Source organism: Falco punctatus (genome assembly GCF_963210335.1).
Source record: "Falco punctatus genome assembly, chromosome: 1".
Taxonomy (NCBI): Eukaryota; Metazoa; Chordata; class Aves; order Falconiformes; family Falconidae; genus Falco; species Falco punctatus.
Genome location: NC_137580.1, coordinates 34537030 through 34673154, shown reverse-complemented (window position 1 = coordinate 34673154; position 136125 = coordinate 34537030). Strand labels below are relative to the sequence as shown.

Here is a 136125-nt window from a genome sequence, read left to right as displayed (position 1 = left end):
ATGAGTGACAAGAATAATAAATAAGGCAGCAAGTGGGAGGAGAAATACCACAACAGACTCAAAAGGAAACTTAGGAAAGACAGGTTTTATAAACCAAAATTCCCCACTCATATTACTCTTGTAATACCAGGGAGAACTATGTCTGGTATGATGCTTTTATTACATAACCAGACGTTGCTAGAATACCCATACACATTATTTCAGTTTGAGAGAAGCTTAGTTCATAAAAGTTTAAATAGTTATTTGGGCTTCATTATAGTTTAAAGAATTTTCATGTCACTTGTTTTATTATGATACAGTAAAGTCCCCAAGGAACTAAAACAGAAGGCTGTTACCTGTTTACTGATATGATTCACGTAATGGTCTTTAAAAATACGGAAATTAAAATAACATGCTTATACATAACAGTGGTTTATTGGTTTATTTATTCTATGTGCCTTTTAACAGACTACGCAGCTTAGGTAAGAACCCTTGGGGGAAAAAAATGGGAATGGATGGCAGGGAAAGACTGCTCTTTTCCCAAGAAGCAGCTCAGCATGCTAACGGTAGAGATATTTGAAGGGGGTAGCAGGCAAAGCAGGAAACAAAGAATGGCACTGAAGTGCTTCAAGATGCAGTTTAAGAAAAGAGTAAGATTACTGCTAAGCAGTATGTGAAGCAGACAACCAAGTCTCAGAAAAAACACATCCTACATACCAGAAAGGAGTCCACAGCATTTCCTGTAGGTCCAGAAGACACTGAACTAACTTAAGTAAGACCCCACAAGCCAGGGCAGATGCTTACAACCCCCCTTTTTTATTTCTGCTCTCCCTGACATAATCACTTTAAGCTTTCCATATCTAAGAAAGTAATAATTCTACTTTTATTCCTATAAATCCTGGCTTGTGGGGGCGGCACGGGAAAAACAAAAAACCAACTTTGCTTCTCTGGAGAGCCATTATAGAATATTTAAACAGATGCACTTGATCACTCTGGAAAACTCAGGGTCCTGTCACAACACATTATCCATAGATACCATAAGGTATCGTGGCATCACACCTACATAGTATTCAACAACTATTACGGGCAATGTCTGCAATAAATCCTTAAACAAGCAACTGATGACCATTTGGAAAAAAAAAAAAAAACAACACACAAACTTATGAGTGCTCCACCAATAGCAGATATTCAAACATTCCTGAATAAACACTGCCACGCAGAAGTCTGATTCTCTGTTAATAATTCATAGTGAAAACCAGTCAGATAATAAAATTCTCTATTCTTAGACTTCATGCTGCACTTCTTATTCAAGTTTTCTTCCCACAGAATACAGAAGAAATTTATTCAAATAACTGCAAACAGCATTGTAAAAATAAAGTTGCATCCTTTCTGTCCACAATAAAGTATCTAAAAATATTTTCAGATAATGAGTAAGAACATGTATTTTTATTGTAATGTAGATGTAAGATGTTTGATTAAATACTATTCCATTAATAAGAATCAATTCCTATATTTCACTAGTTTGTTATTAAAAGTCTAATGTACTGTCTTGTCTAAATTCCTGAAAAAAAATTCTTCACACTAAAAACATTCTTATATTAACCTGAATTGCACTTTGCACAAAACAGACATCTTCAATTAAAGAAGTGCATGAATACATACAATTCTTTTTAAGATACTTGTTCTGTATTGTGAAATCACACATCTTTCCACCTAAATTCATTTAACTTTGGCCTGAGCAGCCTCATGTAATATACAAATATAGTTTCAGGTTAAATCAATTCTATAATGGAAACAATGTTTTAAATAATCAGATTAAATGATAATTTTTCAGAGGAAAAGTAGTTATAGGAACGTTAACAAAAATGAAGTAAGCCTTTCTGATGCAAACTAACAGTACAATTGAGGCATAATACATACAACTTTACTTTAATAGACTTGACTTGAATGTAGATGTTTTTCTAATTCTATAATTGACAAAATTTTCTGTATATTGATCTTGCTTTCTGGGATTTAATATCTTATCACATTGGGCAGGTGTATAAATTTGGAGGATACTATTACAATTGTACGTATAAACTATATTTTATTTCTCCACTCCTCTCCTTTTTCTCTCTGATGAGAAGGCTGAAGGAACAAGTTTTTCAAGCCTTTTGATCCAAACCTCTTGTTATTACTTTTCCTTTCCTGTAAAGTCTCACCATTTTGTGTAAATCACTCCATCACAGTAATGGCCAAAACCTGACAGATGCCATCTAATAGAATACCTGGAACATTAGAGAAATAAGCACATTAAGGATCTTCATACAATGCTTTCTTGAGTATCTCCCAGCATTAGATTTGCCTTTCCTGTGATAGCTCCATATATTCTGCTATTCTCAATTGCATTCGACTTTTCCTCTTAAGTGCAATACCTTGTACATATTGATATATTTCATCTTGTTGACTTCAGATATCTTCTCCAATTTATCAGATCATTTTGTATAGTTTAACTATTTTGAATAAAAGTTTTCCCATATTGGTGCATTGATCTTATGGCTAGATTAAACTACTTTTTTCTTTCTTCTGTACTTCGCTGATATGAGACAGCATCGAAGTGTTAATGAAGATTTTAGACACACTGCTTCCTCTGTGTGTACTAGCTAAGTTACCCTGACAAATCAAATTGGTTCCACACAAAGAATTAGACTGGCAGACCTGATATTTCAAAAACGCATACTGTTTTTCCTCTTGTGGAACACTTCAACCATCCTTCTTACTGTCTATATACTTGCCAGATATTACATGGCTAGGAGAAGGAGATAGCATGCTCTGCTGTGCCAGAAGCCATCTTTCTTGTGAACCAGTACTCCTTTCTTTCCTTCCAGCACTGAAGTCTTTCCAGGTTATCTAGAAGCCTCCCAACGACAACTTTCTTGTGTTTCTTTGTCTTTTATATCCAAGCCTCTCCCTAATGCAACTTAACAGTTTCCACTAATATATCCCTTTCACACAAGTTGGTACTCTGGAGTGCCTTCAGTGGGGCTAGGTGGGTCCACACATTCAGCAAATAAAAGACACAATCTAATAAGGATCAACATCCTTGTTCAGTCAGAACTTCCATAGATTTATGCAGAAATATTTCTTATCTGTCATGTCTGTAACATACACCCTCAAATACATCAAAAATCCTTGCTCCTAGTTAAAACTAATTCAGTTTAATTTCGTGGTTCCACTTCATCATGTCACTATTTACAATAAGAAGGAGATCTGATACTATAAGACTTTTAAAAAAATAAAGAAAGAACACAAAAATAAGAACCATATAATACCTTAAGATGAGAAACTATAGACAGTTTAAATAAACTTCCTTTAACTGAAAAGCCTTGTATCTCTTATATCTCAAGTAAATGACACTGGGAGGAAGTTTGAGTTGCACAGATGAAAAGACAAAGTCTCTGGACATTTTATGCAGAATGAATCTGCAACATACACAGACTCAAAACAACAGATAAGCAAGAAGCTTCTGGCAAACCTTAAGCAGAAGGAAGTTTACGGGATGTGGAAAAAGGACAGGCCACTTGAGGAATATAGGGATGCTGTCAGATCATGCAAGGAGGTGATGAGGAAAGCTAAGGTCCATTTGGAATTAAATCTTACAAAGGAGGTCAAGGACAAGAAGATGGGCTACTTCAAGTACAGCAGCAGGAAAAGGATGACAGGGAAAATGCGGGCCTGCTGATAAATGACGTGGGTGTCCTGATGACGAAGGACACAGAGAAGGTGGATTTGAATGCTGCCTTTGCTTCAAGTCTTCACTGCCAAGGCTGGCCCTCAGGTATCCAGACCCTGGGGGCAAGAGAGGAAGTCTGGAGAAAGGAAGATTCTCCCTTAGCCAAGGAGGATTGGGTTAGAGATCACTTAAGCAAACTTGACACCCACAATTACAAGGGCCCCGATGGGACGCACCCCCAAGTGCTGAAGGAGATGACAGATGATATTGTCAAGCCACTCTCCATCATCTTTGAAAGGTCACAGAGACCAGGAGATGTGCCTGAGGACTGGAGGAAAGCCAATGTCACTCCAGCCTTCAAAAAGGGCAAAGAGAAGGACACAGGAAAATACAGGACTGTCAGCTTCATCTCCATCTCTGGAAAGGTGATGGAACAGCTCATCCTGGAGGTCATCTCAAAGATGGTGAAGGAAAAGAATGTTGTCAAGAACAGTCAGCATTAATTCACCAAGGGGAAATCACGCCTGACCAAATTGATAGTCTATGATAGAATGACAGGCTGGGTAGATGAGGGGAGAGTGGTGAATGTTGTCTACCTTGACCTCAGCAGGGCTTTTGACACTGTCTCCCATAACACCCTCACAGGTAAGCTCAGGAAGTGTGGGTTAGATGAGTAGACAGCAAGGCAGATAGAGAACTGACTGAATGGTAGAGTTCAGAGGGTTGTGATCAGCAGCACAGAATCCAGCTGGAGGCCTGTAGACAGTGGCGCTCCCCAGGGGTCAGTGCTGGGTCTAGCCCTGTTCAGCTTCTTCATTAATGACCTGGATGAAAGGACCCTGAGAGTGACCCCTCAGCAAGTTTGCAGGTGACACAAAACTGGGAGGAGTGGCTGATACACCAGAATACTGCACTGCGATTCAGCAAGACCTGGATAGGCCAGAGGGTTGGGCAGGGAGGAACCTCATGAAGTTCAACAAAGACAAGTGTAGGGTCCTGCACCAAGGGAGCGAGAACCCCACACACCAGTACAGGCTGGGGCTGACCTGCTGGAAGGCAGCTCTGAAGAGAAGGACCTGGGAGTTCTGGTGGACAGCAAGCTGCCCATGAGCCAGCAGCGTGCCCTGGTGGCCCAGAAGGCCAAGGGGATCCTGGGGTGCATTAGGAGCAGTGGGGCCAACAGGTCAAGGGAGTGTATCCTCCCCTTCAACTCTGCCATGGTGAGGCTGCATCTGGAGTACTGTGACCAGTTCTGGGCTCCCCAGTTCCAGAGAGACAGGGAACTACTGCTGAGGGGCCAGCAGAAGTCAACAAAGAGGATTAGGGGCCTGGATCATCATCCTTATGAGAAAAAGCTGAGAGAGCTGGGGCTGTTTAACCTGGAGAAGAGAAGACTAGTAGGGGATCTTATCAATGTCTACAAATACCTTAAGGGCAAGTGCCAGCAGGATGGGGCCAGGCTGTCTTTGGTGGTGCCCAGCGACAGGACAAGAGGCAATAGGCACAAACTGAAACACAGGAAGTTCCAACGGAATATGAGGAATAATATAAGGAATAACTTCTTCCTGGAACAGGCTTCCCAGAGAGGCTGCGGAGCATCCTTCTTCTGAGATGTTCAAAACCCACCTGGATATGATTCTATGCAACCTGCTCTAGGTGAACCTACTTTAGCAGGGGGCTGGACTAGATTATTTCCAGAGGTCACTTCCAACCCTGACCATTCTGTGAAAATCTAAAGACCTAGATATCAGTCAAGGAATAAGACAAATTCTATTTTGTATGATATTTACCATTGCTCTGATTTAAAGAAAAAAAAAAAAAAAAAAAAAAAAGACTGCTATAAGGCAGTGAGGACCCAGCAGGGAGCACAGAATCTCTCTTGAAGCTACCAAGTTTCGGGTCCCAGCTGGACATCCAGAAGACTAAGAACAGGGAAAAGGGTGTTTAGAGGAAACTAATATGAAAGTTTGGTAGTAGTCCATAACACCTAGATCCTTGTAACAAAAGAAATATTTTGGTGCATTTCACTTCTAAATTTTCACTGTGCTTTTCTAAAGCCTGTTAAATTCTCAGTTCATTAAATCTATCATTATCCTCACCACACATCTTTCACTGATATAACTTCTATTTTGTCTATTTTTTCCTCTATTTTAAACAACTAAATGTGTCATCCCAAACCATCCTCTTGATGACTAACTAGTTCAGCACTTCTCAATATCAACCCTTATATCTGAACACCAGGAACCAGAGTTAGTGCTGCCATTTACTTCTCAGACAATATAAAACAAAGGAAAGGTTCATTGATTTTGAAAACACACTGCAGTCAGGCACCATCTACCACCAGAACTTTAAAGTACAGAGACTATTAAGCTTAAAATAGAATTTGCTACAGTCAATTCCCAGAATTATTTGAAGTTTTATGCAAACTGCATGTATGCTTAGCAATTTTTACAGGCATATTTTTAACATATGTAAAAGGAAATAGAGAGATCCGTTATTAAGTCTAGTACTTCTTATTGTGAATGACCCATCCCCTGCAGAGTAGCGCTTCCTTCAGCACTCAGATCGTTTATTGTATTCAGCATTTATTGCTGAAGCATAATTAAAAGTATATTTTAGAAGAAACCTATATGGTACAGTGGAATAATAATGAACTATAGTCCAGATGGCATCAAGATGTGAGGCATTAAAGGACATCATTCATCAAAGTACTGTACACGAAGTTCTGTTTGTTCTCTACTTAACTATCTGAAATCATGTTCCTATAGCAACTCTGTGAATATACAGATATGCCTGAAAGAGTTATATATCAGTAAGGATTCTCATCTCCACCATTGCAGTTTAACATATCTTTGGCCAGGAGCTTCCATTTAGGGATTGCCAGAAAATCCCCTTGTCCTTTCATTCAGGGGAATTACAGTATCTATCTTCTCCTAACATCCCAGGAGCTTTACTCATATGTACAAGCATCTCTATATCTGCCTCACTAGGGGCAACTTCGTTATTTAAAACCCAGCCTCATCAATTTCAGTTGGAAACAACAGCAGCTACTTGATCACTATTAAAAATTAAATTCTGGATTACGTTTTCCAAAATCCTTAGAACCATTTACTTTTCATGGAACATCTAAAAGATATTTTCATCATGAAAACATTGCTATTGAAGATGTCATGTTTGACAAGTCAGAAATTTAATGTTTTGCTTGTCTTTAAGAATAACCTTCTCAAAGTGAAATAACCAGTCTCCCTCCTTTATTATACTTCCTCAAAGCATTAGGACATTGGTACTAGGAAGGATTTAGATATAATGTGTAAAGAAACTAAGGATTTATGAAAGTGAAAAGCAGTGGCACACATACTATGCCTAGAGGTCACAAAAGACTCTGGAGGTATCACATGTTCCTTGAGTTAATCTTGAGTTCCTTCAGAATAGGCACACATGCTATTCCACAATATCAGCTATTGTACATAAATTGAGTCAGGATGGTTGACCAAGAGTTTTCTCTAAAGGCAACAGATATTCTGACAGATTTTCAAATATTCAATCCCAAAATAATCAGTTCTTTTAACACTCAAAATCTTCAAACGACCTTTTCCAGAACACCTAGCACATCTTTAAATGGAATAAATATTTTGCAGCCAGGAAGCTGGCCACAGGCTCTGAGAAAGCGACCTCTTCCTCTGCTAAACAGAATGGTTATATTCTAAAGCAGCATTAGATCAACGAAGCTATAAACTCAAACAGCAGTCTCACAAGTGCAACAGACATTCTTTGATCCATTCCTTGAGACTCCTTGGAAAGCACTGCTTAGGTTGGCATTCAATCTATCAATCCAGGCCCTCAAAAAGCTTTCTTTAAACTCCGCTTCATAATGTCTAGGATTACAACAACAACAAAAAAAAAAGTATTAAAACAATCTTGAACAAGTCTCGAGAATGTTTTAGTGCCTTTCAAGGTGATCTTGCTGGCAACACAGCTGTTAGATGACAGGTTTTGTCTTAGAAATACTTATTTCTAAGCAAAACAAATTATTTTGAAGCAGCACCACCACTTATCTGCTGTTAGAGAAATTTTATCAAATTTACACCATTATGGAAATCTGAAACAGTTAAAATGTTAATAACAATAATTATTTTAAATAAAACTTGTCTTAACAGCCTTGTCTTCATTATCCACATGACATACAAGAAATTTTGCTAGTTAAGGGAAAGTCTGCTTCTGCAAACATTCCAGCAAGCAGACAGAGAAAAGGCAGACTATTTATAATTTTGGTTATAACACACTGGCATAGCGGTTATGAACCAGGTCTTCTGTCAACTACTTCTCAAAATGATTTAGTTAGTACGTAGCCAGGCATAGAGCTTCTATGGAGATCTTCACAGAGAGACTGTGATGCTCCAGATGAAAAATAAAATACTAGGTTATAGAAATAACACCAGTAATGTTCAGTTCTAAATACTAGGCTATAGAAATAACACTGATAATGTTCAGTTCTAAATAGTGTTGAACTTTACTCTGTTACAGACTGAGCACTGATTTTATACTACTCTAACCTCACTGATTTCAATAGGGCTAGTCATGACTGACCTGGAACAAGTCAGATAAGACACAACCATTTAACTTTATTCCCTGGACCACAAAGCAAAATGTCAGTATTCACTATCTTCAATTTCAAATATAGAATTTAAAATTGAGAGCCAGCTGACCCTCAAATCCAAGTGAAATCAGTCACAATGAAAGTTCCCCATTTTGCCTCCTTTTCCATTTCCCGTGGAATGGTAGAAATCTGTCTAATACAAACTGTTGATACAAGCACCACAGTCTTCAAAACAAAATGCCAAAATTGTCGAACACCACACACTGCTAAGTATTCTCAGGTGAATATATCAGGAGATACACAGATCTTAGAAGACGAGATGCTAAACACACTACCTGATAATCAGGAATAAGTATTACTGTGTAGAAAGCTATACTATATTCAGTGCAGCAGTGGGTTCATCAGTCTTCCACTGACTCCCCTTTTGAACTGATAATCTACCAGGCAAATAATCCATCAGACTAATATTTTACAGTAAAAAACAGATCAGAAGGCCCAGGGATTAAACAGGAGATAAGTCAGTGAATCTCCTTCATGGTTATAGTAGAAAACACCCTGTACCACAGGCAGAAATAACTTTTCAAGCTAAGCAACTCATGTACTACTACTTTAAAGATCTACGTAATCAATTAAGCATAAAGAACTTCAGGCTTCTTAAAAGTAAGAACTCTGTATCTTAAAAATCAACAAAGATGTGTCACCCCAAACCAGTAAACAGCTTCCTGGGATGATGAACCTTTATGCTGAATATAAACTTGCATCAGACATATGCCACATGAACTGTGTAGCAGAAATAGTATTTGAAATCTGCCAATTTGAACTCAGCCACTAAGCCAAGACAGAATTAAAATAATACGCTGTTCAATCAGAAGCTGTTGATCTTTCTTTTTTAGGCTCTCCTGGTTTCCTTCCGCCTCTGGACTTCATTATAATATTCTAACCTGCATGAAGATTATTCAATCTTTTGGCCATTAAGGGTGAGGAATTAAGAGTTTTACAACCCACAACAGCACATTTTAATCTTCAGCAAGGATTTGGATAAGAAAAATCACAAAATAAACTTGTGGTAAACAAGATGAGAAGCAGTAGAGCATTTAGAATATTTCTACACTTTTTTATACACTCTTTTGCAACCAGCCATCTGTTTCAGCCTAATTCAGCTACATAAAGCAGGTATAATCTGAAAACTGTTCCTGGAAAGATAAGGCCTTCAGGCCAATAACACAGAAGCTAGAACTTTAGTCAAGCAATGAAGACAAAATGTTAGCCTGCCCATGTTAAAAAGGAGCTTTTCTTAGCAGAAGGGGTTTGGCAATGGTCAGGGTTTTGATTATGATTTTTAATCAATATTTATATGTAGAATATATCTGAAGTAGAATAGTATTTTGCTCTCTTGTTCTGGTAGCTATTTCTAGCTCAGATTTATGAAAAAGTTGGTGAGACTGATATGCAATAGTTATGGATGTCATGATACCATAGCATACAGCTAGGAATTAAGAGATTTAATAGAAGAGCGTGGTATTCTGCCTCATGGGAAAAAAAAGCAGCAAACTATTATTGCAAGGGAAAAAGAAAATAATAAATAAATCAGGACAAAGAAACCAAACTCAGCAACATAGGTGCCACCCATTACCAAAATCATCACTAGACGCCCAGTTTGAATCATCAAAACTCATCAGAACACTAGTATTGAGAAGCTTCAGCAGACTCTGGTGTTTTACCTGCCCCCCTTTGTTTATCACCATCACCGAATACCCAGCAGCACCCAGTACCTTCTCCATACCACTCCTGCAACAAAGCTTTCTACGATTCAATCAATCTAGTGCCCATTTTAAGCTGTCTTTATCATATACAGCCAGTAATGACAGTGAACAGAGCATGGCCTGAAATTTACACCTTCTGACAACGCAGACTGTCAGGCCTGTATATTCCATCAAATTGTGAAATCTGGGCATTTGGCACTCAGGCCACATGCGCAATTGGACTCCTGACAAAGATTTCCAGTTCTCAGACCATCCATGTGAAAATTCAAAGCATAGATACAGTAGTAAGATTAAATAAATAAGAACTGAATTTCTAGTTCTAAATAGGCGTTATACCTGAAAAACACCTCCATCAAGGGCAAAAACAATTTACGAGAACACACAAATAATTGAAACTTAGACTACAGCTTTATAAAGATATAGAACAGCCTTTCATCTGTTACTATGCAACAGGAAGGCCACAGAAAATTCCAGATGTCCACATAACTGACAAATTAGTTCTGCTCATTTAGGTATAACAGAAGCTACAGTTTAAATGGAAACAGCATATCTAGGTTTTAATGTTCAAAAGAAAAAAATAACTGGGAGAAGCACTGCAACATGCAATGTAAGATGTTTCTAAGGTATGTGCTATTCAAGGGAGAATGGAGAAACATGCTTTTGTTAAACTTCAGGGTAGTAAAACTTTAAAAGTAATCACATTTTTACATTAACTAGAGTCACCACATCAGTGTCTGTGACATAACTGATGTTGGAATACTTTTTCCTTTCAGATATCCATTGGAGAGTGAATTTATAACATCAGAATATACTACATTCTGCTGCTATCAGTTCTATAGGAAATACATAGATGGAAAGAAAAGCTTTGGAAGTGTGGATCAGATATAAATATCAAACATACTGACGTTGCTATTCTCACACACACACAAAAAAAAGGAGAATAAACATTTGCTAGTATCCACATCAGCCTACCCGCTCCAAAGAATTTTTCCAGCTATACATTTTAAAAACAAATCATAACTGCTGCATATTTCAAATATAAAACATCTATTAATCCTTTCGTTCAATACAAAGCTACAACATACATTCATACAGAAACCGTAGTATGAACCACTGCATACTGAAACCATTTCATCTTCCTTCCTTAAAACAGCATAAAGTATATGTATCGGTATTTTCAAATAGTGGATGAATTTGCCTTAGAGTAAATCCTTGTGGACTCTCTTAGGATTCAGAATGCAATGGAAGTGGCAATTTCAAAATAGATGTACTAGGAAGAAACAAAATTTAGTTTGCTTGGAAGGCAGCAGAGTACATTAATAAACAAAAATGTTTATTTCACTTTTGAAATAAACTTGGCTGACTGACTACTTAAAATGAACATGCTTATTCTTTTGAAGCAAGTAGTTTCTGAAATAGGTTTTCTACTATAAATACAATTCCATTTCAACATTTACTCAATTTCACTAGGGGGAAGAAAAGTAATCTTTGCACTCTGGGGCATAACATCTGCAAGCAAACATACCACTAATTTTAAATCTGTATATTTTGACATATTCTTATTGCCATTTATATAGCGTGGAAGAGTACATAACATTTAAAAACATTTCACAGTATAAACTACACCAAAAGAACTCCATTGAGTTCCAGAAGTAATTCTTGCATTCAGTGTCACTTGGCAGTATGACTACTTTCGGTTTACAGTACTGTTCTAGTGACAGGAATATTAATTTTCAAAAACATCTGTTTGAAGAATGAAGCACTTTGGATTCTAAAACCTTTGTAGTCTTTAAATAAAAAGAAAAAACATAAAGCATCTCTACAAAAAGATTTTTAAAGTCACCTGAAAGCTGTTGTTATAGACTTTAACTGTTATATATTTATAGTAATAGCTACAGACTATTCTCCTTTTTAGAGTACCTAAGCTCCTTTCCTAAGACATGGCAGAGCTAGACACTCTTGACAGCATCCCCATTAACACAGGGAACATCCAGAACTTACATACAAATATAGCGAAGATGAGGATCTACTCCTTGCCAGAGATCAGGAGGAAAAAAAAAATCTGCCTCTAACTCAAGACAGGCTTTGTACCGTAAGACTACAATGATTTTGCATCTTTTGTTGCTCAGACTCACAGATTACCTGGTATATAAGCAGTATCTAGATTATGCAGTCAAAAGCACAGACACATCTAGCAAAGAAAATGTGTATGAAACAAGCAAGGAGGCTAAGCTGTACCTGCATATAGAGTAAAAAGACAGAAGATAAGACTGGGAATACAGTCCTGGCACAAGCTGGGATAAGCTTTAGCTTTTCCACCCTTTTAAAGTGCTTACTGCAATGTCTGTTAAAAAGTATTTAGAAAACCTGTGAGGTTTCCTATGCCACTATATGTTGCAAACATATCTTGCTTTTTTTCTGGAACAAACAAGGTATGATTCAAGATAAATCATGTATCAGACTTCTCAGTCATATGACTGGGGTGAGTTCAGCATGACAGTCTCTGTATGGTCTGTGCAGAAATGACTCAGAACCAAGTTCCACATGTGTCAGTCCAAGCAAGGGACAAAACAGCAATTAAAATCTCCAACTATCAATTGAGCATCAAATGCATCTCATGCTTCTAGTTCTAACAGATGTAACAGATTAGGGTTGATTTTCTTGGACCTATCCAACATCATATCATGATACCTAAATAAATCTGATGGAAACATTAATGTTTAAAAGAAATAAAGTAAGAGAAAAGAAAAAAATTGGCCTAGTTTGTAAGTTAATTCATGGAACTGTGAGTGCGCACTGGCAGTTGCAACTAAAGGACTCTTATTAAATAGTTCTTTCTCCGAGGCTTGAATAGATTCCCAGAGAACAGCAGAAGAAAAAAAACTATTTACAGAAGTAACTTCCATGTCTCCTACTTCTCTTTGATTTGAGGTCAGTAAGTTTTCATGTATGTTTTCAGTTTTTTTCAATACTTTAAGAATTACATTTAATAAAGCACTTGGGCATCTACAAATTATCTTTCCCTTTAATTTTTAGCTGCTTAGTCCCAAGTCTAAAAGTTAGGATCCTATGGCTGGACTCCAGGGACAAAGCTAGGCATTTTAAAAGGTACCAAAAAATCTTGTACACACCAGTCCAGAAGTTGCCTAGGTATAACCAACAGTAAGACTAAGAAAATCAAAATATATAAAAATTGATCTCTTTCATAGCACACTTTCAGTTAAGTAAGTGCCAGAATGAGATGAAGCCAGTTGCTTTTCTTTCAATAGTTAGGAGATAACGAATCTATTGTAAGAGAGATGAAGAAAGAAAGAAAACATACAATTCAAGAACACTCACCTGTGAAATGGAAGATGCAAATTAACCAGCCTTTTCTGCCTGAAGCAATTCAAATACTACTTTGACACATCATCATGTAATTGTAGCATTCTGTGGATAGGACACTAAGAAAATAAAAAAACACCCCACCCACACTCCAAAACCTACCAAATACTCAAAGCTAAATCAGGCCTCTGACTTTTTCCCAAGCAGGTCAGTGACTCAATTGCTATGCTTTTGATACCCTGTACTCAATGATCCTCTCGTGTTCCGTACTTGGCCAATTCAATTCAGCGTTATTTTCCGATCCTTTTCTCTTACATCCATCCAATGGATTGCAAAAGTACAGGTTTGAACACCAATCTTTTTGCTACTTCAAATATTTAAGAACCAGAACTAGCAATTATTTTTCTTCCTCACAGATTTTAATATTCTTTCACAAGTGCTATGAAGCTCATTACACAGACCTTAAGGGACTTCCTGAAGTACTATAAAGATACACATGCTGGGAACAGCGATACAATATAAATTCACTAGCAGTTAGTGGGCGTATTTTGTGGAAAATTAGACATATCCCTTGCTAGACTAACTTTTGCTAGGATCTTTCAATCTTTAAAATACCTGTCCACCCATGAACAGAAAAGCTTAGTCAAAATTTCACCAGCATAATAAAACACAAAACCACTTGAAATAGCCCTAGTGGATCAAACCAAAGCATCTCACTAGCCCAATACTCAGGTTTTTTATTTAAAAAAAGGTTAATTAATAGACACTTTTAAAAGTAAAATGATGGATACACCTTTTATACAATACAGTCTCAATATTCAAACAAAAATAGTCTGTAGCACCCTAAGAAATTTCTGAGAGCCCTCTTGCCACCTTTTAAAGGAAGCCTGGGGGGGGGGGGGGGGGGGGGGGGAAGACATTCCCTTGCCAACTGCCACTCACCTAGCATCAAGGCTGGTTGAAGTTTTAGATTAAACAACACAGTTACCAATCAAGCAATTTCAAGTTTCTTTCAGTAGTCTTAGATGAGCTCTATTTGATTCCGCCAGTCGATTACCATCTTTGTGATTAAATACCTCTTCTGCTTCATATCATTTGAAGCTATGCTTTAGGTTCGCTCCTCCTTAGGTGAAGTCTAGCTCCTGTATATTAAGTAATGTTCACAATGATTTATCTTTGTGTGTTATAGCTGTATTTTTCTCAAGTTCAAGTTTTAAACCTCAGTGGTCTATCAGTTCCCCTCTGGTGGCATCTCTATGACTTATTATGACCTTTTGCAGGATGAGGGGATTGTACCCATAGTAAGTTGCTGCTCAGATATCTTTTTATTTGACAAACACGTTACCGTAATATTATGTCCAAGCTTTGCTCTTTTCTGTGTTTAGATACAATTTTAATTTTCAAAAATACTGTCTTCTTCCTTCCAAGAGGAACCTGCTTAGGAATACTAGACTTTTTCTTCTTCTACCCACCCACCCCACCCCCCATGCTCTAAAAAAATTCCCTGCTATCCGTGAGATTTTAACTATTTATTTGCCCATTCTAATTGCCTTTTATTTTTAGCTGTACATAGCCACTACTAAAATGAATGGGTGGAATATTCCTACAAAGATTTTGAATTTAACTGTATTACCATTAGCATATATATAAAATTCCTCATACAGTTATTTTCATAACTGCATCTCAAACTACATTTTGTATACTGCTCAAGGCTCAAATCAAGAGATACTGAGTTCCTTTACCAGTGACTCTGAAAAGCAATCATTTATGAAATCTAAATGTCTGCATCTTCACCCATCAGAATAGTCATCCAGTCAAAATAAGCACTTCACATAATGCTAAACATCTGCATTCCATGCATTTTAAACAGTACAAATTTCTTTGCTTATAGAGTATATACTGTATTTCAAAGCCAATAGATACAAAAATCACACTGCTGTAGTTTACATTGAGAACAAAAATCACAAACCCTAGATGAGTCACACAGAATATTCTTAAGCCTTTTAGAACGAAGTAAGATTTTTAACCAACGTTTCACACTAAAGCTCTGATACGACATGAACTAAAATGTTATGAAAAATCCTGTTAACAAAATCTATTTCCATTGTTGAGGCAAATGGCTATTTCCTCCAACTAGCAACAATAACAAACACACACACACACACCATTTCACACAAAACGTTATGAATAGTTGGCTAGATTAAATTAACTAGATGGCCTTATTTTACCGGAAAGAGAGAAAGTGTTATTATAATACCGCTTATAGCACAGATGGAAACTATGCTACTTGTGCCACCATTTTCAGATAAAAGGTATTTTCAAATCAAATCCACGTTTATAAATTTTCAGCGGTGACTGCAGTCTCTACACATATAAAGTAGCCTGGCAGTACTGAAGTCACCAAAATCCTACAGAAATACACACCTCTTTATTATGTATTACAAAGTCTCACGAATTTTAAAATTGTCTTCACTGAAAGTAAACCAGCAGGTATTCTGTGGCAGAAGCATACTACAATTATCTTATTATAATAAACAGTATGTTTGCCTCTTTTCCAGAAACCTAAACATGTCTGCAAGTCTCAAAAATGTCTCCTAGAAAAGAACTATAGACAACTATAGATAGTCAAAGTCCTCATAAGACTTTTGATATGTTAGTAACCATTCTTATATAACATGAAATACAAGCAGTGTCTCCTCAATTTTTCTAGCATTATAGCTCAGAGTTTGCTTTCCATTGCTGCTGTTGATAATACTAAGCACAAGAATTTGAGCAAGAGCATTCTAAAAAAATAAATAAAACCAAAACAAAACCAAAAAAACCACCAACAAAACTTTAAAACACAAAGCATTTACTTTATTTGAAAAATCATACCAATTTAGTGGCAGGTCACATACCAAAGAAAGTCACACTCAAACTGACTATCTTCTGTTCAAGATTTTATTTTGCCCCAGCAGAATCATGTTGTCAGAGACAGAGGAGCAAGGCTGTAACATTTATGTCAGTTCACCAGGCCACACTTTTCTTAAGAACTTATCTTTTTCTTTCAAAAGTGGTCTTGAACAGCCTGCATAAAGGCTAGATAATAACCTTCAGTCACTCAGCACTTACAATTTTGTACAAATTCAACACGCACATGGTCACCTAAGTACAGCTTTAGTGAACAGACTCTCCCTTCATGCAGGCATAACCTCAATACAGCGGCTCCTTTGTACACGCAGGTTTTTTATACGTACAAAACACCTGTGCAAAGAAATAGCACAGGTGAACCTGAAAATTACTTTGAAGAATCTGGATTCTATCACACATGTACACAAGTATTGGGAAGTTAAAAAGAGGCAAAACAAAAAAAACAGACGAACCAACCCACTGCCTCAGGAGAAAAAAGCCTTGAAGTTTCACTCACTAAACAGGACCCCACTTTGAATTGTCTGTGAAAAACACATTGCATTATTTCATCAACAGATACGTTCATTTGAGTGTTTGAGTTGTTAAGGTATACGGGCAGATGACTGGGCTCTGGCACTGGGTTTAGCTGTCTGAACACAACAAAACTACTGAACACATTATGAGAGATCGACAGACATATTGAATAACAGTAAGAATCTGACAGAAGTTGCAAATGGCACTGAGAGGAGTGGCTGGATTTCACAGGTGAGAGTCAGGACAGAAATGGCTGAACCTCCTGGATAATTAAAGGGGGGCAATGAGGACCTTTCGGGGAGTGAACTCTTACAAAGCCAGTGGTACCTAGGTACAACTGGGACCTATGGGGCAGAAGTAGTTACATGCAAGTTGTTAATTTTGGGAGATAAAGGGGAGATCAAGATGGATCAACAAGGAACTATACCAGCAAAATGGAGAAGAGTCAGGAAATAAGAGACTTGACACATGTAAGAAAGCTACTGGTCAGTATGCTTATCTGGCTCATGTTGTTCATAAGTGCTATGTTTTCTTTATGTAGGTGCCCACAGAGGTTGGCTGTACCCGTCAGGTCTGTGTATATTTGTGTGCCCAGTGGGAAGTGGCCACAGACTGTCTGGAAACAGAGAGAGGCTGCCACCTCACATCTCGCAAGGTTCATTAGATTCAGCTACCTTTAAAACTAATCATGTTATTTTAACTCTGAGCTAGCTAACATTAACTTCTTTAAGCTTGTAGGCTCAATTCACTCTTCCACTATCACTACATACGGGGGGAAATTAAAATACATTTTCACATGACCCATCAGTTCTTGTGTCTCTTTTATAATTTTTTCCCTCCCTATTCAGTTCACCTGAGGAGTATCTAGCAATTACTTGATTATTCAAACATACCAGGATAGTTACAAGATCATTTTGACAGTGAAATAAAAAGTAAATTGTCAATATATCCAAAACCAATGGAACTGAGCAGTCCTGTATGCTATATACGTTAGACTTAAAAAATCAGGACAGAACAAGGTTTGAGTTGACTATAAACCATAACAGAGATATCACTTCCACCTGCCAGTAATAAATGATGACCAACCACTCTGTTCAAATAAGATGCCAATCTACTTGAAAATGTCAATACATTTTGAAGCGAGAATCCACAATCCATTTGAAATTCCACAAGGAATTTCACAGTTAAATCTGTTAATAACTGATTATGTATTATTAGTACAGCCCCACAGTTTTTGAAACTAATATTTGTCTATTTACTTGAACTTTTAGAACAGTGTTCATGAGAATATATGGGAATATCAAGAATTGTGGGAGGTTTTAGATTGGATTTTATTTGAGTATGCTGGGCTATATGCCAGCTTCTGTTGATTATTTTCTAATCTATTACAACAGCACTTTTCGATAGTAACATAATGTGAGTGCCCAACAGCTGAGAGAACACAAAGAAAAACATTCCAAGCATTCTGCATCACACATAGCAAACTCACTTTTTGGTTTTCCCATCTGTTTCTTTTAGCTTCGGTACTTTTATCACCAGGTCAATTTAGATTAGTAGCTATAACAGTACTGGTAAAATAGAACTTTCACACTGCTCACAGAACTGCATTTTTAACCACATTAGTATTTCACCTTCTTAAAGAATACTTTACAGATTAGAAAGTGAAATAGTTTTACATTGTTCAATTAAAATCATATTCTAATTTGTTGCAATGCAAGACCAGAAATAGGTCCCTGAAAAAAGTATATATTTCAGAAAGTAAGAAAATACCTTCAAGGTCTAGTAGACCAGTCCTCTCATACAGGTAGATTTCTACATAAGAAACCTCAGAAAGTCTGGAGATGAAGGAAGAAGAAGCAGTCACCTTGAAGAGGAAGCAATACAGATTTAACATTTAAAAAAAAAATCATAATCTGTATATAATTTTCCAAATCAGTAATGAGAGAATCATTATTATCTTACAATAAAAGCATAGCATCTTTCAATACACATGTAAAAGCTAATCCAGAAGTGATTGAATCAATAAAAGTGGGCAAAGTTTAAGAACTGCAACCATATAACACACATTATATAAAAAGACAGAGTTCACTATACAATATAGCAAGGATGTTTTATAGAAGAAGCAAATGGGAGGACACTGGTTCTTCTGCCTATTTCATGGTCCAAATACTGTTGAAGGGAAATATGAACATAAGCTTTCTATACTTATTACACATAGTTTATACCTGTAAAACAAGCAAATTCAGTGCATCATTTTTAAAAGTTTATAATTCTAGATCTTGTTTACAAAGGTATTCAGATCCCAATTCATCTCCTTTGCTCACAGAAAAACATTTACTTAAGTCAAAGGGAAGATTAATATCAAAATCATTCATTTGTGGGAGTTCAGGTTTTAAACAAGTTCTACCGATGTAAGTTTCTCACACAGGAAGCAGAATCTCACCCCTAACAGATCTATTCTTTCCTGCTAATTAGAAGAAACTCAGAAGAAAGATCTACATCAGTCTTAAGCCAGTAACAAGAGTAAAAACATGCATCAGTTAAGTACATTCAATAAGCCACCTGTACACCAGCCTGAATGATGATTCTCTCAATTTTAGGATTATTTAAATTAGCTCTTCGTATGCACCATATTTCTTAATGCATACTAAATGTTTAGGTGAGTCAATGAAACAACATAAAAAGTTGTAAACTGCCAGAACACTCACCACATAGCAAACAGGAAGCTGTACAATGCATTTAGCTCCAGGTTTTATAAATGGATGGCATGTATAGCAACACCTGTAAAAATAGTTTAGCTTTTTTAATTTTAAATTAATATTTTAATAAAAATTATGTATTTCAAAAAGCCTTGAATTTTAACTCCAGTTCAAATTCTGCAAATCTGCAAATCTCTACCTTTATGCTAAACATTTAAAGAAAGACTCTTTTGGATTCCTAATAACACAAATTATTAACAGTCAAAAAGATTGAGAAGACATTTTGATTAAGCATATTTTTATTGTCAGACAGCAGTCACAATGCAAAAAGTCCTCATTCTATTCTCTCTACTTTACAGCACAGAAAGATATTTGGGAAGATAATGTGTTAGTATAGCTAGGGCTTTGGAGGTGGAAGACAGCTCAATAAGAAAATAAAATATAAATATTTTTGACATAAAGATTGTACACTAATAAGGTAAAATAATAAGACAAATATCAGTTTCATTTAGAAAACGAATATCAGCAAGTCTTGGCATGGCTTTTGACAGCACTGATCATCAGTTGCCACTGACTTCTCTACTGTTCATTTTTAGCACTTCTTGGGAAATCTAGCCTTTTGTAATTTGTGACCTATCCCACAATCACTGCACTTCAATAACTTCTCACTGAACTATGTCTGCTTCCCCTGCACTCAGTCATAGAACCAGAGTCCTGCATATTGCCAGTTCTTCAGGACAGAAGATATATCTAATTCATTCTCTTTATTTTGGAAGAAAAGCATATATTTGCCTAAGGAGAATTTAAAGACATTGCAGAGACTTCAGATTGATAAAAACTAGAGAACAAAACTGGATTGTATTGGATGTTCAGCACAGCAAGTCTTTTCTACAGTATCCAGTGATCACTTAGAAGTGCTTTATAATTTGAAATTAATGCATCAACCTTGGGCATAATACATTCCTTTCTTAATGTGTCTCCCTTGACACAGATCTAAGCAGGTATATATTTGAAGACTTATTTTCTTTTTAATAAAATTGAAAATACATTAAATATGATGTGCTAAATATGCTGCTTCAGGATTTGGTAATAAAATGCCAAAGAACAAGCTGCAAGCTGTTTGTTACTTAAGATACTAAAAGAATTAATTTTATGATGGCATATACTGTAATTAGAAATAGCTCAGTGCATCATGATTAAACTAGTAGCTATGGAAACCAAAGCAGACTAGAATAAGTGTAAAAGGAGAATACTGAATAAGCCAATCACAAAACTCCTTTAATCTGTTTATTTTTAATCTTTTTCATAATGCAAACTGGAATACCAAGGGTAGATACTGCTTTATTTTTCTTAACCTTTATATGTTTAGAAAGAATAGTATTCTTTCCACAGTGCTTCCTAGAAAAGGTATTAGATTCTGTTTTCACCAGAATTTCTCAACCCACACAATCTTAGGTGTTAAAAGCACACAATTTTTAATGACCATTTTGTATTAAATAATTGTATATATTCCATTCCTCTATAAAATAAGAACTTGGTAGTTTCAAGAGTATAAATCTCCACTGTGCTCCATCCCCTTAACCATTCAGATAGCCATCTGCTGAACATATTCCAGTTTAGCAATCTCCTTATGGGTAGGGGGGGAACAATGGATGTACCTCCACACAGTACTCACCTGATACAATCTCAAGTGCTGAATAAGGGGTAAAAATCACTTCCCTTGCTACACTGGCTGCAGGTACCATGGCCACCAAGCATACATATAGCTTTCATCACACAGTGCTGACTCATATTTAAATTCTCATTCACCCTCTGGTCCTTTACTAAAGAGCTGCTTCTTGGCCATTCATCAGCTTATGCTGTTGCATGAGGTTATGCCAGCCCAGCTGCAGGACTTTAAGGCCATTCTTAACAAATTTCACCAGGTGCCTTTTGGTCCACTCCCACAGCTAGCTGAGGTTCCCTTGAATGCGAGCCCCATGTATAGCCCAGCATATGGACCACCTCCGTCCCCTATGCATTTCACTGTCACCTACAAATATAAGGGTATCTTCCATCCACAACAATGATGAAAATGTTGAGCAATATTTGCACTCATGTCATTCTCCAAAGTGCATCACTTGTAAGCAGCTACTAATTAGGCTTCAAGCTGTTCACCTTTGCTCTTTGAAACATACAGTGCAGCAGCCTTCCCACCCACACTGTGGCCGCCAGTCTATAATGCTGTAAGAAACCATGTCAAAATACTCAATTAAGTCAAGGTAAACATCACTGTTTACTTGTTCTCCCCTTGTGCGCAGAGCCAGCTGTCTCATTACAGAAGATAATCAGGTTAGTCTGACATGATTTGCCCTTGGTAAAGTCACACTGGCTGTTCTCAGACACCCTATTTGCCTTCCTGCTCCTGGCAATGGCTTCCAGGAAGATTTATTCCATCATCTTCCCAGGAATTGAGGGGAGACTGTGCTGTGTACAGTTCCCTGATATCCTTTCCCCCCCACCCCAGAAAGCATGTTATTTACCATTATCCAGTCACTGGAGACCTCTCATAACCACAAGCTTTCAAAAAAGATGGGGAATAGGCCACTCACAACAGCAGCAATATGGATGCACATCCAGCAGTTTCAGTTTGCTTACATGGAGTCTAATTCCACCTTCCTCTAACATAGGAAGCATTTCTCTCCCGCACACTCTCCCAGTAGGCATGGAGGTCTGGGAGACTAGTAACCAGAGGCCCAAAGAGAGTACTTGAAGATATTCAAATCTTAAAATAGAAAAACATTAGGCCTATTGGTTATGTTACAGTTTCACAAACTGCAGCTGCCTTCACAAAGGGACAATTTGTGCCACGCTGTGCCGATATTTGGTACGTTATTGGGTCATCAATGTAGAACTGTTCAGAAAACACACTCTTGTTCAAAGACAACTGTGGCAGGGGACCTGATCCAAATATATGCCACCCTCTGGGCTGTAGCAAATTATGAACAAACATTTCAGATATGATGTTTAGTATCAGTACCTTCAGACAGACTTAAACAGTTTTCTGGTATGAAAGATCTGACATTGACATGGTCAGAAAAGTTTTTGGTTTTGTTGATTGGGATCGTGTTTTGAAATTAAAAAAAAAATCACATAGAACAAACTAAGATATTTTTTCCTGACTGCCAAAATAATCAATTAAAAAAGCAGATAAATCTTACTCTTCCAAGTCTCTTTTCAAGAAAGCAGTTGGTCCAAGAAGTTCAGGTTCATCTTTTTCAGTTAAGCACTTTCCTGGTCTACTCCTGCTGCTGCCTTCCATCACCAGTACAAATTTGCAGAGCACACTTTTTCCCCCCCTACTTCTGCCTAGGGTTTTTGCTTCAAAAAGTGCTTTCTATCATTGCATCCCGTCTACATCATAGGAGCTAACAGCTCTGCTTCTCTTTGCTAAAGGAAGGAAATCTTGTAGAACCAGCAATTTAACAGGACCTCCTCAACATTCATCATACCAGCATCACTTGAGTGAGGAATATTAATCTTGAAATTCAAACCCTGTGACCTGCAGAGTGACTACATTCAACATTTTTTTCTGCATTTGAAGTCACACCTTCACCAGCAGAGGTAGGTAATAGTTTCTTCCCAACTTAGGAAAAAGAAAAAAGGTTACAAACATAAAACTGGGTTTGAAACTGTATTTTTATTACTGAAAGAGAAGAGAATATGAAAGTCCAAATCTACAAAACATGCTGATTAGTGATGTCCATTTCTCACAACCCATACAACTTTTGCACTGAAAGATGAAGAAAATTTCCAATTAATGTCTTTACTACTCTATTGGAACGATTATAGTTTTTGAAGTCAGTTAAAAAATTTTACCTCTCAGAGTACAGAGATGTTGCCAATGAATTTAATTGGGTTTGGGGACAAAAGGAAACACAAAAGCTTCAGTAAAATTAATTAGTATTCAGGATAAAGAAATCATGTCTAGCTATGATACCTCTGAAATTTTACTTGTTCTGTTAATAAAAATATGAAGTCCTAAATACATGTTGATAGCAAAATAGTCACTATTTTTTCCCACTCCAGTAGCAATCCTTTCATTCAGTTATGCTTTTATTAAACTCTCTTTCCCAATGCTAATAACTTCAATGATTGCACTAGCTTTCTCATACAGAACCAAAGGATATCTGACAATGCCCTGACCAGTTTCGCTGTTAGCAACAGGATTCTTACCCAAAGTCAAAATTACTCGACATCACAAAAAAGGGTTTTCTGCCATACTCAAGAGCATTCCTCTTTTCAAAGATCACCAAAGTGTTGCATATTTCACAAGCAACATTTTGGAACCAACCTTCTCCAACACACTCCCCCCTTGATTACTAATAGCAGTATATTTTACTTTCTTGAAAATTGATTACTGCAACTTTGTTGAGCCACTGCCTACCCACCTCAACAACATCTGAAGCAACTGCTGGACTACTTCAGAAGCTTAGAAAGAGAGAAACAATCAACCACCAGGACTAAATAATTCTCTTGACAATAATCCAGGTGAGTCTGTGTGATGCCAACACCTATCTGTCATTACTATTTACCTGCAGCCAGTCATGGGCCACAATAGCCAGTATCACCAGTAAGATTTGCATCACCCTTACAACTGCTCTGTTTTTACCAAGAAAATCTCTGTGAGCAAATTACTAAATAGTGGAAAAATAACGTTATATAGGATATAGGTGGTAATTTAAAAACCAGTGCTTCTGCACTATCATCCTATATGCAAAGTTTGACTGATAACAGAAACATGCACAAACTAATGCAACTATGTTGCTATTAAAAGCACCGCACAAATCACTTTCACATTTTTAGCACTGTTTCTATGAAATAAATAGTATGTACTGGCCTGTTGCAACTTTCAGTGCATGCTGGCTGTCAGTGGCACAAACAGATCTGCATGAAAAATCAGTTCATAAGATTTTAGTTTGAGAAGCAGAGAATATCGTACAAGGAGATGGCACGTGAAACTAGAAAAAGTCCAGACAAGTCTTCAGTAACATATTTGTTTCTCCTTTATTACAAGGAAAGGATTTTAGAACTGAAAGAACTATTATGCTATGTACTATTACACATTATTTTCTTTAGAAGAGCGAAGTGTGAGGGTCTCTGACTGACAGGGGCAAAAATTGCTCACTGTGTTCCCTTGTGAAGGTATATGAGCTATTCTTCAAGATCCCAGACTACAGTTTACAAGCTCCAGCTTAAAACACAACATTTCCAAAACAAGCTGAAATCAGCAATACTTTGAGTGGAAAATGGTGTTGTAACATTATACACAATCCTCACTTAAAATGTTGTATTTTTACCCAGGTTTATTTCCAAATCACAGCCTGCATCACAACCTCATGCTGTACCACAGTTAAAGTCACTAGGATAAAAATTCCTTATATTTCCCTACCATTTTAGGGCAAGGAAGATACTGTAAAGTCTTCCTAAGTCTGTATCTGTGTATAAGAGTGTGCTGACCTGAAGACCAATGGAAAGCAGCAGTCTCTCAGGTTTTCAGAGGGACTGAGAATCTGAGGTTCTCCAAAAGACTTGCTGGAAAATAAGGGAAGCTGAACACAAGGACATAATAAAGACCTTGATAAGGTCTACTGAAAGATAATATCCCATTTCACAATATTTGGAGTATTTGGATAACCAAGCTGTACTGCAGGTCAGCAGGCACCTTAGCGTGTTTCAGTTTGCAGACCCTGTGAAACACATTCTGGATAAAGACCAGCAAAATCTTTTGAGGAGGGCAAAAAACTATATAGGGAGTCTCCCTTCCACAACACAGATTTTACATCGATCCCTCCAGACCTTATTCCCCTCTTGAAAATCAGAAGTTAATACAGAGCAACCTGTAAAAACAAGCAATGGAGAGAATACATCCTTCAAGATAACTCACAAACCCAATGAAGATCCCTACCTCTAAGGCTAAGCTGTGTTCAGTGGTAGAGCCTTAGAAGCTTGCGTTGCAGCCAAAATGGAATAAAAGTCATAAGCAGTGAAAGTGGTATGACATGTTCTTTTTGCTCTTCTCTCCACAGCGTTCTCCCTTCTCCCCTTCTCCCCCCCCTCCCCCCCCCCCCCGAAAAGTATTGTTTGGTTTTCTACGGCTAAGGCGAGGTAGGTTATGCACATAGTGCCAAGATGACTGGATTTAGTTTCTCCAGTTTCTGAGTAAGGGTATGAGCCAGTTTTGTTAGTGATTTAATAACAACCCCTTGAATTTTAACTCAGTCTGTTGCAATTAATGAAGACCTGTCAGAAAGGCCTTTTTAGAAGGCTTGGGTGCAATTGCCTTTCCTTTTCAGAGATGCTTAGAGAAATATATTTTTTTTCCACGGTGCAGTTTCATAAAACAAGTTCAGGCAACAGCGCTACCTCCCACATGCCTTCCCGGTCCTTGCATTACATTCTCTTACTTAGCACTGACTTGATACGCACAGGGTTCAATACAAACTTCACTCCTGAGGCAAAGCAGCTGTAATCAAGCACAAAAAGGTGGCTGATTTTGTGATGGGACAGTGACTTCAATCAAGATCGAGAATTTTGACTTCAAAGAACTCCTGTCTAAGATTAGGAACCGCGCTGTCTTCCCTGTACTCTCCCATGACATACCAGATCTTAACCTACCTGTTCTCCACCTGCAGGGAGGCAGATACACGCACACTCAGCACGCCCTGTGGGGAGGCCCACGATCAACCCTCCTTCACTCTCCTCCTCAAAGAAAAGGGATTTCCACCCACTTTAAAAGCAGATCATGTAGTCATTGGGTTTTGGTTGGGTTTTTTGTTTGTTTTTGATAGAACAGAGGTAACTACCACAGGCTACTGGAAAGGCAGAATAATAGTAACGCACAAGCAGGATGTTAGGAGACAAACTGTTTTCAGACGCTCTCTAGTTAAAAACTGCGTTCTGCTCGTGAATTCCCAGCGAAGTTACAACTGAAAGGAGATCCGAAGTGACGGAAACTCGTTTACAGCAGCGTTTACGAACCGCGACCGAGAGCCTCCTCCCGGTCGTCGGCGGCAGCAGCGGCGGGCGGCAGCGCACCCGCACCGGTTGGGGCGGCGCCGCGGCGGGGAGCGGGCGGGCTGCACAGCCGGGCCGGCCCGGAGCGGGTCTTTATGTATAAGCGCTTCAAATGTGGAGTTGTTGCTGAGAAAATGTAGGGGTGTCGCATTAGTAACGCGTGGCTCTGGAGAACCGCTGCTCTTTTAGCCAGCCCTTGTGAAAGGGGAGCTTGCCACGAGCCTGTCACCCACGCGTCCTCGCTGCGCTGCAGGACACCGAACCCGGCGGTGCCCGAGCGCGGGGCTCCGCGGGCAGCGCCCTTGAGGTCACTGAACACATGGAGGACAGGGCCTTGGACAGACAGCAGAAAACATCTGCCACGGTCCTCTGTTTGCAGGGGTAGCTTTTGCTGTCAGCTTTGCACCAGCAGTCAGAGCATAAAAGCACCTCTGATCTCTGAACTTCCATAAAGAACATAAAAAACAAAGACCCATGTTTCAACAGGTTTTCACCATGATTTTTTTTTTTTACAGCTTTGAAATAGCTGCTCTGATGAATTTTGTTATTATTCATTTTTACGCTACAGAATATCATAAGATTGTAAAGAAGGCCTTAAAGAAACACTACCTATTGGACAACCATCACGTTATGTTACTCAGCAGTGCCAAACAGGAGGAATTGCTAGCATATACTACAATCCAAATGTAAATTACCTCTATGTCATGCAATACATAAACAAGCTTTAATGAGATAGAGTTGATCATGCAGTCAGCAATACTACCACTCTCCTGTGTTTTACTAGACCAAGTACCATCGCTCCAAAACCCACAGCATCCTGCCATGCAGATAACATGAGCAGCTTATTAAAAAACTTAAAAAAAAAAAAAAAAAGAAGCAGAAAACAAATACACAAACAAGAACTCCAAAACCAGCCCACAGCTCTCACTGATGCACTGATTCTTCTCTGAACACCAAATCAAAGTTGGTACCTTTTACACTAAACTTCAAGATTCCCCTGATCCTGAAAATGCACATCTCTATCCACAAAGCCAGCCCTGCTATTTGCTGCATTTCTCAGTAGCACTGAATGAAATTGTCAGCCTCAACAAGCAGAGCTTGTAAGGTCAGGAGATGGGGTCTCTCAGCAACAAGGCAAAAGCTTTGAGTCTGTTAGTGGAGATGAGCATTCTGAAAGCTGTAAAGTTTGCAATGAGAAAGGAAAACTCACTTAGCTTGTCTTTTTCCAGAGCTACAGGTAAAAATAGCACAGAATAAGTAGTGGAAGAAAAAGGGGAAAGAAAAATCCTTAATTACTTCAAGTGAAATGGGAAAAATTAGAATGTTGCCCTAACTTGCTGCTTAAGCTTCAGTTATGTGGCAAAGGGGACATTATAATGATCTCAGAGTTGATAAATCCTCTGGTACAGAGTAAGTACTAGATTTGGCTTCTGTTGAATGTAACGAAGTATCCACTAACACTGGATTATGAAATGTTAGATATTATGAAAGGTAAAATTATTTGTTCAAGAACACGTTACTCATTTAGGCAAGTCAAGCACATATATGTCATTATTTAACAAGTGTAGCAGACCCAAAAAATGCGTGTGACCCTTTTTCAGTGTTGCATTATATTTTATGAATCATCAGCAAGAGATGATTTGAAAAAAAAGAAATCCCATTGTAGCCTTTCAGGTTCTTTCCTTGTACTTAGACAAATACATTTTCCTGCTTATAAAATCCAGAATGTAGGCACATCATGATTTTTTAAACGTTTCAATAATCTGAGCAAGACCCAGCCACAGAATATAAAAGACATCTTCAGAGCTATTAGACTGCAACTATAAGGATTAGCAATGTATTTACAGCATACCAGACCAATTCAAATCCATACACTATAGGCTACAGAAAACCACTGTCATCCTTCATCTGAAACACGTTTTCTAATTGCTCATAAAAGTAGATTTCCATTGTTATACTAACATATTTAAGATGGTAAATAATATGAAGAATTAGCATTCACCAGCAGATTAAATTACTAACTAGAATCACTTGTCCAAAAACTGATCAGCTCCCCAAAAATGTATGATACTATCTAGCGTGAAATTAGTTTTGGGGTTCTTCTGTTACTAAATGGCAGCAATAGGTATGTGCTATTTAAATATTCTAAGTAAACTATCAAGATTTTCCAATACAAATACCACTAGTGAAAAAATAAGAGAGTTTCCTATGGAAACACTGTCTTATTTTAAGGGGCTATCTTCCAATCAGAGATGTTCAATCTCATGCATTTCAGCAAAAAACAGATGCTTGCTTTTGTTGCTGCAGATGATTAAAGACTTACATTTTATACAATGGGGCATCTAGTTGGAAGGCACCTGATGAGAATACACTGCCCAAAATCACTTCTTCTATTAACCCCCTTGACAGAAGACAACATGAAAGCCCAAGAACAAAACAAATGGAACAGCTTTCTGGGCCCCAGGCAAACTCTTAACACTACCAGAGTTTTTAACTACAGGAGTTATACATTATCAACCGCTGGCTCTGCAACATTTATATACACCAGCATCTGATGCTAGTAGAATTTCTAGTGTAGTTATTATTAGAAATAAGCATACTGATAATTTTAATAAATAATGAAATAATGAAATGAAATAATAGATGTGCGTTAACTTTAAAACTCACTGTTAAGTGACTAAGTGTGAATAATTGCATATAGTTTTGCTTCAGTTTATTTGCAAAAGGGGTTAGACTAGGATGAATATTGATAGGCCTACAGCTGGGATAATCACATCTGCAGCTTTCCCAGGGGCAAGCCAATGAAGATTTTTTCTCCTTGTTCCAGTTAAGAGAGGAAGTTAATAGCATATCAGTGCAATTCTTTCCCTTCCACTCCCACCATTTGACATTGAAACTGGCCGTGTACTTTGAAAAAATTCGCATCCATCAGAGGTTTTGTTTTCCAAGTCATTAGGACAAATTCAGTTTGTGTTTTATTTTCTAGTTTGGTCATTCTTACTGGCAGCATAAGTTTACTTGAAGCTTTAAGTATATAGAAATGATTACTCAAAACTGAAATACATATAGATGCTGAAGTTATAAAGTGCAATAGACTTAAGCAGCTCAAAAGGAATGAAATGAAAATTCATGTTTCATGAATGAAGAATCACATGCAGACTGAAGGAAATTCACTTTCTTGGCATAATATTACATCCATGACCTAAGCAAGATCTTATGGCAATTAATTTTAATTAGTATCTCAAACAAAGTATTTTTAAAACTTGGTCTATCCTCAGTACGACATGAACTGTCATTTCCGCTTGTACCAATGAATGAATATGACTGAGTTTGTAGATATGGTTAGGGAGAGACAGGATACCCAATTGATTTTTGTTTGCTCACTGAAATAAAACATTTCAGATGAAACAACATTTCACTGTAAAACCATAGAGGCCTAGAAGCAGACATGTTCTTTCTTCTCTTGCAAAATTTTTACATAAAAGAAGGAAGCCAGGCTTCCTATGCTTTTGAAGGTTTCAGATTTTTTCCGAGATATAGCGAGAAGTTCGAAGATTATTTTTAACATTGATGATTAACGTGTCAGTCTGAACTGTCATCATGTATTTCTCTCTTGCCTTTTACTTAGATAATTTAGAATCACATTCTTCAGTAGTTTAGCACTGCACCTAAAAAAAATAAGAACTTACAATGACTATACAAAGGAAATTGATATAGCTATATAATGCTCAAAATCAACCTATTAGCAATTCCTCTAGCTTTGCCATACACCAAGCTAGGATATGCTTAATACACAACTCAAAGCATTCAAGAGGTAAGAAATTAAACACACATATACAGTAAATAGCTTGTGTCAAACAAGTTGTGAACAAATTTTGCCTTTCCCTTCATCCACTTTGGTTAAGAGATAAAAAATTATATGACAGATCAAAACAGTGATACCACCAGACATCTTTGTCTAGATCATTATAAATCTGAGCCACTACAGCAGTTGTCCAAAGCAGAGTTCATTAATTAGAGCTCAAAAATGGACAGTTGTTTCCAACACGTTTTAAGTCAAAAGGTTACAATGCATTTACCTACCACAGTAGTTCCGCTGTACTTTCCTAACAGTAGGTTTGACATTCCATTAAATTCTAATAGTGACAGTGGCTTCAAAACTGACCTAGTCTCTCTGTTTCAAGTGTGTCCAAGCAAAATCTTTCCCCCACTGAAAACAGTGACAAAACTTTTGCTTGATATAATTAATGGCAAGATTCACTGCCCCTGGATCTTACTACTATTAAGTTCTCTAAAAGGAACAGGTTTCTAAATGCATTGCTTCTATAAAAATAGTTACAGTACTATTTTTTATATAGTACTGTATATATTTTTATGCAGACACTATCATTTTCCAAATTTGAAAACAATATATCAGTTCTGGAACTTGGTTGTTGCAGCACTTTCCCCACTACCAAGCTGCAACAAGGTCTTTTACCATCTCATGCCAACACACTCTTCATACCAGTCCCTCCACCGCCTTCTCCTCATCTCACTTCATCCAAGACCCACTGTCTCTCCCCTTGCTTCTTCCTCAGCTGCTCCCACTTCATTGGCTCTCAACCACTTAACAGAACCAGCCACAGCTGCACCTTATCTACACCGGCCAACCCACCGCCCCTGAAGCCAGCCCACAGCTGTATATTATCAATGCTAATTAACCCAGCTTCATGCCTCTACACTTGTTCCTGTTCCAGTTACATCCACTATGTTGCTTTCCTGAAAACCACTGATTCAACCTCCAGAGATGAGTACACAAGCATTAAGAAATCATACCTGCATGCAAGCACCTACAAGAAATATGATATCCTATTTTACTTAATGAAACCTGAAGGGTTTGAGAGGCACTGAGCAGGGGCTGGGGGCAAGTAAGAAGTTGGAAAGAAAAGTGAATTACATGGAATTCTCACACACAGACACAGAGACACACACACAAACACAGAGACATACACAGAGACACACACACACAGAGATATACACAGACACATACATACACACACAGACACAGAGAGACACACAGGCACACACACAGACACATACAGGCACACACAGACACATAGACATAGAAACACACACAGAGACACACAGACACACACTGACACAGTGTAAGAGACTGTGCCCATGAGACCCACCATTGCCACAGCAGATGTGTTGTCTCAGCATTGCTATGGCAGGAAACTCATGCCATCGCCACAGTGAATGATCTAACTATAAGTTGTTAAGGCAGAAAGATAATACCACTGCCACCACAGAGATTTAGGAGACCGACTCCATGGAGCAACGGGGGAGGCTGATCCTGCAAAACTTCACCAAACCCCTGTGCATGTGCCCAGACTTGGGGTCAGGGGGGTCAAGGTGCCCGGAGGCCCCTGAGGAATGTTGGGCACATGCATCATTGCCGGGTGGAGGGTGTGGTTGAGCAGAACAGCTTGTAACGACTCTATGAAAAAAACGGAACCAACTAACATGGAACGGAACATTTCCCCACCAGACTTGGAAACGAATTGGACTGTCGGGACACCGCAGCTCCGGGGTGGTAGCTATTGCTTTGAACTCTTTCCTTTTCTTTCCTTCTTTCTTTCCTTCTTTTCTCTATCTCTCACCCTCTCTCTCCCTTTGCATTCGCAGATTTATTGTTGGGGAAATAAAGTTCCTTGGTTGTTGACTGTGTTTTGAGTCTTAATTCTGTTCCCGAGAATACAAACAGAACCACGCTCCGGTCTCAGACCAGCATGTGACATTTTAATTGGCATCACAGAGGATTCTCGGTGAAACAGAAAGTGCCAGGTTCTTTATGAGAGACTCTTGTGTGTGTGTGCCTGAGACATACCTTGGTATGAAGTGAGTGCAGAGTCCAGATCCGCGGTTCTGTTTGTCCACAGGGAAAACAGCCGGAGAAGGACGAAGCGATACAACTGAACAAGAGATGAGTCTCTAAAGAAGTTTAAAGGTGTGACCTCCTGAGAGTGAAGGGGATGGGTAGTAGTAGAGAATTTACAGTAAGGCCCTCTCAGGACGAATAACCTCTCTTTAGTGAAATGGGTGCCCACACTTCTAAAGATTTTTGTGATGTTTCCTCCACTGAAGCATGGGGCAGAGATTTTTACAAACTGGATGAATTTTTGGGAACCTATCATGTTCACCCAGCTCCCCAAGGGTGAGAATGGGCAAAAAATCACTGGTTCCAACCGCAGAGTATAGTGGATAGGATCATGATATTGCAGAAGGAGGCTAAAGTTAGGCCTGGGAAGGGAAAATCCGTAATTTGTGCAGTTTTAGGAGCAAGTTTGGCAGCAGCCATGGAAGATAGGAGGCAAAGATTGTGTCAAAATGATGCTGTGATAGATTCCTTGAGGATGGCCATTGAAACACTGAGAGAGCAGTTAGAGGGGACAAAACAGCTATTAGAGCAGGAGAGAAACCAGAATGCTTTGTTAAAAGACACATTAAGGGAAGAATTGTGGAAATAAAGTGACTCATTGGGGGAGGTGGAGTCGAAGTTAACAGAGAAAGGGATTAGACAAGTATATCCCCAGGGGGGTTTACATAGAGCAAAAAAGGCAGCAGAAAACCCTCCTCACATGTATCCCCTAGTTAAGACCGAGTATTTATATGAACAGACAACATTTGTCCCCAAATTGTCACCAAATTGTTACTAAAGAGGTTCTGTTTACAGCGACTGAGTTAGCAAGGACTCCAAAGGAATCCGAAACAGAATGTTTGGAAAGTGTCCTTGTCAGGAGGAGATAGGATTTTGTTGTCAGAGAAGGAAGCAGAAGGGTACTGGGGTCCAGGTGTGTTTTTAACTACTGGCAATCATCGAGCTCCAAGGTCATTAACACAGAGGGCATTGGATTGGGCTGGGGGACTGAACCCTTTGGAGAGGGAAGACCCCCCCAGCCATCACGGTACGATGGATCAGCTGGTACAAAGTGTACAAAAGGCAGCTTGTCTGCAGATGATGTGTGACAGAAGGCTTGAATCTCGCCAGGGCTCTCCCATGGTGGTGCCTGTGGAGACTTCCTGATTCTTTAAAACCCATTGGGATCCAGCTTCAAGGGAAGATACAAAATACCCCATATCAGACAGAGTTACATGGTGGGAAGTTGCCCAAGAGCTAATTAACTTTGGGAGAAAATACGGTCCCATTGGTGGATCCTGGCAAAGACCCGAAACAAGAGCCGTATGAACTGTGGGAAAAGCTGAGGGATGGTTAGCACAGCCTCAGGGAAGTCAGAATTCTAAATCAGTCCGATTTACTGATCCTGGGGGAGGGAGACCCCTAAGCCGACAGGAATGGTGGCAGTTGGGGCTCCAGAGAGGTATTCCCAGGGATCTAACGGATGGGCTTCCGACGCAGAAATTGGAGCAACTTGTACAGACATGGTCAGGGCACAAAGTTAGTTTTGAGCCAACCCCTAGTGCCTCACCATCAATAGGCATCAGGGAAAAAGCTGATGAAGTAAAGAGGGCAACAGGAAACTAGATCCTCCGTCCCCCGAAAGTGGGGGTGGGAACGGAGGGTGGATGTTTATTAGGCAACTCACCTTAAATTTGAGAGGAGATTAAATGATTCCAGTGGCTGTAGGAACACAGATAAAAACAGTAACCTTTTTAATTGACACAGGAGCACAAGTCACTGCACTGATGCAGAGTGAGGCGGAGCAATGTGGAATTTTGACTTTGTCCAAAAACCTAATTGTCTTAAATGCTTTAGGGAAAACTCAATCAGTACCTGTGGCCTTGGTAACATTATGGTTGCCTGGGGAGGAAGACCCAGTTAACACCAAGGTTGCAATAGACTCTTTTCTGACAAATCTTTTGGGCATAGAAATATTGAAGAGCAGACAGTGGTACTGATATGGAGAAACAGTGTGAAATGGGGACAATGGACATCGATTGTGATTGTATATGTCTGCCCAGGAATGTGGGTATGGTGACTAGTCATGGGTGCGGTGTCTGGTCACATAGGCACACAGCTTTGAGGAGACAACTACAATTTTGAGGAGACGCCTGCCCCTCTTCCTCTAACAAAGGGGATATTTAAAAAAGAATGAGAAAAGGATGAGAGATATTCCAATGCTATCTAGAGGGAAGGAGTGCTAAGTCTCCTTGCTGGAGAAGATCAGATGGTCACAAGAACATGAATCACCTACAAACCTGCAAGACCACCACATTCCAGGCAAAGGACTGATAAGCTAATTAACATACGAAGCGAGAGTAAGCCGGTTTAGGTAACGAATATGTATAGGCGTTAATTGAATATTCATTTGTTTCATTGTATAAATGTGAGATGGTTCCTCACTTCCGGCATGCACGCTTGTGGAGGAGCGATCCCCCGTGCATCTGCGCGCAATAAACGTACCTACTTTATAACTTTCGAGTTATAGAGTCTAATTCCGTACGTCAGTATGATACCCAGGGGAATTCATGGTCCTTTGGCATTCCTCAGGTCAGAGAATTAGCTGAAACGTCCCGGGCAGAAGTGCGCCTGTTGCAAGCAGCACCGACCCTCCCCCTTTCCAGGATGACTAATGTGAAACCCTGTCCCCTGCCATTAGGGGGCCGGGAGGGGATAGCTCCTGTCATTGAGGATCTTAAACAACAGGGCTTTTTAACATTCACCCACTCCCCATACAATTCCCCAGTTCGTAAATCAAATGGAAAGTGGAGATTATCGTCGATTTAATGCAAACACTGGTCCCTTGACAGCAGCAGTGCCTAATTTAGCTGAGCTAATCTCACTCATTCAGGAACAGGCTCATCCGGTGATGGCCACAATTGATGTGAAAAATGTTTGTCATGGTTCCCCTGCAGGAGGAGGACCGTGATCGTTTTGCTTTCACATGGGAGGGATAACAGTATACCTTTACTCGACTCCCTCAGGGATATAAACGTTCTCCCACCCTAGCACACCATGCTTTGGCACAAGAATTAACCTAAATTCTCCCAGAAACGGGAGTTAGAGTTTCTCAATACATCAATGATGTTTTGGTAGGAGGGCATCAAATTATTCCAGTACAGGTGACACAGGGAACGATTATACAGCACTTAGAGTCTCTGGGACTCCAGATACCAGAGGAAAAGATATAAACTGCTGCAAATGAAGTGAAATTTTTAGGGATATGGTGGAGAGGAGGTTCAGCCTGTATTTCTCAGGACACACCCTGAACCCTAGAGCAGGTAAAAATTCCAGAAAATAAAAAGGAGCTGCAGCATGCCTTAGGCTTATTGGTCTTTTGAAGAAAACACATCCCAGATTTTGCAATACTTGCACGGCCCTTATATGACCTGCTGCAAAAAGGAGCAGCTTGGAATGGGCTCCAGCCCATGATGAAGCTTTTTTTTATTTTATTTTATTTTTTTTACAGCTTTTGGTGTTTGAAGCAAGCACCCACCAGGCTTTGGGTCCTATTCACCCCACTGGCCCTGTCCAGATTGAGTGGAGGTTTGCACACTCAGGATTGTCAATTCATTTTTGGCCAAAAGGACCAGAAGGTCCTACCCGCCCGATCGGATTTTACTCCAGGAGCTTTAAGGATGCTGAGAAACCATACTCTAATTGGGAAAAAGGATTGTTTGTAGTGAGTGATGCTCTCAGAGAAGCAGAGCGAACCATATGCCAACAGCCTCTAATTTTAAGGGTACCTTTTAAGGTAATTAAACCTGTGTTAGCAGGAACTCACACACACACACACACACCTTCTCCCGCCACGACAGGGTGGCCCAAAGAGATACTGTGAGAAAATGGTATGCTAAGATTGAACATTATTGTAGTGCCTTTACTGTCACTGAAGGCACCCCTGAACAGTTAAATATCCAAGAGGATATTTAACAAATTCCCTGGAGGGGGATACCTCTCCCCCTTCTGTGGTAAAAATCAGAGGAGTTGCAGAATGTGTGGATTACAGATGCCTCTGCTAAGAGAGAGGGTAAACAGTGGAGATACCGAGCTGCAGCTATTAATGTAGATGGTAACAGGGAAATCATTACCGAGGTTGAGGGCAGTGCCCAAGTGGGAGAGTTAGGGGCAGTGTGGAGTGTGTTTAATAGCTAAGAAGGGGCTAAGACTCCGGTGTACATTTACACTGACTCGTTTGCAGTGTTCAAAGGATGCACGGAATGTCTCCCTTTTGGGGAACAGAATAACTGGGAAGTAAACCGAGTGCCAGTGTGGCAAAAGGAGAAGTGGCAAAAAATCTTAGATATTGCCAAACATGGGGATTTTGCGGTAGCGTGGGTACCGTCTCACCAGGAAAGGGGCACTCTGGCAGGTGAATGGAATAATAGGGCAGATGAACTGGCCAGAACTGTCCCTTTGCAGCAGGAAAATCAAACCGGGGAAAACTGGGACAGACTTTTGGAATGGTTACACGTTAAGCCTGGCCACTCAGGGTCTAATGATTTATACAAAGAGGCACATGCCAGAGGTTGGCCTGTCACTCTGGAATCTAGCAAAACCTGTATTTCAGCTTGTGAACAATGTAGACTTAGACTAGAGCGACACCCCATGGAAGGTTCCCCCATTCATTTGAGAGATAAAAAGCCTCTCTGGGAAACTTGGCAGATAGATTACAGTCAGAAGGGAAGCAGTACGCATTAGCAGGCGTGGAAGTGATTTCTAGCCTAGTTCAAACTGAAGCCTTTCCACGAGCGACTGGGGAAAATACAGTGTGAGCCCTGAAAATTTAGCTTAGTTTCCTCCCAAAACCTGATTCCATTCAGTCAGACAATGGCAGACATTTTACGGCTGCCAAAGTGCAGGAGCGGGTGAGGGAAGAGGGAATCAAGTGGGTATTCCACACCTCATATTACCCCCAAGCTAACGGGATAGTAGAAGGAACTAATGGACTCTTAAAACGATTTCTGAAACCTCACAAGCCACATCGGGTGAAATGCCTTTGGGATGCAGTTCCCCGAGTTAAAGATCGCTGGGGAATAAATGGATGTCCCCGACTGAATGCCTTTTGTCCTAAACCCCCGACTTTGACCCCAAAGTCTCAGACTCTCAGTACTCCCGGAGAGCAAGTTTTTTGTCCTGAACAGCCTGTGTGAGTAGAAATGCCAGCCATTGCAGCTGTTCCTCTCATGCTCGCTGAAACTCTTAATAAATATGCTTGGAAAGCGAAAGATGCTCATGGAAAAGAATAAAATCAACACCAGGTGGATTACTCCACCCTTCTAATAACAATTTACTTCTGGTTCCTTTGAAGGAACCGAGTCTGGTTTTCCTTTTCCAGATGAGGACTCTGGAGCCTGCCTGAAAAAAAGAAACAGCCATATGAAGCTGCTGATTGTCTGTGTGGCTTCATCAGTATTCGCCTTATTAATATTTTTAGGATGTTTGGCATACCACTGCAGACATTGTTTTGGTCGACCATTGTCACCATGTTTAATATCCAGGGAAGCTCCTGTGCCTCCCTCACTCTCAGAGGGTGGCAAGCTGGATTTACAGCTTTAGGCCAGCAGGTGGCTGATGCTTTTAATCTGACTAATTGTTGGATATGTGGGAGTCCTTTAGGATTTAAAGACTGGCCATGGACATCAAAACCACTATCCCCAAAATGGCTCGTGAGTAATTTGAGTGACATAACCGTTGGTAATAACTCATTCTATTGGAATGAAGAGATAAACCCATGGAAAATCCAAGTTCCAGAAAAAGGAGAATACTGTTTGAATCGGAACAGCAGCAATGGAGTTTTTGTGGGTCACTGTGTCTAATTGGACATTTAAATATGGAAATTATTGTATTATTCCAGACTGTTGACCTATTAATTGTTCAACTTATAACCACTCTCTTCATGCTTAGGGTGACATGTTATGGTGTTTGTATAACAACACCACCAATGAAAAACTTATCCCTCGCAGGCTAAGTTGGGCATGGGTCAATGAAACTGGACATAAAAAACCTATTTATTGACTTTTGGTCTAGTAGCAATCTATACTGGAGCTAAGGTATTGAGGGAATCTGACCCTTTGACTTGTGCCATCAGTGGCATAACTAACCAAACAGTAACCGTTAAGTGTAACTATAGTAGTCCAGTAGAAGCATGGAAATGTGATCTTTGGATTAAAGGGAAAAAGGCAAATAATCGAATTAAGCACCCTTTGGACTTAAAAAACACCATTTATTTTGAAACTCCTTGTAATTCCAATTTGAAGGCACAAAGGGGATGGACCATTTATAAATGGAACTTGGGCCCTAAAAGGTCATTATTGGATTTGTGGTCATCATGCTTATTGAAATTTACCAAATAATTGGAGTGGAACATGTTATGTGGGTTATATACGCCTCTTCTATTTCCTGCTACCAGGGGAAAATGGAGACAGTTTGGGAGTTACGATATATGATGACCTTAATCGATATCGGCGGTCCATTGACACTTCTATAACAGGTGGTAGCAATAAAACCTGGGGCCAAGAGAAGCGGACCCCTCAACGTATCCTAAAACATTATGGACCTGCCACCTGGAACCCTAGTGAGTGGCTCAGCGGTGCTAAAGAACCTATCTACAATCCAAATCGCATTATTTGGTTGCAAGCTGTCCTGGAGATCATTACTAATGAGACAGCACATGCCCTTGACCTATTGGCAGATCAGGCTACACAAATGCTGAACAGCAATATTGCAGCATGGCATGGTTCTCAATTACCTGCTAGCCGAAGAAGGAGGTGTTTGTGGTAAACTAAATTATTCTAATTGCTGCTTAAAAATTGATGATGGCAGCAAAATTATTGAACAGATTACTGCAGGAATACAAAAGCTGGCCCATGTTCCTGTCCAGACGTGGAAAGGCTGGGATATTGACATGTTTTCCTGGTTCCCTGGTCGTCCATGGGTTAAGCAAATCCTATTTTGTTACGTGGTCTTGCCATGCTGATGTTTTTACCATGTATCATTCCATGTTTTATACATTTGATTCAACATGTTGTAGCTAAAATGCAATTTATAACTACAGTCTCACCTGACGGTGTTAAAGAAATGCGTCCTGTGCACCCAACTACACCATCAGTAATACAAATTGTATAGTGTTATTTTATTTTCTTTTACCTAAATTTGCGACAGAAGTTTCTAGACCCAGATGGTGCATGCACATTAAGCTAAGGGGGCCTGGAAATCTATTTTCCCACTGCGTATCCTGACCCTGACTTTGGCAAAGCAGGGCAGCAGACCACACTTTCTGGCCTGTCCAGGTCTCACTGAATGGCAGCGCAGCCTCCTGGTGTGTCATCCACTCCTCCTAGTTTAGTGTCATCAGCAAACTTGCTGAGGGCACACTCTGTCCCTTCATGCAGGTCACTGATGGATAAGTTGAACAGGACGGGACCCAGTACTGACCCTGGGGAACACTGCTCGAGCTACAGGCCTCCAGCTGGACTCTGCGCTGTTGACCACAACCCTCTGAGCTCTGCCATTCAGCCAGTTCTCAATCCACCTCACTGTCCACCCATCTAACCCACGCTGCCTGAGCTTCCCTGTGAGGGTGTTGTGGGAGACAGTGTCAAAAGCCTTGCTGAGGTCAAGGTAGACAACATCCACTGCTACCCCCTCCTCTACCCAATCAGTCATTGCATCATAGAAGGCTATTAGGTTGGTCAGGCATGATTTCCCCTTGGTGAATACATGTTGACTACTCCTGATAACCTTCTTTTCTTCCACACTTAGAGATTGGCATCCAGGATGAGCTGTTCCATCACCTGTCCAGGGATGGAGGTGAGGCTGACCAGTCTGTACTTTCCTGGGTCTTCCTTCATACCCTTGTAACAGACTGGAGTGACATCAGCTTTCCTCCAGTCCTCAGGCACCTCTCCTGTTCTCCATGACCTTTCAAAGATGATGGAGAGTGGCTTCGTAGTAACACCTGCCAGCTCCCTCAGCACCCGGGGGTGCATCCCATCGGGGCCTGTAGATTTTTGGGTGTCAAGTTGGCTAAAATGATCTTTAATGTAATGCTCCTCAACCAAGGGAAAGTTTTCCTTTCTCCACACTTTCTCTCTTGCCTTCAGGGTCTGAGAAACCTGAGGGGTGGCCTGGGCAGTGAAGACTGAAGCAAAGAAGGCGTTCAGTAACTCTGCTTTCTCTGTATCCTTCATCACCAGGGCACCCACCTTATTTAGCAGCAGGCCCACTTTTTCCCTAGTCATCCTTTTGCTACCTATGTTGGAAGAAGCCGTTCTTGTCCTTGACATCCCTTGTCAGATTTAAATCCAAATGGACCTTAGCCTTCTTTGTCACCTCCCTGCATATTCTGATAATGTTCCTACATTCCTCCCTAGCGGCCTGTCCCTTCTCCCACATCCCATAAACTTCCTTCTTGTGTTTGAGCTTTTCTAGGATGTTTGAGAACTTCTATGTCACTTCTATGCTTCAGCCAGTAGAGGGCAGCAAAGCACACGGCCGCACCACAGCTTACCTTCAAAAGTACAGGATGGGAAGGGCAGAATCTGAGGAGCAAGTCTCTGTGTGCGTGATTCCACTGAAAAAAGGTTGTCCACAATTCATTTATTCCTTGTGCCAGGAGCAGGCTTTTCCTAGGAATGGTGAGTGCCTTTCATCCTATTATCCCATTCATAGTTAAGAGCTTTTAAAACTGACCCTCTTGGTTTTTTTCGCTCATCTCTATTTGCTCTTGTTATGGTTGGAGTCCTATGGCAAGTCCTTGGACCCCTCTTGACATTAAAACAATGTTTATTTACAATGAGCATGAGCTTGACTGGCTCAGGGTGTTAATTTGAGAAGTTTTTATCTTCAGAAAGAAAGAAATCCCTTTACATGTGACTATTCTTATATGGAAGACATAAGGATAATATTTATTGCTCCTCTGATCTCAGTTGTCTGGGCATAAAGTAGAATTAAATCGCAGTGGTAAATGGTAAAAGCTTAAAATGGTGTAGGTGGGAGTATGTGGCGGTACAACATGCAGAGTAATTTTCCTGATTGAAAATTGGACCACGTATCTTTCAGTGACTGTGTTGGATTTTCAGCATAAATTCAAGATGAGAATAGTACTGTTTTCTTAGGGAGGTGTTTGGTTTTTCTCCAAGTATTGTTTCTGCACCTTCTCTGAGAAAGAAACTAATACTGCACTTTTTCTCTCTCAGGTTTGGCACCCCTCTGTGAAAATATGCCCAGCAGCAAGGCAAACAAGCCTGGGGATGTAGTTAGAGCCAAGAATGGAAAAACAATACAGGTATGTATGTGAAACCTGGATTTTGAATACTTGTAGTTAATTGGTTTAATCAATCAAGTTATAAGGCTGCAGTCAGAATACATGTTTGAAAAGACCCTTTAAAAAGATAAGCAGTGCAAATGCAGTTTAAATATATATATATAAGCATGTTATTAATTAGAAATTCCTATCATAAGATTCTTTCAAATATAAATCTAGATTGAAGAGATTAGACATGTTTTATAAATTGCTAGGAAAAGCTGAAAAGTATGAGCATTTACTGAACATGCTAGACAGCCTTTGTTTTAGCACAAGTGGTGGTTACAATGCTTATAAATACAGATTCTCAGTCAGAATGAGTAGCTTACTAATTGCTTCCAGCAGACCCTTCAGGACACTTCCCCGCTATCTGGAGTAAGACATAAGAGTATTAGTTTCCCGCTGACGTAACCAAGGGCTTTACACTGCCAAGCTGCTCTGTACAATCAGGTCTGAGTCATAGGGGCTGTTGGTTCAAAGGAGCTTTCCAAATCAGTATCCAAAATACATATTTAATATTTAATCCAAACTGTTCCATATTCATATAATAGATTAAATGGTACTGAAAGTCACTGTGCTGTAGATGACTGATTTTGTGCAGAAGTAGATGGCATAATATTTCAGTCTGTCTGGATTTCTGTGATTCTGCCACCTTTGACTTGCGGAGCCTTCTAGTTCCTTGAGGTTCTTGTCCCAAAACTGAGTTCAGTCACCCTCTGCTTTGAGGGAAAAGGCTGGGCACACATCCCCCCACCAGGAAGAAATTAGCAAGATGGTGCTAGTAGCTCAGAGCACATCATGCAATTAATCTTGCAGAATTTATCCTGAGCTTTCCCTGAATGGGGAAAGCAGCAAAGAGGCTATTGATATTTTTTTTATTATATTTTTTTTTTAGGAAATGAGTTTCAAGGTCCAAAGAGAAAGCAGTACAACAAAGAACTGTTTCCAGGCTTGTGTCTGTGTTTCTTTGTGGCACAGAATCACAGAATGGTCAGAGTTGGAAGGGATTTCTGGGGATCATCTAGTCCAATCCCCCCCCCTAAAGCAGGTTCTCCTAGAGCAGGTTGCACAGAATTCCATCCAGGCAGGTTTTGAATGTCTCCAGAGGAGGAGACCCCACAACCTCTCTGGGCTGCCAGTTCCAGTGCTCTGTCACCCTCAAAGAAGTTTCTCCTCACATTCAGATGGCACCATCTGCATTGCAGTTTGTGCCCATTGCCCCTTGTCCTGTCACTGAGCCCTGCTGAAAAGAGCCTGGCCCCATCCTCTTGACACTTGCCCTTGATATATTTGTAGACACTGGTAAGACAACTCTCTCCTTCTTTGCAGTTTCCATTTGCCAGATCACTGTGCTTGCTCAGTACCCACCCCTGAGATTCCCGGGGCTTTGCTGGGAATGGTAACCGGCCCTCTGGGCATGGTTACTCCATTGGGGTAACAATCTCCAATTGGGAGATTTGGAGCTCCACTGGGGCACATCTCCAGCCTCCAGGCTCTTCCTGAGGAGTCAGCAGTACAGAGGCCCAGCATACAGAGGAGGTTGCAGTGGTGAAAGATGACTTGACCTCAGTTACGAATTTTATTTTATAAATGTAACTGCATATCAGTATTATCTTTCTTTTTTTCTTTTTTCTTTTTTTTTTTTTTGTAGTTTATTTTGAGTAAATTTTGATTACTTGAAGTTCCTAGGGCCTGTGGCAGTGCATTTACAACCTGACAGCTATTTAAAATAGTAAGAAATTAGTCAGTGAAAGGGATATTTTGAGTAGTTAATCTGTTTTTACTGGTTTTGCACCTGAAGGTAGATAACACAGATGCAGAAGGAAGACTGCTGTTAGCTGATGCTCTCTGTTATGCCCACAATTTTAATGCAAGGGCTATTGTGAATGCTGCAATGTTAACAGGTAAGCAGCTCCCCCCTAGCTCACTTTGCAAGTCAGTTCTTTGTTGCTGTCATTAATTGGGCTGTGGATTAGTTGCACTTTGTTTAGAAAGCCAACCTGAATAGTGGCTGAGATGATTTTACATGTTGTGGGACAACAGGTAGCACAGTTTATGCTCTATTAACTTGTACAGCTGCACTGTGTCTATAGGACAAGGGAGGGTATTGGCATGCAGGGTACAGCAATGTCAACAAAGTTGGGCCAGCCCAGCTGAGCTGGAACCTAAAAGAGCAGGAAAACCTACACAGACTTCCTGCAGATGTTTCTGCAGATCTTCCCAGTGCTTCCATTTCTGAGCTAAGCCCTCCCAACTCCCAGCGCTAAGTGATGCAGAGATGCTGGCATGGTTGTGGAAGTATCCTACCAAGTCCATATGGCAATGGCCGTGCTGGAGCCAAAGTAGTTTCTTTGTGAATGGCTTCTGGACTGCCTGAGCTCTGACCTAGCCAGCACCAGTTCTTCCGTTATGTGAGCTAGCTTAGGTCTCCCTGAAACTAGGTAATAGAGTCATTATCATCTTCCTAAGAGTTTGTTTGACTGAAGTATCTCTTTATTTTATGTGCAGTTTGCATACTTTCAGGCATAATAAAATGTGCTTCAATTGTTTCATCTCTACAGTTGTATATGAATGAGGTTATAATTTTAAATTTAAAACCAGCAGCCTTGTGTATGCATCTCATGAACCGCAGTAACAAGCTGTCATGGGTGAATTCACTAGCTGAAATGAGAACAAACATGGAAGAGTAGTTCCAACAGGAGTCCACTGTGTTGCTTAATGAATATGCTAAACAAAATAATTAGCTTTCTATATTTTCTCTAGTAGTGCTTTAAATTATGTTCCATCTGTTTTACCAGTTCAAACACTGATATGTTTTATACTGATCAAATGTTTCAATAAACAGAAGGGAAGCTGATGTTAAGATCATTTGCTTGTATAAAAGTATTCCCATATAAAGGGCATGACAGGAGGAGGAGTTTACTCCCACTACAGATTATTCTGTGTTTGGGTTGCTTGGGCACCAAGTAAAAAAAGGACAGCTCCTGTAGAAATCTCTTTGATATATCACTTTGTTAAATTACCTTTTTTTTTTTTTTTTTTAATCTCACTGAGGATTGAGTGTTGATATTAGAGAAGCAGTTCTGTGGCATAAAATAAACACGTATATAATCCCTCTGGTTTAGGCATAATTTAGTACTTTGATAAAGATGATTTTCACTTTGAGTAAATTATGCCATACAAAAACCTATTCAAGTGAAATTCACAAAAGGGGAAGTATCAGCTTGAAAATTGTAGAGGTCTATAAACTGGAAAAAGTCCACTCACTTTTATTTCCATATGGAAAATATAATTTACACTTTTTTTTTTTTTTGAGGACACTGTTATTGCTGAATGCATTGTATTAGAAATATTGCTAAGAAACATCAAGCTGAAACCAGAAAATCTAATTTCACGAAATACAGAATATAATGTTTATGAATTCTTGTCCTGCTAGTTTATATACCTGTTTTGACAATGTTTAAACTTCTAAAAATTGAAGTGTACTAACATATTTTTTGCAGACTTCAGAAATTATTGATAATGGGAATTAAAGATGGAAAGTGAGGAGTCGGGATGCAGAGGAATAGCTCAGGTCTACCTTTGCCTTTGTATAGCCTTGAAGGTATGTCTGTAGGTGTCATGGCTGTTGCGTTGGGGTCTGCTGTGACTGGAGTGTTCACAAACTCATCTTGGCTTTGGACTCACCTTTATGAGGTAGGCCATCTGCATTATTATTAGATCATAGTAATAACTTAGTAATAGCAGTTATTACTGGAAAGGTTGTGTGTTACTGAAAGTGTTACTTTATGGAAATCTAAAAGTTATATTATTGCATTAGGAATGGTGTTAGTACTGTATTTAATTGAAAATAATTTTGACAATTAATAGCTCTTTAGTAAGGTTTAATATACAGCAAACAGCATGCACATCATCTTGAATCTGCATGTTCTGGTAACTTATTCCATATGCATAAGCTCTGGACTACTGACAGTAATTAGTTCATGTTAAAAAGATAATTGATCTTGCTTAACACAGAGACAAATTCAGAGAGGCTCATGAGTGGCTGAAGTGGAATGGCTAAAGGAAGTCTCTGCAGGGAAGGATTTGTATCGTCAGGGGGAAAAAAATGAAAAAAAAAAAAGGCACAGTCTTTAGATTTTGCCTTTTGACTTTAAGTATCTAAAAAAGTGTAGGATTCACTGCTTTGTTTTGCAGTGTATTTCCCAATACCTAGTATTATACTGGGCTGAAGACTTTTATACTGATCAAAGCTGAACAAAAATATGCATGATAGTGGGGCTTACAAATGCAGTTTTTTTATTAAAAGGCATGGCAGGGCAGCCTACAAGAACACTAGTAGAGTTTGCAGCTCGATTAAGTCAAGAAAGTCACAATACCAAATTAAACACTTACTCTAAAATCATCCACTCTGCCTTAAGAAAAAAAAATCTTAAAGTACTATCTGTAAATGAATGCCCCAAGCATATTTTCACTATGGCAATGAACTACCAAACGCCTTTTATAAATCATTACTTGGGTAAGAATATTTCACCTTTGAGATTTGTCACCTCCTATTATGCAACTATTAAGATACTTAGTACCAAAACACGATGATGGAAAACATCTGAGCTTCTATTTTATATGTAAAGTAAGTATAATTATGGCAGACAATAAATCTTACTTAGGTGTGTGTGTGTTGATTGAGAGAGTATTGACGGTAGATGGAGATCACAGCTGTGCCTTGGGTTTGCATGAATTGTAGGTGACGTGAAAGGTAACTCGGCAATGTTGTTTATAAAAAATACCATTTTAAAATTTTTCCTTAGAAAAAGTAAGATGGCTGTTGGTATCAGGGTAGAAATGATGTGCCATCAGACTCTCTCAGCTGTTGCAATTAGTACGATTAGCATGGCTTCAGCACTATGTTACGTAGTGCGCCTTCAACAAGGGCCAGCAAGAGTGTATCTGTAACTGTTTTACAAAAACTAATGGAGGGAATTCGGTGTTTGGTGGGTTTTTGAGGGGGAACCTGCCACTATCTCCCATCATTTGTCACCCTGCTGCTTTCCCCCCTTTCCTGGTGTGCGGCTGTCAGGCTCCAGGCAGGGACATGTGGCCCTGAATCAGTTCGAACGTCAAACAGATTTAACACGCCATGGAGTGATGTTTTCTGGAGAGGGTGGGGACCCAGGCCCGCGGGTGGGTGTGTTAAAGGCGGCTGTGTAACCGACGCTGCGGAGCCGGTGCCTTCCCAGGCTGGAGGGCTGGAAGCCGGCGAGGCCCGGGCGGGAGAGGGTGGCTCTGCTCGCCCCGCCGCGCCCCCTTGCCGCTTCGGGCGGAGGCGCTGCCCGGCAGGCTGAGGGACCGGCCAGCGGCGGGCGGGGCGGGCGGCTGGCGCTGAGGCGGCGGGGGCGGGCCCGCCCTCGGTTCCCGGCGCAGGCGCGGCCGCGGCTCGGCCGGCGGGGCACGCCATGGCGGGCGCGCTGAGCGGCATGTTCACTAACCAGCCTCCGGGGCCGCCGCCGCCGCCGGGGCCTCCCGGCGGGCCTGGCCCGCCTGGCCTCATCCCGCCTCCGACAGGGCCGCGCAACCCCAACAACACGCTCGTGGACGAGCTGGAGGCGTCGTTCGAGGTGCGCGGGCCGGGGCGGGGGAGGCCGCGGGTGGGCGCTGCCCTCACGGCGCCGGCCCCCGCGGCCCTCTGACCGCCGCGCTGCCCTCTCTCGCAGGCCTGCTTCGCCTCGCTGGTGAGCCAGGACTACGTGAACGGCACGGACCAGGAGGAGATCCGCACCGGTGAGGCCCCGGGGGGTGCCGGGCTCGCCCGACCGCTCGGCAGTGCTGCGGCTCGGCTTTCCCCGGAGCCCTGCATGCGCCACGCATTTTTTCTGCAGGCCTCGAGTGCTGAGGGGCTCGGCTGGGGTGGCACATCGGGGGCTCTGCTTCCCGTAAAACTTGTGTTGCAGATGCACTTGGGCTTTGCCAGGGGTGTATGTGCCTTGTCATTTGAGGCCAAAAGACGTTTAGAAACTACTTCACGGTCTTTGAATAATGACTCTGGCATACCTTGGTGTCGCTTGCACATTGAATACTGTGCTCAGTTTTGGGTCGCTCGCTAGAAGAAAGACATGGAGGTGCTGGAGCGTGTCCAGAGGAGGGCAGTGAAGCTGGTGAAGGGTCTGGAGCACAAGTCTGATGAGGAGCGGGTGAGGGAATGGGGGTTTAGCCTGGAGAGGAGGAGGCACAGGGGAGACTTCATTGCTCTCTGCAGCTTCCTGAAAGGTAGGGTTTGGTCTCTTTTCCCAAGTAACGAGTGGTAGAACAAGGGAAAGGGGCCTCAAGTCACGCCAGGGGAGGTTTAGATTGGATATTAGGAAAAATTTCTTCACTGAAAGGGCAGTCAAGCACTGGAACAGGCTGCCCAGGGAAGTGGTTGGGTCACCATCCTGGGAGATACTTGAAAGCCATGTAGATGTGACACTTACAGACATGGTTTAGTGGTAGGTTTAGCAGTGTTGGGTGTATGGTTGGACTAGACTATCCTAAGGGTCTTTTCCAACCTAAATGATTTTATCATTCTGTGATTCCCAGGTGGAACACTGTTCACAGCAGTGGGAGGCTCCTATGGAAGGGAAGCCACCCAGGAATGATCAGGGTCTTGTGGAAAGAAAGGCCCGAGTGCCAGCAGGCTCCTGGGGTTGTGTGGGATTACGTTAACGTGCAGTGAAATAAATGGTTCAAAAAGTAGGAAGCTAATGTGATACATTAGGAAGCTATATGAAGCAATAATAAATGGTGGGAATGGAAAGCCTAGATGGTTTAGTAGCGAAGTTTTAAGACTTGTATGACAGGCACCTCTATGGGAGGTGTAAGTCACACTGAACAGGAAGTTAAAAAATGGCCATTGACTACTGTTCAGAAGTGTACTTGTCTCTGAAAATTTTTTTAAATCGATTCTTAAGTGCTATTTTGAAAACAGCATAAATGCTATCTGGATATTGGGTCATATTCATACACTGGAATGGGACAGTTTTTGTTATCAAAACAGTAGTGCATAATAGGCGAACACAGAATATTCTCCTAAATACGCCCATATTTTAGAATCTTACACTGAGTTTGTTGCTTGGGTGTGCAGTGAAATGTTTTCTCTGTTGAACCAAGTTCCACAAATTTATTTTACCACTCTTTTTCATAGTAAAAAATGTAATAAAACTTGGGGAAAAGAGTTGTTGTCTTGCATCTTTAAAAGAAGTTCTGAAAGTTTGCCAAGCAACATTTTATTGCACATCCTTGTTTTACAAAGACATCGTTTTAGTAAACCTGAAGATTTTCTTTCAGACCAGTATCAGCCTGACAGCTTGTTCTTTGGAATCTATTTTTTCTGTTTTGTTATTTTATGTTTAGGTGTTGATCAGTGCATCCAGAAGTTTCTGGATGTTGCAAGACAAACAGAGTGCTTTTTTCTACAAAAAAGACTGCAGCTGTCAGTCCAGAAACCAGAGCAAGTAATTAAAGAGGTACGTTTAAATTAATTTACCTCGGTTGTTCTAGATCAGATAAGTTGTAGCAGTGCAGCTGATCACCTTATTCATGCTAATTTTGGGTTTCTCAACATGATGCTGATCTTAAGTTGGCAGAACTTGACTGTTAACATAGCTCTCACCATGAACCTGGAGAAGCTGGTTGCCTGCTGCTCTGTGGAGTATTGGAACACAGACGGTAGTTTCATTGGAAGAAACAAACTAGTTAGTCAAATTTTACTGGAAGTAACGATTGCTGAAATATGTGACATAGGGGAATGGAACTGGTGTACTCGCAGTGCTTTTCCTCTGTTTCATTAGATAATTTTCCAGTATTAGAATCCTTATAAGATCAGTTTGAAAACTCAAGCTAAAAAAAATTATATGCTCTTCATGTGAGATGGTTGTTCTTGTGAATATTGTCTATTTACTAATACAGATTTTTTGATCCGTAGGATGTTTCAGAATTAAGAAATGAATTGCAGAGAAAAGAAGCATTAATTCAGAAGCATTTGAGTAAATTGCGACAATGGCAACAGGTCCTGGAAGATATCAGTGTACAGCACAAAAAGCCTGCAGAAATGCCTCAGGGTCCATTAGCTTACCTAGAACAAGCATCTGCTAATATTCCTGCTCCAATGAAGCAAACATGATCTTTGGTTTTACATAGCTGAGTATTTTCAACAATGCAAAGCAGTGATGTTCTTTTTACTTTGTATGCTTTTTGTATAATGTAATTTGTACTACAAATATAAATAGTTAAGACAGTTAAGCAAAATAAATTACCTTTTTTTCGGTGTTTTTTTTTGCTTTCCCCAGGCACATGGATTGGTTTTATTCTTCAGTGGAAAATATACAGAGTTGCTATTCAGGATGCTTTCTGGTAGAAGCGTGTTTTCCAGAATGCATCCTGTTCCTTCCAGAAAGGGTGGCCCTAGCTTTCCCCAAACTATATCTTTGCTGGTATGATGAAAATACTTGCAAAGATTACTGTTTGATTTTGCTGGAAGATTTAAATGTTTTCTGATCCAGTAATTATCAATAAGTACCACTGTAGAAACACCTTTAGATTTGTCTGTATCTAGGTCAGATCAAGAGTGTATGTTTTTTTGAAGGGAATTGTCCATCTCTACTGGGGTTTTGCTCACTTTATGAAGGGGTCTTGGGATATAAGAATTTGATTCTTGTAGGATGAAATGAAACTGCAAAATGCACCCTTGGGGGTTAGGCACTGCAGGCCCAATGTTACTGGTGTTCTGTCAGGCTAGTGTAGAGATTGTCCAACATACCTACCCCCAAAATAAAGACCGCTTAGTGTACATGTTGGGTCATCAGCACTGTCCAGTCTAGAGAATTAGCTTCTAGTGGGGTACACTATTTAGTAATTTAAATGTAGAAAAAAAAAAAAAAAAAGATTTTGGAGGTAGAAATAGCAAAGGAGTCCTGTCTCTGTATTACTAGGCAATTAACTTAATTCATCCATATAGCCAGGAAAGCTACTTTCTAGGGACATCTTTTAGGGGATGGAGTTAACTAATCAGAATACTGTAACCCTGGAGATCAGAATTAGTAATTGTGTACTGAACTTTCTAGCGTGGTTCAAAGTTTTTGGGGCAAGAGTGGATAAAAACTCTTAACAAAAAACTTAGCCCTATACATTTCTGATCTTCTCACAGATACTTGTGTTACTCACTGTATACCATTTTATCCCCTTCTTGATTACATGTATAAAAAGAATCTTTTTGGCAAATCTGATGTCAGAATCTTCCAAAGCAAGCAGTTCATCTAGGAAAAATACACTAGATGGCTGGGATGAAAGTATTGGTCTGTAGAAGCAGTCTGCCCCTTCTGTCATCTTTTTACCACCTGTGAGTGGTGTTTTATAGTTAAGTTCTTGCATTTGTTGGCACAGTTCTTGCTGTTTAAGAGGAGGTTAGGCTGGAGATGTGCCTCTTCACATGCAGAATTTGTTACATAGCTGGGCTCTGCTGGTTGAAATTAAATGGGGATTCAAATTGTCCAGCAGCTGAAGATGAACTATCCTATCTTAAACTCTATAGACTGCTGGTGGCCCAATTCCCTGAGGGCTAACTTCTCATGGGTGTCTTTCCTCCCAGTAATGAGTTAGCTAGCATGATCTGATAAACGTAGTCATATGCCCACTTTGCATAGGCATAGGAACAATATTGAGATAAAACATACAAGTACAGTTACCTGGAACTCGAGTGCATCAGTCTTGACTCCACACTTCACCATAACTTAGCACTATTTTGCAAAACAGAAATGGATGATTTACAAGCAAGTTTTAATGTTCATACTTACATATTATCCTAATTTATCAGGTTGAAATATGTATTGAAGTGCAACAGGAATATTACATTGCAGCACTGACTATACAGAACAGTTTATTAAGCAAACCAGAAAGTCTTTCTAAATGAGCCTGCTATAAACATGCTATTCTTGTAGGTATTCTGCATGCTGTACAGCTTAAAAGAAGTTTAGCAAAAACCTATTAAAAACTTAAAAAATTACATTATTGTATGCAGAAATTATTCTAAGCAGCTGATGAAGCAAACTTACAGAAATCACCTACAGAAGTAAGATCTTTTTTCAGCTGGAGCCAGACTGACAGGACGTATCGGAGATCAAATTGCATATTTAACATAATTGTGGAGTGGTACAGTCTCTAGATTTAAAAGTGTCTTCATATAACAGTATCCAGAATTTTGCTTTTTACTTCATTTTTTACAGTTTGTTAAAAAAATTGCATTTTTCTTAAATCCATGCCTATAACTCCGTATTTATTAAATTAGGAGAGTGCAGTCATTCCTAATTATTTACTGTGAAATTACTTTTTTTTTTTTCCCCTGAATCATATATTGGATTATCATTCCCTAAAAGAAAACAGGAACGGCTTTTCTAGTAATTCTGAGAAGCATGGAAATAGTATAATTTAAAATGAAAAATATTTAGTAAACCATTCCTGATGCTGAGGGTCTTGGTTTTGGTCATCTTTGGTTTGCGGTGGTTCATTGCCATGTGTCCTGTGCAAACAAATAAGCATTAGCATCACTTACAATCTTACCAATATTTAATACTTTTTTGTCCTGTGAAAACATATGATCTTATGAATGGATCTGTGCTCACTTGAACTGGATGAGGCCAAAAGGTGCCAGCTACAATTTCTAGTGCGCTGTGTGCTAGCCTGGTAACTGGGCTAACAGCACTAGTAGTAACACAAAGGGAAGCTTGAAGGAGAGCTAAACAGCTAGGTAGAAATGTTTGAACATAATTCTTGACATCTAAAAAATAAAAAAAGATGCTTCAAGAATATGAAGTCTTGAAAATCGGAGAATGGCAGCTGCAATTCACTCTTAAAAATATGAAATACAATTTATTTGTTAAAAATGCTGGGTAAAACTGGAACTGAAAGACTGATGGGAATATTGACTGGCAATCTTATTACACTTGATTTTTCAGCATTCAGGATGCTTTTTTAACATGTATATTGGTTTTGGTTAGCTTTTAGTAGCAAATATGACTTCACTTATTAATTTAGAAAAGTAAGGAGCAGCCAACCTACCCTCAGTCTCCCTGTATGTTTCCCTTTAAGATACAAATCTGATTTGCTTTGGCAGTCATCTGGCATGACACAGAATGCTTTTAAGATGTAGTAATTGCCAAACTGGATCCACGCCTGTGTCCTGGGTTATTGTCTTTGGCAGCAGTCAGCACCACCTGCCTTCAAGGAAAGAACTCTCTAGCACACAGTTCACAGGATAACACATCTCCACTGGGAGACAGGTGAGAAGGCTGGCTTTTGTTCTGAAGTACAGTGGTAGGATCATCTTTTTAGTATTTATCATTGTAACTGTATAATGTTAACTACATACATTTTTAACTATTCCTTGAAGCAAGAGTTCAGTCATGTTTGTAAACCACTAAATGTTTAAATAACAACTCATAAGTTTGAAGAAAAATTCAAGGTTTCCAGAGAAAAAACATCAATTTAAGAAGCTTTTAGTAAAGTATCTGCAGATCAATTTTTGTCTTTTAACCCTTTGCCAAATGATTAGCCTAGATGCATTCAGATATCTCCTAAATAAAAGTATGCCGTCTACATCTACCAAGTGCAAAGCAAGGGGACACAACTAAGAAGGAAAACGTGTTGCCCAAAGTTTTAAACGGCCGTGTTCACTGTTAATTACATTCTTGGTGAAATACTTGCAACTCCTTCCTTTTTTTTGTACCAGAAAGGGTTGCAAGCATAAGCTCTGCTAGGCAGTGATCACAGCCTACTTCTGCAGTAAAGTCTGGGACCTATCTGCAGAGAATTGAACACATGGAGTTCACTGCACAACAGGAACCTTATGTCATTGTTTACTTCCAAATGTCTAACATGTTTGAATTGCCTACAAGATTCTGAACACCAATTCATTTATCTTACAAGTCACTGCAAAATGGACAAATACCTTGTGGCAGCACTGCTGTCTGAGGACTGTGCTGATGGAGAGCCCACCCTGAGGCAGCCAGGACTCCGGTCTAAGCTTGTAGATTTTGTTATTTGAGGAGCACTTCCTTTTGATCTCAAGTCACAGCTCAGAAAGCTCTTTGCGTAGGAAGCTAAGTTCGGAACACTGACAACACGACTGGGCACCTGAACCGTTTTCTTCTGCTGCTTTTTATTGTAACAGAGAACTTCATTACACACAAGTATTTTTTTTTTACGCTTTATACCATAAAACCTCAGCAATACCTCATTCCCAGATACCTTGTGAGGAGCACCCAAAAAATGAAAAATTCTATCTTTTTCTATAGGCATTTAAAATAAATTCTCAGGGTATGCTGTGAAGATCCATGGATTAAGTAGTCCAATTAAAACAACTGTATTTGATCTTGATGTTTTGGATACATCAAAGCCAACAGTTTTGCAGAACTCAGGTGCTTGCCACCAACTTGTCCTCCCTTCTTTCCCTGACTATTTATAGACAATTATCATACAGAGGGGCTGGAAAGACAAAAGGGCAAATCCTGAGCAGCCCAAACATGATTCATAATTTTCCTCGATGCATCCAATATCCCAGATAGCAACTCCCAAATCTGCAAGCAGCTCCTAAATCTGCAAGCAATGGCTTTGCTTATGCCAGTGGAAGACCGATGTCTTTGGGGTTCTAGTGGTTTATATTTGCTTGAACGCCTGTGTCTGTGTGCGCTTATACTTCCACAGAATTTATGTTATAATCAGCACCTGACTGTAGTTGGCTTACTAGAAAAAAATTCTACTGAATAACTACCATAAAAAATTAATAGGACCTTTATTGTCCTGACCATCTGCACGATTCAAATAGCAATAAAACATCATTTGTGATTTAAATTGCATTGCACATCTTACCTTCACGGAAGGAGTCAAGCATCCTGTATTAGGGTTGAAAGAAAATGATCGAGTCCTGTAAGTTTCAGTGCTGGCTAAAAGTGAATACTGACATTTTCTTCCTTCCTGAGGGGAAAGAAAGTGATGTGCATGGAAACATGTATCTGTCAAAGTATTCCAGAACAGAAAGAAAGAATCAGTGTGAAGCAATGTGTGAAACACAGAACAGAGCCTTCCAACAGGTTTCAAAATGTGTATGTACATATAAAAGGAAATCTTACTGCCAGCTGCTTGATAATCTCTTCTCTCCCGCTTAATTTGTCTTGCAGGCAGCCTATAAGGTGTGTATCTTGTGATCTGGACTCCCGCTTTCTTGATTTTTCTTCTAATTCTTTAAGTCTGTACCAAAAATATCCAGACCAGAAAACATTCCTCAGACCAGTCAGGTTCAAGAGATACCTGGGCTGTACTCTGCCCTAAATTCCAAACCTAAAATACAGGGACACAGTCAGGCCTTTCTGATATAACAGCATTTTTTAAAAATTGGCATCTGTACATGGATTAGACGTAAGTATATAATGTGGATTTCCAAAATAAATCGCCACCAGGGTTCCACCCACTACACCTGTCCAGTGTAAAATACAACTACTGGTGTAAAATACTAACAAGCTTGCACACCACACTGCTAGTCTAGTTTCCTAAAGAAAAAAATGTGTGTCACAGTATCTATGCATGTCTGTATTCACCTATTTGTTCTCTTTTGTGACCCAGTAACTTCAGAATCCACAGGCTAATTCCAACCATATTTGACAGAGGCCTCAGAAATACTCAATTCCTCTAACTTTCACGAAAAGAGAGGCTTAGATACACATGCTAAATCTAATCGTGTAGTGTGAGTTCAGCTCTTTAAATGCCTTAGTCAGGGGAAAAGACTCAAATGAGAACTTACACTGTCTTACAGATGGTGTGGCAACATACATTTGATTGACCCATGAGAAAACAAATTATTTCATCAGCCAGGTTAATTAATTTTGCTGCATGAGAAACTGAGTACTATGAAGTTCACCTGCCATACTGAGAAATGTATTACAGAATATAAACCACCATTTTTGTGGGTTTTTTTTGGTTAAGGGTAAACGTTTTTGAGAGGACCCCTCCCCTCAATCTTACACTCTTAATTTATTGTATCTTAGAGTTTAGATAAAGATAAATCTTAACATCTGAATGGTTTCAGACCTGCTTACATGCAAGAAGGTCTCTCTTCTGGACCTATGCATGCAGTTGGGATAAGAGAAAAGGACTTCAAGGGATATATATTATTACAAGGATTATTTCTGAGGGGCCTCTCCTGTACAATCTGCAGCACCAGAGAACTACTTAACCCCACAGTTATTTTGAAATCTCTGGGATTTTAACATGAGGCTTTGATGCCATATTTCATCATGTCATGGCATCAGAAACATTTAATAGTGCCTATCAGAATCCTAAAAATATTTTTTTTAAAAAAAATTGAAGGTAAGAAACATTGTAACAATGGCTTTAACTACATTTGTCTTCAACAGACAATGTATTTTGAAAGATACTGCTATTTGATTAACCCCATCAACTGAAAACTAAAAAGTGCCTAACATTTTTTCAAGCCTAGCCATAACGTTGCTTTCTGATACCAACCCCAAAATCAAGAGACATATATTGAGAAATTGTTGTTAGCTTGTTGCCTTTTGTTTGCTGTTTTGTTAAACCTTGGAGAAACTTTTTCCTTAACTCAATGAAGAGCCTTTGTTCTGTTGTTTACTGATTTAAACAAGTATGTCAAACTCAGCAGGTAAACAATTATAATTTTCACAAAACATTCAGTTGACCTTTTTTTTCCCCCTTCTTCTTAATGTATTTCTAAGCCCCTTTCCCTTTTTTTGTGAAATCCTTCAGAAAAGGCCAGAAGGCCCATGAAATGCTTCTGCCCTTGAAGTTAGAGCACAACCATGGGAGTGATTGATTTGACACTTGGCAGAAAATAAGAAGCAGAGTAAGAGTAAAAATGGCACAGAATCCCTGAAATGGATCTCCAGGGGTAGAATTATAAACTCTTCTTTAGAGCAGACATTTTTGGACTTGTCCTCTCTTCCCATAAAAAGAATTTTGTCTGCTGTCACCCTAATCCTTGCAAAGGGATTCCACTCACGGTGGAATTCACACAATCCAAGAGAATGGAAATGGAAATTACTTCAAGCACATTATTCCTTTCACTTGCTTGGCAACAGTAGGAAGAGTAATTTCAAAAAATTGGTTATAAAATGCATATACATGCAAGTAACAACCCACTACCAACTTTCAAATCAGAAACAATTATATAGCATAAGACAAGGTCACTGTTGCTAAAGTAACAGTAAAAAAGCTGTTATTTATATGCACTCACCAATTTAACTATTCCTCTACACAAATTATTGGTTGTGCAAAAGCAAAACAGGAGCTGCAAGTTAATGTTCCAGACCTTCCATGGGTTAATTTCAGAGCAGCCTGTGTCAGGTGCCTAGGACAATTTGACCTCTTTGGTTCTACCTCCTGTTATTTGAAGGATTGCTCCTTACATAATTTCCATTAATGCTTCCTTCTCAAATGCTTACTGTAGTAGAGCTACACCATTTATCCCCTGTAAAGATTATCCTCCAGCCCAGCAGCTTTCTCATTTGAGGCTTTTTAGACCTCATCACTGACATGTGAATAATTCTCTTCATGAACAGAGGCCCTAAATTCCTTCAAGGCAGTTGGACGGCACTGATGAAACTCTCTGGTTTGCAATTTTTTTCTGTTGATCTTGTTTCAAAACCTTGAAATGAAAGTCACTTTCAAGTAAGTCTCCAAAGAGTGCAAAGGAAAAAAACCAAGTTTCTTTCTCATTCTTTAATCTCTGCTGACTAATAGATAGCAACAATTACTCTGGCCACTCTGACAGCCTGCCAAAAGACACTATCCCCTGAGTGCTTTTCTTTAGACTATATAGGACATAAGATTCCTTTAAGGGTATACTCTTCAGAAATCCTTCTATATATACAGCTTGAGTAGTTAGGGGCATACATTCTACATCTACACATTGCAGAAATGAATTGAAAGATACCCACACGCCAGATCCCTCAATCTCTTTGCAAAGCCAATGTATTAAGTACGATCATCCAGCAATTTCAAAGGATTCAACAGCATTGGACAGTGAACCCCAGCCTTGTCTCCCACGTAAAAAACGTTAAGTCCTGCACTTTTTTGTGTAAGCACATGGGAAGACTGTTATTTCTGCAATGCAACATGTGTTCCAAGCCTGTGGCTACACTACAAGGATGTGGCCCACCTGCTACAAGACAGCCAAGACGACAGTCAGCTGTGCCCTGACAGCACATTACAGCTCTAGGCTGCCATCAGCACAGAGGCACTGTCAGTGTCCTCTACCACTCCCTTATTCCCCCAGTGCAAAGCTGGCTATTACAACCAAAAAAAAGTCTTGGAGAGTACACACAGAATTCTCAAGTATCCCCTTTAGAGTTAACAACCCATTGGTTTCACCTACCAAAAGTATGTATAAAAAACTTGTATTTATTCTCAGACTTCTGTATTTTTTTAATAGCTCTCGAGTGAGTTTGGGAGTTATGCCTTCCTGCGCCTTTCAAAGGCTGACATTACACAGATTTTCTCAAGTCACTCCTGTGGGGCTACACTGGACCTATTTCTCTGTGTCATGTAACGAACAATTAGTTCAAATGCTTTTATTATGGTTGGAGAGAAATGTGAAATGAACTACAGCTTTCACAAAACTCCCAACCTCTAAAATTAGTGCTTTAGAAAGGAGAGATTCTGACACTCATCACATTCAGACCACCTCTGATGCTGGCATTCTTACTGAATCTCTAGGCAGCACTATAAAGTGAGAATATAAAGCAAACCTTCTGTGCGGTTTCTCCCTGTCCTGAAGCTGTGCAGCTTCTTGCTTCTGCAACTCCAATTCAGCACTGAGCAGCTCCATTGTGTCCTTCAAAAGTAAATTCTCTTTCTTGAGTTTGGAAATTTCACTCTGACATTTTTCCAGTTCATCATGGAGAGATCTGATCTGGCTCTGGCTACTTCCTTCCTAAGAAAAAGGTCAAATTTAGTTATTCACAGCCTCTTATCATTTAACATGAAGATCTCACTGGTATTGTGTGCATTGAATTTTTGTGAACTGATTTTTCAATTATATGTGCAATCCTATGCGGAAGACAAAATCTGCGATCAAAACTTCCTGAACATATTTTATAATCTCTACAAAATTTATTTTCTTGTAACATTCATTTACTCATGTTGTACATTCTAATCTTTAAATGGTAAAAAAGCCTGCCCATAGGGAAAAGATGATAAACAATGCAAACATTTTAAAGTGGGACATAAGGGAAGGAAACCCATTCCATTTCTGTAAGAGACTACAATTTTACAGTCTCTGAAGACAGAATCTCATACTATTGCTTTCGCAAAACACAACATGGCAATGGAGTAGGAACTGCAATCTTGCCTGTTGCTTCTTCAGTGTCCTCACACTCCTCAGCTCCATTTGGAGTTCATCTATTTGTTTCTTGAGATTACTGCACAATGTTTGTTGCTCAGAGAGTTCCACCCTTAGAGATCCTAGTAACAATCAGACAGACAATCATTAAGGCAGTCAGAAGCCAGCTGGATGGGGAAAGTAGATATAGACAATATATATTAAAACTTTAATAATTACAGTTTGCCTTGTTCCTCAATTCCTTTGCCATTAAGAATAATGGCCTCCTATTAAAGAAGTAACTCAGTTGAGCCATAGTAGGAAGATATGGAGCTACAATAGCAATGATACAACGTCAGAACCAGAGAGGTAATTCTGTGGCAGTTGTTTTGTAGACTAAATCACTATAGTTGCTTCTTCTAACCTTGAACTTCACTGGAGCACCCTAAGCTTCCCTGTTAAGTCCATTGGTGTTTTATGAAGGGCCATAAGACAGATGGAGGAGAGCTCTGGTTGTGTTAAGAGTACAACACTTATGTAAGCAAACCTATTATATACTGCAGTTTTTGTTTATATCGGGTACAAGTTTTGGGATGGATCAAGTACAAGGAGAAAAGTACTCTCTATTGTGTTCTTATAATTTTTCTTGAAGAACTGAGTTTATCTATTGAATATATAAACTTTAAAGAGCAACAGATCTTTCTGGCAAATTTGAATTACTGGAAAAAAACCCGAGAAGAAAATCCAGTTTGTACTTAAAGTACTTTCAATTTATTATTATTTTAATTAAAAAGCCTTTTATACATAAGTTTTAATAAGCTGAGTTCAAACCTGGAGATATTACTGGTCCTTGTAATGCAGTGTTCTGTTTAGTTCTTGGCAGTTCAGGGAACTTTCTAACCTGACTGAACAATACATATGAAGCAACTGAACTCAACAGAACAGACTTGAACCACATACAGCAACTCTTTGCATCAGAGAAAAAAAGAGGGAAGTCATATACACTAACTACAATATTGCAATTTAATATACCTGATAACGCATACTTGAGTGTTGTACACCAGAGTACTCTCCCAACAACATTCTGTTGAGAGCTAGGTTAACAACAAATATTAAGTCTGCATTGCCAAAACTCAAGGGTATGGATAAGGAGATTCACAAAGACCCCAGTTTCCAGAAGATGGGAAAGACAGTGAATGGGAGGAAAGTCAGTGCTTCTCAGGATCTAATCAAGCAGTAGGAGCTGTGTGTGATATGAGCAATTATACCTAGCAACAGGTTTTGCTGCTTCTGTATCTGCTCAAGTTCATCATGTAATTCTTTCTTTGCTTTCTCTTCCAAGGTTTGTATTTCCAGCTTATGAGACTGATGTTGGATCTTGAAAGTCTCATTAAATTCCTTTTTCAAACGTTCTTCTGCCTCCTGTAAGCAAGAGTACCCCCCCCCCAAAAAAAACACCAAAGTAGTTGGAGCCTCTTTATCACCTTCTTGTTTCACTTGTAATGTCAGGGTGAATCTGGTCTTTCATTGTAGAACTTTTATTTGCATCACCACTTCGAATGAGCTGAAGTTAAAAAATAACACTTGATAGGTACAAGAGAAATTATCAAGATACCATCTATTAGATTTGTTGTACATCATGAAATAATAACATTGACATCTTTGCACTATTTGACAGTAGAATGGTATTTTATTATTAAACATACAAAGCCCCCTGGATCTGACCTGTATGTAATTATTTATCACAGTGTGTCAGACAAAGGCTTCTCTCTTTCCTTGTATTGTCCTTAGTTAAAACTTCCATTTCATTAGAAGTGCTGCTGATACACTGAAAATGACAGAGCAGTTGCTCTGAAAGCAAACTCCTACGGTCAGTTTCATTTTTACCAGTTTACTAATTTCAGCTGGGTTTTGTTAAAGCTGGGATTTTATTCTGAATATATAAACAAGATATTTAACTCTACTTAGAGTGGGTTCACTTATGTTTTATAAGCAGTTTTCCTCTAAGGTGTGTGATATCAATAGGAATATCAGAACTCCATGTCACAATCACATGTACATTTTTTAAGGTGGGTTTTTTCCCCCCTCAAACAACAACATTCTGTAGAACCTCAACATATTGCATTAACATTCTGTCACTGAAATAAATCTACTTGAACCTTTAAAAGCTTTGGTTTTCCACTTACAGAACTGACTTCTTGAAGGTATGTAAGGCAATACATATCATTATACATGTCTATTATACTTCTTTTGAAGTGTTTATGTATAAATTAAAAATGGATGAAAAAAATACAACTGAGTCTTGTTAATAATACACTTAAGAATCCCCTTGTATTTCTGAAACAAAAACACAGCTAGAGGAGCTTGTATTCATTGCAGCCTATCTGTAGACAGTAGGCTATATTATTTTGTGAAACTATTTCATTCACATTGTGTTCTAAGTTCAAATGTTGAAATTAAAAAATAAACCAACTACCTGAAGATTATGAGGTTTCAGAATCACAGAATTAATTCATTATGTGCAACAATGGCAACCCATCATTAAGATAACTGGAGATAACTGAGTTTTGATAATCAGCTCTAGCTAATACGGTTTATCCCACAAATATGTTTTTACACTTGTATATCATAAACTGACCTTTAGTTCCTGATTTTTGCTTTTCTCCAACATTTTTAAGACTTTTTGATGCGATGCCTCCAGCTGCAGTTTAACATTCTGGTTTTCTTTAATGGTGCTTTGAAGATCCTGCAAAAGCTTCTCTTTTTCCTTGTTGGACTGTACATTATGTTTCTTCAGTGACTCCTTGAAATTATTTGCTTGTTGGTCTAGTATTTGCTTCAGCTGAGCCACCTTCCAGAAAAGTAAGTCAGCAGGAGATGATTTGTTTCTGTGTAAACACTGTTCATATGAAACACAAATGTTCGTGGACTTCATGTGCTGTGGAGATAACTCAAAACCTGTTACTCGAATATACACATATATCATGAGAACTACATAACTTCCTTTACTATATCTGATTTCTGTACCTTGTAAGCAGCTACAAGAAAGAACCAGTTCCATTTTTTAGTAGACTTATGGTTGCAGAACTACTGTGCTCCCTCCAGAGTTTGTCCTTCACTTCAAATCCACAAGTCAGGTTCCTTTTCTCCAATTAATTGGTGGTGGTCATTACTGATCATCACTGATCTTGTACTTCAGTTTCCCTCTGAACCCCTTCCAATGGCTTGCTTACAAAGGGCCATACTACTATGACAATTAACATGGATTTCCTTTACTAGATGGGGTACAGTGTGCTATGTTTGAACTTCGAAGATCCTGAGCTTTATTAATGATATTTCCTATGTTCTAAGATCTAGAACTGTATTTAGACATGACAGAAATCTGCAAACAGAGGTGAATTTTGTTAAAAATCTCTTCAGCAAAGCCACCAGCTTGGGCAGTTGACTTCCTCCTATCTGGTGGCCAAACCAAGCAATCAATAAAACTTCTAGTCAAATAATCCAAAGGAAATATTTCTGAATGTACACACCAAGATGAAAAATTAAAATATTTCCTCCAGACTGAATTCAATGTTTTTAAAACTTAAATTATTTCATCATTTGCAAAGAGACAAATGGCTTTATTCACAGAACACTGGAGAAGATGAGGTGGCAGCAGTGGTTCTACTTTGTGTGTGTGAGAGAGAGAAAGGAAGCATGGAGGCACAGAAAACCTGAGAGAACAAGACAGTACGTCCGTGTGCATACAAAGGCAACTAGGGCAGTTACCCAAGTGATGAAGGCCTAGGTTGTCCAATGACAACTTAATATACAAGTGAAGAAGCGGCAACAGGTGACACGCTGCAGCTCACCTTGTTTTATCCTACAACCCAGTGACAAGGAGGCTCTTTAAATAGTGAGAAAGCTGACAGAAAAAAAACAAAAAACCACCCAAAACCAAATCAAGCCCAGGTCTCCCACACATCACGGGAATGCTAGGTTGGCAGATAAGAAAACATTCCTTCACCTAGTGTTTTGTGAATCAAGTGGGTTTTTTATTTTGTTCTCTTTTAAGGGCCAGAAAATGAATGATTAGTTTTACCACTCCTTAAACAATTTCAGACCAACATGGCACATTTTAATTTCACTGATGCTATCCAACCAAACTGATCTGAGTAGTAAATTTGAAAGAGCACCTAGCTTCAGCTGCCCCAGACTGAGTTTAACTAACCATCCAGTTGTTTCCTGGCTTCTTCTGTTGTGTCATCCAATTAAACACAAAGAAATCTGTCTGAACAAACTAGTCAAGAATAGTTGCTAAATATTATTCTTAATGAAAAACATTAATTGTCTTTATCGTGTCTGTGTGATTGGATCTATCTGTGGCCTATATACACTCCAAGAACAGGCAGATGCCAGTGCCACTTGCCAACCATACTTTTGTTTCCAGAGCCACTGCAATTTTTATTATTTTTTTGAAAAATAAGTGGTGAATTGTAAGATCTAACCAAAGGGGCTCTTTGGCTTCTGTACTTTGTCTTAACACCTATTGAACTCAAGCCAATGTTTTCCTATATAAAGAAAGGAAATACCGAAGTTTTTAGGTACTGTAGTTCCTTATAAAACTAACCTTTGATTTTAAACACTTAATGCAGCCCCCTGTATTGGCTGGTGTAATATGCATTAGCATTACTACACTCAGGCATGCATTTTTTTTCTGGGCTTCCTGAAAGTAAGCCAGTGAGTGAAAAGGATGTGCCAGAAGAGCAGCAAGTATATTTTCTAATAGAAAAACTGGAAATGGGAAAAATGTCGCTTGGAGTATTTCTTTTGCAAATTTAATATTCATCCAGGCAGGAAAGATGAAAAGCGGTATATATAAACTTCAGCTGTGTTCACATTATTAACCTTTCAGACTGTCTTCATAGGCAATTATTGGTTCAAAGCACTACTAACATAAAACATAAGACCATACTGACTGCAAATAGGCTAAAGCAGTAAATTGGTAGCAACAGAGAATATATAGTAGTAAGAAATCAGATGGAAAAGTATTTCTAAAAAATTATTTTTCAGTGATTTAGGGAAAAAGACCTACATAAATATATTAGGTATACAAACACAAATTTCTCAAGAATCCTGCTATTTCTAACATACTACAGGTTAAGAAACAAGCATTTCCATCCCATCATGTTTCCTCCTCCAGTCTTTCTATTAAAAGGGCTTTCAAATCCACCACTGCAAATCCTTCTCTGGACTATTTTGCAGTGCCTAGGCATTTTATTCTGTTTCATTACTTCAAAACAGATAGCCAGACCCTCAATTTGTTTAAATTGGTAAAGCAACATTTAAGCTAATGAGTCTATACCAATTCACATCAGTCCAAAATCTATTTGGCATCTTTTACTATTAGCAAACCAGCAACTTTGTGTCATTTTGTGTTTTAGAATGTCTCCCTGCTGCAAAATAAAACCTCTTAAAAAACCTGTACCTCTGATACCATTACTAATTCATTTTTATCCACCAGAATTGCATAAAGTGGTCTTAAAGATGCAACTAATAGCAATCCTCAGTGTAAGCTCTAGGCAACAGTATTTTTCTAGGCTCTGTTGAATTCTTTCCAAATTTCAGGGTTATGTTTGCACTTGCCCTTTCTCATGACAGCTGATTTTGCCTCCCACTGTCTTCCAAGTAAAGAAAATGTGAACAACTATTACTAAAAGATGACAGATAAGTTTTGAAATATTTCAAAAGTCTTTCAAGTTTCATTCTTTTCTAACCATAATTACTGTCTTTCTCCTGGGAAGGATGGCTTGATTCTTTTGAAGAAGTACCTCTCAGATTATGACAGCCCATGGGTAAAAATACTGGGCAAGTATAAGGCTGTGCATGCCATCACAGCTGGCTTCCCCATTTGACTTCTACTTTGATTATTTTAATTCACTGTGCTTGCAAGCATTTTGAATACCTGAAGTCTATCTTATGCCTGCTCTTTCCTTTTATTTATTGTATGTAAGAACTGTGAAATCTGAAAGGCAACATCTAAAGTTGGAATCAGAGAGAATATTTTGACTTCCTCTTTTAAGTAGAAAGATCTGAGTTTCTCAATGCATTGCTAGGGGTTGAATTTATATAAAAGACTTTAAAGTGACTTTTGATGTATTATAGAAGAGTCACAACAATTGAGAATTTGTTCAGAGTCAAAATAAGGCACCTAAATGCTACAGGGTTTTATACATACTATGATGCTATTACATCAAAACAGTAACATGGTATAAGAAGTAACAACATAATAATGAGATTATATTTTACTGTTGTCTTTAGGCTTATTTCACAGTTACGTCAGTTAAGTTCAGAGTTAACTGCCTTCCTAATTTACAGCAATTCCTGACCAGAGGGACAGGTAGGAACACATCATGCACACCTCTACTGCTGCTACGTGGTACCTCCAAGATCCATCAAAGCTTTGGGCATTCCTGTGCTGGCATTGTTCAAAGATGTATCGTGACAATGTGATGCCTGCACTTCCATTTTACATACCTTCCAATTTCAGAATAGCCCCTTTAACATGCTGAACAGATCTTACAGTGTAAAAGCAAGGAACTGGAGGACTCTAATGAATTAGCATTCAACCCACACAGGATCTCACATTCTTCCTTCCAAAGGACGAAATAGGTGTGAGTATGATTTCTCTATCCAGAAAAAATTCATTAATACAGAAATACTGCCACTTTGATGTGCATCCCAGGAGATACGAAATTATCATGATTCCGTCTACTCTGCATAGTGCTCTGTCTATGTCAGCCCAACCAAAAATGTGTCTTATGCAGCCAAGGTAGCTATTTTTAGATCTGAAATTGTATCCAGGTTAGAACTGGATTAGTGACAGCACACTGCCTAACCTCTGAAGCAGAAGATCTGGGCTGAGCCATTGCAAAGGTTCCCAGCCAGGAATCATACTCTCTGTGAAACATAATGTTGTATAGTAAATAGTGGTTACTTGGCTGTAAATATTCACATATTTATAGAAGGAAAGTATTATAAGTTGGTATTATTTCACTTTCCTGGAAATACTGCTAAGTAATTGGTGTTCAGAAAGTAACTTTTAGACTACCAATTAAAATACAAAATTTCTCTTCAGAGGGAGCATTTCCTCCTTTTTGGGAGCACTGTTAGATTCCAAGATACACTAAAATGTTTCTTAATGTATCTGTTCATACCTACTATGGTGTTGTAAACATAACTTATGGCATGATATATACTACTTCATAATTACTTATGTTTATATTTACAGTTGCAATAATTGCCCACCACTATCTGTATTTACCATGATCTCATGATATGAAAGGACTAGCTGTTAGGAAACACAGGCTTCTTTCCTATTTTTCTGTCCTGAATGTGTGACTTCAAGGAAAGTAATTTGTTGACTCACTGCCTTACTTCTTCCATTTGCAAAATCTGAAGAATAATTGCTTCATGTCATAAGCCTTTTGACTTCTTTGAGACCTTTCAGTGGAATACACAACCTGCATGCATATACACAATACTAAGAGATCGGACAGTGCCACTACTCCTTCCTTCCATCTCTCCCCCTCACACATCAAAAACAGTATTTCAGGCATTACCCAGGGATGCCAGAATATCACAGTAAATTTCAGATTTGAATGCACTAAGATTTTTTTTTTAGGAAAAGGTACATTTAGGGTAATTTGGAAAAGAATAAAGACGACTAATTACTGAGAACCCATATTTTGCATTAGATGCAAAGAAGTCACTCTGGATAGCTCAAGACAGGTTGGATTGACCTGAAATTCTCTCAGAGAAGAGCCTGTAAAAAACAGTGGCATGCAGAAATGTGTAATAAATCCTAAAAACAGGATTTAGCCAGAACTTTAAGAACGTTAAGAACTACACTTAAATTCTGTACTTCTAAGACTTGGAAATGGATAGAATGTCAGAATGCAACTGTTTGGTACCAGAATGTACAAATCTATTTTACAGGAGATATGAAAGGGAAAAGACCACGCTGCGCTCAGAACCCGTACAGCTAGTATAGCATGAATGGGAGAAAGAGCAGGTGTGAGAGAGAAAATGACCGCAACACATGCCCTGATTGCTGGAACACACTGCACCAACCAGAAATAATGGCATGTGGGAAAGCGGAAGCAGGCAGGAGAGGGGGGCCAGCATCTTGTTAGCCCCCTGATGAGCCTATCTGTCCTTTTTCTGTCTTTGAACACTCAAAGAGAGCTTATTATGGCCACTTAAGAGTCTACAAATGCCAGCTGAGAAAGATCTAGGTCTTCAACTTTTGCAGAGCTGTTGCCATGCAAGCTCCCACTGAACTTGCTGGAAGTGAAACTGTTTAGAATCAGTAGGGATTCAAAGCAATCAAAATTATAGACAGTCACTTAGAACAACAGTGGCTATCTGTAAATCAGTAGTTCCACAATGTAAGCTACTTAGTTCCTGTTGTTCATTATTTTTTCTTGAACTAGACTGAAGACATTTTGTATATTTGTGAATATCCTCCTTTTGCTTAACAAAATCTTGGACCCTCAAAACCTGGATTGACCAGAAATAATCCAATGAAATGGATGACAAATTCTCATGGTGAAAACAAGTCCATTCATCCATAATCTCCCAGAATGGACAATCACAAATAATTTCATTGTTCTTCTGAAAAAGGTACCAAATGTAATGATATACTTGGGGTAGAAAAATAAATGCAGCACTGAGCATCATCAGAACTTTTCACTAGGGCACTGATTTCAGTTCTGTTAAAGTGGGTTTTTTTATAACTTATCTATAAGATAAAGTATGAAAATGTTCATAGGTAAAAACTTCACATGATCAAACTGAAGAAAAGGAAATATCCTGCACAACATTTTAAAGCAGACAGCATTTTCTGAAAAGAACTGAACAACACAAAAGGGGAACACTTGAGAGGGAGAAAACATGTATTCACATTTGTCAGAAATTTTAAAGGTGCATTGTTTACTTGTGTATATAACTGCCTTGTAGGCATTCTGCTTTTGTTCTGGCAAACAAATGAAATTTATCAAAACATATAGGCTTGTCAAAATATTCATAGATGTTCAGGAGCAGTAATTTCTGTTATTTCTATCTAAAGTCCTCGCATATTTTCTTGAATTATAGTCACAGCAAATACGATTAAAATCTAATCAAGAAATCGTCAGATGAGAGGAAAAATGAAAAGCCTTTTTATTACTGGGTTACATTTATGGCCAGTTTACCTCAAGTGAAGAGTTTTGAAGTTTCCCAGTTAGGACATCTTTCTCTTTCTCTAGTTGCTTTAGTTCACACTCAGATTTTCTTTTAAATTCCTCCAGCTGTGTCTGGAGCTCCTAAAGTAAAAAAAGTAAAAAAAAAAAAAAAAGAGGAAAAAAAAAAGAGAAAAAAAAAAAAAGAAAAAGAAGAGCATGCAATAGCTGGGACAAAACATGCAGTATGAAAAAGAAAGACCATTTCTTCTACATCAACCTAGATAATAGAGCAGGTTACACACTAATACATGCTACCATCTTATTCTGTGTTATTCAATCAAATATTAGAATGAACCAAACCAAATTGTTAATACTAGTGTTAGACAACACAGCTCACATAATCCCAATCTTTCAAGGAAAGTTTCCCTGAGGTGGAAAACTACAGCATGAAGTGTGAGATTGTTTTCCCTTGAGTGGTGTTAAGAGTTCTAAAATAATTTACTGTGCAAGAATCACCCACAAGATCTGAAAAAACACAGATATACGCTGACCATATGCCTAATGAGATGACTAACTAATGGGCAATTACTGGAAAAGGGAATCAAAGGGATTACTATCTTACAGCATCCATAAAGAAAATCCTAGTGAGGAAGTAAAAATAAAATAAAATAAACCCCTGAAAACTACATAATCATTTATTGCTGAAATAGTTTTTGAAAAAGCAGTGGTAATACTGCATGCAGGACAGTAACCAAGAGCTTGTAGCAATCATTTGTGGCAAATGTGAGCATTTACTGTAGAAAGACTGAATGTGGAACTTCTAGAAATGTCCTGAAGTAATATATATTAGAAACTTTAATTAGTGTGCTTGCTCTTCCTATTTCTGCCAATTTGCTGACTCAAAAAATATTCTACCATATTTTCATACACTACAAATGGAGGAAGATTAAAAATAGCAATTTAACATCTGTCCTATCCTCTACACCCCCTTCTCACAGCCCCTCCCCACCCCCATTTTTATAGTACAATGACTTCAGAATTCAATATGACAGAGAAAGTACCTAAAAACTAAGAAAGTGATAATCATTGGGAGGATACCATGATATTAGTAAACAGAAGCACAGGAAATAGTGACATATTCCTTGCAATTCATAGTTGAATAAAAGAGAATACATTAGCATTTCACAGTTTAGGTACTGTTAGGTAGATATTAAAAGGATGGAATCAAACACAGAGACATTAATATTGCAAAGGAGAAATTAGCTTTAGTTCTGTCTATATTAAAAGGAGAGGATATAGTGGTCTTTCTGATTAAAACCTGAAGATCAGGTGTTGCACCATTCCCACTGCAATGCTGCCAACTGGTTCCTTCTTTATATCTTAATTTTTCTGTCTGGAAAATAAATATAATAATTTTCAAACAGCTGTTACAGGCCTTAATTACATCAGAGGATATAAATAGCAGTAATGAAAAATATTGTAATTGTATTTTTTGACAACTCAAGATTCTTCTGATTTAATTAATATGAATCTTTAAGAAGAGATGGTTATAAGCAATAATATTTATTGCCAATAAGCAATAAATGCCTACTATAATGCCTTTTTTCATGTTTAATACTTAAATTTGATCTGACTCACATGAAGAGTTTCAGCCTGGCATCATTTTAAGTACACCTGTACAAACTCACACTAAAGAATACACAATATAAAAGGCAAGATTCTTTTTGTAACGCTTATACTTCATAGCCTAACTGCGTATCTTGAAGCACTGCATCTTCACATACTGATCAAATGTGAGCACTTTCAAAATCAGATAAAATAATTTACTCACACAGGTTCCTTTTTGAGAAATGAGATTGCATAAAAGTATAAATTCCAGCAGTTTCATAGGCAGAAATGAATTCTTCTGATGAACACTTAACACAATTCCTAGTCTCCAAAACCTAGAAGGTACTATGAAGTTCAACATTTAGCGATAGGAGCTGCACACCTTTTATGACTTTGCAACTTGTCAGCAAGTGATTTGACTATGCTCAAGTAAATGTTGAACACAGAAAGGTATAGTAGCATGTAAACTGGGTAGAAGTTCTTAGTGCCAAGAAGGGTCTAAAGAACACTTGACTAGTAGTTTGATTGTCCAATTCTACAGACCCTAACAGATTTTTTTTTCTGTCTAGATGTCTGACAAACACACAAGTACATTAGGAGACAGAAACTAAATTAATCCTTAGTTTATGCCCAAATTTGGCAAACCACTTGGGCATGCAGTGAGTTGTAAGCTTCACTAGGCATTAAAGCATGTGCTTAAAACATTTAGGTTGCTACTGCACAGAAACATTACAGACTGCAAATTTCTTGAAGCCAAAGGATTTTGTCTGTGAAGCCACAGACAGCAGTTCTCATGAAACAAATCCTTTGAAGAATCCCTTAAGCCAATCACTGCTAAAGCATACTAACAACAAAAACTACATCTTAGCCACTTAAAACACATTGAGAAAAGGTATTGTTCAGGTAACTTCTCTGGGTCCACAAGATGAGCATTCTTTCTGGCTGAAAGAAGGACATATATTTGCATGTATTTGTCTGTAACTAGTCATCATAACAGCTGCACTCTGAATCCATTTACCAACACTGTGCAGAATTAGAACCTCTGCCTAAACAATGCAAACTTTTGATTAAATTAATGTATCTGAATCTTTCACAGCAGCAATCCATGGAAATTTAAGCCAGAAATTGGAATACACCTACAATACATTTTTCTTCAAGAGAGGCCTTACATTAATCACTCCAACTCTAACATGCAAATCATGCAAGGATAAGTGTTGCTAAGAAGGCGGTTTATCACATCAAGGATAAATTCACTTTCCTGCCTGTGGAGCTTTTCACAGAAATACATCAGTTTGACTTTTTCTCCTTTTTTTTTTCTTTTTCAGTAAGACCATAGCGAGAAAATCCCTTGCATTTTATGTTAATTCAAAGTGCCTCCAGTGAGGATAATTCAAATGATGTCACTGTCACCAATAAGATTAAAACCAGATGAATTAAAGCATCTATAAATAGAAGAACATTCCTACCTTCCACATTTTTTTCTTTCAGCTTCCATGAGGTTTTAGACTGGCTCGATTTCCTCTGTATGCTTCATTACAAGATCTTCCAGCCCTTTTAACAGCTATTCCTTCAGACAAGTCTTTTCCTTATGGACTGACGCTTGCCTTTACAAAGCAAGTGTCTCTTGTTCATACTCTCTTTTTAATTAGCTACAGTTCCCATAGTCTGTAAAACACACTACCTATATAAGATGACAAAACCAGGGTACGATTCTCGGGTCACAGTAGTCTATTTTGCACTGAATATGCTATTTAGGTGGATATGCTCCATTGAAGAATACTGGCTTTATTTTAGTTAACAATGCAGAATGGTAGTGATTCAGGGCTGTATGCCTCTTCTGTAGTCTAGGAATGTGGGGTTTTCGCTGTTCTGGCTTGAGTTTGGATGTGTAACACTTCCAACCATACAGACTTCCTCAAGAACCACCTTAGTTCTATGAAAAAGTATACAGACTTCCTCAATGGCCACCTTAGTGCTGTGAAAAAGTACAAAGGAAAGTTTGTTTTTCCTTTATGTCTCTGATACCAGGCCTAATTTCCCAGAAAGCTAGCATAACAATATTCTAGTAGAACTAAAAAAATACAAAAAAAGATTCAGGACTGCACACCTGTTTAAGCAGAACAATTGCACAGAGGGAACTCTGAGGATACATACATTCCTCATTGTACTGAGTTTATTCCTGGTATTATTTCTGCATAGATTTTCAGAACTGTTTTCTATATTTAAAAAAACATAAATCAGTATTCCAGCTTGACCTCAACAGAGGAAGTCTGTCTTGGACCTTGTTCTCTTTAAGGTTTTCATTACAGAAGCATATTTGAGAGCAAACTACCTGTTTAAGCTTTTGCACATCTTCAGAGCCACTTCTGTTCTGGCTGTGTTTGGTACAAGTCATTTGCTGCAGTTGTGTTATTTGATGCTTCAGTTCATCTACTTTATTAACAGCTTTGTTTTGGGAATTCAACATAGTTTCCATATCTTCTGTGGTATCAACATTTACATTTCAAATAGCATAACTTGTGGAATTTCGAACATGAGTGACTACTAGCAAGGGAAATACTTCAGAATGACATTCATGAGCATCTCACTACCTTTTTTTCCACTATTTCCTTCTCTTGAAGTGCGTTTCTCTCTTTGACCACACTTAGATCTTCCTCCACTTTTTTCACTATACCTTTTGATCCCAGAATTTTTTCTTATGTTCCCTTAAGCTACACTTCCAAATCCTAAAATATACATGACATTACTTCTGTTTATTACATATGTTCTTTTTTTGTCATCTGAAATAAATGGTCGTTTTTTCTTTTGGTGTAGTTCCATGATATAAATCTTTCACCTACAGAGCTAGATGAAATGCATTTTTGGCTCTTCCATACTCTTAAAATGTCTCTGCTGCCAAAATATTTGTAATGTGGAGCCATTTCCTCAGATGTAGTAGGTATCATTGTAGTGAATGCTCATCAACAGTTACCATCTGTAACTAAGACAATCCATATGATAATCTTAGATGTCCAGGATGATCCAGAACTTGGAATAGGATATATTTCCATTAATTTCCCAAGAACTTGTGCTACAAGTTAATGAATATTAGTTTGATTTTTTTTCTAGTTGCTGAAGTACAATAGCTTGTTAACATAATCCACAATACAGATGCCTAAAACCAGAAAAATTGGCTCCTACAGACTTTGCTGAGAATTGTCTGTCCATAACTAACAGCAAAAATTTGAAACATATTTAATGTTCTGTTTCTGAAGGTTCTAGTCTTGGTTGCCAGATGTCTAACATAATACTGTTATGTTACAATATTCACTTGGACAAAATTGCCATTTGTTCCTATATGAATGTTGAGTAAAATCTCATGGGTTAAAGCTAACTTGTACTTAACACTCTCTACAATTGAAAACTTAAAAGGTAAGCTTGATCCTTTCACCTCTGGCATATGCCAAAATTCTTTCAAAAGCAGACTGAACAGATGAGACTTAATAACTTGTCATCTTTTGTATCTTTGTATATGTGCACTAATGTGATACCTTTCATCTAAAGATCTCGAACCTCTTGGCATACGCTAAGGGGAAAACAGAAAAGTCATCTTGCTTAAACATCAGTCCTTTTATCTTTCAAGCCTTATAATAGCTATTCTTGCTAGTATTTACTAATGATCAGAGGTACTACTGATTAAAGAAACATTTCTGTTTCCCAGTCTGCCATTGTCCACAGGATTCTGAAACAAATGTAGTATTTAACGGTGGCATCAGAAGTAGACAATTTAGAAAGGAGAAACTTCTACTTTATTTAAGAGAAACAGAAAATAACATTGTGTCCATTTTCCTTCTTCCAGATTTATCGTAGTCTGAGGCTCTCCCTTTTAACATTCAAGGCAATATTCTCCAGTGGTGTGTAAATCAGCCTCATTCCAGAGACTTAGAGGATCTGAAATGTACAAGTTGAGCATGTCCCTCAGAAAATACTTCACTTTTATCCAGATGACACTGAATTTATAAATCAAATTGCTAATGACACCACCTTCTTCTTTCTAGTTCCTATCATGGTTTACATTATTTATTCCAAAAAGACTGGATTTTTTATATGATAGAACAGTAAACCACGTGCATAAATTTTCATGTTACCATTCTTCATTTCTCCTGAATGTTACTTCAAGTACCCACAAGAAATCAGGATCTTACTTTCCCTCTTCCCCTCTATCGCTTCTAACTTCTACAGAGCCAGGACACTTTTCCTTATTGAAACAGGTATTATGGATTTCCCTGATGCCCATGATGTGCCAGCCTGGACTGATGGGCTGAGGCCAATTTTATGAGGTTCAACAAGAAGTGCCAGGGCCTGCACCTGGGTCACAACAACCCAACGCAGCACTACAGGCTTGGGGAAGAGTGGCTGAAAAGCCGCCCAGTTAAAAAGGATCTAGGAGTGCTGGTTGACAGCCAGCTGAACATGAGCCAGCGGTGTGCCAGGGGACCAAGGAGGCCACCAACATCCTGGCTTGTATCAGAAACAGTGTGGCCAGCAGGACAAGGGAAGTGATCGTTCCCCTGTACTCGGCACTGGTGAGACCGCACATTGAATCCTGTGCTCAATTTTGGGCCCCTCACTCCAAGAAAGACACTGAGGTGCTGAAGCATGTCCAGAGAAGGGCAACGGGGCTGGTGAAGGGTCTGGAGCAGAAGTCTTATAAGGAGCAGCTGAGGAACTGGGGTTGTTTAACCTGGAGAGGAGGAGGCTCAGGGGAGACCTTATTGCTCTCTACAACTGAAAGGAGGTTGCAGCAAGGTGGAGGCCAGTGTCTTCTCCCAAGTAACAAGCGATAGGACAAGACAAAACAGCCTCAAGTTATGCCAGGGGAAGTTTAGATTGGATATTAGGAAATATTTCTTTACTGAAAAGGCAGTCAAGCATTGGAACATTGCCCAGGGAGGTGGTGGAATTACCATCCCTTGAGGTGTTCAAAAAATGTGTAGATACGGTGCTTAGAGGCATGGTTTAGTGATGGACTTGGAAGTTGTGGGTTAATGGTTGGACTTGATGATCTCAAAGGTCTTTTCCAACCTAAATGATTCTATGATTCTATAACCTCTGAAACTGCATCTGATACATGATGCAGTTAAGCAGAAAGGGGCCGCAGAGCTGTGCTGCAGATGTGTGAGACATACACCAGCTAGGGTAGACAGGCAAAGTGTGAAGTGAAAACTGATGGTGAAAGTCTCATGGTACAGCACATAAAACTTCACAGCTGTAAAGAACACTTCATTAAATGTCATTTGGTACAAGACACTGTTGCAAGAGTCAGACAATAAAAGCCACTTGATTCCCAACTTGCTAGCTCAGGTCTCTCATCTAACCCTGTTAGGTAAATCTCTGTTCAGTCAATAGGCAAATTTTACCTCTGTCCTCCCTCAGGGAATACAAAGTCTAGTGTTCAAAGAGTTCACCAAATGAGTTACTAATTACCTTAACTCCTTCTCTAGAACTTCCATCACTATGTCCATCCTATTTGTCTTCTAAGCCTCTGAAACTGCTTTATTGCTTACAAAGCATTTGACTCTGTGAAATTTAAAAGACCTTTCTTCCCCTGAAGAATTATAATTTGCACCTTTATAGGCAGAGGTAGGGATCACAGTCTCATACTCTACCTGTATTCTTTCCTTCATTTTCTGGGAATGCTTCTTCCTCTCATTTATCTTCTGGCTTTTCTCCTCGAGGTCTGCCTCCAGCTTCTTTACGTGCTGCAGCAAAAAACCTTCCTCAGCCTCTGAGCTCTTCCTTTGCTCCATTTCTCTTTGCTGATAATTGTTTGTTTCTGTTATAGATTGCTGCATAGCTCTTTTCAAAGTCTCTTTTTCTCTCTCATAAGAGGCTTGCAGTTTGCTTGTTTTCAGTGTATATTCTTCAGTTGCTCTCTGGTTCTCACTCTTCAGGTCTTCCATCTTATTTATTAGAGCCTGTCCTTCCACGCTGTATTTTTCATCTAAATTTACTTTTTTATCTAGATTTTCTCTCCCAGATGCTTTGCATTCATTTAGCAGTCCACCAGACTCCTGATTTAAATGTAGAAGCTTGTTTTCAAAGTCTGCATTGGTATCTACTGTGTCTGTAGAAAGGACTGTCTGTGCTTGGTTTGCTTCTGCTCTCGGCTCCCTCCCTTCCACCTGCTTCTTGCAGAGTGTTAACTCTGCCAAGGCTTTTTCCTTTAGTCTCTTGTGGTGTTCTACTGCAATTTCAAGGGCCTGAATGTGTTTCCTCAGCAATTGTTCTTCTTCAGCTTTGCTTTTACACTGGAGAATCGTTTCCCTTGTCTCAGCAAGAACGTGCTGAATTTCTTCTTCATGAGCCTCTCTCAGAGCCTGTATACTAGCCTCATGTTCATCATTCTTAGCGTTGAGGGCATATATCACCTGTTGAACAAGAAAAATAATAGGAAATTAAATTATCTGATGAATGGTTGCCATGAATTCAGTTACTATATTTATCAAGGTGTTAAATGCTGTAAGAGAATTACTGCTACAGTTTAATACTCTTGTTTCTTTGTGTTAGGGGTTTTTTTTGTTTGTTTGGTTTTTTTTTCTAGGAACAGAAGGGACAATTATAAACTGCAAAGTGTTATAGGGAAGGAAGACAACACTGTGAGAAACAGTATTTATTTTTCAGTTTTTGTCAGAAATTTCCTTTTTTATTCTTGGCAAGTTATTCATGCCCCTAGTTTGATCTCTAACACAAAAAATTAAATAGGGCACCTTCTCTAGTAACTGACTCAATATTTGTAGTCCAGTTCAACTAGCCTTCAGTGCATGAGGACTACCTCTCACATGCTCTTTAGCATTAGCAAGTGCTAAAAACCAGTAGTAGCAGATCTGTAGAGTAAAACCTGAAGTCCTGACTTCACGTGGACCAAAATCACTCTGCGATGTAAACAAAAGAAAAGTTTGTAAGGAGGATTAAATTTTGCACTCCTGACTCAAAATAAAACACCACTGAAGATGCAGTCCTGGAAGTCATATGCCTGGCAAGTTAGCTTGGTCAGCATTTCAGAATTGGTATTACTTGACTGCAAGCACCTTTTGGCTTGATTCTGGGAAATGTTTAGGCAACATGGGTTTTTTTTCCTCACTTCAGTAACAGATATAAGTCTCAGAAATCAGCAGATTTTAGCTGATCAGAAATTTTAGCAGATTCAAGTAACCCTCTGATGACAATAAACAATTTTTTCAAAGAATGTATTTAAAGCTTTTCATGCTTTTTCTTCTACAAAATGCAGAATAATAATTCTTATGACTATAAGACAAATTATTACCCCAAGCAGGCTTCATCTGTTACCCATGACATACGCCAAAGACCTCTCACAGAAGCTGTTGTACAAGCACGCTAATACTGTTTTGAAAAGAAAAGGCTAATAAAAGCCCACAGTAGACTAAAATGAAGGGTTCACAGTCAAAACTGGTAAATGTGCATGTTAAGCTTACAAGACAGTTACATATAATTGCAAAACACAGTAACTGCCTTGAAAAGACACATGCTTGTCTTTTCAGGCCCTCATTAGGACACATGGGGGCTAACCCAGTCTCTACTGGACATACCTATCTAACTCAAGGAGAACCATATATTACCTATTAATATGTGTGGAGGTTTTCCACTTGTTTGGTTGGCTGGTGGTTTTTTTAGAGAACTTACGGCTCTACAAAGCTAGGTTTGGAATTTGTATATATGTTATGACAGATAACTTTCAGTCTGGCCTGAGCCCATAGTGGTTAAGAAAAAGATTCCTAGATAATATTAAAAAAAAATTATAGTCCTGAGTGCATAAATAAATACAGAAACAAGATCACAACTAATTCTTTTCTTATACTAGAATTTTGGCCCTGTAATCTTCAATCCTGCTTCAGGGAAAGCCTCAACCAAGAGACCAGTAAGGCACCTTGACCACAGTAAGTGTCACAAGTCTGTAGTCTGTGCTACATAAACCTTGAGGATGTCTCCAGGGTTATTTAATTTGCTTTGCTATGTCTAACCATTTTTTTGGGCTATCTGTATATGAGTAACATATTGAATTGCAGTCATCCATAAATGAAAGCAAACACACAAATACATCTTGCGTGTAGTCAACTTCCTCCCTGGCAGTAATGAATTAAGTATAGAAGCCTTAAAACATCACAAATGCAAAACATGGTCTGGATACTTTTCTGGATAAATATGTGACAAAAGAAAACAACAACATCTATTCCAGAAGAAAAGCAGACAAGAACTCATTGTCTACATTTAGATATGTACGGTTTTGGGCTTTAGACTACATGCTGTTAATTCTTTGTTATTTTTTAACCATTTTTCCTTTGAAACAGAAATAATTGCAGCATACCAAGCAGATTCCCTCTTCCCACTAACTAAACTCATTCTAGGAACCTCTCTTAATCATTCAGGAGACAGACTTAAAAAATACAAGGAGAAGATCAATTTTGCCCATGGGTTTAGAATGACCAGAATTAGTTTGGGCAACTCTTCAATTAACTAGATTAGATGTTGATGATCACATTTCTGTTTCATTCCACCAGCAAAACAGAGATGAACATCTGGACTTTGTGACTCTTAGTGATTAATTTATGTGGTAAATCAGCACTGCCTGTCTCATATTATGGTGTGTTCAGGCTGATGGTGGAACTTGGGTTCCTCTGAAGTCTGACTTCATAAATCATAGAGATTTCCCAAATTCCGCTGAGCATTACAGCATCGCCAACATCCTGAGTTATCTAAAAGAATGGAAGAAACTGACCTCCCTGCGCTATTATTCCTACACTTCTCTTCAATAGTGGCTAGAACCACAATGAAGAATTTTGACTTGAAAATGTATGCCCTTAAATTCAATCTTCAAATGCTGAAATTGATTCCTCAGTATCTTAACCTTCTTAAGAGGTTTAATTTTTAGAGGGCTGCTGCTCTGTACTTGAGCCCCTTCACACATGCCTTTCACTCCCTACCAAATAGAGCTACTATATTCCTATTCCAGATACCTCATTTAAGAGACTGGAGTTATGTGAGATGAATCTGGGACTTTCATGTGCTTGAAGGAAAAATACTGGAAAATTATTTCAGCATCTGTACCTTGTGAGTGTACACACTGCTGACTGATGTGGTATAAACCTCTTAACAGTTGTGTTGATAAACAGCTTTTTAAAAGCAGCTCTAAAATGGATCAGTTTGACAGTACAGAAAAAATTGCTTTCAAATGAAGAGAGCAATACATTACTCTTAGTTACCAACATAATACCAATGGCTACTGCCTCCTTACAGCTCTCCAAAACTGCATGTACTGGGATATGCTGTACCGAATTTAAAGCAACTGAGAGTCATAAGACACATGTATACTTGAACATTTACAGTGCAGTGAATATGAATACATCTTATCAGTCCTATTTTATCCTCCAGATGCTGTAAATCTAAATGGCATTTTCTTTCTTCATGGTGATGTAAAATAACAGAAAAGAAAACATGCACCTCCTCAGTGAAGACAAAGCTAAAGCATTCAAACCAAAAAAGACTGTTCTGTTTTCCTACAGTAGTGTTAAACACTACTCTTGTAGGAACCTGACTAAGATAATGAAAAAAATGTTTCTAGCAGGTTGCTATACTAGCTGAATAAGAAGTGAGACAGTTTGGTATGGAAGATGAAGAGTGAGGATGGTAAGAAGAATCAGAGAAAATCAAAAGATTATAAGAGTTCTTCCATTGGGCCCAAGATAGTGGACACAAATCCCTCCTGAGAGAGAAAGGGCTAAAAGAAGATAAAAAAACAGAAACTTAAGAATGAGAAAAGGCCCTGGAAGGAGTGCCAAATAGGGTACTCCTGGCAGCACCCTCAACAAAGCAGGGAAGGAGACAAATTTCCATTGCTAATTAACTTGCCAGAGGCTCCCTGATGCCAGGTGACAGCACCATCTCCTTCTCACTAGCAGTAGTATCTTACCTTCACTAGAAGGTGAATTTGTTTCTATGAACTCTGTCTTGTCTACTTCCCAAGCAGACCAAAGCAGAGTGAGGTATCCAAACATGTCAGCCTCAAAAGGGACTCCAATTTAAAGCAAAGGACAGCTAAATTATTAAAAGTAAGTTCAGTTATTGAAAGAAATGGCTCTCTATCCCTCAGCCTTCTCTAGTCATTAACTATACAGGTTAGAAAATAAAACAAACTCCCACAATTTATTCATTCATTCTCTGCACTAGTTTTGGCTGGGATAAAGTCAATTTTCTTCTTAGCAGCTAGAATGGGGCTACGTTTTGGATTTGTGCTGGAAACTTGATAACGCAGGCATGTCTTCATTACTGCTGAGCAGTGCTTACACAGAGTAAGGCCTTTTCTGCTAGGCTATGACTATCTACAGTGCTGATCCAATTTTACCTCTATGCTGATTTCAGCTTGTGGTGCTTTGACCCTGGCTGAATGCCAGGTGTCCACTGAAACTGCTCTTTCACTCTCCTCCTCACCCAGACAAGGGAGAGAAAATATAACAAAAGGCTCGTGGGTCAAGATAAGGACAGGGAGATCACTCAGTAATTACTGTCATGGTCAAACAGGCTCAACTTGGGGAAATTAATTTATTACCATTCAAATCAGAAAAAAACACCTTCCCCCCACCCCTCCCTTCTTCCCAGGCTTAACTCCACTCCCAATTTCTCTACCTCCTTCTCCCGAGTGGCGCAGGGGAACAGGGAATGGGGGTTGTGGTCAGTTCATCACATGTTGTTTCTGCTGCTCCTTCCTCCTCACACTCCTTCCCTGCTCCCGTGTGGGGTCCCTCCCATGGGAGGCAGTTCTCCATGAACTTCTCCAGTGTGAGTCCTTACCACTAGCTGCAGTTCACACATTACTCCAGCCTGGGTCCCCCGTGGGGTCACAGGTCCTGCCAGCAAACCTGCTCCAGTGTGGGCTCCTCTCCCCACAGGTCCTGCCAGGAGGCTGCTCCAAGCACAGACCACCCACAGGGTCACAGCCTCCTTCAGGCATCCACCTGCTCCGGTGTGGGGTCCTCCATGGGCTGCAGGTGGGGATCTGCTCCACTGTTACCCTCCAAGGGCTGAGGGGCACAGTCTGCCTCACTGCGGGCTTCACCATGGGCTGCCGGGGAATCTCGGCTCTGATGCCTGGAGCACCTCTTGCTCTTCCTTCTGCACTGACCTGGGTGTCTGCAGTTGTTGCTTTCACATATTCTCACTCCTTTCTTCCGCTGCAGTTCCCCCCTTCCTCACACCTTCTTAATATGTTACCCCCAAGGTGCTACCACTGCTGCTACTTAGCTCAGCCTTGGCCAGTGGTGGGTCCGCCTGTGAACTGGCTGACGTTGGCTCCATTGGACATGGAAGAAACTTCTGGCATCTTCTCACAGAAGCCACTCCTGTAGCCCCCTTGCTACTGAAACCTTACCATGCAGACCCACTACGCAGCTGAATGATACTGCTATAACATATGACCAGGGAACTCATGAACTAAGTCTCAAATCTCTCCTTGTGTCCTCTGTGGCTTCCTGAAACCACACGAATAATTTTACGCATCCAAATAGTTGCAGAAATAGTTAACACATAAATTAGTACGAGAGAAGATTTAAAACAATCGGCACTCCAAACATCCAGAAGTCTTTCAGAACCTAAAATTACAAAAATATCTTTAAAACACAAGGAATTTTGTTTATATTTTTAAGGGTGTTTTTTAATTTGCCTTATGATTTTTTAGTTGACTTCAGCATCTTGCAAAAAACACAAGCTGAAGTAATTTATTTTCCACTCAAATGAAAGGTCAGCTTCAGCTGGAATAAGTTTGTTTTCAAAGCTGGATTTGTGGAGAGAAATAGCAAATGTTTGTTTTGTGAGCTTTCTGATTACATAGCTTACTACCATCCAACTCTTTAGAAAAATGCTACGAAATACATTTCTTTTTATAAGAAATACACACAGTTCATGGTTCATTTATCCACTAACTGTGGCAGCACATTAAAATTACCTTGACTCAACACAGACCATAACAGTGTTGACTTTCATTTACAAAACAATAAAAATACCTTTTTTCAAGCCTTTCACTGTCAAGTGATTAAAAGTATTTTTCCAATATTTCCCAACCCTCAAACTTCTGTCTATTCATGTGTACTGGGCATGGACAACAAATTAAGAGTCAGAGCTGCAAAGACTTCAGGGCCAACTTACGTTCAGTGGACTTGATGAGCTCAAAGTAAGAGCTGAGAATCCAGCTACAGCTCAAAGTGCCAGCCTCTGACTGGAAACAGTATGTCTGCTTTTAGCTCTGGAAGCTATACTCGGAAACTAAGGAGCTTTGAGGATGCAATTTCCATGAAAAGCCAGACCAGATATCCCAGCATCATGCTGCAAACATATGCAACTGGCTTGACATTGCCTTAGCTCGAGTTCAGCCACCAGCTCTCACCTATGTTGGCCACAACAACCCAAGGTGGTTTCCACAGCTCTTTAGGCTTCAGAAGAGCTGCATCACTTGTGCCCTGCACCAGAATGAATCCTAATTACTATACTAAAAAAGGACTTTGCTTCAGGAGATTCTCTTTTAGTGCAGGGTTAATCTAAATGCTTTCATCCACTGCTCCAACCATGGTAATAAAGCCTTTCAGATTCTGGAGGGGTGGGTGGGGGGCGCTCCATATGAAATCTCATGTCTTTTGGGCAGAAGCTCACTGTGCAGTGTCTCACTCTCCTGAATGTCCCGCAGTATCCATAATACTTGTGGTTTTCCTTATCTAGAGATTCAGACCAGAAGAGGGAAAGTTGTTATTACATTCTTAAAATTTGAATGTACTGCCCTTTTTCCTACATGTACCATGTATTACTGTCAGTCAAAAAACTACACTGAGATACTAAAATGTATCAAGAACCTACCTGCATAAAATGTCTACATCTTTCTTAACTCTTTGGGCGTGTTTTGTTTCCTTTTTCTGCCTCTCCGAGGTTTTTTCACCCTTTTAGTTTAAATTCTATGCAATAAATTCCACAGGCACATTTATTTGTTCCCATTTTTTACTTTATTTTTTTTCTGTCTAGTAGGGTGCAACACTGAGCATAGAAAACCTTAGTTTAGTCGCCTATGTATTGCACTTGATCTCTCAAGTGCAATCAAACATAAATTTAGCCCTGGCCTAAATTTTGCTAAAGAGACATCCAGGTCTCCCTCATTTGTATTTTATAGTTTCTAATAAGCTAAGAAGAATAATTGCCAGGCAACTTAAGAATTAGGAAAATAAAAGTATATTGCAAGAACGTTTCCAACAAGCAGAGCAGGTGCTAAAAAAGGCATGAATACCACATCTCAAAAATTTCAGCAAAGCAAAAAAATACTGTAGAATCACAAAAGGTAATTCTAGATAGAGACTCCTCTGCTGGGAAACTAACATGCAGTTTATTACTGAAATTTCTTCTGGAACTATTTTTAATCCCTTCTCTTTACACTGGTCACAAATCCACCTGCTGTGACTCTGGTTGTAAGCAGTGCCTCCTCAGCACCTCAAGAAATAGGTCTTCTTAGACAGTCATGGAAAGATTAAAGATTCCTCCAGTCTGACACGGTCACTCTGAGAGAAATAAGGTTGTTCTGAAACACAGCTACAACAGAGGAAGGGCAGAGGAGGCCACTAGTAATTACTGCAAGGAAACAATGAGAAAACCCCTATGCATTTCATTCTCAGAAGAATCTTTTCCTGCATGCAAGAATCAAGATTCATCTCACCTAACATCATCCATTTAATCAGTACACATCTAACATAGGTTAGCCAAAGGAGCGAGACAGTGCCTCCGAAAGATAACGTTTCCCTTTGCAATGCAGGTATCTACATCAGCTAATAGAAGTGAATTGCTTCAGGTGTTCAGTTGTTTTGTTATTGTTCCTTCCTGACTTCCCAGCTCTTCCTTTTTCTATAGAGCCGGGACAGAGTCCCGTACAAAGGGAAGAGAAAAGTTTCAATTCTCAAAGGCCAAAACAGATTCATTGTCTTCTGTTTCTGTGTTCTCTGGGGTTTCTCTCCATCCTGCCCTAATGTCTCACTTCACATCAACTTCATTTCTGCATACACACTTCATGTTGTTTTACCAACACTTTACAAACCAAAACAGATATTGAGCGCACATATACCATGCACATCTGCTTTGATGCATGATTTTGGAAAAACAAGCTTTTTTCCAAACTGAATGCAGTTTATTTTGTCATCCATCTATATTCCTTTTTTCATTCCATCTTATTTAGGTGCTTATGACTCTCTAAATTAGTATCACCTGTTAAAATAATTTTAATATGTTGTTTCTTTTTACTTCTAGGTCATTAATTAACATGTGAAATAATGCAAACTCTAGCTCAGATCTTCGTAGTATCTGCCTCCCTACAATATGATGTTACAAACTTTTTTTACAGTTACTTTTGTATCTTATCTGTCAAAACCATTTTCTACATAGCTTTGACATAATTTTGCAAAGCTTTAATAGCAAAAGCACTATTATTTTTTGTAGATTTTGTATGCAATTAAAAACTAGAATAAATAAAATCAGTCAGCATGACATTTACACAAAATACATTTCTAGTTCTAGTTCTCCCTGAGGTCAGTGAAATTCATCCTGAGTGTATTTATCAGGTTAAGCTGTATTCAAATGCTGTCAGTGAGAATCACATTACTTTTCAGTAAAAGTTAAATTAAGTAAAATGTCTGTCAAAACCCACAGAACTAGATGAAAACACTTTAAAAGATGATGCTTATTCACTGATAAGTCAATGTACATCAACACACACACATATGTAGACAATCAGAAAGACCAAACTGTTTGATTTTAGAGTCCTTTCTGTTCACCTTTTCTAATCTATGTCTTGGCAAAATTATTGCATAACTCCTTAAGATCTCAAATACCGCCACAAATCTCTTAGGCTTTTACAGTCCTGGATGAGTTCAACTCCATCTTATGAAGCCGTTTCAGATAAGATAACATGCAAGAAACAGAAGTTTGACACAAGCCACATTCATATCTATGCCCTCTGTCTGTCTGACAGTGAAGTCAACAATTCTGTGTCAATAGAAGGAATAAAAAGTCTTTATTTCCATGTAATTCATTGGTAATTTAGCTGTCTGATTGTTGTTACATATCAAGAACTTGATAGAAGAGCTTTATAGGTTTATATCCCAGAAGCTTGATCTCTATTGTGCTTCAAAAATATGAGCTAATGAGTCTCATTAACCAGATCTACATACAGTTGTGATGGAATTTGCCAAATTAATACTCAATTTTGTGAAAATGTTTCATTACATCCCAGATTTTTAAAGATCTTTACAGAGTCTAAAATGCAGACATATGTTCAGGGCTATCAAAGAGTTGCTTTGTGTCTAATGATATTTATCTGAAACTTTATCCTGCCAAAACATCTTTTAAATTCTTGTTACAGATTATGACAAAGCAACATTGTCCTATTTTACAATAAATGCAGTGAAAAAATTTGTAAAGCAAGTTCTCACTTGATTCTTATTAAAGTATTTCCTTACTTTAAATATGGTAGAATTTGGTAATCTTGCAAATATAAGCTGTAGAACTGTTCAATTAATTACAGCCCAGGGTTAAACAGATTTTCCCAACCAAATACATCATACATCTTTTTGTGGAGAAAATATTATAAATTATTTTTAAAAAACAATGTTTACTGCAGGTTTTCCCCTCCATGTAGATCTGTGACAAGCATAGATAAAATGAGCTCTGTTTCTTCCTAAGCCAGGCTAAAGCATTATACAGATTGGATCAATTTCTTACTTTCTAGTAGTTCACAGGTGAAATTCTGATAGAGGATTTTTTAAACTGTAAAAAGATGTCTTTATGTGTTCTACATACTTCGCTAATTAAGAAAAGAAGCTATCAAACCCCTCAGGTATCCATGAATTAATAATACCAGTTTCTACTACTGCAGGCACCAACATTTAAAGTTCTTTGCTGCTGTAAGCAAATTCAACAGTGGGAATATATATGAAAGTTTCACAGAGCCTCTGCCACTACTCTGTTAACAAAAGGGTTGTTATTTTTTTCTTCTCAGTTTATTATGCATACACTTTAGAAAAAGAAAAGCACAGTATTCTAGGGGCTGTGGAGATTTCAGTTGCCTTTCTCATTCTAACAGTATGCAGTTCATACTCTTGCTTTGTTATGACAAAAGATATTGTCTACTTTGAGAGAGTAGTCTGTTTTCAGAACTGAGATTGTGGAAAGAGTCTCTGCTGTACTAGCAGCTATCCTACTGAATACATCCATTGAAATTTTGAAAAAGAAATTAGTATCAAAGTGGTAGTTGACTACAGGAATTGCAGAAGAACCTCACAAGCACATGATAGAGACAGATAAATTTCAGTGCAGATTAAGGTAATATAATGTACTTTAACAGAGCAAATCTGTATTTTCCATACACACTGGCAGAATCTGAATCTGCTCAGAAAAGAAATTTTGAAGCTATAAAATAGACAATGAAGACAGAACTCAGCTAGATAATAGGACTTCTAAGCAAGAAATGCAGAACAAATGAAAAAAAACCTCCCTATATCACAACTGTAAGTCTACAATTCATTCACATTTCATATATAGCATGTGGTTATGGTTGTCCCCCACCCTTAAGCAGAGTCTAATTGAACTTAAAAAAGGTATACCAAAAAGCAACAAGAATAATCAACCATGATAAAAGCTTCTTGCATGGAAGTAACACAACAAAGCATGACTCTCCAGCTCTGAAAGAGACACAGCTAAGAAGGGAATGTAACTTTGTTAGAGATTAAAATACTGGGATTTAGGTGTTCACTGGTGTTCCATTTAAGTAAACTCCCATTATAGTCCATCAACAGAGATCCAGTCAGTAAAGCTGCAGAGACCAAAGAGTGATTCAGCTCACTGAGGTAGACACCTAGGTCCTGACTCACTTGCCTAATGTCAGAGATCTGGTGCCCTTTGGGATGCCACAGGCACATAAACATCCACACAGGAGTTTACAAATATGCCACAGGCTTTGCAGGATAACTGTGCTTTTCTGCAACTAGGCAGATGATGCTCAGTTCTCAAATGACACTACTTTTAGCTAGGTCATAAAACTGAGTTCAACCCCTAATGGTTGGTCTACTAAATTACTCTCTAGGCTTTACTGATTACATTGGCGGCTTGGACATACAGTACACATGAATGGTAAAGTATCTTAATCACAAACTGAATCTCCTCTGTGACATCCCTACAGTCAAAAGTACAATGAGGAAGGCAAATAGCAAATGATCACTCATCACCTTTTCCAACATATGAACTACAAAACAGCTTGGAGGTGGCACTTTACACAAGTGCACTAGAGGCACGGCATATTCCTCTAACTCTCTGGGCACCACCAGAGACAAGCTACTGGCTCAGACGGACCTCAGCATACAGTAGTTTTTTAAAGATATTTTTCTTGCAGTTTCTCTCCTCCCTTCCAAAGTAGTATTGCAGGAGCCAGAATCAACATATTATTCTGTAAAGGGCTATATAATAATACACGTCATAACACTATACTATTACTCATGTACCCATGTAATTTTTACCCAAATACTCATCACAGCAAAATGGAGGTAGACTGAATACAGCCACTACTCACACTCCCATTAAGCATACGCATATTAAGCACATACTGGACACCTCCTGAGATTGCATTGACGATCACAATACCAAGAAAATTTAACTACCATTGATTGTCAGAACAAGTGGAAACAGTATGCAAAATTTAAACTGGTCTGAAAAAACACAGCAGGTCTCTGAGCAACCTAATTTAGCTGAAGATGTCCCTATTGATTGCAGGGGTATTGGACTAGATTGCCTTTAAAGGTCTCTTCCAACCCAAACCATTCTATAATTCCATGATAATTCTCGTCCAAATATTAATGCTTACATTATTTTTTAATTGTTTTAATGTTAATTTTTTAAGCATTGGAGTTTAAAGCTTTAAGCCCCACAAAACCGACAGCATCGTGTTTATATCATGAACAATGAGTGCACTGGATAGCGAAGAGGCACCTGTCACTACTCTGACTTGACTATACTCCCTGGGCCACACGCTGCCTGAATTCACACCTCTGGGTGCACAAGTGGGCAGGGAGCTGTGCTGTTCTCCAATACACATGCCTCACCCCAAAAATGAGGGTCAAGGACTGTAAGGTGTATTGCCAAGAGTGTAGTGGCAATGCACTGCAGACACATTTCAAAGTCATGTAGTTTTGAGACAGTTTACTATTCTCATGAAATACTAAGTTATATCATCATCCTAGTAACAACATTTAAACACTGTAAAAACGTTTAAAAGTACCGGCTATAGTTCTTAACAGCCCTGTTAACAGATTCTAGTAGTTCTCTCTTCCTGCATGAAAAAAGCAGAATATTATGTAATCTTATATTTACATCTCAAAGTAGCTCTTGTAGAACTCTCTAAATGTCAGTGCATAGTCACAACCAAATGCTGTAGCTTCCAAACATAATTAAAACAGAAGACTTCTCTGGCAGTAACCTGATTTAAGTTAAAACTGTGTTTAAGTGCCTAAAGGCCAAGTCATACAAAGTTCTGAATGACAACTACATTAAAAAGGTACAATCTTACTTCAGATGAATTTCACCAAGAACATTGAGAAAAAAATCCCTATTTGAAAACAATCAGTTTGTAGTTTCTTTATGAATAAAGGCAGTATTTCCTCAGTAATTGGGTTATATGTGTTTTGTTGCTTCCGAGACCTTTGGAAGACAAATGAATATACATTAAGTAAAATGTCAAGTCTGAACCAGCACAGCCAAGCCTGAGCTACTGTGCCCCACTGGGAGGCAGGATAAATTAAGTCAGTGCCGGTGCTGGATGGCTTTATGCAAGACGAGCTCACATGCCTATCTGTTCCTACTAAAAGCACAAAGCGGTCTTTAGCACCACACACAGAGACAGTCTGGTTGTGTAAAAGTAGGAAAAACAAGTGAATGGTTACAGTGAGATAGCTAATGTGCTTAAGATCTGACTGTAGAGGTGGCAACAGAGGTAGTTCTACCTTAATGTAACAGCTGTTTTAATAAAACACAAACACCCTTTTACCTAATGAAGATGAACGTGACTTTGGGGAAGAAAAAGGATACTTCACATTAAAAAAGTATTTTATATACCATACACAATGCTGAAGTGCTCAAAAGCCTAAATACACAGCTTTATAATATTTAAGGAAGAACATCTCAAGCTGAGATGGCATTGACTTCTAACTCAGGTATAATTTTCTTAATTGTAAAATAACGGCATCTGCTTACTGCTTGAAGAAAATGTTAGGAGAGAGATGCAGTTACAGTGTCACTGAAAACGGTAGTTTTATACATTGCCCATGAAGAAAAGATAGGACATGAAAAAATTATAACCTTGCAATTTTCTTTTGTGCAATTAATGGATTGCTAGATAGTCCTACTACCTATTGTCTGTAATGTGCATACTAATAAAATGCACAATATTTTGTATATAAACATTTACTAGGGTTCCTTGAAACAGTGATGTGAATTCAGTATGCAGTTTCCATTATAAAGTAGCTTTCAGTTGTCAGTTAATAAAGCCATCAGATTATCTGCAAACTTGGTATAGTCAATGGTAAATTCTCATGGTAACAAGGTAATTCCAATACACAGATGTCATTTTCATCCCTTGAATTAATTTAAATGACAATTTCTAGCCATCCAAATAATAAGATGCTAGATTCTTTCCGGTTAGAAATAGTGGCTTTAATACTGCTTTCAACTAGTTGAACACACAATTATATGACATTGCACACGTATTTTATGATCCTGGAATTCCCTTTTGTAGTTCTGTAAGGAAAACATTGTGATTACAAGAAATCTTAGTTCACACATTTTTGTCAGCTGGTAGGCAAAAACAATGCTAACTTTGAAATCCTGATACAAAATCGTACCAAAAAATCATGAAAACAAATACAACATAAAGTAGATGGGGATACTGATAGCTGACTGTTAGTCTTGTCAGTACATAATTTAAGCAGCTTTATAAAAAGGTTCTCTCTCTTTGCCTACATGGAAACCAGTTTTTATATTCCTCGCCCAAAGGAAAAACACTGTTGCTCCAAAACCATGATCCTAGTTTTTATGCTGTTCCATTTTGCTTCATTTCTGTAGAATATTGAATACCTCTCTAGAGAACTGAGATCAAAAAGCCTCAAGCACACAGGAGAGCTCTGGCAGCATAACAACTAACTGCACATCATCTGAGCCACTGTAAGCATTGGTTACTGAGTACTGTTAACACATCACAATAAATAAGGTCAATAAACTTAGCTTAAACAATGTGGAAAAGGCAACTTATTTCAACTAGGAACATGAGTAGACAACAGGAGTGCTCTGTTACGGTTGCTCAGCTGTTAGGTGCTTCCAGAATAAGCCATCAGAATTTGATCCCATTTCATTCCTAAACATATCAGCCATTTTTTAAAACAGTAAATAAACCAGGAGAGGTTAAAAGATCTAATATATAGCCATCCCAAAAGACACTGGAGTGGTGTAAACTGTCTATACCCTCACACACAGACCAGGCCACTTGCTAATTCTTCTGTAAATTTCCACCTGCAGAATGAAAATAATAGAACTAAATATGAGCATACACTTCTGTGCAAAAGTCAGACACCCTTTCTTAAGTCATAAATCAAAGTGGGTGTTGCTTAATCTGGCTGATTTTCCACTGAAGCTTATTTAATAATGTTCATATTTTCTACCCTGCTGATTGATCTGAGGGGCAATAAACTTCCTGGTGACTGACGGTGGTAAGTAGCCAGTATGTTTAACATTTTCAACTGTTCCACATAGTCATTAAGGAACATCTGCCTAGGCACACTTGCTCCGCTTCAACATTTCTTTCCCTTGAAGGAAAAAAAGGGTTCATAATTGTGTTTTATCAGCAATTAATTTTTCCTTGCAATGGCACTCTCTTCCTCTGTCAAGACAGTATCCAATCATACATACACAAAATTCTTGCTAGACTGCTTGATTTTTTGACTAACAATCTACTTGACCAGAAATACTGGAATTTAAAACATGCTTCTTACAACAAGGCTCCCAAATTCTCAATATAGTGTCAGATGAACCCCTAGGGAAAATGAGTTTGAGGATATCTACTCTTAATAAAAATATTTCTTCATCGGATCTCAAAATTTGTCTCTAAGAAGGAAGCAGAACTGTTTTGTGGCTTAGGTAGCTCTCTGATCACCAGGTAATGTCACCATCCTACTTATTCATATTAGGCTGCAGTCCAGAACAGCAAATTTGGTTTGAGCCCCACCAGCAGATGTTTGAAAAGAAGCCTGAATAGCACAGATATCAGCAGTATACCTAGTCTAGTCCTTGCCAGCCCTGCCCAAGCTGCCTTTTCAATGAAAGCTGATCCACTTTCCTCAACACTCATCTTCAGGAGTTCATTTGCATTTCTCAGCCTATCCCAAATAAAAAGGGCTGTTCTGAGAATCCATGAGCACATGAAAATCCTGTAATAGCCAAGGGATTTTAGAAATCTGTAGCTTGAGGCAGCAGGGAGTGACACCTGAAGTGTCTTATAAAAGTCACCATGCATTTTAAACTCCATGTTGTTGCTAAACAGATCAGAAATACAAAGAACCAGCAAGCACAAAACAGCATGTCAAGGGTCCAGCGCCTAATGGAAAAGTCTAAACTTAATTACTGGTACAGAGTTGTGCATACTGCTACAATCCTAAGAATACACTAACTTCAATTCCCTATTAATTTGAATGAACTACCTACCAACGGTGTGATTTGTAGAAGTGAATGACAAATACAGATGGCCATTCCCATTTGCAAGCACTGTTTCTGTTTTAATTGCTGTAAGTTCATAAATCAAAGCATAACTTATTTGGAAATAGCTGCAATGTTATTTGGAGCTCTCATCCAAACTCACTAATCTTACCAGAGCTTTTAAACTTTTTACCTGCACCATGGGAACAAAAAAATTCAGTTTGAACTTTTTAATATACTCCTTTTTTATTATATTTTTTCCAAACAAAATCTGGTTGTCCCACATATTCATTTAGTGCTGTGAGCTGAGGTTTTAAAACGCAAAACCTAAACCGTACAATTAATAATAAACCTCTGCCATATTTTCATTAGTGTACTTCAAATGTGGGCAGAAAGATGTCTAATGGTAAACAAGGATGGGGCCAATTCTGCCTTGAAATGCAAAGGCCACCTTACTTTTGAGGAAAGAGAGGGCAGAGAGCTGAACAGGGAGCCTGACTGAGCTTACAAATACGCTCATTGGCTTTGTTCATTGTAATAGCTTGATGTGGAAAACGAATGTATTTTCTACACATCAACAGTGAAAAAAAGTCAATCTTTGTAAGAAGGGCCAGGAATCTAAAAATACTGATAAATAGGGTACAAAAAACCTTGGTTTGCTGCCCAGACCAAACAGAATGTTTCTAAAGGTTTGTATTTTTTTTTGCTACAGCCAAAAAGGTGCAGAACACATAAATGTACCACTGAAGGTATAAAAACTTACTATATTGTACCTCTCTGAAAGCAGAAATAGCAGGACAGTAGAATGGGAGCAGCTTTCAGGACTCCTGGTCACCTATGGGGATTCCTGTACCAACTCATCTCTTACAATGTAATCAGCACTTCATGCAATGATGGAAACTCCACCACCTCACCCAGCTTAGTTCTGCTGTTGATGCCTTCATACACCCTTCCTTTGCCTTTGAGAGCAGGAGACCATTACTGACCATGTAACAAAGGAACCGAATGTAAATCAAGCTCTGTATCCTACACCTAATTTTAACATCTTGAATTCATTTCTCCTGGCACAATGAGGAGTAGATGAGTAATTATATCATTATCTCCCCATCAATGAAAAATTAACATCACTGGGACAAGGAGTTGCAGCTGTGTAACAACAGACAGCAGTATTGCACACTAGGTTAGAAAAAGGAAACGAAAGCACTACAGGCAATTTAAAGTTAGGAGGGATTTTATTATAATTATCCTGACTGTAATATAGTGAAGAAAACAGTGAGTCAAAAGAAAGCTCTCAAAGTTCCCAGGCCAAAAACGATAACAAATTTTCCATATAGCCATTACTCATCCAACCTGTCTCCGATTTTTCTTCTCAGATGCTTGCTGTTGGTACAGCGTTAGTCTACCCAGAATTTAGAATGGAAAACATATGATTAAAATTCCAATTCTGCCATGAGATCTCTGCAAGTCTAGTGTTATTGCAAAGAAAATTTGTTCTTATTATTGTGGCCATTTTGGAATGGCCACATTCCAAAACAGAATTACTTGCTTTTCAGAAGTACTTTTTTCAGCTTCAGGTATAAATCATTTTTATTTCGGATGACTGAAAAGCATTTGGAGGGGAAATTCTATTAAAAGTAAAGAAATCACCCACCCACATTTTAACAGTAGAAATTTAACCAAAGCTCTGAAAAAAACAGTGCAATGAAATTTTGCCATGATCCTTTTCAAGGGGGTGATCTTCGCCCCCCTTTTTTCTGCTGAAGTAGCAGAACTTTATTCCCCAACCCAAAGACAAACTTTATATACGTAATAAGAGTTTTCAGAAAGGAATGATATTTTTTCCCCCTCAAAATTTAGTTGAGATTAGAGACTTAAAAAAAAAATCATTTATTCTGTAAAAAGGAAGGCACAGAAATCTCTACAGAAAATGAGTTTAGCTTGGGAGCTGAAAATTTTGAACACGTGTTTCTTTGCACAGATCTCAATATGCTCTGTCTGCTGTTGAGAAACAGATCAACAAGAAAGGGAGCTGGGGATTCCCCAACTCTTGTTACTGTGAAGTATAAGCTATCAATTAAGAGATCCACCTATAGCTTTTCTACTAGAAAAGGTAATACTGTGGGGTTCTTTTTATACTTACAAATTTTACTTAGTGTGCTAAAGTGATAAAAGACTTTTTGTCCCCAAGTGACTAGCAGACAGAAAACAAGGGACCACCTCAGCACATCTTAATGTAATTTGCAGTCAACTTTCATGTGATTGAGCAATCAGGAATGTTATCAATAAAGAGAAAGTGCTTATCTTTAAGTAGTTTTACAGCCCTCATTCCTCAAACATATCTGTGTTCAAAACAATAACAAAAATTGATTTGTGTAGGTTTTCTTAAATTACTACAGAATAAAAATGTACCTTGAAGAGTAAGATGTGCATTCATGGGCAAAAAGTAAGGATCACAATCAAAGCACTGGTAAAGTAAATATTGATATAGTACAGTAGGTATAATACAGCAAGTATATGTGTAAGTTTAGGTAGCACTTGTGTATATATTCACACACATAATGTACATTATCACATACAGTCATCATCAAATGAGAATAATGGCACTGTAATTAGTAACCCATTCTACGTTTAACATCATAACGACTGCCTATTGTTTCACCTGCATTTTGAGTCAGTGGTTTTTCATTGTCAGCGTTTTTTCATTGCTAAAATGTCTAAACCAATTGCAGTGAGGTTACACAGCATGTAAAAGCTGGATGAGTAAACAAGGGTAGGAAATAGGTTTTTCTCACTGACAAAGATGCAACAAAAAACAGCTTAAAAGAACTCCCACCACCTACAAATTTTCTCTTATTTCTTAATATGGTGTGGAAATTGTTCAAAACATTTCATAGTGTAGCTCAGTATTGACTAAAAGTTCAAGTACAATATACTACGTAATTTAGTCCTGTCTCTCCTCCAACTCCTGTCTTTTACGAATGTCATTTAAAGCATCTCTACTTATGCACATCAGGAACAATTAAGTGCAAGACAACAAGTAATACTGTACTTTAGTACCACAGTTCGGGTGCAGCTTTACAACAATATTACTCGAGAACCTATAAAATGCAAATTAATTGCCAGCTTTGTCATTCAATAAAAAAAGCTGATACCTTCAATCCCTCCGCGCAGCACACAGAGAGACCCTGTTCGCAGAGCTTGAGTTCTCGCATGCTAATTAGAGCAATTAAGTGCGAGATGTCGACGGCCAGCCACAAAAGCAACCCGCTACGGTTGGTGCGTAGCACCCGCGGGGAAATTGTTAGGAAGTTGAGCACACCGATGTTTTCAACAACCCCCTTACGAGAGAGGACCGGTTTCCCTTCCCTCCTCTTAGGCAGGGGCCATCGCAAGCAGCTCCGAATCAGCCCCGCCACCCCGGCGAGAGGAACCTCACCTCCCTGGGAAGGTTGCAACAGCGACTTACCTTAGTGAGCTGGGCAATCTTCTTGCACATTTTCACGTGCATTTCCCAATTGCATTCCTCTGCCGAGCTACTGCGAGCTGCTTTAGATCCATTGCAAGTCCCGGGCTGATGAATCTTGTTTATGCCAGAGGCCATCAGGCTTGAATTTTAATCAGGTCTGTCTGTACGCGCCGGGTAGTGAGATCCTGTCCCTGCTGCTGGCCTCCCCCGGCGCGCTGCATGCGCTCAAACCTCCACAGCGCCGGAGGAACTTCAGCCCCAAACAGGGCAGCCTCCAGCCACCGCTGCTCTCCCTTTCTGTGCAGATGTCCCAATCCTTCAGCAAAACACCCAGGCGAGAAGGCAGAGAACAGCATGTGCAAACATCCTGCTTGTGGTTTTTTTTTTTTTTTTTTTTTTTTTTTTTTTCCCCTCCCCTTCTCTTCAAATGGTTGAGCTTCCGCCAGGAGAAGATGCCAGCGGCTGGATGCTACACATTCCCCATAGGAGACACTGAGCCAGCCATACAGGCAGCATCACAGACGTTGCTGGGGATCTGTTACAGAGATCGTCTGACTATTAAATCATGTTGCCTTCCTGAGCTGCCAAAGGATTGCAGAGGTCGTTATAGAAGATGGTGTTGGCATCTTTCATAATCTCAGTTAATTTTGCGATCCTCCCTAACTCCGGATAGACCAATAAAGTGATGAAGAAAACCTTGTTCAGTTTTTGGTGCTGTCCTGAAAGCTGAATGGAGTTCTTCCAGCTATGAGGCACACTTGAGCACTGCTGCGCCCAGGAGCCATGTCCTGAATCTGGTCCACTTGGCTTATCCAAAGAGACTGGTCAGTTCCCCTCCCTTACACGAAAGGCATTGGAAAGGTGCCAGAAGAAAACTGACACTATCACAGGTCATTTTTTTTCATCTGCAAGCCTTCCCTCTCTTCAAAGAGACCAGGCTTGTGCATGTAAAAATAAATAAGAGGACAGAAAAATTAGGGGAAAGGGCATAAAGACAGCTATCAAGACAATGTGGTTTTTAAAAAAGAATTTTTCTGTAAAATGTTATGCAAAAGGAAAACAGTGGACACGTTTAAACAAGTCTAGAATAAAGGAAAGGAGAAGGCAGCAAAGTAGGGTGAAGTCAGAGGTGCAGAAAAGGGAGGAAGAACAGGGAAGAGAAGCTGAAAGCTGCTCAACACCCCTTTGATATACTTTGATTTGTACTGCAGCTAGTACAAGAGACCCCATGGTGGTACAAGAGGGCCCCACTCTGCTTGTGCTGGCTTGTAGCCGGCCAGAGGGGACATGAGGCTGCTTCCCCCCGCCCTATGCAGGTAAGGTAGCTTCCCATCACACCTCCTGGCAGTGCTTTCCATTTGTCTTGGGCAAGAAGTTTCCACTTGCTAGTGGTAGGTTTGAAAAAGGGCTTCCTCAGGACTATCAGAAATGGGAAGGAGGATTATCCAGTGACAACTAAGGGTAAGGCAAAAGGAAAAGGGAAAATCCTCAGTGAGAAAGGGAAATCCTTGGTGAGGGCAAAAAGACACAAAGCACCGTTAAGAACAGACCCTCTAAGAGAGGAAGAATGCCTTCAGGCAGTGGGGAGAAGTAGAAGTGAGAAGATACACAAAGAGAAGGCATAAGAAGATAAGACCCTGGGACAGAGAAACCAAACCCTGTAATTGCTAGGAGAAAAGGAGGGACTTTAAATGTGCAGAGACAGAAAGAATCTTCACTCCAGGAGTGAAAGGCAATGAACACTGACAGAGAAACGAAGCATGGGAGAAGGGAAAGGGCAGAAAGGAAAACAAAGATGATCACAGCTGTTAGGAGATGCTAAGCAGAGAATAGTTGAGTTCAGACAGAACATTACTAAGAAGAAGTAAGAAAAGAGCCTTGCACCCAGGAGTGACTAAGTACGGTTTCCCCATCCACTGTCGTTAATGTCAAAGATGCTGCTGTCTGTGACTGAAACTTTTTCTATGGCTAGGGCATAAGGACGTGCCATTGTCAACTGTCTGGTATCTAATAAGGCATGTACTCACACTAACTTAGTTGATATGGCTATAACATCTCCTCTATGCAGTCATCAATTTGAGAAAAAAGTGTAGGAACTTAATTATATGTACATTTTTGATAAAATTGACAAGCTTATTAGGACAATCAAGAGACCACAAAGGGCAAAAGCAATTTCCTAGCACATTTTTCCCCCAAAAAAAGAAAAAAACTTAGTGAAAATAGAAAGCAAATTAAGAAAAATGTGATGTGTGGCATTCCTCAGGTCAGTACTAGGACTGGTGCTGTTTAACATCTGTGTTGGTGATGGGGCAGTGGGACTAAGCGCACCCTCAGCAAGTTTGCTGACTATACCAAGCTGTGTGGTGCAGTCAACACACTAGAGGGAAGGGATGCCATCCAGAGGGGCCTTGACAGGCTTGAGAGGTGGGCCCATGCACACCTCATAATGTTCAACAAGGCCAAGTGCAAGGTTCTGCACCTGGGTCAGGACAATCCCAAGCACAAATACAGGCTGGGCAGAGAATGGATTGAGATCCACCCTGAAGTAAAAGACTTGGGGTGCTGATGGATGAGAAGCTCAACATGACCCAGTAATGCGTGCCTGCAGCCCAGAAAGTCAACCATATCCTGGGCTGCATCAAAAGAAGCCCGGCCACCAGACTAAGGGAGGTGATTCTCACCCTCCACTCTCATGAGACCCCTACCTGGAGTGCTGCGTTCAGCTCTGGGCCCCCAGCAGAAGGTCACGGACCTGTTGGACCAAGACCAGAGGAGGGCCACAAAGATGATCAGAGGGCTGGAGCACCTGTGCTATGAAGAGAGGCTGAGAGAGTTGGGGTTGTTCAGCCTGAAGACAAGAAGGCTCTGGGGAGACAGCAGTTTTCCAGTACCTAAAGGGGGCCTACCAGAAAGCTGGAGAGGGGCTTTTTACAAGGGCCCGTAGTGATAGGACAAGGGGTACTGGCTTTAAAGTAAAAAGGGTACATTTAAATTAGGTATTAGAAAGAAATTCTTCACTGTGAGGGTGGTGAGACACTGGCACAGGTTGCCCAGAGAAGCTGTGGATGCCCCATCCCTGGAAGTGTTCAAGGCCAGGTTGGATGGGGCTTTGAGCAGCCTGGTCTAGTGGAAGGTGCCCCTGCCCATGGCAGGGGGGTTGGAACTAGATGATCTTTTAAGCCCTTTCCAAACCAAACCGCTCTATAATTCCATGAAAACTGCAAAAGGTTTTACAACTACTTACAATAAGTTACCTGTGTTATTGCGCTACTAGACAGATGGTAACATTCGTACTTTTTCTATTGAACAGCAGAGGACACACTGCACCCGAATGCATGGCTGGACAGAGACTTGACACTTAGATAAGCACAGTGAGAGCAGAGGAGCACAGACCTTCAGGTACACTGTGAAGGGAATAAACCACTGTGGTATTTTCAAGCAGGCTGTGTATGTACTTTGGGGGTTAGAAGGAAAAACTTGAGGCTTTGGTACAAGATGGTGTTTTAGAAAAACATAATTTGTCACTGGTAAAGTATTCTGAGTCCACAGAAGACGTAACACTGGAAAAGCTTCAGTCAGTTATCATGTACCAGAAAATGCAACTACAGAACAAATTCATAGGTGACTCAAGTCAATTAGCTCCACTACTCAAAAAAACCCACTTTGTTTCAATAACAGGATTTCACTAGATAATGCCAGAGCTTTTCAACAAGAATTTCACCTATTTTTTTCTTCTAATTGATCTAGACAGCACCTATAGACAAAGCAGCAAAGCAAGGATGTCACAAAGCATAATTCAAGTGTGTACTATACATATGTGGGTTTTGTGAGAACCCCATGGAACACATAAGTAGATTACAGAATGTTCATGAACTTGGGGAAGTATATGGCACACAGTTTAAATAAAATTTCAAGTCTCAACAGAAAACACATACACACACTTCTGCTTGAATTATTATGGAAGCATTCATTTTAAGTAAATTATGAGAAGAAGGTCACTACAGTCTTTGTAAGTCTATGAGTAACTACACATGTTTGTACCTTTACTGCTCAGACTCATTAACTGATTTCCTTTTTATCATAAAACCCAAATCATCTATGAGTAAAAGACTATAAGCCTTGCATTTTTGGTACCTCCTGCTTGTTGAATACACAGACTGTATAGCTTTGATTTTCAGACTAGCTACTATAAATTCTAAGACATAAAGAAGATATTTCCATCGCAAATATTTAATATATAAATTTCTACCTTTGTTTAACATATTACAAACAGCTTTCCCAAAACCCAATTAATACAGAACCCAATTCTTCCACTCTTTGTCTGAATACCAGTACTACTGAAGTCAGTGTGATTTATTTTTTAATACATGAGGACACAGTTAAACTGATCCCCCACATTACACTCTACTGCTGTTCTGCAGTCCAATAAAATTTGTACTTGAGAATGGTAGAATAATACAGCTAGTCATTAATTGTCGTGTTATGTTTCAAATGACAAAGCCATATAAAAAAATGGATTTAAAACTTCTAAAGTTAGTGTCTCAACAAATGAAGCTGCAACCCTAAGTGAGATTCTAATTTAATTCATAAATCACTATCCCCATTATTGATCTCCACTTAAATTCATTTGGGTCTCTGAGTAGCTTTTTGACGCAGAATACAGAATTCAGGGACTGTTCCTTCATTCTTATAAGAAAAGAAAAAAAAGGGAAGTAAGGATAGAGGTCAGAAGACTCACAAGAAGAGCTATCCTACTTCAAATAAAGCTTGTTTGGGGATTGAATGTAAGAAAAAGAACAAGTATAAAGTGGTTCTGCTACTGGTACCTCTCGGATAATTATATATATATAGTATTATATAGAACTACTTTATAATTTCTACTTCTTCCCACCTCATAAAGCAAACAGGATTTGACAGTCCAATTCAAAAACCACCGGAAGTGATACTGATTGCCTTATTGACTGAAAACAGTAACTTTAAAAAAATGTATATACAATTTTATAACCAATTTACATACACACATTTTGGAGGAATGTGGTGAACAGAACCTCTGATTACTACTGCATTATGATGGCCCGATTACGGATGAAATACTATTCTGCTTATGTTTTTAATACAGAAACTGGAACCAACCAGATGCATCTGTTATAAAGGCCACTGAACACAAGAGGACAGCAACAACTTCCCTTTTAAAACCTGTTTTTTACCCAGTGACCTACATCTAAAATTACAACAAAGTAACCAGTATGGCAGCAAGTTTGACTTACCCTGTGGCAGTCCGTCTTTGCCAACACAACAGGATTAACAAAGGGAAGAGAAAGGACCTAGAACAGTGAGTCAGAAGCAGAGAGAGACAACCAGACATAGACCATAGCAGGTAAGGTCAGCATTTCAAAGGACAAGGAAAAAAGCTTGAATTATTAGAGCACACTTCTCTCCAGAGCCTGGAGCACCAGCCAAGGTTCTGACTTTCATCGGTCCTTTGTTTTTTCTGATAGAACTGTGCAACGCACCAGCCACAACCTCTGGGCCTGTGCTACTGGTGAGGCCCTTGGCCTCCCAGTCAGTCCTTGTAGCCATTCCTCAGAAAGTAGCTAGCCTTTACTGAGCTCTGAGAGTTAGCTCAGAAAAGGACCTAAGGCCCAAGGCTGAGCTGAAACGAGGTTCCTGGGCTCACGGGCAAGGGGTGTGGCAAGGGGTGTGGCTGGAGGCCCCAGGTGTGGCTGGTCAGGGGCCATTAAGGCTAATTAATACAGTCAAGGCCCTGAAACGTAACTTGTAAAAAATAGACAGCAAACAACTCTATCAGTTGAACAAAGTATCTGGTATCACAGGGAGACATACTTTATGTGGAGCAATGTCTAAATGGCCAACATTTGTGATCCTACTTCAGCATGTTATATACCACCTACACATGAAATACCAATATGCTGGGATACTGGAAATCTGGATCTGTATGGCTAACTGGGTTAGACTTCAGTTTTCCACAACAAAAACCTGATTTCTATTCCTACCTAGAAATACAAAGCCTAGCAGAATTATTTAAAGCAGACTGGAAGAAATAAACCTTACATCCTAGATGAAACCCATCATAAGGGACTGCAAGGTATACACCAGGGAAAATCCTCATCTGTAGATCTGAGATGCAGGCAGGCACAAATGGGCTGCCAAACATATGTGAATCAAAAATAATCCAGTTTGCATTATTAGTTTCACTTAAAATAAAAATCCTGTGTTTTTAAAGCCACAAGAATCACAAAGTTTTACCTGCTCTTCTCTTCCCATTTCCATCCTTTTCTCCACAGACTCCTGCAGCAGAAAAAAACTACATGAAGCTAATTGTACAATAAAAGTATCTTAAACATAAAGATGGTTACACATTATATTCCCCTAGAAAGCATAACCTTACAAAAAACTCAATGAGGATTTGCTGTTGATTATAGTTTTTTGTAGAGTGACTATTTCTCCAACATAAAATAAAAACTTTCAGAAATAAAGTTTACATATAAGATTCTTTGTTACTATTGTACTTGTGCATATAGAATCTCTTTCCTGCTTTCTAGAAGCATAGGCCAGATCTGTATGTTTTAAACGTTAATACAAAATACAAACGACTCACCTTTAGAAAAAGCAGGTATCCGTTTTAAACACACACAAATGTATGGTACTACAATATGTCAGGGAAAAAACTGCCATGTGTATAAATGATTTTTAAATTTATTCTTATCTATAGAACACTTTTTCTCTTGCTGTTTCCGTCCATTCTTCACATACAGCCTTGTTCCATAATCCTTGGCACTACTGTAAAGCGAAAATAATTCCATTACTTCGTTGATAAAATCTGCTTCTTAAAGAAAACACTGGGAGAACTCAGATCTGGAACAAGACTGACCCCTAGTGCTTATTTATTTTATTTGTTAGGTGGGTTTTTTTCTTAGCCGAAAATTACCCTTCTTCAGGACAGGTTCTGCATACTGGACCAACTGTCATTTGTTGGTATGTCACCTGTCCTTACTGAGTAACTCATCATTCGAGGTAATCCGACTTTTTTTAAGCTTATATATACCTTAACTTCCGAGAGTCTGCAATCAACTACTTCTGTTCGCATTTTTTAATGACTTCTGTAGCTCTGTAATTAATACATGCTCAGATTTTTTCCCCTCAGCTACTCATTCCCTGCCCCTGCTTTGCTTCTTATTAGTATCAGTCCCTGTCTTAACAGTATGTTCTGTAACCTGTAACATGTCTCTGGAGTTTGAGCTTAATTATCTTTCCTGTTTTTAATGAGATACAGAATTTACTACTATTCTCAAGTTAAAGGATTTCTGGGAAAACATCAGCTTCACAACAAACACTTGAAATGCTTGATTTTGGGAAAATTTCCACTAGTAAAATATTCCATCCAAAAGGAACGCAAATATGTGTTCCAACAAGGCAGTTATCCATGCTATCTATCTTGGCAATCCTCCTTACAGCCGATAAAAGAGAGAAGTATGTTTCAATAAGAAACACACATCTGCAAGTTGGATTCAGCTTAGGTAGTCCACCGAGCGAACCAAGTAATAGCAACTTAACTGGTTACCTACTGAACTTAACCCCCGTTGTTACCTAAATATTTATAATAGGCAAAACCGATCGTTACAATAGGCAAACATATCTTGCTTCAGCTACAGTAGCTGAGCAATTTTGTCTCATTGGATGGCCGTTCGCTAAAGGGCTATCATTACTTTTCGACGCAGGCCGAGCTTTCTTCATTTGGTACCCCAAGTGCTTCCGGTATAAGGCTCCCATTACAAAACGCAACTATACATATTTTTCCAGATGATCACGTCCAGAGGGGCCTTTGGGAGAGTGGCTGAGGGCTGCACCAGTTTGTCAGGTTTATTCAACTACTCTACACCAACATACGTTCTGGAAATCCTCTTACCCGACGCTTCTCCTCAGCCGCAGCACAGCTGCTATCCACCCTGCTTTGAAACAGCCGCTCCCACCGTCAGCGCCCGCCAAGAAGGCGCAGCCGAAGGCGGCCGCAGCGCCGCACCGCCCCAGCCGCTCCCCTCTCCCTCCCAGCCCGCCCCAGAAGATGGCGGCGGGCGCGCGCTCCCCGACTAACGGCCGCTCCGCCAGGCCGCCCGCCGTTGCCCGCCCCCTCGGCGACACGGCGCGGCGCTGCGCGGCGCGGCACAGCCCCAGTCCGGCCCGGCCCGGCCCCGCCCTGCCTCCGGCGCGCGCAGACGAGCACGCGCCTCCCCGGCCGCCCACTGAGCTTCTCGCGAGATTAGGAGGGGTACTCGCGCCGAGTTTGAAGCTGGGGGCGCGGGCGCCGCTACCGTTGCTGGTGCGCGCGCGGCGCCGGTCTCCGGTGGCGGCCTAGCGGCTGGAGCAGGAGGTGAGGAGCGGCTGGGCTGGGCCGTTGGTCGGGACCCTCGGTCCGCAGCCTCGGTCCGCTTGCGGTGGGCGCTCCTTGCGCCGTTAGGAGCGGCCTTGCCGTTGCGGGGCCTGCGCGGGTAGAGCAGCTCTCTGCCTTCCTGGAGCCGCGCTGCGCTAAGGGAGCCCGGGGCAAGGGAATCGCTCCGTGACCGTCTCCTTTCTCTGCAGCCATGGGCGCGGAAAAGAAGCTTCTGCAAATCAACGAAGCGTTTCAGCTGGCCCAGAAGCCGTATCAGAACCGTGAGAAACTTGTTGTGGCGTTGAAGAGCACCTACGATCAGGTATGCCTGCCCTCGGGCGTGCCGGCGGCTGGGCGGAGCGGTGACCTGTCGGGCTGAAGGAAAAAGCTGCTTTGCTTCTCCGTCAGGGGGCAGGGACCCTTGTCGGCCGCCTTTCCCCTAAAACAAGCATTGCGGCCAGTATGCCTAAGAAGAGCCCTAAGAATTAAAAAAAAACCCAAATAACGCAAAACAAGCCACATACTAAACTGTTGTACACAGTTGTCTCCTGCGAACATGGCTGTGAGAGCCGCCCACGGCAGGTATTGTTATTTATTAATGATGTTGCTGAGAGGTATTTGGATACCCGAGTAGTAGGTGTGACACAGGGTAATAATGGACTGGGGTGTCGTTGAATGAGTATTGCCGTTCTGAAACCTGTTAGCAGGTAAACCTCAACTCCAGAATGGAGCTCGGGGTCCAGACATATGCCTGCTGTGGAGTTAAAGCAAAATAGCAAAGAGGGCCGTAAGCGGGTGTGCCCTAACTGCTGGCTTTGGCGCTTAAAAAATTTAAATGGAAGCTGTCAATTATAAACCCGTTTATTTTATTTTTCTCTGATACTGCTTTTGAAAGATGAACTGGGTAGTTACCTTCTGTTGTGGTTTCATATTTTTTTTTGTTTGTTTTCAGTCGAAAGACAAGGAAGATTTTAATGAAAAATTCATTCATTTCCTTAAGTATGCTATGATAATCTACAGACGGGAACCAGCAGTGGAACAAGTGATCGATTTTGTGGCTAAATTTGTTACTTCATTTTATCAAATGGAGGAAGGGGACGGTAGTGAGGAGGCAGAAGAAGATAATTTACTTCTGAGTTATGTGTTTGACTTTCTGCTTGAGGTATAGTAACGCTTATTATTAAATCTTTAACATAACAAACGGAAACTTAATGCAGTGGGGGAAAAAAACTTGCTGGCACTTGAGATGTCACCTACAAACTAGAACTAAAAAACTGAAAGCAAGGCAAAGCTAGTGCTTTTGAGTAACCTCTCCTCCCTGGATAACCCAAAAACTGGATTTCAAAAGTTAGGGCCATGAGAAAATAAGAACTGTTTTCTTATTTTGTTGTTAGATGTGTCATGATAGGCCTTATTATAGGTGCATCATTAAGTGTGAAATTGTGTATGTGTTATGGAAATGGAATTATACTGTTGCTTTGGTAAGTATGAGTAAAAATATTGAAATATCTTTCATACAAGTATGGTTGGAATACGTATTATTCCTTTCTGCTTATTGCAAGTTTTTATGTAGAGAGATCAACAGTTCCAACTGCATGCAAACACAAATACTGTCATATTTTCTTAAACTAGTGTTTTGACATGGAAAAACTATTGATCAGACCAAGATCGCTAGTCATCATTGCTAATATTTTTTTTTCCTAATAATGTTTTATGGAGACAGAGCAGTATATTAGCTCATGTACTGTAGTCTGTATTGAGTGGTATGCATGTTTCTTCTTTTGTGAATTGCTAATTATGTAAAGTGCCGCTGATACAGGTGATGGATCATAATTGTTTTCTAGTTCTGTGACTTTTTAATCTTATTAAAAATAAATAGGAAAAGCTTTTGAAATACAGAAGTGCATCTTTCATGTGCTGTATAGAATATTAACTACTTGCATGTGCATATTGTTGGAAATAAGAAATGTGTGATTATGAGTACTACTATTTTTTTTTTTTTCTTCCCTAAGTCTCACAGTGCAAACAGCCATGCGGTTAGGTTTCGAACGTGTCAACTTGTTAATAAGATTTTGGGCAATATGCCAGAAAATGCCCAGATTGATGATGACTTATTTGATAAAATTAACAAAGCTATGCTGATTAGACTTAAAGATAAATTTTCAAGTGTTAGAATTCAAGCTGCCTTGGCCTTGTCGAGACTTCAAGATCCTAAGGATGAAAACTGCCCTGTTGTTAATAGTAAGTACTACTGGGATTTTTCCTTTGTTTAAGAACACTTGTTGATTTACATTACTTTGAAACATTTTAAAGAATTTTTTTAAGTAAACAAATCTTAGAGGGTATTCTTGTAATAATTTGTAAAATGCGCAGCTCTCTGCTGGAGGAGGTTGTAGACGCGAGAGTTGTGTGTGTTCGAGGGGAAAAGACAGAGCAGCTTGAAGGAGAGATCCACTGTGGATTAGATGACAGACAAACCATATTGGGCTCAGGCTCTTCTGTGAACTGAATGTAGCTGTAGAGATAATACAAAAACTAATTTTGTCTGAAGTTGTGGCTGTTTGCCCCATGAGAGGCTAACTGGTAACTGACATTGCTTACCTATGCTTTTTTAGTTGCTTTTTTTGTGTGTGTGTGTGAATCTGGTCTCATGTATGGATCGCTTCCTTTAAGAGATCACCACCCATGGAACCCAGGTTTCTTAATGCTGTTTTTGTGTGTCTGTGTGTTTCTTTTTCTTCACTTAAGCCTCTACTTCCATTGCCTTAAGGTAGAGGGACTGTAGGTTTGTACCAGCACAGTTGTTATGTAAATTGTGCCCCGATTAAACTTTGCTATTGTTTTTTGTGAAGAGTAAGTTTGTTAGTTGGGGTTTTTTTGTTATTAAGGTATCTTTTCTGAAGTGGTATTTTCTAAATGTTTGTTTGCAAGTTGCTTATTTAGGAGCTCACAAATTTCATAGTCAATCATCTCACAGAGCAAGATTAATTTCAGTGTTCTCTGAGTAAATTACTTTTGTCATGGCTTTCAATGTTAAAGAATGGTCAAGAATATAACAAAAAGCATTATGTGAGAGTTGTACTGTTAGAGTTTATTAGACTTAATGGATATTGAAGTTTTCCACTCACAGGAAAATTTGAGGATCCCCTCAAAGGTAAATGAGGATGTATAGCTAGTGACTAGAGGTCATAAGTAGCCAACATTTGGAAGCATGGTGGGATTTTTTTTTTGTTGTCCCGTAAATTAAAAAGTGGGGTTTTTTTGTAGGTGGGATCTAGAATAGCAATTTTCAGAGTTAGTAACTGGAGATCCTACTTATGACTGCAAATATTATTTTCATAGATTAATTCCTTTTGAGGTCATAGTTCAGCATGTGAATGCATAAAATCTTAGGGCTGGGACTGTAAACTATTCCCTAAATTTGTGTGAGCTGGGCAGGGGTGATGGAGGTGTTTTAATAACAGCTGCTGATTTTTTAAATTTATTTTCGGTATTCCCTGTTTTCCTGTGACGTTTCAAATTCTTCTGAAAAGCTTATTATGACTGTTTCACTTCCAGTCTACAACACATTGCTTGAAAATGATTCAAATTCAGAAGTGAGGCGTGCAGTGCTGTCATGTATTGCTCCATCAGCAAGGACTTTGCCAAAAATTGTAGGCCGCACTATGGATGTAAAGGAATCTGTCAGGAAGCTGGCATACGAGGTGAATTAGATCGCTTTAATTTCAAAGACTGACTTCAGAGAAAAGCTTTGAATTGTTTATTATATTTGACTGGTTAAACACTCAGAACAGTTAAATAATTTATTTTCCTTTACCCAGATTATGAGGAGGAGTGATTTAATGTGAGTTTTCAAGTTAAAACCCATAAAACCCTTGAACTTGATTGCAGAACTTGCTTGATAGAACTCTGCTTTTGAGGATCAGACAGTAAAAGTAGAAAACAACAGATTGTATTCTTACTTTATATGTATGCATTTTGTGATGTTTGTGAAACAATTTTTCTTTTCTGTTATTACATAATAGATAATTAAGTAAAGTTAGGTTCACAGCAATACTAGTGTAAAAAAATTTACATATTTTGATATTACAGTTTTGAGAACTATCAACCATTATTTAGGTTTACATGTGGAGGTAAGGGTGGGAAGGTATGCTACCATGTATGTTTCTTATGTAGGCACCTTATGCAAGAGCTTCAAGTAAAATGTTCAATTTTTTCATACAGAACCATTTTCTGCTCTTTCTCAATCAGATTAAATTCTGTTTTTTAGCTGAATCCCTATGTTAGTAGGCCTTCAGAAAAGTACATGCTTCAGTTAATCCATTGCAGATATTCATTGCTCTTAGAGCTTTAAGGAGAGAGAGTAGTTTTTGTGTCCTGGTGTTGCATTTAAGTGGAGCTGCCAAGCTTCAAAGCCATTTGTTAACCTATTTCTTAACTTACTTTATTTTACATTTTCTTCCATGCACAAGAATCTGCTTGTTAATGCACTGGTACGATGCTGATGGCATAGGTATTTACGGGCTTTTATTGACTTATGATTTCTGTGAATGGATAAGACAGAGTTGAAACCCACAGGTAGTTAATGAATTCAGTTTTTATTATTTGTAGAAATACATTTTAATGTCTTAATTTTTTTAAGGTTTTGGCAGAAAAAGTTCACATGAGAGCTCTGTCAATAGCACAGAGAGTAAAATTGTTGCAACAAGGACTTAATGACAGATCTGGTAAGAGATTATCTTTTTCAACATCTTAATACATGTTTAAGAAAGAATACTTTCTAATCTTTTATGAATGATTCATGTGGAAGCTGTGATATCAATAATAAGGAGTGCAAAGGGAGTCATGAGGTACCAGGAAATGTTTAAGCACAAGAAATTCTGCTTGCTGCTTTGGTTTTCCAGTCCCTTTATAGTGGACAAAGCAGAAAAGGACTGTACTTTCAAAAGAACTTGAAAGCCATTGGGCTCTAAAATAGGACCAAATGCTATTAAAATGAAAAAACAAGTGTGATTAAACACAGAAGTAGAAAAATGTAATTATTTCATTCAGTGTATTTTGAAATATGTTTCGTTAGAGATATTTTTGTAACAAATACATTAAAGAATTGAAATGTAAACATTAATATCAGATTGATAATTGTTGGAAATATTTCCTATGTGCTTTTGGAGAGAAATCTTCTCAGTTGGTTAGTTTTCTATTTATCTAGCTTTAATATTTTTTAATGAACTTTTGATTGACCCTCATTCATTTCATCATGAAGCAGCTTTATTCTTTTTGATGTCTTTTGTATTGTATTCTTTTTATATAAAGAGTCATTCAGAACGTACCTATAATTGTGTGTGGTGGTGTTGCAAAAGATCAAAAGGTAACATGCATCAGAGCGTGACAATTTTGGCCAGCCTATGTAGAACACAGGGGTTTTTGCCTTTTTTCTTTTTTTTTTTTTTCTTTGCAGCAATGGCAATTACATACATGACTTTGAGGATAAAAGCTGCTAGTTTTACTAAGTGCTACTGTGTTATCAGTGTACTTTGTTTGGAAAGTCTGTACTAAACCCTGTTGAATTTTACTCTGAGAAATTTCCTTTATTAGTGTTGCTTGTGAACTGTGAGAAATGACCTATATAGATATTAACTTAAAGAACAAGACAAAAGTACTGTGTCCCTTGGTAACTGGAGCTCTTAAAGGTGTGTTATGAATGCATGTTTTTATTGATTTACCTTTTTCCTTGGCTAGTTGGGGACCATGTTATTATGTTCTTGACAGCAAAGGAAGAGAGGATCAGCTGACTGCTTTGTTACGCTGTATAGAACTAGACTTAAAAAGAAGTCCTTCTGTATAATAAGCTTTAATAAGCATTTTTTCCCCACCTACCCTGAATTGTTCTATAGTAGCATAATGAAGTTTGTCAGGTTTTGGTTTTGAAGTCCAGCACTGAAAAATCCATGTTGTGAATTACTGTTTATCAGGATACTAGTTTGATGTTTGACCTAACTAGCTGCTTCTTGTCTGCTGGCTGTCCTCCCCCTTCCCTCCCAGTAATGCTTTCTTTTGACTCAGGGTAAATGAGTTTTTGATGTAGTAATTTCTCAAAACTGGGAGGGAAACTACCTTCGCTATTTTTTCCTGTGATCCTTCATTTGTCAGGGACAAGGATTTGTTACATTCCCTCACTGGGAAGGTACAGTGTTTCTACACAGCCTATATTTCAGTGACATTGAGATGTTCAACATAAAGAACTGCTATCTTTTATGATCTAGAGCAGATACTTTCTCTGTTGGTGTCTGTATCTTCCTTAGGATGATTCTTCATCCCAGCTATTGAGGACTTGCTCTTTTTCTTGATATCTAGAATCACAAGGGAAAGTATCTGCTAGGCTATGTAGTGTCACTGATACCATTACCGTCAAATGCTTTTTGCTGGGCAGAAGAGGTTTCTGTTCCAAACTGGCTGCATTTGTATATACGTCCACTAGTATTCCCTCATTTTGATCTGTTTTGTAAATTCTATTATCTCAAATATATATAGCTTTATCAAATTTGCTTATTTGAGTAACTTCTAACAGGAGAGGAACTTGCTTGCTCAAGATTGCTGGGTTGAAATTTTGGATGTTTTCCTGTATTTGCTTCAGAGCAAGGGTTTATAATTAAACAAGACCTAGAAAACAATCTAGATTCTGCTTCGTTCTGTTTTTCAGGGTGCATTCAGCTGTCAATTCTCCACTCTCATTTTCTTTCATTCTGCCACGTTCTACTAGTTTATGCTTTTCACCTTCTTGGAGAGATTTCTCTTTCTTAGAACATTAATTTAGCTCTTTCAAGGCCTTTTTACAGCTCTTTTTGAAATCTTAACTATATTTAAGTGCTGTCTTCTGTTATCGTAAAGGTACGTTTAAGAGGAAAAATGAGTATTGTCAGTGTGTGTGGACTTAATTTCCCTTACATTAGATACTGTTTTCTAAAAGGTCCTAAGAGCATACTTGTATTGATCCCTAGTTATTATGTTTTTACTTCCACCAGACTATTAGCCTTTCTACTTCCCTGCTTAAATCTGTGTGTACATATTAATGATGTATGCATTCTAGATGTTCCCATAAATACTTTTTTCCTTGATTAAATAGGACTCTGCTGATCCAGAAACTCTGTTTCACTGTGGCAATGGGAAGGAGGGACTTAAAGTATCTTTATGTAAATGTCATAATCCAATTCATTCAATTATTCAACACAAGAATTCTGTGTGGCAGTTCAGACCTAAATGTCTGTACAGTAGTATCCTGCTTCCAAAAGTGGCCCATTCTGAAATGCATGAAACAGGGCAAGTATATAACATTGGTTCACCAGAATATTTCCTTGCTCTACAGGAGTTTGTGGTTTGTAGATTTTCTGGGTTGAGGTGCTGTCTTTAGATGTAACAGGTTTTGGATAGAGGTGGGTTTTTTATTCCCTGTGGGGGGAGAAAATGTGTTGCGTCAAAGGTGTAGTAGTGCTTCATAAGTAGTTCTTGTTTAACTGTTAGGCTTTTTTCTTTTTTTTGAGGTAACACTAAGTTCAACTGTGTAATAACTTTTTTCCAGAAAGCCTTCTACAGAAAAAATATTTGTGAAAATATATGGAAAACTTGATATTTTTTGACCTTTAATGTTTTAAACCATTTAAATTCCTGTATTATTAGATGCTGTTAAGGAGGTAATGAAGAAGAAGCTGCTTCAAGCCTGGTTACGATTTACTGATGGGGATGTTTTAGAATTGCTTCATCGACTGGATGTGGAAAACTGCGTAGAAGTGGCCATCTCAGCACTAAAGGCTATTTTTTCATTATCTCCACTTCATGACTTTGTTCAGAACTTTAAAAACCTTGACAGCAGGTATGCAGTTTTCATTCCCAAAAGTTGACTATTTTGTATAAGAATATTAAATTACAGGTGTTAACTAAATGAGGAGCAGACTGTTACCTGTGATAAAAGACTGATATTCTGGTTGTAAGCCATGATGTCTCTCCGGTGTTTGTGTACTGAAGTCTTTTGGGTACGCTTTTTTCTTTTTTAAAATATCCCTGTTCATCAGCTGAAAACGATTATGCCAGATAAGCAAGAGGAAAAGATGAAAAATGTCTTTGACTACTTGTTTTCTGAACACCCCAAAAATCACGCTCTTAGAATTTAAGAGGAGGCAGCAAATTAATCAACTAAACATGTTTTTCTATGTATTCGTATTTCTTAGTCTAATTTATGGTAAGCTGTACAAACAGTACAGGAAATAAAACAAAGGTGATGCTCCAATTTACCTCCACAACTGTAATTTCCTCTCATCTTTTAACCTGTGGTACTTAAAAGCTCTTTTTCTGTTCCTACGCTCTCTGTCTTTCTCCTGGTCTTTCTCACAGATTTTTCTTGTCCTCTTTGGTTTTCCTTCATCCTTTCTGCTGAGCTAGAGGCAGCACAATTTGGGGCTGGTTCAGTTATCCATGAACTGTTTGGAGAATCAATCAGAATGGAATTATTTGGCTTGTATTTCAGTGTTCTTTTGGAGGTATTGATTTGTATTAGCAGAGCTTGACAGAAGTTGGTATCTTAGAGGCTTGTTTTCCTGTGTTAAAGTTTGGTAGCATTTGACTAAGCGAGTTCCTAAGCTATGAAGAGGGTGGCATGATGAATGTTAAGATCCATAAAGCAAAAATGAATGTGTGAAGAAAACAAGAAATAAGAAGTTGTAAGAAATTTCTAAGGGAGGCAAAAAGCGGTGAGAAGAAAGGCTTGAGCTGAGGCAACCAGAGTGGAATGATTATTAACAGTGATAGGAATCTAATCTCGTATGATCAAATGGCAAATTGTCACTGATTAAAAAGTGGTAACAAAAAATGTACTTCATCTTTTTTGGGGAAAATGTGTAATGTCATCATACGAAGTGTCTTGCGTTATAGTAGTAGCTTATGACGGATGCTTTGAAATCAGCTGAAGCTACATGCATTGCACTCCAAAGCAACAGAAGTGGGCCTATCTAGCTTTAAAAAGCATCAATAATGATGAGATAACTTTCTTACAGCCTCTGGAAACGTGCCAATGTCTTAAGAGGTTCAAAGGAAAAAAATATGTAGTTATGGACTTGTCAGTCTGACTTTGATCCTGTACAAAACAAGGCTTCCATTCTAAAAAACTGGGCTAACTGAGAATTTTTTTAAGTAGATCAGGTAGACTAATGACATTTTGGAAAGCGAGTGAAATTATTCAGCTTGTAATGAGATTATTTGACTTATGGAAAATATTAGGCTTTTTCTTGTATGATGTTTCTTCTGAGTACAGCTTGATTGATGCAGTATCAATATGATAAAGGCTTAGATTTTTGAAGTCTGACTTTTTGTTGAATTTACTTTTAAGTAAAGACACTTATCAGATTAAAGGGAAGCCATCAAATGGTCAGTTTTCATCAACATGTTGTTGGGTTTTTTGGTGGATTTTTTTATTTTATGTGTGGCCTAAAAGAACAACAAAGTTGTTACCCATAGTTTGCAGGCAAAATGAGATTCAAGGGAGTGAAAAATACCACTGACGGTGACACTGTCTTTTCTGTTTTGAGGTAGAATTGATGCACAACTTAATGTACTGCTTCTGAAAACAAAGATTATATGCCATGCTTAGTATAGAAAACACTATGCTTATAAAAAGGAGTGGGGGTCCTATGGCTAGTAAACAGAGGATGAGCTTTCAGAGATGCTGAGAGGCAATTCTATTACTTTTTGAATTTGACATACTATGATTGCTACTCAAATACTGTGAAGGTCTTCATGAACAGAAGCTGAAAAAATAATATAATTAATAGTTTAGTTTTGCAGACTTGTACAGTGATAACAACGTTTTATAGTACTTGGGTGGTTGCTCTAGTAGGACAGAAGGACTGAGCAGAATATTCCTGCAAACTTGATTTAAAATACTGAGAAGTGCAGTGTAGCGAGAGGCTCGTGGAGATGGAGCTCTGTGTCCTCACCTAAGTTGTTATTTTTGTCAGTCTTAAAGTATTTCTGTGGCAAATTTTATTTTCATTTTAGGAAGTAATTTCTGTTCATTTGTTGTCTTTGACCCTATTTTATTTATCCCTGTGTATTTATTTTTGTTTAGAAAACTGATTCCACTGGAAGACTTAACACCTGAGAATGTGTTATATTGGAGATGTCTTTGTGAATATCTAAAATCAAAAGGTGAAGAATGTGAAGATTTACTAGAACAGATGTTGCCAGAAACAGCTGTATATGCAGATTATTTATTAAGGTACATTGCATTTAAAAATTAATCTCTTACCACTAAAATATATGTATATATTTTTTGAAGTAGAGAATATTTCTTTTATTCAGCTATTCAGGTTTCCCTTAAAGCCAAAGTTGTGCTTGAACAGTGATTTTTAAAAGTTTTTGTTTTTTTTTAAAAAGACTTTGGAGAAGATTTACTTTTTTTACAAAACAAACTGTGAAAAGCAGATTTATAACTTGAAAACAATTTTTGGAATGTCCTTTCTTATGAATTATTGGCAAGATGGACTGCTAGATCAATAGCATAATTTAAATAATAATAGCATTTAAATAATAGAATAATTGTTTGGTAATATGTAGCTATCCTTTGTTCATCTGTTATGTAGGTGGCTGTGTTTGCAAAAAGCTTGTGGAAGGAGGTTTTTAGAGCTTGCAGAAACCAATACTTGTGAAAATAAAATACAGTTTGGCTGCTGTACTGAAGGGAAGGGTTTTTGAAGCTGAGCGTTCATTCCCTTTTTTCTTCCCCTGCTCAAACAAACTTATGTTTGAAGGCAGTGACAATGCTTCTAAGTGAGCCAATTACAGAATATTTAATTAGGAGGGGAAAAATGAATGTTTTAGGGCCATCTTTTTACCAAAGTGAAGAAAGTTAAATTATTTTTTTGTCTTAGCGTCTCTACTCTAGTCTTAACATAAAATTCGAATAGAATTTGTTTGTAGGCATGGAGAATGCTGAGAAATCTTAACTGAGGTATTGTACTTGCAAAATGTAGAGTGAAGCTTCCTGGAATGATTATAAGTTGGATCTGCTGAAAAATGCATTCTTTTGATAATGTTTCCAATTAAAAATATGCATATTCTTGTCTCACATCAGTGGGTGTAGTATACTAGTAGTACTTATAGAAGTTGTTGCTACTTTTCAATGGGGAATGTGCTAACATATTTCATAAACATTTAATAAATGAAGTGTCTGTGCTTCCTTGGTTTTGAAATGTGGATTGTTTGGTGAATGTAAATTTTTTTTTATTCATAATTAATTTAACAGCCCATAAATCATTTATTCTCCAGAAAAAGGTTTTCCCTTTTTTCCATCTAATTTTACTCAAAATGCCTTCAGTTATCTTCCCGTCCAGGAAGAGGCTGAGTAAGATTAACTAGACTAGTACTTGTCTGTAGTATCAACTGTTAAACTGTTCATTGGTGAGCTGTGTCACCAGTTGTTTCATGTAAGATTTGCAATTGTACAATCCAAGTCTTTATTTGCACTGTGAAAGTATTAGTTAGGAGCAAGGAACTACAAGTCATTAGTACTTAAGAAAAAGATGAAGGTTTCTATGCTTTGTTTAGATACTTCACTATTATGTGGTGCAGGTAATATTATTGTAACATGATCAGAAAGGTGACTACATTGTTGTAATTTCAGATGTCCTTAAGTAGTGGCTACATGCAAAGTTTCTGTCCTAACTTTGAAGACATTTTTTAAATTTGCTAAATTTAATGAGCTGTTGCTGAAAAGTATCTGCAAAGCTGTAGTAAAAGTAAGCTTTTTGACAGCTCTTACCAGTATTTGAATTTTATGTATTACATTATATTCAGTATTGAATTTTGTACATTATATGTTTCACTCCAGATTTTCTGAACATGCATGCTCTAATTGATGGAAAAAATTTTGATAAAAGGACAATGACTCTAGAAAAACAAAGAAACAGAACAAACTGATTACACTTTCCATGCTATGTGGCTGAGTGTATCTGACAACATTGTTGTTCTTCCGTGATGGCATATTTGATCAGATAAAGAATTTAAAATTCACTCCACACTTTAGTGGTAGGCAACGTAAATATTTCTGAACATGTAGGAGAATACAGACTACCTAAATATGCAGAAGAGTAATAGCTGTATATATGAAAAATGGTACACACATTTATTCCTAAGATGTTGTCTTTATGCAGGGGTACAGAACTGAAATCACATGTACAAATATAACTTGTCATTTTCTGTTTCTCACTATTTTGCATTCTCAACTGAGGGATTTTCTTAATGAAGTGCATTAATAGTTTCAGAAAGTTTATACCATATAATGTATTTTAAAATTAATCTGTGAAAAGGAGAACACAAATATGAATTTTTAAGGTTTGTAACTAAGGTAGCTGTTTGTTTATACAGGACAGGAAAGTGGTGGGGTTTTGTTTTTTCTGGAGGGGAGGTGGTTTGTGTTTTGGGTTTGGTTTTTGTTGGGTTTTTTCTTAACTTTCCAACAGTGATTCTGAATGTAATTATGTCTGTTCTATTTGGATTCAGTTACCTTCAAAATATGCCAGTTCTTAGTGAAGAACAAAGACAAGACTTGACTTCTTTTGAAAACCTGATGACAAAAGAATTTATAGGCCAGCAACTGATTCTTATCATAGGCTGCATGGATATCATGGAGGAGGGAGGAAGGTAAACTTAAATATAAAATCTGTCTTATTAAGCTTATGGTACTTACGCCTGTAGACAGGCATAGAGTCTGCTGTAATGCTAACTGGAAAAAAGGCCCGGGCTCTAATGGAATTGTTTCCAAAAGTGTGCCAAATGCAGTCTGGTTACTCTTCTCTAAAAATGAGTTTTAATACAGATATAGCATTGTTTGGGGAGAGAAATTCAGTTGTTTTCATAACATATTCTTGAGATTCTGAAGTTACAAGAATGTTCATTTGGAACATAGTATAAAAAATTAAAGGAGACAAATGCATTGCTTCTCAGCAGATGACAGTAAGTAGCCTATGTGTTTCTTATGTTTTTAAGCCCAATCTACTAATGCCTAAAAGGTTACAGATGTTCTCAATGCCAAGCTGAATTGGAGTGTGTTAACTGAGTCATTCCTATAATTTGAACAGCCTTTTGATGTGAAGTAATAAGTGAATAAATTTGGAAGTTCATGCCATCGCAGGCATTTTATGAAAAATTGCAGTTATGATAGTACAAACAGCAATAATTTCAAACTCTCTGTGTAATCTATTATACGTATGCCAGACTGGCAAAATAGTATAACTTGTAATTTATTATTTTTTTTCCCCCTAGTTTCCAGCCAGGTAATTTCTATGAAAACATTCTACAGTATTGATACTCTGACTATTTTCTGCTGGTATGACCTTTCATTGGACAGTAGTGATACCTGATTAAAAAATTTAGCGTTTTCTAATCGAGAGAAATTAGGCAAAATCAGGAAAAGACAAACATTGCTAAGTGAGAAAATATGTTCAGCAGTTAATATAGCTATAGAGAAATTTCTATTACGAAGTCTTCAACACACTAACTCAGAGTAGAATATTAACTCTTACGTCGTCCATTTTCTTGAATAAGCAAACGGATTGGTTTTGGTTTTGGTTTTTTTTCTCCTTGATGCAGAAATCATCTGTTGGCAACTTTGCAAAAAATTCTCATTCTACCTGCAACTTCAACAGCTCTTATATCCCTGCTTGTGGAAAGGTTACTCATTATTGTTGAGGATGATGACAGAAGGATTCAAGTTGTAAGTAATTCTAAAGGCTCACTGTTTTCTAGGCTCTAACTTTCCTGTATATAAAATGGCCTTTATGAAGCATTGTTACAGAAATATCAGGAGTTAAAATATTTTTAATTTGGGAAAACACGTATGTTCTCCCCCCACTTTTTTCTTTGCGTGGTTGTGTTTAGTGGTTGTCCAAAGATCTTTATCTTTAAAAGATTTGACTGGTGTTGTAAATGTAATCCTTAAATTAGGATTTGACAGCCTGTTTCAGAATCCTTTCTCATATTAGATCCAAACAGTTTTAAGTAAAACATTCAAAGTGAGGATTCAAATTTCTCTTCCCTCCTTCTAGCTGAGATGGGTACTAAAAAAAGTTGTATTTTATATGCCGAAGTCTTTATATATAGCATAATTATTTTAAATAGACTCCTAAAAAATAGATTCTTGGTTTTGCTCAAATATTTTAAATGAACCCTGGATTTACCTCAATCCAGTGGGTAAAGCTAGGATATGGTTTGGTACACGATTACAATGGAAGGACTATGGTAATCGTAACACTGTAGTGCAGCAGTAATAGTAAGTGGGTGCATTTCTGTTATTTTAGTGAAATACACTGATTCAGTACATCCTGTTGATTTTGGTACAGCTTGAGAGGAAGTTAAACTGAGGTCATCTGATACAAGATAAATCAAATTAAGACTGTCCCATCTCATTCAGTCTTAAGTTTTTCCTCATGCTTCATTTCAGTTTTTAAGATAATAGGTCTGACTTTAAAGGAAATGCCTAAAGAACTGAAAAACTCTTAGCCTAGTTCTGCTTCTAGTTCTATGGATGTATTTGGCTTGAAATTAAATTGCTTACGTGGCTTCTTATACTACATATGGTGGTTTATAGACCTTTAAATGAGTGTTCTTAGTTGTATTTTGCTTGAAGTAGTAGCAGATGAAAAACCTTACTCTCGTTACCACTAATTCTTTTTAAAGCATGTGTTCAGATGTGGAGGAGATGGTGCCTGTTAACTGTTGGCATAGAAACTGCTTAACTTATTCATGCATATACAGTCTTCTGCTTTCTTGCTTGCCTAGGTAAATGGTAGAAAACAGTAGGCTTTCATGCTTAGACTGTTGTCAAAATGAGGATTTATTTGCAGTGAATTAACTGTTAAGGGGAACTACACAGCTGTTCAATACTTTTTCAGAAGGATGGTTATTTTAAATTTGGAAAGTTATATGCTTAGTGTCTGACATTTGAGCTAAAATTAATGGCGTTAATGTACTGTTTGTAACAATAGATCGCAGAAATAGTATCAGAAGTTCATGAACCAATTATTACAGTCAGCCAGCCTGTTGATGCTGCTGAAATAAGAAAGCGGGAGCTTAAGGTAAGCAAGACTGTAGTTAACAAGAAAAATATTTCAAGCTCATTTATCTATTAAGAGTTTTATATAGTAGTGTGTTATTGGCTCATGTCAGTAGTGTATCGTTGGCTAATACCACAAAGGTGATAGTATTACATTAATTTTCTTTTTATTTTGTATTTCAGTTGGCTGAAGTAAAAGTGAAACTTTTTGAAGCAAAAGCAGCTTTGGAAGAATGCATTAGTCTGCAAGATTTTAATAGAGCATCAGTATTAAAAGAGAAAATATCTGAGTTGGAACACATTAAAAATGATCTGATAAAAGAAGCAGATCAACCTGAAATTAAAGAAATGCATGTGAAGAAGGTCTCTTCCTTTCCTGTATTCCCAAGTGCTGTTTATGTTTTGATGTTTATACATAGCTTTAAAAGAAAGTGTAGTTTGGCCTTGTATCATGTAAATTTTTTAAATTGGAAAGGTACACTTAGGGTATTAGTATTCTCCTGTATGTGTAGAAGCTGATGATATGCTCTAGCAAACAAAGAAGTGCAGTTAAACTGCTCTTTTATCCTTGACTAATTAAAGAATTCTGAAAAAGGTCTAGTTTTCATTGCTTTTACTCTTAACTTACTGAAAACATGAACCTGAATCTCTTATCATTTATAGACAGATTTTGATTAATATTCTTGCACAACAAACGTGGACAGGAAATACTTACTTGGGTAGGGAAAAATTGTTTAATGTCCCCATGCTCCTTGTCACAGCCATCATTTGTATTAATGTTTTTTTCTTTTCCCTGATCCAATTGAAGGATGATCCTGAAACACTGTTGAAGTGTCTGATGATGTGTTATGAGCTTCTGAAGATCATGTCCCTTTCTAAAGGAATTGATCCAACCATTAGTGAAATCATTGAATCTCTGGTACGTAGGATTAAATACTGTTTACGTTATAATAAAAATGGATGCATCATAGCTGGCCTTTACGTGCTGGCAGGATGGTTTGTGATTATTTCACAATCACTTTGCTGTATCTGTCATGCTGTGTGGTGCTTCTGAGCTTTCCCAGAACCTAGTGTCTTGGAGGTGCAGTCCAGATAACACTGTTCTGAGCTCCTCTGCCAGGACTTGTTGTGGCAGAGTCATACTAAAATAAAACAGGAATACGCTAAATATTTGAGTAACATAACAGTGTTAGACAGTGCTGAGTTATACTGTGCCAAGTGTGTACTTAAGCATCTGTTTACTACCCTTGCTGGTACTTTAATTACTTGGATTTTCTATCAGCCAAAGTTATGAGATCTCTAATAGAGAACTTTTAAGGCTGGTTGGTTTTTTTTGTTCCCTAGTCAGGAAAGACTTAAACTTGTGTAAAACTTTCTTTCATTCCTTCCATGTATAAGGAAAGATGTTTGGGGGGAATTTCCCTGCTCACCCCCCTCTGTTTTCTTAGCACCTTTTGAAGAGCAAAATATTTCTGTATTGAGAAATAAGGCAGTGGCATTACAGGCCTCTTATAGTCTACAAGATATACTTTCTAGTTTTCTTTGTGAAAGTATAGTTTTTAAGATTAACGTTTCTAGGAATCACAGACTTAACTGCTACTGAGTGTGCAAACAAAATGGAAAAAAAGTAATAGGTCGTTGTATGAGTGGTGCACCCGCATCTGAATACTCTGGGCAACTCTTAGCCCATCTGTCTAGAAAGTTTATATTTGAATTGGAAGTGGTCAAGAGAAGGGCAAGGAAAAGTATGGAGTTGCTTCTGTGTGAAGAATGACTAAATAAGTTACCTCTTTGAAACTTGGAAGGGAGGATTTAGCAGTAGTCTGAGAGAGGGTGGAAGTCGTAAGACATGAGTTGTAAGACACGTCGTGGAGAAAGTGAATAAGGGTTGGTTGACCGCCCCATAAAGCTGGCAACTAGCAAGCTCAAAACAAATGCAATGAGTTCATTCTTCACGTAACATGTAATCTGTGGAATTCGTTGTTGCAGGATGTATGCATGGTGAACACTTGCATAAGTTTCAAGGGAGACTGAGCAAGTTCAAGAAAAATATTAGGTAGATAGGAGCAGCCAGCCAGCTCTGGTGTCTCTCTGCTGCAAATTGTTGGGACCTTGACAAGAATTCTTGGAAGTATCTACTTAGTCTGTTCATGTAATGCTTTATAGGAATTTGCTTTTCATCTTTTTTGAAAATGAGGCAATGGGCTAGATGACCTGACTCAGTATGGGCATTCTTAGAACTCAAACTACAAAGACAATTGCAAAAACAATTTAGCTTAAATGAGTGGAACCACATCTGATTTCTTTCAAATGTATAGAAGTATTCCTAGAAATCCTAGTTAGTGTTGATATGCCCCTCAGAAACCTTTTATTTTTCATTAGGTCTTTCTTTTATTTTCACATTTGTGTATTCCACTTTTCTTTCTTCAAGATCCTGCTTTTGTATTGTTTCTGCTAGATTTTCACATATTACATGATTTGGGATATCTTGTTGTTGTTGTTTAAACTTGAACTTTTTAGTAAATCCAAAAATGTGAAATGATGCCATTGTAGCGTTCACCCTGTATCTAGTCTGGGGGTTTTTTGTGTGGTTTTTTACCAGTATAGTCTTAAACTATTGCAAGTACGTGTAAGTGGCATCTGTGTCTTGCAGCTTGGAAGTAAATATTGTTTCCCTGCAAGAATACTCACGTCTTTTATGAAGAAAGGTGTAGGTTTGTTGTTGTGTGTGGGTTTGTTTTTTTGGTTTTTGTTCACAATGAGTAGTCAAGTCAATTTTGTTTGAGAACAAATATTACTAAAAACATACACAAAGCAAAACCCAAGTGATTTTTGCCATTATTTTATTGCTGATTTCAAACAGCATACTCAATCTGCTTCTGTTTGTTTATATCTAGATAAACAGGGTATACAGACTGAATTATTTTTAGTTTCATAGTAAGCATGTTTTAGTAGTCAGGTTTTTTATCTTCAATTTAAGCATTTCAGTGAAATGTCTAATGTTATTGTTTCCAGATACTTCCTGGCATAACTAATGTCCATCCAGCTGTGAGAAATATGGCAGTTCTGTGTTTGGGTTGCTGTGCCCTTCAGAACAAAGAATTTGCCCAACAACAGCTTGCATTGCTGTTACAGGTAAAATGGTGGGAAATGGAATGATGGGCTATGTGATTTAGTAAACAAATCTAGTCTTCTAGCTATAACAAGCTGTTGTACGTAATTACGTTACTTGAGAACCAGGAATTCCTGATTTCCTGAAGATTTGGAACTGGAGAGCATGGTTTCATGTAGATTTTTCTGACGTCTAGTAATATTCAAGCTTATGTCGTATCTTGGTAGTAGCATGCCGTTCCTTTGTAAGGTCATCTGTTGTCTTGAAATTTGTAGGGATTCTTCATCTAGAAGATCTCACTTTATTTTCTGAATCTGGATGAACTCTGTCATGTATTTATGTTATTACAATATAGAAAAGAGAAGCTGTAGGATTCTGTAAGCCTTCCTTCCTTGGAAAACCAAACTGAAAATGTGACTGTGTTTGTTTTTACATTTCTGTTACATACTTACCTGTGACCTTGGATATCTGATATAATTTCTGAATTATTAATTTTATATGGATTAAGGAAGAGTTGTTAGAAGATAAAGCAATAATCAAAACAACAAATGATAGCACGGTGAAACATCTATGGTTATGAAACATGTTGGATGCCGTAATACCCAAATCTCCTTCCTTTGTGGTAAATGTTCTGATGCTGAGATAATTTATATAACATGTGACACTACTGTTAACTTTTCAGACCCTGGCTTTGAGAAGTGTAGATGGGCATAGCGCTTTATTAAGAGTGTGTTCATGTACACACTTAAGGCAGGCGTTGAGATGATATGCTCAGCTCAGACAAGATGATAGAGCTTCTGTCACCATAGTAGGAGAACTTTGGGTTCCTAAAAAGTTAGCATATATTATTGTTTTTAATCTGTGTATGTCTCATTTAAATCCTCCTTAAACAAATAAAATGATATTTAGTTGTTTTAGCAACTTAGACTTTAGATCTAAATCATTAGTTTCTGTAGGTACTAAAGCCCATATTCTCTGTGTAGGCTGCCATCAAAAGCAGGGTATTTGGCTAAACAGAGCTAGGATCTCTAGGCTAACCTATGATACATGGTTTTTTCTGAATGTTAATTTGAACTACAGTACCTGGACTTTTATTACCATCTTGCTTCATGCTGTCCTTTTACATAGTGTTTATTTTAATTAAGCTGTTTTTTATGTAGAGCCTAACACTATGGAGCTACTATAGGCAAATAGACTGTCTGTTTGTCCAGTGCCTTTTTAAGAGTTGAACAGTAAAATTACATCTCACACATGCATGCTCACTCAGTGAATGAAATTAAATTGATTTTATGTAATGGAAGTTGCATAGGTGACCTGATAATTTATTTCCCAGGTTGTGTTATAAATTCAGGTTTAAATTTGTATCACATATTCCTAAAGCCTGAAATATGTCCCAAGTATTATAAAAAGCTTCCCAAAGTAAACAAACTTATTAAGGTAAAAAAAAAGTTAACATTGGTGGTCTACTGTAAGATAATGTATGTATTTTCCTTACTAAACCTAGGTTTTACAAGTAGATAATATAAAGGTAAAGCTCAGTGCTTTAAAGGTGCTCTTTGATCAACTAATGCTGTTTGGGATTGAGCCATTTAAAGCTGGAAGAGGCAATGGCTCTCAAAATGAAGATGCAAACGTTAGAACTGAAAATTGTGAGGGAGAAGGTGAAACAACAGAGGAGGAGGAAAAGGCTGCTACAGTTCAGAGCCTCCTGCAACTTCTTTCTGGTTTCTTAGACAGTGAGGTAAGAAATACTATAAAATTTGCCTTAGTTTTGTTTTAAAATTACTTTTGCAGAAAATGCCATTAGGTTGCATGTGAATGTTACATGATGTATAATTGAAATGAATGGTCTAATGTGTAATAGTTGTCCTAGAAAATGACCACAACTTTGTCACTGATACAGACTAATGTTACTCTTGAGCTAGCTTTGAATTTTGTGCAGGTGCAAATATGTGGATGTAAAGAATTGATTGGGAAAATAGGATGTAGACTATTACTATAAAGTATTAGTGAAAACTGCTGTGGTTGGTGTATTGTGTGTATGATCAGTTCTTTCTTCAGTTTTCAGAACTTAGGACAGAAGCTGCAGAAGGCATAGCCAAACTGATGTTCTCTGGGAGGCTGGTTAGTGCCAAGCTTCTCTCTCGTCTTATTTTGTTGTGGTATAATCCTGTGACTGAAGAGGATACTCAGCTTAGACACTGTCTAGGAGTGTTCTTCCCTTTATTTGCTTATGCAAATAGGTATGGCCTTTGTAAATTGTTACTTACATTGTTAAATACATTGGTCTAGCAGCTTTAGGAATCTTTTGATCTTGCACAAGTGCAAATTAGACCTTAAGGTCTAGTTCAGCCTCCTATGCATATTACTTCTGAACATACATAATCTCAAACCTATGACTATTCTGAAGACCTTCCATTAATTCCCTTTTACCCCTGTGGCCTTCCATTTGTTTTTTTTCTTTCCTAAGCCTGTAATTGAAACTGTTCTTCAAGATACTGAATAAAAGATTAATTTCAAAAGATGCACTTTACTTATTTATGCTGTTGAGCACTACAGGTAGACTTTGAAGTGTCTAAAAAGTAGCTAGCAGGAATGCGTAATAATTGGTGCCCAGCAGATATCAAAGCAGCAGTCTGGTTGGTTGTAGTTTGGGGTTTGTTTTTGTTTTGTTTTTTTAACCAAAGAATATCCCAGTCTAAATTCACAGCAGATTCAAAATCTCCTGTTTATTTTGGTAGTAGACAAAGGAGGTAGGGAGCTTATGTAAGGAGGTTGGAGCTTAAATAGTAATTCTCATCTCTTTGCTCCAAGAAAAAAATACTTTTCAGTTGCTGCTAGTGGTTTTAGCCAGTCTGAACTAGCTGAGGTTTTACCTGCCTTTTTTTTTTTTCTTTTTTTTTTTTCCTTCCAGTTATGGTTAAGATTTAATCAGGGCATACTGTATATTACCTTATCTATTTTCCCAAACCAATCTGAATCAAAATTTTTATGGTCTATAAATTGTCACATTAAGAGTAGTATAAAGGGGAGTTGGTTTGGAGAGGAAAACAACCCAAACAAATTTATTTTTGCTGTTGCAGCAAAAAAAAAAAGAGGAAAAAATGCCTAGTGTTCCCCAGAATGGGATTTCCCCTACTTCAATTCTTTTGAAAAAAAGTAACAGGAAAACCTAATTCCATATGCTTCCAGTATCTCTGATACAGACTAATGAATTTAAGCTTTTAATATTGATAATATTTTACCTGTGAATGTTGTCTTCTGACCGTGTCAATGTTTTGGTTTTCTTTGAAATGAGTCCTAATGATTGCCCACCTGAGTAATTCTATGTTTCAAAGCCATTTGCAAATGACACACCTCATAGATGATCTTTTTCTTGAAAACATGGTGTATGCTTTAAGCAAAAACTGGAAAAATAAGTGGAGAAAAATTCCTAAATCTTAGGCTCATTGATTTGGAATCTCTTGTTTAGTTAGGAAACCTCATTAACTTTCTGTCTCAATACATTATCTGCATTCTGGATCTCAGATGATTCATTTTAAGATGAATAATGGAGTGTCTTTGCTTACCAATACTCTATCTTTAGGAAAAAATTATTAATTAACCATATGTAATTCAGAACTGTTGGCAAAATTGCCATGCAGAAAAGGAAAACTCAGGTAATGAATGAGATCTGGCTGAGATTCATGCCTGATTTTGGTACTGATCTTGCACTAAACTTTAAAATTCGATTTGTTTTTGGGAGCTGCTCTGTTAACCTCCCCATCTGGTCACAGATATAATCAAGAGACTTACTTTTTTGAATTTAAATACTTGAACTTTCTGTGAGGAAGAGAAATGTTGATGCTGCCATCTACAGATATTCTGTCATGTCAATAGAGTGGCATGGCATGCTTACAACAGGGACAAGATCCTGTAACCAGTGAACAATTCTTATTCATGGAATATTTTCTAAAGAGTAATGAATCCTCTGGCAGCTCAAAAGGTCTTTTTGTCAGCTGATCTGGCTCAATAATCCAACAGCAAACAATCTGCTTTTTAAAAATTATTTACTTTCTTAGTTTTCTTCTGTAGTTATTTGGGTTCAAATAGTAGGTTAACAAGTATTGGAAACAAAAAGGGTTTCACTTCAACTAATACCTTGTACTTTTGGACACCTTACCTTTTAAATTGTTTTGACCTGTCTTGTGGAACTACGCTTTTAGACAACTTGCTGCAGAACCAAGTGCAAGATGATTTTTAGGTTTACTTGGCAGGAGTTCCTAATCCTTCTGAGAAGAGAAAGCACAAGTATTTTTCCCAAAAATCTTGCTAACCACTGCATTTTTTTGCCAGGCTTTCTTGCTTTCTTATGCAATGAGAAGTATTCCCAAAGGAAACTGCTAGCAGGAAGAAGGAATGAGCAGGGACAGGTTACTCTAAATAAATTTAAAGATTTAGAGAAATGTTTTTCTGTCCCTTAAGTGAGAATATTTCTGTATGTATCAGGTTTTCAGTAGTATGGATGAACTTTCAAACTGTTCAGGGGCAGGAAGTACTACTTAAAAATTGCTTGAAAATACCATGTGCTAAAAACTTAAAAGAAATTGGTTCTGTGAAGCAGTTTTGATATCTTGATCCTGCTGGATGTCTCTACGGAGCTTGGCTGCTCTCACTTTGACTGATACATTGTAATGGGTCTGTGAACTTTTATCACAGAAGAGAAAATATAGGGGTGAATTAAGGTTTGATTTTTCTCATTACGCTGCTAATGTTTGACTCAATTGAAACAGGCTTAACCAGGAATGCTTTGAAGAAGCTTATCTTCCAACTCTGCAAACACTGTTAAATGCTCCTGCAACTTCACCCTTGGCTGAAATAGATATCAGTAATGTTTCTGAGCTGTTAGTGGACCTGACCAGACCAAGCGGACTGACGGCTCAGTCTAAAAAGTCTCAGGACTATCAGGTACAGTGTGGTTAAACTGGAGAAAAAGTGTCTTTGTATCTAGAGATTTAAGAACTGACCCCCTTCACTTGGGGCTAACTGTCTGGACTTCTCTGAGATTCCTGGTGTCTGCAACTACATTAAATGAGTAACTGTTCAGCTAATTAAATCTTTTAGCTTGATGCCCTTCCCTGCCCCCACTCCCCCCCCCCCCCCCTCCAGTTTCCCTCACTCTTACAATTAAAAAAATGCTAATAGGAACTCGCACCGTGGCTAGTTGGCTATATTGGGGAAAAAGATTCGTAAAAAAAACAGTTGGTGTATGTACTCAAAATACTGCATTTTAGGAATGTTTACTCTGTAAAATTAGTCGTTAGCAGCTTAAATCAGAATCTCACTGCTGTCTTTTGTAAATAGTCCCCAGCAAAATTTCTGATGCCCAATTTCTTTCCTTTACAGGATTTAACGGTGCATGATAGTTTAGCAATGAAAATTTGCAATGAAATCTTGATGGACCCAACTGCGCCAGATGTTCGTCTTCATGCAAAAGCTTTACGTTCACTAGAACTCAGTAGTTCTTTCACAGAGAATTTTCTGGTTCTGCTCAATGAGATTCTAGAGGTAGTACATAAGTAATATGGTTCTTACTTTTGTAATCATTAGCAATCTGATAATCTGATCATTTAAAAATAAAGTACCTTTTGTTTACTATGACAATACGATTAGATTTTCTCTTTTTAACCAGTCTTTGAAAATTCTTTTGGTAAGTCATTTACAAAAATCTGAGCTGATATCACTGCATAATTTACACATTTCAGCTACTGTAGATAGTAAAACCAGTGTGAAAGTGTGCCCAACTTGATACATTTAGTACAGTAAGTTATTTTGATAACTATGGTGTAGTTAACTTCTTAATACTGGATTTTATTTAAACATAAAGTTGGATTGGTTTTTTTTTCACAGTTTGGGTGGTTTATCCTTTAGTTTAATAATTAACAGTTGAAATGTTACACCTAAAGTTATGATGTAACTGTAAGATCATTAGGCAACATGAAAAGGGTGCCTGATTTAAGGTGAAGTGGGAACAGATTACAAGACTGATGTGAAAGTTTTTACCTTGCTGCTTTTATTAATATGGAAAAATAAAGTAAAATTTGAGTGTGACAGAGGAAGACAATGTTGTATACAGAAATGCTGAAAAGAATGCTGATCCACCATGGGCATGTCATCCAATGGTAGCTGTGCTCCAGGACTCAGCTGGAAAGGTCCAGTCACTTTAATATTTTTAGGTTTCCTTAAAGCAAGCAAACAAAAAAGTATTTTGGGGTTTCAGTGCCTGGTGTTGATGGAGAAAGTGTTTCTCCTTTCAATTTGATTATCTTCATGTCACACATTGTATCGTAGTGCAGTAAGTTTAACTAATCCTGTTAGTGGGTAAATTTAATGAATAAAATAAATAGTTGTAAAATTAAGTAGCATTTAAACATTAAATTTCTCTTTTCCAGAAAGTGAAAGATAAATGGTGTCAAAAAGCTATTCAGAAGATCAAGGTGAACTTGACCAAAGATCCTAATGTGAGCAAAGGCCACTGTGAAAGGACTGAGGAGATGGGCCTCTCTGAAGGGGCACAGGAAACTGACATCACATTATCTGAAAATACTATTCAAAGTGAAGAAGGTAATTCAGGAGAGGTGTAGTTTAGTAACAGGTGTTTGAAGAGTGACTTCTTTAGATGTTATGAAAATAAGTTTTCCTCCATTAAATTAATCTGCTTGGAAAATGGGAAAAGGTAACATCTAGTAAATGTGTATACAGTTTAAAATATTTGTACTGAAGTATTTTTCCTTTTTTGTTGCTTTTTGATCAGATTCTGTATTTTCTTATTCTCAGTATTACTCCAGTATAACTAGTGCTGTATTTTGAGTGTCAAGCTCGCCCTGTAGCTCGTTCTTCCCAACAAAGACAGTAATAAAATGAGGTGCTTTCCCCCCACCCCCCCACTGTTTGGCACACCCATGATTCTACTAAATACCTGACTAACTCATCTTTAGAATGTGACTTGCTAACTTGGAGAGAGAAACAAGTGCTTTGTGGAGTTTTTAGATTCTGGAGTTACCATGCCTGTGCTTCTTGCAGGCTGTATTGTAGCAGTGTATAGCTGATATCTTTGGTGTTCACATCGGTCCTTGTTATGAGCTCACATGTTGGAGCCAGATTTGGTTTTATGGCTATTTAAGAGCTTGAAGTGGAAGAAGCCGGAAGACTTTCCACCACCTGCACAGCTTATGCAGCTGCATGTGCTTTAGCGGGGTAGAGTGTGCTGGTGGCACAAAAAGTCTAACATTTTTCAGCAGAAAAGCAATTGGATGAAACTTGTTTAGGTTTGCTTGCAGCAGTAAAGCAAAGATACTGACGTGAAACTGTTTTCAGCAGATCATGTTTTCTTTTAGCATTCCTTTTAATTATTTATCTTTTCAAGTGGATTATTTCCAGGCTTTAATCTGTTGTTTCTGGAAATGTCAAATACTTCAATTTCTCGTATCTTCTATGTTTATGTCTCCAAATATTTATTGGATGGAAAGTTGGAAGTATGCTTTTGAGAAAATAATTATACTGTTTTCTGCTAGCATCTGATAATACTTTTTGGTATGAATTTCTCATGAAGGAGGATTTTTGAACACTTTATGAAAGCAGGCTGTAGGAGAAATGCATTTTTCCCTTTCCCTCTCCCATCCCTCCCCAATGATCCATTTGGGATCATTAAAAATAAAGCAGCATTTACTACTTCAAATTTGTAAATAATAGCTGTGAGCAGAAAGGACAGCAGATACTATTTTTGTATTTCAATTGCTGCAAAGGAGATTTAGATTTGGTGTTAGGAAACAAGCTTCCTAGCGATAAGAGAGACTGCTGAAGAAAAAGAATTCCTAAAATTGTTAGAAATGTTAAGACTAGACTAGAATATTTCAGTTGGAAATGATCTACAATGATCACCTAGTCCAGCTGCCTGACCATTTCAGGGCCGAGCAAAAGTTAAAGCATGTTGTTAAGGACATTGCCCAAATGCCTCAAACACTGACAGGCTTGGGGCATTGACTGCCTCTCTAGGAAGCCTGTTCCAGTGTTCGACCACCCTCTCAGCAAAGAAATGCTTCCCAATGCTCATATTCACCTGACACAGCTGGTCCCTTGCAGGTTCAGTGTCCTCAAATGGAAAGTCACTGCTCCCACACCCGTGGTCCTCCAACTCGGGACACTGGGCGGCCCGAGGTCTATCAATATTGTTAAAGGCTGAGGCAAAAAAGCATTGAATGCCTCTGCTTCCCTTCATCCCTGTTAGTCAGGTGACCACTTCAACAAGTATTGGTCAAATGCTTTCTTTAGACTTCTTCTTGCTTTTAACACACTTTGAAAAGGCCTTTTTTGCTATCTGCCACAGCACTGGTCAGTTTCAACTCTGAGCTTTGGCATTTGTGGTCTTCTCCCTGCATATATGAACCACAGCTCTGTAATCTTCCTGTGAAGTCTGACCTTGCTTCCAGAGATCATACCATTTCTTTTTCCTTTTGAGCTCCACGAGGAGTTCCCTGTTTAGCCAAACTGGTCTCTGCCCCGCCTGCTTGACTTCTGACACAATGGAAGGTGCTAAACAATTGTCAGGAATAATTTAGATGTGATTGACCTATGCTGGGGCAGGGTTGTAGCTGAGTGACATTTTAAGCTTCCTTCTAGCCTCATTATCTAATTTCTAGTCTAAGGAAAATGGGGGGTTAAAATTATGTGGCTTTTTAATGTAACAGCAAAACCTCAAAATATTAGGACTTAAGATAAATTAAGAGTTAATTATCTATGACTTCTGCATGTGCTATTCTGTTTAAAAAAATAATAAAGATGCTTTTCAAACTCCAGTTAATGAAGACAATAGTAAATCAACTGCAAAACTGAGATCTACCAGAAGCAGAGCTGGGAAAGGTATGCATTAGCTTTTTCTGGCTACAATACTAGTTGTTTTTAACAAAATAATTTCATGCTAACTTCTTGTGAACATATAGATACAAAAACCATTCAGTCCTCATGCTCCTTTATAGTTTTAAAAATTTTTGTTAAAAGGTTAAAATAGTCTGTTTTGTGGAAATTTTTAGAGGCTGTTAGCCTCTCCCAACAACACAGTTTTAAAAAAAAAAAGTCAGACTGCAGGATTTCAAGGTGATTTGGCCAGCCATTTATGGTAATGTACAGGTGTTTATGGAAGAAGTGGCAGGTACATTGTGGGTTTTTGTTGTTGGTTCTGTTTTGTCACCACATTGTGTCTGTGGTGACTGCATATTTATCTGTTTCAATCCAATATCAAACACTGAAGAGATACAAAACTAGTTTAAGAAAAGAAATGGTGCCATGATATAAAAAGAGATTTTTGCTTATACTTAGGACAACGGAAAGCAGCAGCAGAAGTGAGGTCTGTGAGCAGAAGAAAAACTGGCACAACTGTAAAATGCGGTAGTGAAAGGTAAATCCTTTTCTCTCCACCATCAAAACCATAATGTTTGTTCTAGCCAGGACATGTAATTCCAGTGTTTTTATTTCCCAAAACCTGTATCTTCAATATCCTCTATTCCTAATACACAGATAAATATTTAAGAAAAAATCTTCTTTGAACTGGTACTTTTGAAACCCTCGCAGGTTTGACAGCTTCACATTTTGTTATTGTTGCCTAAGAGCCTGAGGATTTTTTTTTAACATACCTTTTGTGTGTAGAGTTAACATACTTTCTAGCCAACAGATGATTTTTTTTCCTTTTTTTGGCTTGCATTATTACTCTTCTTCCAGTCACCTGCTTTTTTAACAGCTGTTCTGTGGAGGAATCAATTTTTTTATATAAACTTTTTACCCGTCCCCCTCCACGTTTTTGTTGCTTGTTTTTCAAGATGTAGTTCATAAGCTTCTGGAAATGACTGATGAGTATACACAATGCATTCCTTCCATTATGATCTTATAGGATACAAGCATTAAAATGACATTATCTCTGTAATTTTCAGCTGTGCTCACTCTTTCTAAAGCAAGTAATTCATGGACTTCAGGGTCACCAGAGTCAATCATTCCTATTTGTCCATTTGGTCTGTTTATTTTGATACCACTTAATCTTTCGGGAGTTTTGCTTATTTTGCAACTGCTAACACTTGGTTATCTTTACTGATACTGCTTTGTCACTTAGAAAACATTAATATAGTCTTCTCAAAAAATAAACAGCTTGTAATTACTAAGTAGTACTTCTGCTCTATAAGACCATGTTTCAAGTTTGTTAATATAAAAATTCTTCAGTTTGCTTAGACTTTTTGTCCTTACTTTAAAATTTCACATTTCAGTGGTGATGAAATTCCACAAGCGGTCCCAGTATCAAGTTCAAGGCCTTCAAGACGAGCAAAAACATTGGCACTTGAAAAAACAAGAATGAATCTTTCAGCATTACTGAGTAAGGAAGCAGATGAATGAATACACAAGGAGAGAAAGTGTGATCTTTGCTAATGCTGGTAGTTCAAATCAAATCTTATTTTCCAAGTCTGATGTTTTGTTAGTCATAGTTAACTTCTTACGTTATGATCATTTATAATTCTAGATTTTTCTAAAACTTTTTTTAGATAGATGCTTTTGACATCTTTCCCAATATGAAGTCCATCATTTGTGTAATAGAAACATTAAAATTTTACCTGAGCAAAACTTGGATTTATTTTTTTTTTTAACTTTATTGAGAAGAATGCTTTTTATCTGCAAATACAAATGGCTGTTTGTGGGAAGTACTTAATAGTTAAAGCTGCTTTGATATTTTATGTTATTCAGAGACTGTCTCGCCTGGAGTGGTTGCTTGTGATGGCAGCAATTTTGAATGCACCTACTTTCTTCATTTATTAGTCTGTGCATCTGCTGGCCACATTTTGTTGTTCATGTTAGGTAAAATAGGATTAATCTCAATTATGAGTTCTGCTTCCTGCAGATGTGTCCACTTTATTTAAACTAATGTCAAAATGGTAAAACTGAGTTACTGATTTTACAAACCTAAGCCTGGAAGTCTGCTACTGATCTTGACTTTGCAAAAAAAAAAATAATCAATCATTAATGTACTTTGTACTTTTAGAAAAGCATAAAAATATTTGCGGTACAAAATAAGGTCCAATAAGGAAAGGAATGCTTAAGAACAGGAGGGACAAAAAACCGAAATACTTTATAGAGACAGTACACAGACCTTATGAAGTGGCATACAACTGCGATTTCTTTCTAGCTTTGAAGTTCACAAACCTTTTTTGAATGACATTATCTAGGAATAGTCACGCGTTTTACAGAGACGATAGAAGATTAAACTGCACGTAGTAGTAGTCACTGGTGGCTGACAGATTAACTCTGGAAATGCTAGTTTTTTGGTTTGGAAACTGTCAATCATGCCTGTCTGTTACAATATAGGTAATTTCCAAGGTAGTCAGAGAAAACTCAAATGATTGCTTGACATGCATCTCAACTACTGATGCCAAATGTAGCTTTTTAAGGAACTTGCATTAAAAATAGGTAAACATACTGTAAATGATGCTTGGTAATGCTCAGAAGTGGCTTATGCAACAAGCGAAAAGTAGTGTTCTCAAAGTGTAAAGCCCGAACTATTATGCTATTTTCAAGCTTACATATGGAAAACAGACAGGATTGTGTTGCTTTTCCTTCCTTTCAGTTTTTGTTGGAAATGTGTCAGACTACAAAATGCCATGACACGCTTTTCTGCTGATAGTTGCTATTCAGAAGCTTATGTAACTGTAAATTATTTTTATTCGTAATTCTAAGCAGAATTTGGGAGTCCGGAGCTCCCTCTCTTGATAATTGTTTTCTTCAAATCCCCAACTTGTGTTCTAGTGCTAGTTTGCATACATGCAGCCACTTGAGGTTAGAGATAGTGCCTGTTCCCTTGAATGCCACCTGAACGTAGTTCAAAAAGGTGAAGCATGTATTTCAGTCTTCCTCCGCTGACTGTCAATTAAAGCTTCACTTGTGCTTTAGCCTTTTGTTGTTGTTTGTTTTTTTTTAATTTCAGTTACATTATTTATTTCATCTTCACTCCCTCACTCTTGGGTGGTGGTTTGTTCTTCTGCCACTAATACACTTTCAACAACTGCTGCTAGCCCACTCTTGTTAAAATGAGGTGAAAGTAGGGTTGAAATGACCTATCTTCCTGGCTGCTTAATTAAAGAATAAAACTTTAATCCCCAAGATATTTTAATTGACTTAAAAACAGCCTCTTCAGTACTCTGAACCAGTTAGTGTGCATCCTCTCTCTTTGCTAGCTAAATGCAACAGTGGGTCAAACGTGAGCCACACTAGACCTAGTCTTGACTCATAGAATAGTTTGGGTTGGAAGGGACCTTTAAAGGACACCTAGTCCAACCCTCCTACAAGCAGCAGGGACATCTTCAACTAGATCAACCTGGTCCTGAATGTTTCCAAGGGTGGGGCATCTACCACCTCTCTGGGCAGCCTGTTCCAGTGTTTCGCCACCCTCACTGGGAAAAATCTACTCTGAATCTACCCTCTTAGTTTAAAACAATTGCACGGCTAAATAGGAGGTTCACATAAGCTTACTTCTCTAGAGCTTGCCCAGGTCCCTCTGGGTGGCATCCCATCCCTCAGCTGTGTCAACTGCACCACTTAGTCACCTGCAAACTTGCTGAGTGTGTACTAGAGCCCACTGTGTCATTGAAGATATTAAACAGTACTGTTTCCGGTACAGACCACTGAGGGACACCGCTTGACACTGATCTCCATCTAGACATTGAGCTGTTGACCACTACCCTCTGGATGCAAGCATCCAGCCAGTTCTTCATCCACTGAACAGCCCACCCATCAAATCCGTCTCTGCAATTTACAGAGAGAACAATGTTGTGGGGGCTGTGTCAAAGGCCTGACAGAAGACCACGCAGGTGACATCCATTGCTCTTCCCTTGTCCACTGATGTAGTCACTCCATTATAGAAGGCTGCTAGGTTGGGCAGGCAAGACTTGCCCTTGGTAGAGTTACGCTGGCTGTCTCAAATCACCTCCCTGTCCTCCGTGTGCCTCAGCCAAGCTTCCAGGAGGGTCTGTTCCATGAACTTCCCAGGCGCGGAGTTGAGGCTGACAGGTTGGTAGTTCACAGGGTCCTCCTTTCTACCTTTACAAATGGGTGCAATGTTTCAATTTTTTCAGTCACTGGGGACTTCACCTGACTGCCACAACTTTTCAAATATCATGGGGAGTGGCTTGGCAACTACGCCAGTTCCATATTAATTAATGAGAAAATAGCAGTGGTGATTTGTTGTCAAACTTATAATGATCCTGTGTTTGTTCCTACAGTATTTTTTTGTTTCTTAAAACCAGTTTTGTGATTGTTTTTGTTTGCTTGCCTGATCAGTCTCTTCAGACTACAAAGTAAAAAGAATTCCTCTCAGTAACAGCCTCCTTTGGCGGGTTGCTATCTCAAGGGTGAGTGCTATACCAAGAACAATTCTTTTTCTAGCTTTGTTGGTTATTGTCTTAAAGAAGTGGTTAGCGAGCTTGGGTTATGCCTCTATCTGACTCTCATCTGAAAACTTTTGAACTCATCAAGCAACTGAAACAATATGACACAAAGGAAGGAATCATAATTGTTAAAAGTAAGCAAAAAAAAAAAAAAAAAAAAAAGCTGCTTGGAGGTGAGACATCCGTAACAGAAAGGCTCTGGTATTTACTCAGTCTTTTACATGAGAAAATCCATGTGGTATGTCCTTCAGGCATACGAACAAGATACTGGCTGCATTGGTTCCCCTGCTTGTAAGCCTGTTTCTATGCCCCTTTTGGGACAGCCCCGACTCCTTGCTGTTCCTTGTGCTTTGGTGGGGCTCCACTGAAGTCAACTTCAGTGCCTCTCCCCCAGGAAGTTTAGTTCTTTTTTTGGCTTTCTTGCTCCACAGAAGCCAAGTGCATGAAATAGTTGAGATACATAAAGACCCACTAGACAGTGTGGCATGCTGAGTGTTCGTTCTCTTAATCAAGTTCTGCACTGTCTGACACTTCAGTGACCCAGGATCCTTCTGAGATCTTGTGAAACTTAAAGGAATTCACAACGATCATTTTATTTCAGTTACTGGATTGCACCTCCAAACCAACAAACTTCTGCGAAGAACTGCATCTTCATTCTGTTATGTAAGATGACAATTTTAAGTGATTCCTTAAAACCTTTGTTTTAGAAAACAGCGTCTTCCAAGGAAATTAGCTCTTGGCAAGAAAAGGACAGAAGACTTGTAAGAAGTTGAATTAAGAAACCTCTACTCTAGCTATTGAATGTATGACTCCAGGA

At 38.5% G+C, this 136125-nt stretch overlaps 4 protein-coding genes across 18 annotated transcripts; 3 read left to right on the top strand and 1 right to left on the bottom strand.

The window, feature by feature from the left end:
- The first annotated feature begins 40174 nt into the window (after nt 1-40174).
- Nucleotides 40175-46100, top strand: LOC308056524 (cytosol aminopeptidase-like). Its single transcript, XM_080372073.1, has 4 exons — nt 40175-41133; nt 41695-41783; nt 43603-43705; nt 45418-46100. Exons 1-4 carry the CDS (start codon nt 40929-40931, stop codon nt 45519-45521), a joined length of 501 nt encoding a protein of 166 aa, XP_080228199.1. The 5' UTR covers nt 40175-40928; the 3' UTR covers nt 45522-46100.
- A 1086-nt stretch (nt 46101-47186) lies between these two features.
- MED28 (mediator complex subunit 28) lies at nt 47187-50104 on the top strand. Its single transcript, XM_080372056.1, has 4 exons — nt 47187-47416; nt 47513-47579; nt 49188-49300; nt 49759-50104. The coding sequence occupies exons 1-4, from the start codon at nt 47255-47257 to the stop codon at nt 49954-49956; spliced, it is 540 nt and encodes a 179-aa protein (XP_080228182.1). The 5' UTR covers nt 47187-47254; the 3' UTR covers nt 49957-50104.
- Nucleotides 50105-50655: 551 nt separating this feature from the next.
- Nucleotides 50656-103379, bottom strand: FAM184B (family with sequence similarity 184 member B). Of its 15 annotated transcripts, XM_080371907.1 has the most exons (15): nt 103184-103379; nt 101524-101565; nt 100524-100580; nt 95257-96194; nt 75635-76396; nt 69697-69771; nt 68409-68519; nt 61814-62113; nt 60444-60597; nt 59206-59318; nt 58604-58788; nt 54956-55073; nt 54696-54800; nt 53776-53981; nt 50656-52347 (listed from the first exon to the last, which is right to left on the bottom strand). In XM_080371907.1, the coding sequence occupies exons 4-15, from the start codon at nt 95389-95391 to the stop codon at nt 52257-52259; spliced, it is 2355 nt and encodes a 784-aa protein (XP_080228033.1). In that variant the 5' UTR covers nt 95392-96194; nt 100524-100580; nt 101524-101565; nt 103184-103379; the 3' UTR covers nt 50656-52256. The 15 variants fall into 15 exon arrangements, 14 of the variants coding, with proteins under 14 accessions (XP_080228033.1, XP_080228031.1, XP_080228024.1 ...); XR_013924842.1 differs by lacking the exon at nt 100524-100580 and adding an exon at nt 52887-53045 and having other exon boundaries at nt 101524-103379; XM_080371905.1 differs by lacking the exon at nt 100524-100580 and having other exon boundaries at nt 101876-103379.
- A 149-nt stretch (nt 103380-103528) lies between these two features.
- On the top strand, nt 103529-133820 carry NCAPG (non-SMC condensin I complex subunit G). The gene is made up of 22 exons (XM_080371887.1): nt 103529-103645; nt 103855-103967; nt 104598-104807; nt 105658-105886; nt 107204-107349; nt 108288-108372; nt 111320-111512; nt 113760-113909; nt 116192-116332; nt 117281-117404; nt 118675-118764; nt 118926-119105; nt 119551-119661; nt 121758-121877; nt 123359-123595; nt 123916-124097; nt 126627-126801; nt 127240-127401; nt 128286-128457; nt 130690-130752; nt 131209-131287; nt 132144-133820. Exons 2-22 carry the CDS (start codon nt 103857-103859, stop codon nt 132268-132270), a joined length of 3087 nt encoding a protein of 1028 aa, XP_080228013.1. The 5' UTR covers nt 103529-103645; nt 103855-103856; the 3' UTR covers nt 132271-133820.
- Nucleotides 133821-136125: the final 2305 nt, after the last annotated feature.

Coding starts and splice junctions, on each gene's coding strand:
- LOC308056524 (XM_080372073.1), top strand. CDS start 40,929: ATGTTTGAGAACTTCTATGTCACTTCTATGCTTCAGCCAGTAGAGGGC. Junction 41,134..41,694: donor GCAGGCTTTTCCTAGGAATG/GTGAGTGCCTTT, acceptor TTTCTCTCTCAG/GTTTGGCACCCCTCTGTGAA. Junction 41,784..43,602: donor AGAATGGAAAAACAATACAG/GTATGTATGTGA, acceptor TTGCACCTGAAG/GTAGATAACACAGATGCAGA.
- MED28 (XM_080372056.1), top strand. CDS start 47,255: ATGGCGGGCGCGCTGAGCGGCATGTTCACTAACCAGCCTCCGGGGCCG. Junction 47,417..47,512: donor AGCTGGAGGCGTCGTTCGAG/GTGCGCGGGCCG, acceptor CCTCTCTCGCAG/GCCTGCTTCGCCTCGCTGGT. Junction 47,580..49,187: donor CCAGGAGGAGATCCGCACCG/GTGAGGCCCCGG, acceptor TTTTATGTTTAG/GTGTTGATCAGTGCATCCAG.
- FAM184B (XM_080371905.1), bottom strand. CDS start 95,391: ATGGCCTCTGGCATAAACAAGATTCATCAGCCCGGGACTTGCAATGGA. Junction 62,114..68,408: donor TTCAAAACTCTTCACTTGAG/GTAAACTGGCCA, acceptor TTATCTCCACAG/CACATGAAGTCCACGAACAT. Junction 58,789..59,205: donor GGACACTGAAGAAGCAACAG/GCAAGATTGCAG, acceptor CCTTTTTCTTAG/GAAGGAAGTAGCCAGAGCCA.
- NCAPG (XM_080371887.1), top strand. CDS start 103,857: ATGGGCGCGGAAAAGAAGCTTCTGCAAATCAACGAAGCGTTTCAGCTG. Junction 103,968..104,597: donor TGAAGAGCACCTACGATCAG/GTATGCCTGCCC, acceptor GTTTGTTTTCAG/TCGAAAGACAAGGAAGATTT. Junction 104,808..105,657: donor TGTTTGACTTTCTGCTTGAG/GTATAGTAACGC, acceptor TTCTTCCCTAAG/TCTCACAGTGCAAACAGCCA.